Genomic DNA, 144,179 nt, shown 5'->3' with positions numbered 1-144,179 from the left:
TCAATCCTGTATTGACCTTCCGTCCTTCTCTCGCCTCACTGGTAACCACTAGTTTTGATACTGACCAGAATTCTTGGTCTTCCCCAAGCAACAGAAACTGACGAGAGGCCAGACAAGAAATTCAGAGAAGGCTTCACTGGGGCTCCTATGCCTGCAGCAGGAGGGAGCAAGAACAAGTGCCAAGCTCCCTTGCTTGCTCTCTGAGGGAACAGGAGCTCATTCATTAAATGCGAGGTGTAGGGATGTGTCCAGGGGTCAGGCTGGAGGGGTGGCTTAGGTGGTTTGCTCACCCCTTTGTGGTGATGAGTGCAGGGGGAGTGTGCAGTGCCCTGCTTTTGCTTCCAGCTCTTCAGAAATCCAGCAGTTGGGTGGTGTTTTTTTTGGCTTTGTATCCTTTGGTCCAGAATTTGCCCCAATTGTGCATATACACAGTTAGTTTTATTCTCATACAGTTTCTTTGTATTTTGTAGCTTGAGGAGAGGTGTGTCTAGGTGCAAGCTTTGCTCATTTCAGCAAAAGTTCCCAGGTCCCAGACCTGTCTCATTTTGTTCCCTATAAATCTGTGAGTCTCTTTAAATAAAATATAGTTCAACCATGCATTGTAACAAATAAGACATCTTTAAATATACAAATTATAGAAAGATATCTTTAAATATACTAATTTTAGGAAGACTTCATTTGTTAAATGAAGGAAACATGTTGCAACACAGTGTATGCTGGCTGTCATTTGTATAATGAAGAATATATATATATATTTGAAAATATATAAACTATCTCCAGAAGAATATGTGAGAAATTGGCAACAGTGCTTATCTCATAAAAGAAGAACCATGTGACAATCAGACAGAGGAGAAAAGGGTGCTTATACATTCCATATATTATTCAGATGTTTATTAATTTTCAAATACCTGGAGACATTATAGATATATTTTTGTAATTAATTTCTAATTTAATTCTATTGCAGACAGAATATTTTGTGTAAAATTTCAATCCTTTGGAATTTACTGAACATTTTTATGTACCAGCACATATGATCTATTCTAGCAAACATTCCATGTATTGGAAATTGAACTCTGTAAATATCCATTGAGGTAAAAGTGATTAATAGCATAGTTTAGTTATCTTCTGTACCTCTACTGATTTTTTTGTTTAGTTGTTCTATCAGTCACTGAGACTGCAGTTAAATTCTCCAATTTCAATTGTGAGTTTCTCTATTTCGCCATTCAGTTCTCTCAACTTTTGCTTTGATTAATTAGGGAGATAAAATTATAAACGTTTATTTTGAAATTAAGTCCATGCACACTTAGAATTTTGCCTTCCTAATTAATCAGCCCTTCTATCACTGTAAAATGATAAAATTCTCTTTTTCTTGAAGTCTACATTGATACCATAGACACACCAGCTTTTTACAGCATGAAACACAGTTTTGATCCTTTTACTTTCAATCTATCAGTGTCTTCAGATTTAAGTGTGTCTCTTGTAGGCAGCATATAATTGGATTTGGCCTTTTAAAAAAATTCGACGATCTCTTTTTTTTAGTTAGAATATTTTGGTATAGGGCTTCCCTTGTGGCTCAGATGGTAAAGAATCTGCCTGCAATGCAGGTGACCCAGGTTCGATCCTCGATCCCTAGGTTGGGAAGATCACCTGGAGAAGGGAATAGCTACTCACTCCAGGGTTCTTGCCTGGAGAATTCCATGAACAGAGAAGCCTGGCGGGCTACAGTCAATGGGTTCTCCAAGAGTCAGACACAGCTGAGCAACTTTCATTCACTTATTTATTGAACAGTTATTGAGACAGTTGTACACGTATCTACCATTTGCTGATTTGTTTTCTACTTGCACCATTGCTGCTTTTCGTTTTGTGTTTTTGATGTTGTTGTTCCTGTCTTCTTTCCACCTCCGAAATCTAAGATCATCTCAGTTCCAGAACACTTTCTGAGGAATGTCTCTATTACTTTGCTGTAGAACCACCTCTTTGCAATATTTGCATATTGCAAATATGACTGTCTCAACTTTCCAGGATGCCCAGTTTTAGCACATAGTGACTAGCTCCTTGTTTCTACTTCCTTTTCTTCATTTATATTATGTGAGTATAATTGTTGGTATCATATCTTGATACTCTGGTTTATTTCTCTTGCCATTGCTGCTATTATTTTTAATAACAGGACTAATTCCACAATATTTTTTGCGTCTCTAAGAGTTAAGGTTTTTGGTCTGAGTCATGTGTGGGGTGTTAAAATAAAAATTGATCGTTTTTGAAATGATAAAGCTTCATCTTGGCTTCCTATGGTGACAGGTGGGCTGTGCCTCCAGTCTCTCAAAAAGCAGAAAAGTGAGAAAAAACTAGCATCTTGGGTTCATGTAGCTCTTAGGTGACTCCAGTCTTTCTACATTTCAAGGGAAAGTAAACACCCTAGCAGTATTTACTTGTTTTTATCTTTTGAAACTTTTCCTCCAAGAGTCACTGACCTTCCTCTAGTTTTGTGAACTTCTATTTCTTCATGATTCACAGAGATTTAAATTTTTTGAAGACCTATTCCTAAAAGATAACTATTGCTTGAGTACAGATTTTTAATAAAGCAAAATGAAAAGTCTTTCAGAATAACTGCCACCATATTTTTCAGCTCTGAATCCCAAAACACAAAATCATCATTTAAGAAACACAAGTAAGGGATTTTCTCTGGAAACCAATAACAATAACAAGAAAAAATCCCTTAAACAGCAAAAAGAAAAAAATTAAATACATTATAATTAAGGAAATGTTTTAAACAATCCTGTTATTAATCTAAATGCTGATGTTTTTATCCTGTTTATAACAGTTTAGGATTGAAACTCAAAAAGCATGCTTCAGAAGAAAATTAAAATATTAATTGTATCATTTTTGCCTATATTCTCCTGAGTAGAGGTGCACTCTGATTTTCTCATATAATTGTCATACTAATAAAATGGCTCTATTTAAACAATTTCAACTTAGCCGATGTCATCGTAAAACATTTTGTAAGCTCAAATATTTGTTGCAACATTTAATTGATTGGTTAGAGAACACTAGGATAAAACTTAATGACATTCATTTGAAATGAATCTACATGAAATTTATTTTTTAATTATGCAAACAATATAAGGTCATTTTAGGAAAATTAGAAAATCTAGATAGCCCAGGAATATGAACATATAAGAATGAGTTTCCATATTACTGATTCCCATTCTTGACCCAAAAACCACTCTCAGAAAAAGACTAAAGAAACAAAATTTGGGGCGGGGGAGGTAAGAGAAGATAAATATTGAATTTAGGAATATGCCAACTACCTGTACAAAAATCATGGAATTCCTGCTGCATAAATTTCAGTTTGGACCAGTGAAGGGAGTGTCACTTGGAAGGGAGTGTCACAGAAAAGGTCTCTTCCTTTTCTGAGAAAGCAGTATTGTGTTTCTGGGAGTGAAAAGGACATTCTGGAAGCAGTGGTGTGGTCGGGATGGGAGGAACAATACTGTAAGGGCTGGATCTGAAGCAATGGTGATATCCTAGTCTTTAGGGGCTGAGTTGTCAAGATAAAAAAAAAGAACAAAGAAGAAACTGAGTCAAATTTATCTGGGGTTATTTCCGCAGCTTTGTACCCAGGGAACAGGGAAGAGAAGCTATGAATACCCTCATCACACAGAAAGCTGATGCTCACTAAGTTCTGTTGGGTTTTTTTGTTTGTTTTTTGTCATCATTAAAGTTCTTGGCAATATGGCTGGTTAACACTGCTGCAGAAAGACACACTGAAATCCCAGCCCTGTCTCCCTGATAAGCCATTTATGCACCTCTCAGATGCTATACTTCTACCAGGAACATGGTTCAAGGAAACCAAACTAATAAACTAACAATAACATTTAAAAAAAAAACAGAAATGAAGTTGCCAAAGACAAAGTTCCTGGGCCCATGACACCACATTCCTCCATAGTAAATGTCAGGCTGCTATGTAGTGCATGGATAACAACATAAAGCTGCATCCTTCTACTTATTTTTAATGTAAATATTTTATTTTTGAACATGTAATACATATACATGTTAATTCACAGGAGGAAAAGTTCATTTTAGTAATTAGAAATAATCCCTTTCTGTTTTTATTATTTTATAATTGCAAAAATTGATGTCTGCTTCTCGTAACAAGTGTACAGGAATAACTGACATGAAAAGGGAAAGCTGAGCTGTTTCCTATTGCTGCTATAACAAACTGCCATAAACTAGGTGACTGAAGCTGAAACTCCAATCCTTTGGCCACCTGATGTGAAGAGCTGACTCATTTGAAAAGACGCTGATGCTGGGAAAGACTGAAGGTGGGAGGAGAAGGGGACGACAGAGGATGAGATGGTTGGATGGCATCACTGACTCAATGGATATGAGTTTGAGCAAGCTCCAGGAGTTGGTGATGGACAAGGAAACCTGGCGTGCTGCAGTCCATGGGGTCGCAATGAGTCGGACATGACTGCTACTAAACTGAACTGAACTGAACTGAAGATGGCTTAAAAAAACACCGAGTTATTCTTTTACTGTTTAGTGCTAGAAGTCTAAAATGAATTCATTTCCTAATCTCCATTTGTGGTGTCAGAGCTTAGTGAAACAATCTCAGACATACAAGGCTTCAAAAGGATCATTACACAGTGATCCACAAACAATCTTCAGGAAAGTCTTCAAGTATGAGGAATGAATCTAGGAGATGCTACAAATAATATGGAAAGTCAGAAGGATCAAATAACTATGCAGATAATACAATATGTTAAAACAGAATAAAAGTGAACTTAAATGAAATGAGGGAGAAATTGTGTATATCACAACAGAGAATTTAAATTTTAGGAAATATCACAAGACCCAGGTGACAGGGCATGTAGGGAAAGGAAGGAACTTGAAAATGTGTGTATTTATTTATTATTTTTTTAGTTTTAAAACTTTGTATTTTGTATCAGGGTATAGCCAATTAACAATTTGAGATCGTTTCAGGTGAACAGTGAAGGGACTCAGCAATACATATACAAAGTTCTAACCTTAGAAGGAGAACGTTGTGGGCTGAGTTTGTCCCCAGAAAGGTGATTCAAGTCCTCATTCGCATTACCTGTGAATGTGACCTTATTCAGAAATAGGGTCTTTGCAGGTGTACTCCAGTTAAGATGAGAATCACACTAGATTAGGAAGGGCCCCAGTATCTGGTGTCCTTATTATGAAGAAAACATTTGGGGAATTTCCCAGTGGTCCAGTGGTTAGGATTCTGCACTTTCCTGGCCGAAAGCCCGCGGGTTCAATGCCTGGTCCAGGAAATAAGATCCTCCAAGCCCTGCAGTATGACCAAATTAGAAAAACAACAACAAAAATAAAATAAACAGAGAGAAAGGAAACATTTGGATGCAGAGAGACACAAACACGCAGTGGGGAAGGCCACGTGAAAATGAGACACAGATTGGAGTGTTGTAGTTGCAAAAGGAACTTCAAGGCTTATTGGCAATCGCCAGAGGCAGGAGAGAGGCAACTGATTTTCCCCCACAGAGTCCCAGGAGAGAGCAGGGCCCTGCCAGCACCTTGCTTTCAGACTTCTAGCCTCTGGAAGGGCTCCCCTGCTGGCACATGACTGAAGTGACTGAGAATGCACACACATACGTTATATGTCACATTTTGCTGGTTCATTCCCGTCAGTGGACACTTGGACAGCTTTCACCTCTTGGCTCACAGCTCTCAAGTTGTACATCTTTTTTTAGTCGACAGTTATGGTGACTGACAAAGCCACCCAGAGTAAACTTCCTTCCTTCCACTGGACTCCACGAGGAACTGGAGCTTTGGTACCAGCAGCGGCCCCTTGCGCCCATCTGCCTCCTGGAGGAGTGCAGATGAATTTGGATAAGTCTCTCCTGGTTCTTGGGCTTCCCTGGTGGCTCAGCTGGTAAAGAATCTGCCTGCAATGTGGGAGACCTGGGTTTGATCCCTGGTTGGGAAGATCTCCTGCAGAAGGAAAAGGCTACGCACACCAGTATTCTGGCCTGGAGAATTCTATGAACTGTATAGTCCATGGAGTCGCAAAGAGTTGGACACGACTGAGTGACTTTTTCTTCACTTCACTTCTTGGCTATTGTGAATAGTACTGCTATAAGCATAATACTCTTTCTTTTTTAAAGTTCAAAAATACACTTAGAATAAACATCTTTTTTTAAAGTCATGTTAGATAAAAATATTCTAAGATATCAAGAGGATGCTAAATAGAAAGTTCAGAGTGGTTGGTAATTTGAGGCAGGGTTGAAAGGCCAGGGGAAGAAATGGGTAGAAAGATGATCAGAGTTATAGTCCTGCAGCTGACCAGACACTTGTGACTCCTCATAACATTATGATAAATGCATAAGAAAAGAAATGAAATAAACAAAAGACAATGCATGAATCTTTTTATTTATTCAGTTGTGTTCACCTGAGTTTCCCTAGCAAAACCATTGAGACAACTCCCCTCTGCGGCATGCATCCATTTGCAGGTGCTGAGGCAGCTGGTAAATAATTTGATATGTTTTAATTCATAAAATTCAGAGTAAATTGCTTTCTATTGTTTTTTGAATGGCTTTACTAAGGTATAATTGTTATACAATTTTTGGAAGCAATGCACTAAGGTATAATGGTTATACAATTAACTGCACATGTATAAAATAAACAATTTGATGTGTTTTAATATATTTATACATCCATGAAACCATCACCACAATCAAGCTAACTAACACAGCTATAATCTACAAAAGTTTTCTCCTGCTTCATTGTGACCATTCCCTTCTGATTCTAACCATCGCCCTAAGCAACCATTCTGCTTCCTATTCCAAGAGATGTGTTTCTGTTTTCTAGAGTTCTGTATGCATGGAATCATACCATGGACTTCTGCTGGCTGGCTTCTTTCATTCAGAATAATTGTTTAGAGAATCATGCATAATTTCTTTTTATTGGCAGATAGCATTCAACTGTATAGTTCTACCACAGTTTCTTTACCCATTCATCTTTTTAATTTTAGTCATTTTTGTAGGTGAATAGAGTTGTCTTGTAGTTTTAATTGGCAGTTCCCTAACAACTAATGAGAGTGAGCATCTTTCCATGTATCTTTGCCATCTGTAAGTTGTTTTTGTTGAAGGGTCTGTTGAAACCTTATGTCATGTTTTTTAGTCAAGGTTTTTTTTTTTTTTTTAATTATTGAGTTCTGATAGTTCTTTAAGTATTCTAGGTATAAGTTTTTCATCAGATATATAAACTGCAAATATTTTCTCCCAGTCTGTAGTATGTGTTTTTTTGCTAACAGTGTATTTTGAAGAGCAGGTATTTTCAATTTTTGTGAAGTCCCATTTATCATTTTGTACTTATGCAGACTGTGTTTTGGGTGTCATATTTAAGAAATGTCTGCCTATCCTAAGGCCACATACATTTCCCCCATGTAGTTTTTCTAAAAGTTTGATCATTTTAGGCCTTAAATTTAGATCTTTGATCCATTTTGAGTTAATTTTTGTATATTGTTCAAGGTATGGCTGAAAATTGATTTGATTTTTTGCATGTGGTACCCAATTATTCTAGCACCATTTGTTGAAAACTGTCCTTTACCACTAAATTGCATCTGTATCTTTTTTTTATTTTTTGGCCACGCTGCATAGCATATGGTATCTTAGTTCCTTGACGAGGGATTGAACCCAGGTCCCTTGCAGTGGAAGCATGGAGTCTTAACAACTGGACTGCCAGGAAAGTCTCTGTGCCTGCCTCTTTATTGAAAATTGGTTGTTGGTATTTCTGTGGATTTATTTCTGGACACTTTAATCTGTTCTAGTGATGTGTTTATTTTTTTCCAGTACCACTGTCTTGGTCAATATACACAGAGAGAAATAACATACTAAACACCAATAAATACAACTTAATTGTCAGTTGACTTCCTACTTCCTAATGGCTACATTGAAAGCCAAAGGCAGTGGTAAGATATATTTAATGCAATAAGAAAAAAAAAAAAAAACTAAGAGTTGTATACCTACAAAAATTATCTTTGAAGAATAAGGGTCAAAAAAGCATTTTCAGTCAAACCAACATAAAACTGTTGGGTAACAGTAGAGGGGCCCCCACTATAAGAAATTCTAATGGCTGTTTTTCAGTAAAAAGGAAAATGATCCCAGGTGGGTAATCTAAAATATAGGAAAAAATAAAGAGAAAAATCGATGGTTAAGAAGCAAACATCAGTCAATGTGAACATTAATAATAATATCTAAGTTGAGTGTTAAAAATAAAGTAGTATCAAAATTGAAAGAAAAAGATGATCAAAGTAATGTTTCAGTGTTCTTATATTACTCAGGAAGAGGGGAAGGATATTAATGAGTTGTTAAATATGCTTATTAAAATATCTAGAGAAGCCTATAAAGATTGATTTTTAAAAAAAAACGTTAACTGAGTGGAGAAGAGAACTGTTTCATTCCGAAAGACAAGACTAGAGGTAGAAAATCATTATAAAGGCTGGAGAAGTGAATGTATAAAATAATACAGGAGGAATAACTATAAATGCTATATATTTAAACAATAAATGTAAAGATACTATATACTATCTAGAAAAAAGAAAGATTAGACTTTTTTAAAAATTCAGCTGCATTCAATTTTTAAAGATACACCTAAAGCATAAGAACTCAGAAAAATTAGAAGTTCAAGATAAAAAATGGTATACTCAGTAAGATAAAAACTGGTGTTGCTTTATTTATACCAGATACCAAAACATTTTAGTATTCATTACTGATAATAAAGAGGGTTCCTGCATAACATTAAAAGACTCAGTTAACTAAGAGACAGAGCACTCTCTATGCTTCTATGCCCTTATTACCATAGCCTCAAAATAAGTGAAGCATATATTGAGACGTATGAAGAAAAATTAACAACCCAGCAGGATAGCGGAAGATTAGAGCACTTATTTCTCAATATTTCACAATAAATGTCTTTATTCCTTCAGCAAATATTTATTGAGCACCTACTATGTGCCAGCCCTGGAGGATGAAATGGCAACCCACTCCAGTGTTCTGGCCTGAATATTCTGGCAGAGGAGCCTGGGAGGCTGCAGTCCATTGGGTTGCAAAGCGTCGGACGTGACCGAGCGGCTGAGCAGGCACTGTGTACTAGCACTGAGAGTACAATAGTGGATAAAATAAGCAAAAATCCTTACCTTCAGGAAACTTTGATTCTAAGGTTAGATAGAGAAACAAAAAAGTTAGTAAGGACAGAGAACATTTGAATAGCACAATAAAAAAATCTTTATCTGATGGACATGAGTGGAACATGCAAAACACTTAATGAATACTGATTTTTTGCTAGGTTATAAAGTCAACACACACACAGAAGCTAAGAATATTATACAGACCATGTTTTCTGACCACCATATATTAAGCTAGAAATCAAAACTAAAACTTGCAGTAAAGATTTTTCTGCCATTCTGTAAAACTAGAGGTGTGCATATTCATTGACCCCATAATTACATTGTTAGGATTTGAGAAACTCTGACACATGTGAGCCAGGACATATGCACAAAAACGCCAAGGAAGTTTTTATTGTCGTTGTTGTATAGCCACTAAGTCATGTCTGACTCTTTTGTGACCCCATGGACTAAAACCCGCCATGGGATGTCCCAGGCAAGAATTTGGAGTGGGTTGCATTTCTTTCTCCAGGGGATCTTCCCAACCCAGGAACTGAACCTTCATCTCCTGCATTAGCAGGCAGATTTTTTTTTTACCTCTGAGCCACCAGAGAAGCCCCCCCCCCCCCCCCATAGATGCTACACCTGTTTTTAAAAAAGATGATTGGCGATAGTTTGTCCGGAAACAAATGTTTACCTGCAAAAGAGAGATTAAAAATAACTGTGATCTATTCTTCTAATCAGTAATAGACATTTATGAATGACACCTGCTTGGATCCATATAGGTGCAAAACTCAAAAGGTTATTTTCATGTTATTTCAGCTAGACTAGTTTGAAGTTATGTACTTACTATGGAATGGCATGACTTCATGTTGTGTGCAAATGTGATGAGGGGGAAAGAAAAGTAAGGGCAGGCGAAACCCAGAATTCAAGATTGTAGGAAGGGGTAAGATCAGGGAGGTACTCACAGATGATGAACAAGGTTTCCATCTTTCTGCCTAGGTACTGGCTACAGAGTGTGGCATGAATGATGGCCTCAATGGTCTCTGTCCCCTGGTGTTACACCTGTGATCATGTCACTTAATATTGCAAAAGGATTTTATAGTTGTAATTAAGGTGACTAGTCAGTTGATTCCGAGTTAATCAAAAGGGAGATTGTCTGGGTGGTCTAACCTGATCACTTAAACTCTTTAAAAGCAAAGCATTTTCTCGAGCTAGTTGCACAACAAGAAGTCAGAGATTCAACACATGAGAAGAGTTTGATTGACATGTCATTGCTCTCTTGATGACAGAGGGGGCCACACGTCAAAGAAGTAAGGACTTTAATCTTACAGTTGCAGGGAACTGAATTCTGCTAAGAATAAGCTTGGAAAATGACTCTTCCCCAGAGCCTCCAATGAGAATTCAACTTGGCCATAACCCTGATTGCATCGTTGTGATAACTTCAGCAGGGAGCCTTGTCCAGCCATGCTGGACCTCCATACAGAACTGTGAACTGATAAAAGGGTGCTGCCTGTGGTAATGATCAATAGGAGACCAATATACATAGATATTTATATTGTTGGACTTGTACCTTTTACTTATGCTATAATCTTTTATTTATAGCATAAAAGTGTGATTTCATTCTTTAATTATGTTTTTAATTTCTAGAATTAAAAAATTCATTTTTTTGAGACAATTGAAAGATAGCACTGTGTGAGTGTAAGGTGTTCAGAGTGTTAATTTGATACCTTTATATATTAAAGAGAAAGCTAACAATTGACTTCATATATTATACAATATTTTATACATTATTTATGTATAATTATTTTAAATATAAGATAATACATATTATATTATATATTATATAATAATTTATATATTAAAGAGAAAACTGCCTCTTGACTTTACAGGAGCTTCTGAACAATGCAGGTGATGGGGCTAGTTGTGCATGAAAAGAATTTAAAGTTTTGACCTACCCAATAATGACAAAGTGTCTTCAAGACAAATCATGAATTATGAGCCATGCCCAAGACCATTTTTATGATAAGTCTTTTATTACATTGCATAGTTACAATGCAAAGATTATAACACTAAGCCAAGAATGCAGACTGCTATTTATGGAGGCCCAGAATTTGGGAAATTGTTCAGTCCTGTGGATTCTATGTAATGATGGTATTGTTGCACTAAACATAGGGGTTGTAAAGCGATTCTGTATGTTAGTCTAAGTGTGTAAATATTTCTGTTATGGCATCCTTATGTGACACTGATCATGAATATTTTATTTTATAGTGTGCTTGAATTAAATCCATTATAACCAAAGAAGGCATTAGAACATGGAGTAAAGTTGGCATGACTGCCTGTATCCTGACCCCATCAAGCATGGAATCGCTGCTAACAACATACGTGAAACATGATCAAAACCCTGGAGGCTTAAGGCAGCAACTCCATTGACTCCAACAGGCACTTCAACAGATTTTAACAGACGTGAGATGAATGACACAAAATAAATAAAACCTAATGTGAATAAGCAGCCACAAGATGGCATTTGAATACTAATGTATTTAAAGTTTGGGGCAGTAACTTAAACACATGGCTACTTTATTCTTTTCCCTTCCCAGGTGACTTTTTCTCATATTGCCATGTAAGAAGATCACAACTTTATTTTCTCTGTAGCCTAAGTCATAAACATTTATTTATCAGCTTACTTTTTATCTCTTGTGATGGTTGATTTTATGTGTCAATTTCACTGGGTCATGAGGTGCTCAGATATTTGATCATTTTCTGTGTGTTTCTGTGGGGGTATTTTTGGATAAAATTAACATTAAATTGGTAGACTGAATAAAGCAGATTGCTCTTTATAACATGGATGGGCCTCATCTAATCAGTTGAAGACTCTAACAAGGTTGATCCTTCATTACTTAAGAGAGAATTCTCCTCTTTGATGACCTCAAAACTGGAACAGAAGTTCTTCCTGGTTCTAGAGCTGCCTATTGGTCTTGAGATTCAAACCAGCACATTGGCTCTGCAGATTTTGGACTTGCAGTCTCCATAATTCCATAAGCCAATACTTAATTATCTATCTATCAGCTACCATATTGATTCTGCTTTTCTGGAGAGTACTACTATGTCTCTCAATTTATTGTTAATTAACTGCCCACTATAGCAGAAGTTCCATAAAGGCAACAAGTTTGCCTTGTGCTTTTACATTTCTAATGTCCAGACAAGCTCATAAAAATTATGCAGACAATCATTTGTTGAGTGAAAGCATCGTGGCAGGGGAGCAATGATGCATGTAGGTGTTTTGAGGGTGGCACTGAAGGGGGACAAATACGTCAGCTTTAGAAAGTGGTATCTTTGGGTGGATGTTGAAATCATGCCACACTGATATGAAAAATAAAATGGAGGAAAATTTTAAGAGTCAAGGCATGTTGCTACTAAATGGGGAAGTTTATGTAAACATTGCTCAAAGGGAGGGATCATCTATTCCTGAGTCTTAAACATTGTTTATAGGCATTTGGAAATTATACACGTTGGTAACAAAATTTGAGACTGTTCTACTGAAATTTTGGCTAGCACCAAAGTCTGCAATTGCACGTTTCTGTTGCCCTAGAGACCCTTAGTCTCACCCACATCATTCAGCTGAAAGCAAATCATAGAGAAATCAGTGTCAATTATGATTACAAATTTTGGTTGCCATTCTTAGGAAAAGATGGAGGGGATGGGAATCAAGGGAGTGAATAAAAGGGAACTTTGTAAATGTTTTGTTCATGGTGATCAAGACCATGAATGTGAGTTGAGGGGATCACATGTCTTGCTTGGGAGTTGCAAATTCTATTGCAAACCACCATGTCTTAGTGCAGTGTTACCATGATAAAGTAGGTAAATTCTCCATCGTAACCAGTCTTACAAAGATTTTTTTTAATTGAATGAGAACTCTATCCTGTGTAACTGACTGCCTTAGTGGGCTGAACAGAGTGAGGGTACAGTCGGGAAACAGCACTGTTTCTTTTCTCACCACTGCCTTTAAACAAAGTCTCCATCACCTCCCTTTTCTCTGCTCGTCGATGACAACTCAATCCCATGCTTTTCAGTTCACTTGCAGCTGTGAGAACTGTCACATTTCCAGACGCTAGAAGTCCAGTCCAGTATAACACAAATCTCAACCTCGCCTCCAGTTCCAGCCTCCTCTCTCCTTGCTTTCCAGCCCCCAAGGCTTGGTTCAGGAATGCACAGCAGGGTGGGGGTGGAGGGCTGTGCTTTCATTAATGCTCCACCTCGATCTGGCACTCTCTTCCCCTCACTAACATTTTCCTAAGTGGAGGTGGGACAAGGAACGAGGAGAAGGAGTTAGAGGAAAAGGGGCAGAGTTGTCTTCACATAGAGGGTACTGTTTATAGCTACAGTTCTCTGCAGTCTCCAGCTGCCCTCTCATGTGCTTAGTCGCTCGGTTGTGTCCGGCTCTTTGTTACCCCATGGACTGTAGCCCACCAGGCTCCTCTGTCCATGGGATTCTCCAGGCAAGAATACTGGAGTGGGTTGCCATGCCGTCCTCAGGGGATCTTCCCGACCTGGGGATCAAACCTGTGTCTCCTGCATTGGCAGGCGAATTCTTTACCACTGAGCCACCAGGGAAGGCCATAAATCTTTTAACTTTTGCCAAGTATATAGGCCTCAAACTGTATCTCCTTCCTCTAGTTCAAAAAAAATTATAAATGAAATTGAGCATTTTTTATGGCTAGTTCAGTCGGTAGAACATGAGACTCTTAATCTCAGCTTCATGGGTTTGAGCCTCACGTTGGGCGATGTTTTTGGCTTCCCTGGTGGCTCAAATGGTAAAGAATCTGCCTGCAGTGCAGGAAACCTGGGTTTGATTCCTCGGTTTGGAAGATTCCCTGGAGAAGGGCATGGCTACCCACTCCAGTATTCTTGTCTGGAGAATTCCATGGAAAGAAGAGCCTGGCGGGGTCGCAAAGAGTCAGACACAACTGAGCAAATTTCACTTTCTATATTGCATTCGAACTTCTATTTCTTCTAGAGTGAAGGGATAGCTTTTCCTTTCTTACCTTTCTCTTCTGACTCTGGAAGTCCCACTAGGTCAGGGTTAGTACAGACTGACTGAGATGTTTAACACTCAAGTTTTTCAAGTGCCTGTCAAATGGCATTACCTCATGGCAGGTTACTGCACTTAGCGTGGTTTTATCCACACACAGGGGACGCTTTTTGTGCAGACAAGCAATTGTACACTGTCAGTCAGGCTAAGATTACCTAGTGCAGTTGGTGTGTGGGCTGGTGGGCCTGAGCCAGGCAGAGGTGTGGAGGCTGCTGTGTGGGGAGGGGTTTCAGGCTGAGGCTGGTACAGCATATCCTTGGTTCTCACTGGAATAGAGTCTTCAGGAAAGACTGAGGTGGGGTTAAATCTCCTCAAGCATTGGCGATGAAAATAATGTTTGCATGCGTGCATACTGTTGCTTATTACATCTGATACTTTTGCAACCCTGTGGACAGTTGCCTGCCAGGCTCCTCTGTCCACGGGATTCTCCAGGCAAGAAAACTGGAGTGGGTTGCCATGCCTTCCTCCAGGGGATCTTCTCAACCCACGGATCAAACCTGCATCTCATTGTGTTTCCTGCATTGGCAGGCGAGTTTTTTTTACCATTAGCACCACCTGGGAACAATGTTCAGTGCTATTAAACTGCAAAGGAGCTGCATTCTACCTATGCCATAGGGCACTAGGCAGACTCCAGGCTGACGGGGTTACTGGGCCCAGGTAAGAAGCACCGGCCCAGTTTGCTCCAAAAGGCAACTCCCATTAAGGCCAAGGGAGGGAGTGTCTGTCCTCAGGCTGAAGAGTCACCCCACCACGTGATGTCCATTTAGCTCTGGATTGGAGTTGCCAGATTGAGCAAATGGAGATACAGAATGCCCAATTAAATCTGAATTTCAAATAAACAAAAACAAAAATTGAGTTTCTAAGTATATCCCACACAGCATGTGGCATATGCTAGAAAGTATCTGTTGTTTATCTGAAATTCATATTTAACTGAGGATACTATCATATTCGACTACTCTGTATTAGATCTATCAATTATACATACTTTTAACATAGCTGTAGATGCCCAGGACCAAAACTGCACAGCTTGTTGTATGAAGGAGCAGACTAAATAGAAGCGTGATTTTCACTAGGGCTCTAAGAATCCAAACACAGTTAGCAACAGCAGTCTTGATCTTCTAGCTGAAACAGAAATGGGGAATGAAACCCATTTCATAGAGAAACCACCCCTGGAAGCGAGTTTGGAGGGCTTCCACCCAAGAGTCCCTGTAGCACAGCACTGAAGATGCCTCTTCATGCCGACAGACAAATGTTTCTTGTACTTATTCTCCAACGCATCCTTTTCTCAGAGCACATTCTAGGAAATGGGTTTATGTAAATGTTGTACAAGTCTTCCTAGCAAAATTCTTGTTAGCTTACCTTCCAGTTACCTTCCTGAAAGAATAAATTCTGGAGTCTGGAAAAAAGAAAGAAAGGAAGGATGAGAGGAAGAAAGAAAAGATGCTCAATATCAGTCATTATTAGAGGAACGCAAATCAGAACTACAGTGAGGTATTATGTCAAGTTGGTCAGAATGACCATCATCAAAATATCTACAAACAATAAATGCTAAAGAAGGTGTAGAGAAAAGTAAACCCTCTCACTGCTGGTGGGAATGCAAATTGGCACAGCCACTCTGGAGGTTTCTCAAAAAAATTAAAATAGAGCTATCATATGATCCAGCAATCCCACTCCTAGGCATAAATCCAGAGAAAACCAGAATTCAAAAGGATGCGTGCACTCTATGTTCACCGCAGCACGATTAATAATATCCAGGGCATGGGAGCAACGTGAATGTCCATCGACAGAGGCATGGATAAAGATGTGATACGTATATACAACTACTCCTCAGCCATGAAAAGGAATGAAACAGTGCCATTCACAGAGGCGTGGATGGACCTAGATGTTGTTATGCAGAGTGCAGTATGTCAGAAAGAGGAAAACAAATATTGTATAATACCTCTTATATGTGGAATATGGGAAAACGGTACAAATGGACTTATTTGCAAAGCAAAAATAGAGTTACGGATATAAAGAACAAACTTATGGTTACCAAGGCTGGAAGGGTGGGGTAGGATCAATTGGGAGATGGGGGTTGACATATATACGTTACTATGTATAAAGTATAATTAATGAGAACCTACTGTATAGCTCAAGGAATTCTACTCAGTGCCCTGTGATGACCTAAATGGGAAGGAAATCTAAAGGAGAGGGGGTACATGTATAAGCATAGCTGATTCACTTCGCTGTACAGTAGAAACTAACACAACATTGTAAAGCAACTATACTGGAATAAAAATTAATTTAAAAATAAAACGAATGTTGAGATAGTTTTACCTTTCTTTGAACACACTGGATTTTTCAAAGAGAGGCGAGTTTAACCTGTGGTTCAAGATGAACCACATATTTCAGAGGACCCCCAGGCTGCAGGTGCTGACCGATGCTCACTCTCCCCAAGCACTGAGGACCGTCTAGTGATGGCAAAACCAGATATTAGCGAGAAGGAAGAATTTGTTTGGATATTTAACACAAAAGGGCAAATGCTTTGGATATTATCTTTTTGGACTGTAAGTTGAGAATTTTGGATTTTTATCTCTTTAGGATTTAATCTTCAAATTTTAATATCTCAGGATGAAATTCATAATAGGGTAAGGTTCCTATTCAAATTTGAAGTAGCACTATATTATTGGGAATTTACCATTTAACTTAAATAATAAGCGATTTAATACAAACACATAATGGATTATCTCCATTTCATTGCAGAACCTCCAACAGCATGGGTGGATATAATTGGGTTGGAAAATATAGAAGAGGAAATGAGTATTCAGCTTTGAATACAGAGTGCCACAAAGAAAAGAATTTATATATTTAAACTGTTCTAGACCATATTAATGGCTTCCATGGTGGCTGAGCAGTAAAGAATCCTCCTGTAATGCAGGAAACAGGAGAAGCAGTTCAACCCCTGGGTCAGAAAGATCCCCTGGAGGAGGACGCGGCGATCCACACCAGCATTCTTCCCTGGAGAATCCCATGGACAGAGGAGCCTGGCAGGTTACAGTCCATAGGGTCGCAAAGAGTCAAACATGACTGAAGCAACTGAGCACACACACAGACCATATTAAAGGGTGCAAAGCTTGCTAATTAATTTTATGATGCTGGCATAATCTTAATATCAAACTTTGATATAAAAATAACAGATAAAGCTATACAGCCAGTTCTTGTTATTTGCAGTAATTATGTTCTATAAAGTTGTCATTAACACTGAATTAGTGAATACTGAACCACCGCTTCAGGGAGAAATATATGGTTAGGCTCCTGTGAGCCTCTGGTCATAAAATTTTCTCAACTTATAGGTGCATAACCTTGTTTTATGTGTGTTTCTGTTTAGAGAAACCTTGTTTAATATATACTATTGGCTCATTGGGCTTCCCAGCTGGTTCAGTGGTAAAGAATCTGTCTGCAATGCAAGAATTGTAGGAGACCTGGGTTCAATCCCTGGGTCGGGAAGATCCCCTGGAAGAGGAAATGGCAACCCTCTCCAGTATTCTTGCCTGGGAAATCTCACAGACAGAGGGGCCTGGCAGGTTACCATCCCTGGGGTCGCAAACAGTCAGACACAGCTGAACAACTGAGCACGCACACACGTTAGTTCATTAACACTGAACTCACAGCCAAATCAGACCTATAAGTCATGCCTGCAGAAAGCTTCTCTAATACACAAATTTTCTCTTTAAGGCACGTCACAGCTTTTCAACGTCGCACCTTGGCACGTTGGATGACACTTCAGCACTATGCTCAGGTGCCATTTTAAATAGCAAAATCACCAATAAAAAGCACAAAAATGCAAAAGTATGGCACGAAATACACCATGAGAAGGATACTTTTACAGAATAAGCTGACATAGAAAGGCTGAGTGTGCCTTGTTCAGCCTCAGCTGGTTGAACAAGTTCCCAGTTCTCAGCTGCTGCTGCTGCGAAGTCACTTCAGTCTTGTCCAACTCTGTGTGACCCCATAGACAGCAGCCCACCAGGCTCCCCCATCCCTGGGATTCTCCAGGCAAGAACACTGGAGTGGGTTGCCATTTCCTTCTCCAATGCATGAAAGTGAAAAGTGAAAGTGAAGGCGCTCAGTCATGTCCAACCCTCAGCAACCCCATGGACTGCAGCCTACCAGGCGCCTCCATCCATGGGATTTTCCAGGCAAGAGTACTGGAGTCAGGTGCCATTGCCTTCTCCGAGTTCTCAGCTTGGAACTTGCATATCAAGTGGTTCAAATTTTTTGCCACTTTGCACGTGACTATGAATAACGGAGAAGCACAGCCATACTGATTTGAGATTACAAATACATTCTAGTGAGTAAGTGAGTTTACAAATATGGGATTTGTGAATAACGAAGATTGTTATTAACTACATGGCAAAGTTTCATTCATATTAGCAGCAAAGTTCTCTTTGTGGACTAATAGCTCAAGTGAAGATAATCATAAAACAGTATTAGAGGGCATTAGACAAGATCTGGATACACGGAAAGGTCTTAATCTCAGATATTTCTGGATGGGAATACTTAATCACACAAGAGGTAATTCCAAACAGAATTTCAGTGGGCAATTTTTTAGTGCACAAAGTATTTTAAAGTCTTTATATAAAAATCGATATATTAGAGTTGCCCCCAAATATTTAGAAAAAACTAGACTATTAAATTTTAGTATGAAAGTCTTATAAACAAAACAGTGTAGCATAGGCACAGGAATTTAATACAAGAAGTTTAGAAACAGATCCATGGGACTTAATATATGACCCAATGGTATCCCAGCTCACTGGAGACCAGTGTGTTGTGTTATAGATGGCATTGTCCTGATGGACTTCACAGATGAGAAGAAATAAACAAGACCCGAACCTCACATAATACACACAACAATAGATTTAAGATGGATGGGTTAAAGTTCTTGATCTTTTTAACTAAGTATTTTTAAAGAAAATTTAAGATACATTTTTTATACACTTGAGTGGCGAAAGCCAGAATCCGTTAAGAATTGACTCCCTAAAAATTAAAAAAATCTCTGTGTGTCAAAGGACAAGATTAAGAGCAAAAGTAAAAGACAAACAAGTCTGTGGGAAAAAAAATTATTAACACATGTGGAAGACCAAGCGTTAATGTTATTCAGCTTTTGCAGATTCATAGGAAAAAGAACATAACATTCCAGAGAACAGGCATTCACAAAACCAGAAGACATATGCAGATATGGTCAACCTGACATACAAAAATGCAGATAAAAAAAATAAGATCATTTTATAATGGACACATGTGTATGCATGGCTGAGTTCTTTCTCTGAAACTATCACAATGTTGTTAATCGGCTGCATCCCAATACAAAATAAAAAGGTTTTTTTTTTTTTTTTTAAATAAAATGTTTAAAAAGATCATTTCCTGCTCACCAGAGTGGGGAAGGGGAGGAGAACTAACCTGTGATCACAGAAATGTGGGAAAACAGATGCCTGTATCTACTCCTGGTGGAAGGAAGGCTTATTATTGTAAGTTCTGAAAATAACATAACAATATTTACTGAAATATCAAATGTCCATGTCTGTTAACACTCTTTACCCATTCTCAGTGACTGGAGGAATCCACCCTCTGGAAATTGAAGCAGCATTTTAATTTATATTAACATATATTTACTTTTCCCTTGCTGCATTGTTTATAACAGGAAAAGAGCCTGGAAACACTGCCCACAGTAAACAGTGTCGTGGTACCATGGAATAGTCTGCATCTGTGAAAAAGAATGTCCGTAGCCTTTTTCTTTTCATGCAGGGACTCTTTCCCAAGATTATGCCTTTAGGATATTGTGAGATCTTGCTCTAAATTTCTCTAGAAATTCCCTTTGCCTTCACTGCTGGCTGAGCCCCAGACAGGATAGTCTTATGGAAAAATTGTGTTTGTGATCCTGCATTTAGTAGCAAAACAGGTGTCCCTCTCTGGGGCCACCCACACGATCCTGCTTATGTACTTGATGGGTTCATGGCTTCCCCCCAGACCCCAGGAGGCAGAGGAAATAACATCATCCTTCTACCAAACCATTTGGGTTTCACTGGCCCTGGTGTACACTGCTCCATATCCTTAGTAACATGACCACTTGGGTGGAACCATGTTAAAAAGTTTTTCTCTTTTTCTCAAATGATTTAAGAAAACTCTGGGGGAGAGAGTAGGTGGGGATGAAAAAACACAATATGGGTTTTTCAATAACATCTTGAACTTATAACTCTGTGAAATATTGTCTTTGAGCCAGTAATGAAACCCACATTGCACCAGTGGCCTTGATGTTGAACAAAGAGTGGGAGGACCATGTATTACTATCCCTCGGAGCTCTGGGCTCCTCGTGTTCTTGTTCCTTTTTGAACCTAAAGATGCTTTCTGGAGCTCCCATTGCTTTTGTGACATTTCTCCTGCAAAGACCTGGTTTAGAAGTTCAAATAGTGCTTGACTGTATGCCCCATGCCTGCCACCTGTGCAGCGTGAATAACTTTTGGGGACCCCTGTCCCTGGCCTGCACTCCCCAGTTTGGGTTGATGAGAATTCTCCCAGAACCTAAACCTTTGCAATCAGCCCAGTGCAATAGCAGTCTTAAAAAATAGTAGGGGTCACAGGCCCTAAAGGAAATTGGAAATCTTAGAAATCACAGATTTTTAGGCTGATAGAGACTTTAGAGGTGTTTTTTTTTTAATTTTTTTTTTAATCTGCCCCCATTTACAGACTGAAAGGAAATATGAATTCAAGAAAGGAAGACCTAGTTTAAACATCAGACGGTTACTCTGGACCTGGCTGCCCATTATGCTGTGCCTTTCCAGTGTGGTCTATGGACCAGTTGCTACAAATCGTGGGAGCTTGTTAAAAATGCAGATTTCACAGGGACTCCAGTTTTGTAGGTCTGGAATGGGATCCAGAAATCAGATTTTAAAGTCTGCCAGGCGATTTATATTTTATTTTATTATTAATATTTTATTTATTCTCCAGACTGCAAGGACCACTGCACTAGTGGTACCTAGAGATGCTTCTTTTCCACTCAGCTGCATCTGAGATTGTTAGACAGCTGAGATTTAGAAGTTGAGCCCATAAGCCACCCAAGACATGTTCATTGAAAGGCAGAGCTGTTCTTCCCGATCATTGAAAAGTTTGTGACTTCCGGTATAACTAAAATGAAAGCTGACACTTTGTCTTAGTTCTGTGCCTACACAAGCAAATCAGTGACGCTGCCCATTTAGGGAGGTTGCCATTATCCTTGGGCCGAGGTGATTTGATGCCTTGTCCACCTGGGCTTCCTTCTGCCTGCAGAGGGTGCACGAGATGCTGGCATCCGGCAAGGCTGGATGAAAACAGGCAAGAATGGCTGATGCTTTTTTGTGCAGAAACATAGATCTTTTGAATCTGATGGAAACCAGGGACATCCTCCCAGAAACATGTATATACACAAACTTGTGCATAAATTTCCGAAGGCTCCTGAATTCAAATTTAAGGCCCTAAGAGATCCTAAGAGAGGATCTTTCCTACTCTAACTGAGTCTAGGGACTCACCCAAGGTATACTGTAGTGGATTTGGAATTTAAAAGAGCTAATTTTCAAGAAAACAATGAGTTGGGGAGCAGCAACAAACCTTGTAAAATGCTGATCATCGTTGAAGCTGGGTGATGGTTGTATGAGGGCTTATTGCTCTCTTTGGGATATGATCTTTTCTGTAGCAAAAATGGGGGGAAAATGAAATATCTAATCTCCTTCTATCCAATTTATCTATTTGGTATCTCAGCTGCCGAGGGAATCTTGGGTGTCAACCGAATATCAGTGAGTACCAATCACCCACACTGATAAGATACAATTCCCAACTTTTGCTGCTGTAAATATCCTATATTACACACCAAATGTCAGGCTTCCACTTGTAATTTATAACGTGTTCTACTTTCCATGAGGAGTGATATCAGTCAGCTATCGCCAAACACTGCTACATAGCACACCATTCCAAAATGTGGTTGCCTAAAAAATAAACTTGTACTCTAGATTATGTATCTGCTGGTCAGTTGGTGCAGGCTGGCTTCAAATTTAGGCCAGCTGGGGCAGCTTGGATGATTTCAGTAGCTCGAGCATCTTCTAGGTGTTTCTTGTTTTCCTGGGATTCTTCAGTTACCCAAGGCATGTTCTTCTCATGATGGAGGCTTGCATCATGTTGCTAATACTCTGCGGACAACACAAGGCAGGTGGCAGAGCCCAGAGTCAAAGGAAGAAGAACATTTCACCTAAAAGGAAGAACTAAAACCACATGGCAAAGGGACTAGGTACAGAGGTACCAATAATTTCTTTACTGTAGGGCCAGACTATTCCAATATAAGGAAATGGGAAGTGACCTCAACCTCTTTTTCAGGAAAGAGGGACCACAGGAAACTCTCTCCCCAGACCAGATTTCCCTAGGATTTGGCAAGACCATTTTCAATCCTGGCTCTCCAATCTCCTAAAATTATTACATCGCTGAATAGATGGTTATACTATGCAAAATCCAAAGGCTTTTGAATTGGATCTAGCGACCTAAGGGACGGGGGCTTCCCAGGTAGCTCAAATGGTAAAGAATCTGCCTGCAATGTGAGAGACCTGAGTTTGACCCTTGGGTCAGGAAGATCCCCTGGAGGAGGGCGTAACTCACTCCAGTATTCTTGCTTGGAGAATCCCATACACAGAGGAGGCTTGATGGGCTACAGTCCATGGGGTCACAAAGAGTTGGATATGACTGAGCAACTAACACTTTCACTTTCACCTAAGGGATAAATAAGCACATTAACAGAGTGGGTGCAAATATGAACCCACCAGGGTGCCAAAGTGATGTCTCTGCTTTTTAATATGCTGTCTGGGTTTGCAGTAGCTTTTCTTCCAAGAAGCAAGCATCTTTTAATTTTGTTGCTTCATTCACTGTCCTCAGTGATTCTGGAGCCCAAGAAAATAAAAGCTGCCACTGTTTCCATTTCTTTCCTGAGCTGAAATCAGCCATTCCTGCCCAGATCAGCAAAGCTGCCTGGTGGACCCAGAGAACTTGAGCAAAAGACAAATGTCTATTGTTCAATGCCCCCTAAGGTTTTGTGGTAAGCAATAAAGGGTATGGGAGGAGTGAGGGAGGCCAATAAAAAGGGAACCTGCCGAACAGAGGGGATGGAAGTAAAAGACCATGGGGACCAGCCCAAAGGGGAGGACATCGGCAGAAAGAAGTGAATTTGTTAATGTTATTATGCCTCCTGGTTGGTTAATGATTGTCAGAATAGCAGATTTTTATTCCACAATATCTTCCAAACATTGAAGAGTTGGATTCTCAGATGAAATAAGACTTTAAAGCAGAAGGATGCTTAACTGCTAGTTTAGGGAGAGATTGAATGTAGGGGAAGGGTGGTGAAATAGGGAAGACCGGCCAAAACCTCAGCCCATATTGCTTGCAGATGCCCACTTCCTTCTCCACAAGATGTGTCAGGAGAGTTCAAGAGAGTCCTTTCAACTGACTTTTGGTTCTTGAGAGACTCTTCATGAGAGCCACAACTTCACATGGCCAAGGAAAGTTACAAGTGCCCTGTTCTTTATGGCACTGGCATTCTCTGGGTAGGTCTTAGATAAACTGGTGGGCTTTGTCTCCTGAAATTATGAAATCTAGTGTAAGATCAGGTATTTTCTTCCCCAAAGAATAATTCCCAAAGCTAGTTAACTCCTCAGTTCTTCTTGACGATGGAAGACAGATGCATCAAAAAAGTGAGGTTGTGATTTTAGCAAGTCAGGCTTCCTCTGTGTCTCCTACATGGAAGAGGCAGGATCTCTCAAGCAAGCCCATGGCTGTCTGAGAGCTCCCAACCTTCTAGGCAATACATTTCTTGTACGTTTAAGGCACTTTGTACTTTAAAAGTGCTTTCAGTCTCTTAACTCATTTTATCATAAACATTAAAATGATTCACTAGGACAGAAGGGTCTCCTTATTTTATGGATAAGTAAGAACTGCGAAACCTGTATACAGGTCAGGAAGCAACAGTTAGAACTGGACATGGAACAACAGACTGGTTCCAAATAGGAAAAGGAGTACGTCAAGGCTGTATATTGTCACCCTGCTTACTTAACTTATATGCAGAGTACATCATGAGAAATGCTGGACTGGAGGAAGCACAAGCTGGAATCAAGATTGCAGGGAGAAATATCAGTAACCTCAGATATGCAGATGACACCACCCTTATGGCAGAAACTGATGAAGAACTAAAGAGCCTCTTGATGAAAGTGAAAGAAGAGAGTGAAAAAGTTGGCTTAAAGCTCAACATTCAGAAAACTAGAATCATGGCATCCAGTCCCATCACTTCATGGCAAATAGATGGGGAAACAATGGAAACAGTGGTTGACTTTATTTTTCTGGGCTCCAAAATCACTGTGGATGGTGATTGCAGCCATGAAATTAAAAGACGCTTGCTCCTTGGAAGGAAAGTTATGACCAACCTAGAGAGCATATTAAAAAGCAGAGACATTACTTTGTCAACAAAGGTCCATCTAGTCAAGGTATGGTTTTTCCAGTGGTCATGTATGGATGTGAGAGTTGGACTATAAAGAAAGCTGAGTGCCAAAGAATTGATGCTTTTGAACTGTGGTGTTGGAGAAGACTCTTGAGAGTCCCTTGGACTGCAAGGAGATCCAACCAGTCCATCCTAAAGGAGATCAGTCCTGGGTGTTCATTGCAGGGACTGATGTTGAAGCTGAAACTCCAATACTTTGGCCACCTGATGCAGAGAGCTGACTCATTTGAAAAGACCCTGATGCTGGGAAAGATTGAGGGCAGGAGGAGAAGGGGACAACAGAGGATGAGAAGGTTGGATGGCATCACCGACACAATGGACGTGGGTTTGGGTGGACTCCGGGGGTTGGTGATGGACAGGGAGGCCTGGCTTGCTGCAGTTCATGAGGTCGCAAAGAGTCGGACACAACTGAGCAGCTGAACTGACTTACTGACAGAGACACAAAAGCTCAGGGGTGACCCAAGAGTCTGGCAGCTTCCTGTGTGGTATTGACTCAGCTCATACACTTGTTAGCATAGCTCTCATTTTGGAAGGATGCTGCAGGAGACCTCTTCCTAGAGGACTTCTGGAATCTTCCTGGAGTGGCTCTTTTACTTTGCTTACGTGAAGCTTTCCATTTTGATGCCTTCAAATGAGTGACAGCAGAAGGGAGGGAACGAGTGTGTTTCCATGCTGCTGAGTGTGATGACAAGTAATTAGCTCCACAGGTACTGTTTTCCTAGACCTTTCTTCATGTGGAGTCTCAGGAAATTCCATTACTATCGATCCCTTCCAATTTTAATGCTGTAATGATCTCGTTTCCCCTCACAAGGGAAATGATTATGGGCACTCTGCATTGTGTAAATACATATGTACATATTTATGTACAGATCTCTGTTGTCTTGGCAGAGCTCTCAATGCTGTTAAAATGGTCTGTGAATGTCTTTACAAAGCCCCCTCCAGGTACGTCCAACAGCATACTTTAAATCAGACTTTCCTTTTTTTGTTTGTTTGTTGGTACCTGGTTTTAACGTGCTGAGCATTTTAAATTATACAAAAGACATTCCTAGAAAAAAGGTTTCTTCTCTTTCTCAATTTCTCTCCCCCAACCTCCCACATCCCAAAGAGCTCTTTTTCAATGTAAGAAGTCAAAAGCTTCCTGTGTTATTCTTTGCATGACTCGCCACAACATTCAAACCTTTGTCTGGCCCAGAAGAAGAGTTTGAGGAGGCTCCCTTCAGACTGGCAGCCAGCTTTCAAAGTCTCCCCTTTCCAAGTAGAGAAATAAATTAAAGCTGACACTGGGAGTGTGTGGACGCCCGCTGCCTTTCGATCTGTGCTCTCGCGTGCTTATTTATTTTTGTTCCATTGCAAAAAGATTTATGACCCCTAATTATGAATTCTGACATTCCTGTGCTACATGGATGCACTTAGATTAATTTTCACTTTCTGATGGCTTTGAAAAGCTTTCTTTTTCAGTTCTAAACCCTCAAGGGCAACAAGGGTCCCTTTTGAAAGAGGGTCTGGCTGGTGCCACTGCCTTCAAATGCTGTGTTTTCCTGGCTTGGACTTAATCTGGGCTCAGGGATTGACGGATGGGTAGTAACCTCAGCCTCTGCTTTATTTACTCTCCTGGCCTTTTTCTCTTTCAGAGAATCAAATATATTAAAAATATGCTTCTAAATAAAAGCTGGCGAGCAGAGTGTCAGCGTGGATATAACTTTTTCAAGACATTTCAGGAAAACAAGAATACTTAACAATTTGAAATTTTAAAAAGACAACCACTGATGGCTGGTTTGGCTGGGAGTGTGATAGTTTTGCAAAATAGAAAGACGCATGCAGACTTCATGAACAATGCTTCTAAGCCAACATAGGATGAAGCAAGCCTCTTTGTTTTTCTTCTCTGAATGCACAGCTCATGGCATTTCTTCAAAAGTTAGCAAGAAGAGAGGTTGATCTGAGGGCTGAAGCAACAGCTGTAGGACTTGGAATCAGCCCAGGTCTCAAGGATTTCAGGAAAAATAGGGGTTCACCCTGGAGGAGGGGGTGCAGTGAAGCAGGGGTGCCCAACCAGGCACCTCACAGGAGGTGAGTGGTGGGCAAGCGCGTGAAGCTTCATTTGTATTTACAGCCACTCCCCATCAGTCGCATTACCACCTGAGCTCTGGCTCCTGTTAGATCAGCGCTGGCATGAGATTCTCACAGGATCTGGAGCCCTATTGTGTTTGACTCATCCTGAAACCATCCCCACCCCATCCACGGAAAAACTGTTTTCCACAAAATCAGTTCCTGGTGCCAAAAATGTTGGGGACTGCTGCAGTAAAGGACTTGTGTGCATGCATGCTAAGTCGCTTCTGTCTTGTCTCTCTGCAACCGCATGGACTGCAGCCAACCAGGCTCCTCTGTCCATGGAATTCTCTAGGCAAGAATACTGGAGTGGGTTGTCATGCTCTCCTCCAGGGGATCTTCCCAACCCAGGGATTGATCCTGCATCTCTTGTGTCTCCTGCATTGGCAGGCAGGTTCTTTACCATTAGTGTCACCTGGGAAGCCCAAAGGACTTGAGCACCATCTAAAATTCCAGGCATATCGTGGAACCGGGACAGGGTTCTCAGCCCCTCCTTTCCTACCTTCCTCCCTAAGGCAGCGTGCTGACCTGATTCTTGGGGCAGGGGTTGGGGGAGGTGGCACTAATGGCCCTAGAATGTCACCTCTCACACCGGAAAGTGCAGCACCCTGGGAGGGTATCAGGGGCTTGGAATTTTTTTTTATCAGAACATTTTGAGGGAAAAACCAAATAGCTCAATTGATAAGATATTTCAAAACATTGTAATTTTTAAATTTCATTTTAATTAACTAATTAAAGAACAGAATTTTATTTCTGGAGACTGGCAGAAATTTCAGTTCTGGAAGCTGGAAGGCTGAGGTCAGGGCGCCAGTGCTATTGCAGACTTGTGCCCTCACGTGATGGAACGGGCTGGCGATCTCCCTGGAGCCCCTGTTATAAGAGTACTGATCCCACTCATAAGGGCTCCACCCTCATGATCTAAGCATCTCTCAAAGCTCTCCCCACTACTGCCAGTCCTTTTAGGGGTCAGCATTATAACACGTGAATTTTGAGGAGACACAAGCAGTTCCAACCACAGCACCCACTTGAATCGCACTCATTCTTCAAGCCCTCCCCCATGATGTCCTTGCAAACTGATGCTGGTCACCAAGGGCTCCCTCCACCGAGCCGTGAACACATGGAATTCCGTCAGAAGAGCAGGCCATTAGTGCGAGCCATGAAGACGTTTCTTTTCAAACTTTCCATATTTCTCCTCTTAAAAGCTCCATAGGCAGCCAATCCTGTCTTTAGCTGAGAACCTTCCAGGCTGCACCGCCCCCCCACCACTAGGAGGGACAGAGGGCACAGCCCAAGGATGTGGGATATCTACCTCTGGATGGCTCCACTGTTCCCACAAACCAAAGGGTGATGGCAGAAGGCATAACACATAACACAGTCTCAGCCTCCAGGGAACAGGCTGCTTTCCCAGGGGCCACCCTCCCTCACTCCTAGGTGTTGGAGTGCTTCTATTTTCTGAAAAGTGATCATCTGTGACTCTTGCTACAGCTGCCCCCAACCCTGCCAGGTGAACAGGGTTGAAATAAATTTCCTTGCTGAAGAAGATAGCTAAATTTCATCGGTAAATCCAGCCTTGTGGGACCTAGAGAAGCCACCCTGGCCTCCTCTTTCTCCCCCATATCCTCTGTCCAAAGTTTTACTGTTAAGCCTCAGAGGAGATGGCATGTGCCAGAGTCACCAAGTTTGGGTGTCTGGGTTCCTAAAAGGTTGCTTTAACCACAGGGAACAACGAAAAAAACCACTGCATATGGTGACTGTAGCCATGAAATTAAAAGACACTTGCTCCTAGAAAGAAAAGCTATGACAAACCCAGACAGCATATTAAAAAGCAGAGATATTACTTTGCCATGGTTTTTGCAGTAGTCATGTATGGATGTGAGAGTTGGACCATAAAGAAAGCTGAGCACTGAAGAATTGATGCTTTTGAATTGTGGTGTTGGAGAAGACTCTTGAGAGTCCCTTGGACTGCAAGGAGATCCAACCAGTCCATCCTAAAGGAAATCGGTCCTGAATATTCATTGGAAGGACTGATGCTGAAGCTGAAGTTCCAATACTTTGGCCACCTAATATGAAGAGCTGACCCGGAAAAGACCCTGATGCTAGAAAAGATTGAAGAGGGGAGGAGAAGGGGACGACAGAGGATGAGATGGTGGGATGGCATCACCGACTCGATGGACATGAGTTTGAGCCTGTTCCAGAAGATGGTGAAGGACAGGGAAGCCTGGTATGCTACAGTCCATAGTAGGGTCGCATAGAGTCAGACACAGCTGAGCGACTGGGCAACAGCAACGCTGGCCTCACTTCTGCCACGTGCATCCCTAGTGCCTGCCCGAGTCCCCTAAGGAGAAGGAGCACAGGAAGCGTCTGTTGATGAATGACCGAGCACACGAATGAGTGGACGTGTCAGGCACTTGCTGGTGGCTGAGGATCAACAGAAAGAACCAACACCTACCAACCTCCATGGAGAGGAGACAAACCATCGGATGCTCACTCCCCCACCTTGGTTCCACAGCAAGGCTGTGAAGGGAAATCTCAGGATGCAGGATGGATTGTGACAGGAAGCTGGTCTCATGGAGGGGCCCAGGAAGTGCCTCCCTGGAAGAGAGATATGATCTGAAGCACCAGGGGATTTTTCCACTTGATAACCTGGTGTTAGCTTAGTCATTCGCTTGACTCTAAGCAGATTACACATGAGAGAAGGAAATCGTGTGTGTGTGTTTGTGTGTGTGTGTGTGTGTGTGTGTGGTGGGGGGCAGTGGCCACTCCACGGAGCCCAGTGGAGTTCTGCTGCACAAGGCTTTTTACACTTGAATTCACTGACTTTCCCCCCTTTCCTTCTTTTCTGTTTTTCTTTTTGTTTTTTTGAAAAGCATTAAGAAATTCTCCTCACCAAATACACTGATTTTTTTCAATCCACATATGCATCCCCCCAGTTGTTTATATTTCCAACACGGGTATTTCAAACGCCTATTCCTATATGTTTTTATCTTTTCTGCTTGTCAGATGGTGATGATTTCATGTGTGTGTGATTGGAGTGAAGCTGCTCCTTCTTCTTCCAAAGTCAGCCCAGCATAGCATGGTAGCTTCCCCATGCGTGTCACACATGTGCACGCACACACACACATATACACACACGTGCACCCATGCACACACAAAGTCAGAATGCTGCAGCCCAGGGGCCCCAGCATCTGTCATGGGCAGGTAGACTGTGTGCCTGAGTCACTCACTTCTCCAAAGGATGATATAAGCAAATAAGACGTCAGCTGGGCTCTGCCAGGTACGTTTTTGTTTCTCCTTAAACTCTGTGCAGGTCAAAAGAGATTTCTTCTGTGCGTTTCCTCTTCATTTAAATCAGCTTCTGAAGACGGTGGTGGGAAGAGCCATCTGGAGCACGATAAGTTTCTCTGTCCCTTTTCACCTTTCCCAAAGCACTGAAAGCCAAGTTAAGTACAGGCTAGGGACTTAAGAGCTGCCTGAGGTTTTAGATGCTCTAGCTGGGAAAATCAGTTGTTCCACTGCTCATCGTTAGGGCTCTGCTTTTGTAGGGTGGTTCTTCTTTTCAGCTGTCTCAACCTCAAGGTGAATGAAGCACTGAAGTGACCCAATCCTGCCCTTTGCAGAAAAATAGAACTCAGCAGAGTAAATTTTCAAGATCTCATTGCCTTTGTTCAATGATTCAATGAATCAGGCAGCATCCATCTAGCAGATAAAAATGAAAGACTTTTTAAAAAAAAAAAACTGAAGTATAGTTGATTTTCAGGGCTTTCCAGGTGGCTCACTGGTAAAGAACCTGCCTGCCAATTGCCAATGCAGGAGACGTAAGAGATGTGGGTTCAATCTCTGGGTTGGGAAGATCCCTTGAAGGAGGGCATAGCAACCCACTGCAGTATTTATGCCTAGAGAATCCCATGGACAGAGGAGCCTGGTGGGCTACAGTCCATAGTGTCACAAAGAGTTGGACATGACTGAAGTGACTTAGCATGCATACATGCAGTTGATTTTCAATATTGTGTTAGTTTCAGGTACACAGCATCGTGATTCAATATTTTTGCAGATTATATTCCATGGTAGCTTATTAGAAGGTAATGGGTACGCTTCTGTATGGATCCAGTACATATTCTAGTTGCTTATCTATTTTATACCTAGCAGTTTGTGTCTCCTAATCCCATACCACGAATTTGTCCCTCCCCACTTCCCTTTCTCCTTGGGCAACCACGAGTTCATTTTCTGTGTCTGTGAGTCTGCTTCTGTTTTGAATGCTCTTTCAAAGTTAAAGACTCTTATAGCCAGAAGGGAGTGGGAACAGAGAGGCAAAGAGTGGGTTGTTTTTGACAAGGTCACATTCCTTTAGGGAATTCAGGGGGGCTACCAGGCCTAGTGCTGATCAGGTGATTCCTGATTGGACTATTTGAAGATTCCATTTCTTGGGGTGGGGGGGTCAAAACTGTAAATAAGTCTGAGTTCAGTAATGTGGAGTTTAGCCTAAGTGGCTCCATTTGGGGTTGTTGTCTTTAACAGCTCCATGCCTTGACTACTTGTACACTTTGAGAAAAGGACTTTCTGTCCCAAATCAGAGAAAGACTTCAGTTATGCCCAGTTAGAAAACACTATTTTTATGGACCAAGAGTTCAAGTTCCAGCAGCTAGACTGATGCGTGAATTCCTCTTTAGCCAGCCGCCACCCTCCAGTTGAACAGAGGACCGTGCGTTGGAGTCCAGCATCTAGAATGTGCTGTATACCATGAACAGATGATTCTAAACTCTCAGGACACTAAGTTCTCCACGTGTCTCCTAAATACAAGGAGCACAAGTCCCTTTTAGGAGACCTGAGGTCTCCTGTTGTGTGCATACACCTCTGTGGCTACGATGGAAAGATGAAGACGACTGTTGAAAGCCTGTGAACTTTGAACAACTGATTGAATGCAAAGTTGATGTTAATCCAAAAAACACACATTTTCACAATGATCAGATCTTTGCAGGCAGTAATTATCACAAACAACAACAACAAAAAGAAGTCCTTCTTTGAGGGTAGGGATGCTTCAGTTCAGTTAAGTTCAGTCGCTCAATCGTGTCCGACTCTTTGCGACCCCATGAATCGCAGCACGCCAGGCCTCCCTGTCCATCACCATCTCCCGGAGTTCACTCAGACTCACGTCCATCGAGTCCGTGATGCCATCCAGCCATCTCATCCTCGGTTGTCCCCTTCTCCTCCTGCCCCCAATCCCTTAGAAATCAACACAAGAAAGTATTCTCATGAAAAAATTTTCTGAGATATTCCTGTAAGTCAATCTTGGTCCTCGCTTTAGGTAAAAGTTAAGATGGGAAGAAAAACGTATTCAGGGGAACGAAAAAGCTTACAACAGGGTTTTGGAAACAGTCTTTTTAGACAGATGGATGTAGTTTCAGAATTGTTTTTTGGAAATTGTTTCTTAACTCTTTGACCTGAAATTGTGCTTAACATTTTGCAGAATAAAGAATGCTTTCGGTGTTGGTTGTATAATTTCTTGTTAATAATTCAGCATTTATTTTTATCAAGAGATATTTTTATCTAATAAGATACGAATATATTTTTTCTCTGCCAGTTTCTTCAGACTGAGGGAATGAATGAAAACTATGGAGTTCATCTTTTAGGGGCTGGCTGGCTAGTTGACAATGGGATCTCAATTCAAGAACCTAGGAAGCAGGAAGGTAGGAAGAAAGGAATGGCCCAGGCTCTCTACACTTCTGGTTCATTCGAGGTGAAGTCATATTCATTGAATTGCATGTCTTCCAGAATATACTGTTGTTCTTTAGTTGCCAAGCCATGTCCAACTCTTAGGGACCCCATAGACTGCAGCCCACCAGGCTCCTCTGTCCATGGGATTTCCCAGGCAAGAATACTGGAGTGGGTTGCCATATCCTTCTCAGAGAGATTTTCCCAACCCAGGGATCAAACCCACATCTCCTGCATTGACAGGCGGATTCTTTACTGCTGAGCCACCAAGGAAATCCATTCCAGAACATACAAGACACTGGTAACCAGGTACTTCTGAATGTTCAGTTCCCATTTTTGCTGACTTTTCAAAATTCTGCTGAAGTTCTCCCACATGCTAGATTTCTCAATATATGTTTCTTGTTAGACGGACTCATGGTTTAGCTTTTGCTTGTTAAAGTTATTTACATGGCCTGAGGTCAGATGGTGTTTTTTTTCACATTTTGCTTGATGGAAACCTTACTGGACTCCATTGTTTTTATAGCAAAAGATCGGTTTCAATGAAGTGGTAGAGAACTTCAGTTCTAATGTGTCTGTTTAGCAATACATTTACCAGGCACTCAAATCTCCTGGAGAAGATATAAAATCTTGAGGTCTGTATCTGGAGTTTTGATGTGGTGGTTCCTGATCTGAGCCGGGTGAATTCGCACATTGTCAGCCTCGCACACCAGCAAGGGAGAAGGTCAAGCGTCACATTCTTTCCAACAGAGGCAATGGCGAGGTAGCTTTGCTTTCTGGAGGATTATGTAAGAAACTGAGATGTCTGGAGGTCATCGGTGGTAACTAGAGGAGAAAATTGAACTGAACAGGCTGCTTCCACTTAGCCAGGCTTCTCCAGAAGATTATTTACAAGTCTGGGTCCAGCTCTGGTGGAGCTCAGTTTCATGGAGTCAGAGAAACACTGTAAAATAATCCTAAATCAGGCCATCCAACATTTTGAAAAAAAGCGAGGAGGGAGGGGGGACACTAAGGAAGGGAAGCAAGAGGACTCATTCCCAAATCCGCCCAAATTTATTCCTTTCCTCTTTGTCTTCGTTTCCTTGGCTCTCATCTCTTTCAAGAAGTCTGCAAGCAGAGCAAACAGAGGTGAATAGCCAAAATGGTAGCCCACTCTGCTGCTCTGGTAGGAAAGCCTCTGGACTTAGGCAGCCATTTTCCCTTGGATCATGGATGTCCAAAGTCACATTCTATTAGCTCAGCAGCACATGCAAAATAATAACCATAAACCCAGAAATGTGCTGTGGAATTTTCTCCAGCTCTCTTAACGAGCTCTGCAAAGCTCCTCTGTCAAGGAGAGTGGGGAATGTGTAATTTCAAACACATTTTTAATAGTTTCTCTTGGCTCCCTCCGAAGAAGAGGGAGGCATGCTGACGCAGCTCTAGGAGAGGCAGCAACTTTACAAGAGTAATGTGAAACAAATCACCCAGGTGCTAGTAGCACTTGGAAAGCGTGGGGAGCTGCCTGGGGAGCGGTGGCTCATCAGCAAAGAGCGATGCTGGGGTCTAATGCGTGGCTCTGGAAGTCAAACCAGTGTGGCATACGGTGAGTACAGAGGAAGCAAGGCACCCTCAAAGCTCTGACCAAATCAAGACCCTTTCCCTTTATAACCAAGCGGGGTTTTGTAAAAACAGAGAAGAGAGGTAACTACAGTGAAAGTGGTAGCAGGTGCCAGACCACCAAGGAGCATCCGTGAGGATGCCCGGAGCTCTTGGCTCTTGGCTACAGCAACAGATGGACACCTGGTGTAGCTCAGTGTCTTAGACACACTGAAGAGGACTCACAGCTGGAGACCAGGAAGGAGGAGGAGGTGTGTCACTCCTTGGCTTCTCTGGCTCAAGAATCCAAAAAACAATGTATTGGAAAGGATATGGGGTCTTCTCTGGTGGCTCGGCGGTAAAGAGTCTGCCTGCCAATGCAGGAGACACGGGTTCGACCCCTGGTCCTGGAAGATCCCGCATGCCACGGAGCAACTGAGCCTGTGCACCACAACAGTTAAGCCTGTGCTCTAGAGCCTGGGAACCATAACTCCTGAGCCTGTGCCCCCCAGCTGCTGAAGTCCAGGCATCCTAGAACCTGTGTTCTGAACAGGAGAGGCCACTGCAATGAGAAGCCCGCACATGGCAACTAGTTTCACTAGCCAAAACTAGGAAAAAAACCCTCGAAGCAATGAAGACCCAGCATAGTCAAAAATAAATACATCAGTAAATTATTTAAAACAGTCACATGAAACATGAACTCAAGGCTTTTCTGTCTTTCTCCCTTTTCCCACCAGTATTATTAAGTACCTGACCACGGTTCCTTAACTGAAAATCAGAACCCATGGTGAGACAGCAGGTCAGAATATTTGAAATCCTGACAATTTTGAAAAACCCATGACTGTGTTTGGTCACCACACTATAGGCTTGATTCATGAATGTACTTAAGTGATTTGCTCTTCAAATTAGGAAATGCCGCTTTTGTCGAAATAAAACCTTTTCTTTTATCTGATAACTGGTCTTGGAGAAGTTATTCCCTCATGATCAATTTCAATGTTTCACCTATTGTGAAGGAAGAGAAGAAATGGACATTTACTGAATCAAGGGAACAGAAAGTTATCTGTTCCCAGCCCCCTCCTCATTTCATAGTAAATGAACCTGGGGCTCAAGGGAACAACCAAAACAGTGGCTGACTACCCAGAGCCCCTGTTTTTAAGCTCAGTGTTATTTCTCTGCATTCTGCAGCCCACTGTGTATCTGACTCATGTGGGCTGATTCTGCCTTGAGAGGTCTGCTCCCAGCCACCTCCCCGCCCGCTCTCCGTGTCTGCAGTGGAAGATGGTGGGCTGAGTCTTCAGCTCCTAGCCTCGCATTGGGCAGCTCTGCAGCCCCAGTGGGAAGGGAAATGCTGAGTGGGGTCTGGCTTTGGTACAAGTAGGCTAATCATGGTGAGTGGCTGGTAGGAGCTGTGAGAAAGACATGAGCTCCCTGCGGTCCCATTTTCTTCCCCGAGCCCCGAGTTTATCCTCCTGGCCTCCTTTAGGTCATCTATTTCTTTCCTGACAAAAACATCTGGTTGTTTCAAAACTGAAATTTTCATGCATCTCAGCTCATGTAGGAATGTCGAAAAGCTGTTCTGAAAAACATAGCTCTTCCGGGTGCCAAACCAGTTGGGCTGGATTGAACAACTGTTGTGATAAATCTCTGCTCTGCCACTTCAACAGCCCCAGAAGGTACAAAACAGAATGTTTCATGAGACCAGCCAGTCGAATTGAATAAGACCTGACTGGAGGAGCCCTGTGCCTTAAGAGTGTGGAGCCACCCCTTTCTCTCCTCCTCCCTCAGGCTCTCTTCTTCTTTTAGACAATTTCTGGGACTGCTGGAAAGAGGACAGCGTGTCAGGATTCTCTGTGTTCACAACAAATTCTTTTGTGTCCTTAAGTGGAAAAATATTTTATGACATGGCAGAGTAACTGCTTGTTCTATGAGTGATTCACAAGGAAAACTCAGCGACCTAATGATGTGTGTCCTTGCCAAGACCGAGGCAAGGAAAAGGATTAAAAAAAAAAAAAAAAGTGACCCAGAATCAAAAGTCTGAGAGGAACTTCTAAGATGCTAGACCACCTTTCCTCTAAGCAGTTCCCACCATGGGCTATGGAACTTCCACTTGTGCTGTCCTTTATTTCAAACCCACCCTTGTCCACAAGGTGAAACATCCACCCCCACAAAGTCCATGCACAAAACCTCCTGACCACTCGGGCTTTGTTTTAGTGTTTTGTTCTCTGTCCCCTATTTCCTAGGATATGCATTCTTATCAAGATGGTCTGTTGTAATGCTTGGAGCATGCATGCATGCTAAGTCTCTTCAGTCATGTCTGACTCTGTGTGACCCATGGACTGTAGCCCACCAAGCTCCTCTGTCCCTGGGATTCTCCAGGCAAGAACACTGGAGTGGGTTGCCATGCCTATAGAAAGTGAAAGTGAAGTCGCTCAGTTGTGTCCGACTCTTTGCAACCCGTGGACTATAGCCCACCGAGCTCCTCCATCCATGGGATTCTCCAGGCAAGAATACTGGAGTGGGTTGCCATTTCCTTCTCCAGGGGATCTTCCCGACCCAGGGATCGAACCCAGGTCTCCCACATTGCAGGCAGACGCTTTTAACCTCTGCACCACCAGGGAAGCCCTTGAGTATACTTCAGTATAATTCAGTACTGTAACTCAAAGCTTCCGTGGTGCTTCTGGAATCAGAGGACACACAGGTCGTATTTCACCACGTTTTCTATAAAAATATTGTTGGATGTTTTGTCACATATTTTGCTGAAATCATTGCACAGCGTGTCCACTCAGTTTCCTCATCTATCAACCTGGAGATGCTATAAAACTGGAACTAAATCTAGAATAGAAACCTGTGTTGGTCATGTGGGCAGAAAATTTCCATTCTAAGTAACCACATGAACTTATTTGCTCCACTGCCTTTGCTGCTGGCATCCTTCTTGGTTTCCCTTTGGGATCCCCTTGCTTCCTTGTTCCAAGGACCAAGATACCTTTCGTGTACCATGAAAGAATTTACTTAATTTGTTCCCAGAGTTCCTGTTAGCTTGTCCTCTGAGATAACACCTGCATTGTAACAGCAATCCTCTGTGCCTCAACCCAAAAGTATGGGGCTAGAGAATTTGTGGCAACGCCAGGGACCAGGGTCGTCACATCTCCTGGGATCTTCTGCTTATTCCATAACGGTGACCACTTCTCAGTCTGCTTGTTTCTATGTCTGGCAACTCTTGCTATGCCATCAACTCCCCAAACCCACCCATCTCCCCCCAGCATGGCAGACAGGTGCTCTGGTTACACAGTGGGACCCCTCCATGGGTCCCCAGCCAGGCTTCTTTTAGCCAGTATTAGAAATGGCCTCAAGGCATTTTTCCCTTTTTGAAGAGAAGTTTAGGCTCTTGCCTAAACTGTGCTAAATCAAGTTACACAAGTCAGCGGTGAAAAACCCCACCTTTTTTTTTTTTTCTCACCTCCCTTCCCAATATGCTCCTTCATTACCAACAACCAAGAGGGTTCATTCATTCAGCAAAGAGTTGTTAAGCATATGTTTTGTGCACCAGTGTGAGGTGGTACTGGGAATTCAGAGGTGAGCAACACAGCATGGTTCTGCCCTTGAGAAGTGTCACCAAGTCAACTAGGAAGACAGTTTTTAAACATATAAAAATGGCTGGAGAGAGAGGGTTATGGGGAGGACAAGCTCTTACCTTGCTCCAGAGGGTCAGGGCAATGGTGTGGGAGGTGACATGGATGACAGAAGTGGACCTAAGAGCCGGAGAGAGGCCACCTGTCCCTGGGGACGGTGCCCAGAGTCCTGTCCACCCAAATTCTTCTGAATGCCCCTGCGGTTGAGGGCTCCCTCGTTGTCTTGGGAAGGTGATCTAATAAGATCTCATTTCACAGCTCATCTCAATTTAAATTCTGGGCTTGTCCCAGACTTTGTTTATCTGCAGAATATTTACCAGCCTGCAGAGTGATTTATTTTTGCAGGAGAAATGCCTGCAGGATTTCTAGCTCATTTCTGAAGTGGCCAGCTCTCCCCCTTCCTCTTTGAAACTCCATCTACGCTCAGAAGTGCCTCAAAGTAACCAGTTAGAATCAGAATTCCTGGCTGTTCTGTCCCAGGTGAAAGTCACTCAGCCATGTCTTACTCTTTGTGACCTTATGGGCAGGCTGTAGCCCTGCCAGACTCCTCTCTCCATGGGATTTCCCGGGCAAGAATACTGGAGTGGGTTGCCATTTCCATCTCCAGGGGATCTTCCCAACCCTGGGATCGAACCCAGGTCTCCTGCATTGCAGGCAGATTCTTCACCATCTGAGCTACCAGGGAGCCACTGGATTTCGGAACTAGCGCTGGGACCTGGGTTTCTGAGGACTCTAACCATAGCTCCGTGTATGTGGCCCAGTGGGATCAGCGGAGGGCACTAGGGTCAGCTAACACCCTCTTCTGGGGGGCTTCTCGATCTCCTGACACACAGACCCCCTAGACCTGCAGAATCTACGCAACCAGAAGAAAAGCGCAAGTTGATGAGAAGCGTTTGCTCAGCTTAGGCCATCTTGGGAAGGGGCTGCTTCACCCCTGGACGGCCCCCACCCCCTACCCCTATTTGCTTGTCTTGTTCCTACCTCCGTCCCCTCCCCCTAACACCCCACGAGGCTGCACAGGCCCTTTGTCGCCTTGCTGGGCGACATTCCCGTTCCCGGACCATCCCGCGCTCTTTCCCTGCAGAATCTCCTTTGCACAGAGCCTGGGGGTTGGAGCGCCGCGAAAAGCATCTGCAAACGTGGAAAGTTTCCCTTGTGCGTTCTCCTTAAACATTTGACAAGAATTAAAGTTTCCCCCAGGGGAACCAATTTCACATATTAAAACCAAACTTTTTTCCCTCTTACAGTCTCTCTCCCTCGCCCAGTCGCAGACCCGGGAGGAATGATTTCCTGTGAAGTCCGGGCGCTCGCCGCCCCTGCGCAGCGGTGAGCGCGCCGCCGGCGGTCGGACCCAGGGCTGCGCGCGGCGCGACCCGCATCATCCATACCCACGCCGGGCCGGGGCGGGCCCCGCTTTCGCTGGAAAAATAATAAAATGTGGGGTCAGTTTCTTTTAAGCTGGCTTTCTGTTTCACAATTCAAGTTTTCTGTCAGGAAATGAGTACCGGCTAGCCCTTTAGGGTGGGGGAAGGCGGAGGGGAGGGGGCAGTGGGCGGAGGGGAGGGGGCTGCGCCGTCTGTCCGCAGCAAGGCCGCCTCCGGCTGCGCTGGGGGGCGTTAGGCTCTTCGTTTGTCGCTCAAAACCCGCCCGCGTGGACCCGTCCATCTGCGTGGGGGTCTTTTGTGCGGCTCCAGGAGGGGCCCCCTTTAGAAGGGACAGAGTCCAGCATAACCAGACAGAATATACATCTGTAATGAAGCCGGAGGGCCACTGGATGTCTGCAGACAGGGTCATTTTAGGACCATGGGGACGCGCCAGTGAAAAAATCCCAGGCGTCCCTGGAGAAGTCTTCTTCCAGGAAAGCAAAAATGGAAATGGGGGCACGGGGCTGGGAGAGGATGGTGGGGGCGTGGGGGTGAGGAGACGCGAGGAGACTAAAGACAGAGTTCCAGGCATAAATATGCATGTCTGGGCAGCGTGTGTTTCAAATGGAATGTTAACGCGCACACGCAGGGTATCCCGGAGGTTGTTTGTGAACGTCCCCCAAAAGGGTGGAGGGGCTCGAACGCACATTTGGAATTTTCATTGGAAACACATGCACAATTAACAAAAATGAAAGCATATCTTAGAAACATTGAACTTGCACCCAAGCAATTAGCAAGCTGGTTCATTCTGATTTGCTGGGTTGTGGGGCTCCGATAGCCAAACCTTTATGCTGTGGTGGTGGCCGTGGTGGTGGGAATCAAATAACTTTTTAAGTCCAGAGAAGACTTTCCAGAGCCCTGCTATGGCTAAGGGGGCAGGATGGAGGCTGGGTTTGTTACAGTTAACATCCTATGATTCCCAAGCGATCTGGTTGGGAAACAGGGTTTAGAGAGAAAGTATTCATCCTGCTTTAAAAATTCTTATAACATGCGTGCAGAGAAGTGTGTCTCAGGTCAAAGCACTTTCTCATGCTGAACACATCTGTATGATCAGAACCCAGAAGCCTCACTCAGCTGCCAGGCACTGCTCTCTTCTCCTCATCATTATGTTTTAAATTACAATTTTCTTGTCAGTAACTAAAGACAATAATGGTTTATTTTGTGCCAGAACATCAGGGTAAAGTGAGTCCAGGCCAGGGGTGTGCTGTGCACACACCCAGAGCCTCCTCAGGCTCCACCGGCTGCCTGCATCTTCCTCAGGCTTCCAGCACCACCCAGAGCACAGCGGGAACACTGTGGCCCCAAAACCTCTCCAGACCACTAGCTCCTCCATTCCAAAGGCCCTTGGAGTTTATAAAGTTACTCGTTTTATATGTTGCCTTAATCCGTTCAGGCTGCTGTAACAGAATATCACAGACTAGGTGGCATTTCTCAAGTTTTGGAGGCTGGAAGTCCAAAATCAAGGTGCCAGTAGATTTGGTGTCTGGTGAGGACCTTGATCCTTGGTCTTCTCCCTGTTGCTTCACGTGATGGAAGGACTGAGTGTGTTCATGTTAGTCGCTCAGTCATGTCCGACTCTTTGTGACCCCAAGGACTATACCATGCCAAGCTGCTCTATCCATGGAATTCTCCAGGCAAGAATACTGGAGTGGGGGCCATTCCTTTCTCCAAGGGATCTTCCCAACCCAGGGATCGAACCCAGGTCTCCTGAATTGCAGGCAGATTCTTTATTATCTGAGTCACTGAAAGAGATTCCTATTCTACCGGCATGAATCCCATTCCTGAGGGATCCATTCTTATGGCCTAATCACTTCCCAAAGTCCCTACCTCCTAATATTGTCTACTTCAGAATTAGGATTTCAACATAAGAATTTGGGGAGGATATAAACATTCAGTCCACGCCATACATACTGACAGCCAACCAATACCAGGATCTCTACTCCTAAGGAGCTGAACAATCTATAAGAGAGAAAAACAAAGAAACAATAGGGTGTGGTCTCTGCTAGGGCTGGAATTAGCACAGGGGAAGGGAAGGATCTGAAAGGGGGCACTGATCTTCAAAGGCGGAGAAAGGTTTCCTAGAAGAGCCTCAGCAGAGTCCTGAAGGAACACCCAGGTGAAGGCGAGGGTGGTAAGGAGAACAGAATTCCAGGCAGTGAGAACAGCATGTGTGAAAATGGGAAATGAGTGGGGTGAGGGAGGGGAGATGGGTTTGGACCAACTCAGGAAGACCCCGTGTGCTCCAGGTGACCAGATGGCCCCACTTGCCCTGGGGTGGTATCTACCTACACTTGCTGTTCTACGTCACAGCCACCTTCTCCCCCACCCTTCATTCTCAGTAGTAACTGATTTGGACCCTAAAATGATGTAGTCACCTCATCCAAGCCATGCCAAAGAAACTGAATTCAATCCTGAAGGTCCAAGAAGCTGGTGAAGGCCTTTGAGGAGGGAAGAAACCACAATCACATTTGCATTGTAGAAACATTACTTTGGCTGCAATGGAAGAATGTTTTGGAGAAAACAATGATATTTTAGGAGATTATTGCCTTCATCTAAGGTAGAGGTGATGGCAGCCAGGGTTAAGAGCTCAATCATGATGATGGATGAATTCAGAATGAATGAGAAATATTGCGTAAGAGGACTTCCAAGGACTTGGTGATTGTACTTAACTCTGTGTTCATTGAAAGTGAAAGTGTTAGTCGCTCAGTCAAGTCCGACTCTTTGTGATCCCATGGACTGTAGCTCACCAGGCTCCTCTGTCCTTGGGATTTTCCAGGCAAGAATACCGTGTTCATTGGTCATTTATATACTGCCTTCTAAGATTTCGAGGAAATGGCAACCCACACCAGTACTAGAGAATTCCATGGACAAAGGAGACTGGCCAGTTACAGTCTGAAGTCGCAAAGAGTCAGACATGACTGAGCAACTAAGACTTCAAGATTTAAAACTGGATTCTGCTGGCAGCCTGGTGCTCGGGTTCCAGCAGTACAGAAGCCTTGGAGGAGGAGGAAGGGACGACGAGAGTGAGCATAGGGCTGGCTTGGGTTTTCCATCTCTGGAAGGCAGAGCTAACCTGTGCTGAGCCAGGTCACAGCAGCGGCTTGGGTTGAGGCCAAGGTTAGGGCCAGGGCAGGGTGGCGCTGCCTTGGGGTGGTACAGACAGCATGGTGGCACTGGGGTGCTCAGCAAAGACTTCACTCTTGGACTGGTAGGCAGGTTCACATCCTGTAAGTCTGAGGAGTGTTACAAGCTTGTGAATTACATTTAAAAAATTCTGTTATCAATACCTCTAAAGTAGTAGGGACTCCAGTCCTCACCACATGTGTTTTCCATGTGTGTTGCGACTGTAGAAAGTAACCAAACAACTCTGTATTGAACTTGTCAGAATATAATCAAAAATTCCACTAATTACTTCAGCATGAAGCCCATTGAGCTCTCTCCCTTAATCATCAGAAGTTAGTGAGCACCAGCGCTCGGGAACAGCACTTGACTGTATTTCTTGGACAACTGCAAAAGCTTATCTTTCACTGCAAGGTTTTCTCATTTTTCGAAACTCCGTCCCCATTACAGTCATCATTACTAACTACATCAAGAGTGCACGACTGAGAAAGGTACATGCAAAGAAACTCCTGAAATGGGAACAGACATTCACATTGGAGTGGTAGTTTTTGCCAAAAAAAAGTTAAACTGGAGCAAATGAATTGACTATCCTAGGCTGCTGGCTTCATTGCTCAAGAAAGAAGCAAATGCAAAATTCTGCCAGTGAGTCCACGCTGTTTAGCACTTTTGCTTTACCTCTGAAAGCCGGTAATAATGACAGAAGAAAACTGATGGAGTTTTGAGCCCAGGAAGAAAAATTAAGAGGCTTTTAATATTTACAAGGAAAAACATTATTTCCCTTTCATCTTTCTTGTCTCTCCTTGCAGTTCCCATTAAGCATCTGCACCGTGGGGGTGGACAGGGGGGAATTGTGGAGAGAAGAAAAAAGAGAAAGTGAAAGCAGTGAAAAGAAATAGTAACTTCTCAAACAGAGAGAATGTATAATAATTTATACGGATATAAGAGAGCCTTAGTGCAGAGTCTGTAAATATTTATATTTGGTTTCTAAATGAAATATGGTAAGCCCTATTTACTATTCAGAACTCCAAATTTATAAAACAGATTTTTTGTTATTGTTGTTAGTGGGAAGAGAAGTGGAAATGAGTTGGAATGGGAGTTTATTCACATTGCATAAAAATTCTTTACTTTGCAAAATGATTCACTGAAAGCTTCCTTTAAATAACAGCTCTGCTGGTGCATTTAATTTACCAAAAAAATCAATTTTAAACAGAATTTTAGGAACAACGTCTGTGTTATGCAGTGAAAATGCAGTAGGCATTTAAAAATAAAAACAGATTGGGGTGAATATGAAAATAAATTTGTATTCTTTGAATAAATTTTTACCAGGCAAGTATCAGAATGGTGGCCTAGAAGTATGATGGGAGGTCATTGTGCAGGAGTAAGTTGAAGGATTAGGTAGGATTAAGGACGGGTGTATGGATTTAACTTTAAAAACTGGACATGATATCATCTAAGGAATGAGTTTTACTAGGAGACCTTGTATCAGTAAAAGTAAACAAAGGGATTTCTAATTCAAGTCGCAGATAACCTCCCCTGCATTTAAGCAAGCAGATAATTTTGCTTAGATTCCAAATTCCCATTGAAATTACCAAATACATAACAGAAAACTCTGCATCAGTGTTTAAGTGGTTTTTGCAAAAGCAAATATGACAGAAAAGAGTAGTAAAAGGAAGGAAATCTGATCCTAATATTTTTAGAGGCAGCTCCTGGGCAGATTGATAAAAGTTACTGGGAAGGTAATAAACATAATGTAAAAAATTAATATTATTAGTAATCTGGATCCAAAAGCTTAGATTATTTCAACAGCAATTTAGATCTGGGGGACATGAAATAAAAGGCTATTAAGTGTCTTATTTTACTGGAGGGAGGGGCAGTGCTTGATTGTGATCAAGAATTTTGGCTCAAATATTATCAAAAGGCAACTTTTTAAAGAACAAATGTAGTAATAGAGAGAGGTAAAAAATCATAGTGTAAGTTATGTCAAAACAAAAAAAGTCTTTATGTTGGTCCTTTCAACATCTATAGACAATTTGAGGCAAAGACTGAAGTTAAAAACACACATGGGGACTTCCCTGGTGGTCCAGTGGTTAAGACTTTGCCTTCCAATGCAGGGGGTGCAGGTTCAAACCCTCGTCAGGGAACTAAGATCCCACATGCCTTGTGGACAAAAAAGCAAAACATAAAACGAAGCAATATTGTAACAAATTCAATAAAGATTTTTTAAATGGTCCACATCAAAAAAATCTTTAAAAAAAACCACATGCAAATACTTTGGTGCTGGTAAGCACAAGATCCATAAAATGCATGCCCCTTTTCTAACATAATGTGTTTTATTTTTCTAATGTGGACCATTTTTAAAGTCTTTATTGAATTTGCTACAATATTGTCTGTGTTTTACATCTAGCATAGCAAGTTACTGAGTTTGGGGATCTACAAAGGTGGGTAGGCATGACTAGGAATGGAGAGCTAAAATATTGTCTATGAAATGTGAACGTCCAGTGAGAGATATAACTCAGATTTACATAGTGAGGGAACAGTCACCTGTGGGGGAATGTGGTTCACAAAGAATCTATAATGTCAGGATAACCAAAGAAGTTTTAAGGAGAAACTTGCCTCATTTGATATTACTCATTATTGTGCTTCCCAGGTGGCACTAGTGAGAAAGAACCCGCCTGCCAATGAAGGAGACATGAGAGACCCAGGTTCAATCCCTGGCTCTGGAAGATTCCCTGGAGAAGGGCATGGCAACCCACTCTAGTATTCTCGCCTGGAGAATCCCATGGACAGAGGAGCCTGGTGGGCTACAGTCCACAGGGTCACAAAGAGTCAGACACAACTGAAGCAACTTAGCATGCACACATGCGCTGCTCGAAGTCATAATCTCTTCATCACCTCAAGTCTTCAGTAAAGGCTTTGCAGAAGGGTTTGGAAGTAATTAAGAGCTTTAGTATTAGATTTGAAGGGGTAGAGAGGTTGAGGAGGAATAAAGAGAAAGTGAACAGAGAAACATCTGGGCCAGGACAAGGCTGTGGGTACTGCACAGCCATGGGAAATGCTCAAGAGATGTTGAGGGTAGAAGACACAGACAATCAGAAGCAAATTTGCCGTGAAAATACAAGTCCCCATAAATTTGCCCAGATCTTGGAGAGGATGGTAGATTTCTCATTGAATGTGGTAGCAAGGGTCAGCGGATTTGTTTTGAAATCTCAAGAAGCCATGTGATATCTGTATACATAGTGTCTACAGTATTAGAGTTGAAAAGATAAATCTATCAAAAAGTAAAATGAAAAATAGACACAAAGCATTAAATGAAATACAAGAAGTTAGAGCAAATAAAATAGTTATGTGAGTAGTTAAATGTGCATTTAAATGACAAGGACTCAGAGACTTGCACTTTATGGCAGAATAGAGTAGGTCATAGTCACTCAGTGTTCTCAGTATATTATCTAGAAAAGTCCTGAAAATTTCCAAAATTACATATCAAAGACATAGGAGAGTTGTGGAAACAGAACTAGATGAGTTGGAATTCCAGTTCTGAGGTCTTCTGGAAATTACCAGCTATTTTCTTTCTAAAACCAATTGCCAATTTGGTTTTCTAAAAAGAAATGGACAATATGCTGTTTACAAGACACACATTTTAAACAGAAGACCATTTACAAGAGACTTACTTTCTTTATGAGGACACAGGAAGATGGAAAAATAGGAAGAGAAAAATGATATTCCATACAAACACTAACTGAAAGGTAGCTGATATAGTTGTATTAATAGCAAATGATAAAATTTAAGGCAAGAAATGCTAAAAGAGACAGAGGAAGTCCATAAAGATGAAAGAGTCAATTTATCAAGAAGACATAATAATTTAAAACTTGTTTATGCCTAAAAGTTACAAAAGGTATAAAGCAAAAGTTGATAGAACTAAAAGTAGAAATTGATAATCCACAATCACAGTTAGAGATCTAATACATCTTTCTCAGTAACTGATCATAATTCATACTAATACATAGAGAAAAAAATGGGTATGATCTGAGTCTAATTGACAAATACTGTATAGAACATCACATTCAACTGCGACACAGTCTTTTTCAAGTTTACATGGAACATTTACCAAAATAGATCGTATGCTGGATCACAAAGTAAGTCAAAAAATTTCAAAGTACTAAGGGATATACAGGAAATGTTTTTTGACCACAGTAGAATTAAACTTGAAATCAAGAACAGAAAAGTTAGTAGAAAATCTCCAACTTCAGTAACGTATGTATCAATAAAGATATCACTGTAATAGTTATGAGATATCTTGAACTCAATAATGATAAAAATTTGACAGATCAAAACTTGTGGAATGTAATTTCTGACCAAAGAGAAGTTTATAGTTTTAAATGAGTACATAAGAAAAAAGAAAGTTGGAAATCAATGATTGAAGTCTCTGTCTTAGGAAGTTACAAAATAAAAGGCAAATCAAATCCTGTTAATAAGTAAATGGAAGGAAAGCTAAAGTTAAAGGGGAAATCAATGTCATAGAAAGCAAAGATATAATGGAAATGAAATAAAGTGACAGTACATACCATTTAAGAAAGCTATATAGCAATATCTATTAAAGCTAAACATGGGGTTATCCTATGATCCAACATTTCTGCTCTTTGGGTGCATACCAAGAAAAATCAGTTTTTATGTCATATATATATATATAGAAAATAGGATACATATAAGGCATGAACTAGACATATATAAGAATATTAACAGTAACATTTTTATAATAAGTATAAATTGAAGCAAACCACATTTCCATAAATGAAAAAATGGATAAATAAGTTGTATTATGGGTTTAAATGGAATACTGCTGCTGCTGCTAAGTTGCTTCAGTCGTGTCCAACTCTGTGCGACCCCATAGACAGCAGCCCACCAGGCTCCGCCATCCCTGGGATTCTCCAGGCAAGAACACTGGAGTGGGTTGTCATTTCCTTCTCCAATGCATGAAAGTGAAAAGTGAAAGTGAAGTCGCTCAGTCATGTCCGACTCTTAGCGACTCCACGGACTGCAGCCCACCAGGCTCCTCCATCCATGGGATTCTCCAGGCAAAAACACTGGAGTGGGTTGTCATTTCCTTCTCCAATGCATGAAAGTGAAAAGTGAAAGTGAAGTCGCTCAGTCATGTCCGACTCTTAGCGACCCCATGGACTGCAGCCCACCAGGCTCCTCCATCCATGGGATTTTCCAGGCAAGAGTACTGGAGTGGGTTGCCATTGCCTTCTCCGAAGTGGAATACTATATAGCAATAAAAATAATGACTTTTGCCACATGTAGGAACATGATGAATCTCACAGACATATTGTTGAACAAAATTAACCAGAATGAAAAGACTGCATGTTTTGATATTCAATTTAAATGAAATTCAAAATTAAACAAAACTAATTTGGGCTTCCCGATGGCTCAGCAGGTAAAGTATCTGCCTGCAATGCAGGAGACACAGGAAGACGTGGGTTTGATCCCTTGGTTGGGAAGATCCCCTGGAGGAGGAAAATGACAATCCACTCCAGTATTCTTCCCTGGAGCATCCCATGGACAGAGGAGCCCGGCCAGTTACAGTCCAAAGGGTTGAAAAGAGTTGGATGCGACTGGGCGACTAAGCACAATCCGCAGTGATAGAATGCGATTTTCCTTGGGAGTTTACTGACAAGGAGGACATGGCAGACACAAGGAGACACTGCCCAGGCCCCCCTTCAGGGCAGGACTTTTTGCTCCAGCCTCTGGAAGTGCTGTCAGTGAGCAGCCTTCAGCTAGTTATGCAAATCATACCTCGGAAAAAAAAAGAAGAACAGACTCAAAATGTCTTTAAAAATGCAACTATATGTTGTTTTCAAAAGACATATCTCAGAATAAAGGATGGAAAAAGTTAAAAAAAAATAATGGAAACACAGTGTATTGGAAATTCAAGTTCTACTGTCTCCAGAGATTGTCCTGAGATGGCTATAAAAGAATATTGAAAAGGTTGAAATCCACAAAGACAAGAAGAGAAGGATAGAGAACAATAGCAAACAATGTCAACATTTTGAAAGCAGGAAAATGGTGACTGACTTAACAAAGTAGAGAGAAAGTTGAAATCTAAGTCTATAGGCATAGAAACCAACAGGAACTGAGGTAGTTTCCACCCACAGCTCCAGAAAAGCTCAGGGAAACAGGAGCACAACAAGCGGCTGAGATCAGGACGGTTGCTTGAAAGTCCTCAGCGTGAGCAGTTAGACTCCTGGATCCTTTCCCTTGAGCCCACACTGTCACCATCTCCCCATTTTCAAGGGAAGTCTGAAAGCTTTCTCTTTGGAAAGGGTCAGTCTTACAGGCTCCAAACTTGGGCACACCCAGCACAGCAGAAAAGTGAGAGTGAGGTGTCATATTGAACACCGAGGATCAGATGAAAATTCATGCCCTCAGTGGTGAGACCTTGGTCCTCTTCCTTCATACAGATCTCAGAAAACTAACGGCCAGCATGAACCATCTAGCAGAGGATGAGTTGGTTCTTCTCTGAGGAAACTGCCCAGCCCAGATAAAAAGACTGCTCTCATCCTTCTTCGCAAGAGCCCTGTGTTCTTGAAGCCCAAGCAACTGGGTTTCAGCAGGACCCAAGTGAGTCAGCCAGTCAGCTGAGGAGCCCAGGCTATTAGTTCTATAGACTCTGCATGTCACCTGGAGAGCTTTTAACCAATATCCCAACCTATCCCTAGGGTCCACCTACCCTGGGTTTTCTACTCTATCTAGGGGAAGGTTTAGTAGTAAAGTCGCTCAGTCGTGTCCGACTCTTTGCGACCCCATGGACTGTAGCCTACCAGGCTCCTCTGTCCATAGGATTTTCCAGGCAAGAGTACTGGAGTGGGTTGCCATTTCCTTCTCCAGGGGATCTTCCCAACCCTGGGATTGAACCCTGGTTTCCCACATTGTAGGCAGACGCTTTTACCATCTGAGCCACCAGGAAAGTCAGGGGAAAGTTTAAGACAACTCAATTTGAATGTTTAAAACTGTGTGATGAATTTTAAAAGAGGAATTAAAAAAAAACTATAATGATGTTAAAGTGAAAGTGAAGTCGCTCAGTTGTGTCCAACTCTTTGCGACCCCATGGACTGTAGTCTACCAGGCTCCTCTGTCCATGGGATTTTCCAGGCAATAGTGCTGGAGTGGATTGCCATTTCCTTCTCCAGGGGATCTTCCCGACCCAGGGATCGAACCCAGGTCTCCCACATTGTAGACAGAGGCTTTACCATCTAAGCCACCAGGGCAGTCCATAATGATGTTAAGTGCTCCCTAATTTAATACTCAATGGCCATGAATTTGAGCAAACTCTGGGAGACAGTGAAAGGCAAGAGGAGCCTGCTGTAGTGCATGGAGTCGAAAAGAGTTGGACACAACTTAGCAAGTGAACAACAATTTAATGCATTGGAAGGACCATTGCTGAAGCTGAAGCTCCAATACTATGGCCATTTGATGTGAAGAGCCAACTCACTGGAAAAGACCCTAATGCTAGGAAAAGACTGAGGGCAGGAGGAGAAGGGGGCAGCAGAGGATGAGATGGTTAGATAGCATCACCGACTCAATGGACATGAATGTAAGCAAACTCCAGGAGATAGCAGAGGACAGAGGAGCCTGCTGGGCTACAGTCCATGAGGTTGGAAAGAGTCAGACATGACTCAGTGACTGAACAACAATAACAACTTAATACATGAATCCTAATCGTCTTTAACAAAATCAGTCAGATGATCCTAAATTTCATCCAGAATAATACATATAAAAGACAATACCTTACTTATCATGTAAGCTATTAAAATTAATCATACATTTGCAGAAATTAAAAGAGTGAGGCTCTGCTGCCAGAAAGGACAAATCAGTATAACAGAGTAGGATTAAATATGAAAACTTCACAGACAACAAAAGTGGCATTTTATATCAGCAGAGAAGAGTAGATTGTCCAGTGAATTGTGTTGATAATCATGAGAAAAAGGACAGGAAAATGATTTTATTTATTTTTCAGTAGTTAATTAATGAAGATTTCTGGAAAACTGGGTGCTCTGTGTCAAAGCTTGTCCCTGTGACGACTCATGTTACCCAAGCAGTAAAACAAAACACGATCAGATGAGGTGCCCACGAAGATTCCGCTCAGCTCAAAAGTTATGTAGTCATTCTAAACTAAGGTAGTTGCTGCTTTTGTTTGTCTTTTTCAAAGCTCAATGGAGTAGTGGCATTCTGAATGTCAAAATAGAAAGACAAGATTAAAAATAAACTTGCCTGACTTTCTCCCTTGAAAGAAGAGGAAAGATTACTGGCCATTCTAGCCTCAAGGGCCTGAGGGACTTTGGCACTTTTTGACATGCACTGTTTGTTTTCAATGGGAAATTACTCAAAATGTAATAAGGAAATATTTTGCTGAGTAAATAGATTCGTTTACATCTTGTGGCATGGACGGTTAAGAAGAATCCTGGCTTTTAAGCTCCCTTGGCTGAAATTCCCAGTCAAAGAAACGGATTTCTCTTCTCACTAGTATTTCTGTCTTTCCAAAGGACTCTTCCTCCTCCTCCTTTTGAAATCAGATATTTTAAGATACTTGAAATGCAGGGACGGGATAGAGACTTTATTCTACTGTGGTGGGGAAGAACATCATTAATGTTTTGTGGTCACAACCTTTCCGGAAGCCCTCCTGCCTCTCCCGAGGGTCTAGCTTTGTCAGCTCCGAGTGTGCGATGTGAAATGAATTCAACGGGTGGGACAGACACACAACTGGATGAGCCAAGACGTGGGGTTTACGTTGGAAGGGACCAGATTATTCATGAGAAGGACCACTGGAGATGAAAGTGAGGAGGGACAGGGAAGGAGAGAGAGGAGCAGGACTTGGCCACGGAGAGGGCTGGACCAGGAGCTGAGATGGAGGGCAAGGAGGTTTCTGGGGCCAACTGCGATTCTGGGGTGAATATCGAGAGTGACAGAGGCAGAGAAAGGACCCAGCATGATTTCTGTGCATTCAAAGTGTAGTTCTCTCTACACTTCTTGGCAATTTTCCCCTAAGTAAAAGTTGGAGCTGATTTCATTTATATATTTCAGCAGAGTGTGGTTCTTTGAATCAAAATGTATGTGCTGAGGCTATGCCAAGTGGGTTTCAGTTATATTTGGGTTATGCCACAAAAGCCAAAGGTTGTATCACTCTTGGCCCTGTTCACTCACTTTTCTCTTGGCCTCGCCCCGTCTTTTTGCCTCACATAAGGGTTCTCCTGTTTCTTGTTCACGGGCCTTCACTCCACTGCAGACTTGTTGCTATATAGTCCCTAAGTCGTTTCCAACTCTTTGCAACCCCTTCCTCTCATCCCAATAAAGGTAAAAATGTATTAAAAAAATATCCATCTTAAATGCTACCAATATCATCTCATCTTTGTCCTCACTTGCAGCCTCTGAAGAAAGTTTGAGTTTGGAAATGATTATTCCTTTCAAAACAGCTGCAGGATGGTCCCTACCAACAGGCTAGCATGACGTTACTTTGAATCACAAACCCAAGCGACAGTGAAAATGCGCCACGCTGGGTCCTTGCTCGTTCACACGCCCATCCTCTGCCTCCAAACACCCAAGCACCCACTGAAATGGCAGTTGTATTATATTCATGCATTCATGCAGCAAATAGTTTCTGAGCACTGGGTGCCAGGCGCTGCTCAAGTGTTGAGGACACAGCGATACAAAGAGAGAAAGCAAAACAGACGCCCCAAATCCTGCTTTCCTGTTGGTTATAATACCCGACTCAGTGGTGCCATGGACGGTGGATCACCAGGCTCCTCTGTCCATGGGATTCTCCAGGCAAGAATCCTGGAGTGGGTTGCCATGCCCTCCTCCCGGGGCTCTCCCTGACCCAGGGATTGAACCCGGGTCTCTTGAGTCTCCTGCTTTGGCACGAGAATTCTTTACCACCAGTGCCGCCTGGGAAGCCCTAGTGGTGCAAGCTAAGACTTAACCTGAGGCAGGGATATGGATGTCGGGATGGATGGAGGTAGCTGGTGTTTCAGATGGGGTAGCCAGGGGAGTTCTCACTGAGAAGGTGATGCTTGAGGACAGACCTGGAGCACGTGAGCAGGGGAGAGTTTCAGTGGACAGAATCTCTAGGGGAAGGCTGTGAGACAGGAAGGTACCTGGCAGAGCGGCTGGAGCTGCGGATTGAGGCCAAGAGCTGCCCAAGATGTTTTAAGAGAGGTCTCAAGGGCCACGGAGGTTATAATGAAGACTCGAGCTTTTTGCTCATGTGAGATGGGAAGCCGTGAAAGGAGTTTGTGGAAAGAAGGGACACGATTTAAATGTTAAAAATTTAACATTTAACAATGTTAAAAATTTAACACGATTTAAATGTTAAATGTGATTTAAATGTTACCAGGATCATTTTGACTTCCTTTTTGAAAACAGACCAGGAATGAAGCAAGGAGACCAGCAATTCAGTCTGTGGGTGAGACAGGATGGAGGTTCGCACAGGGATGGTAACGGTGGAAGTGAGAGAATCTCGATTCTGATTTATTGTCAAGCAGAAGCTGATGTGTTGACTAGTTTCCTTCCATTCCTAGTTTTTGAGTGTTTTTATCAGTAAAGGGTTGCACTTTTTCAATTTTTTTTCTGCATGAATGGAGATAATAATGTGGGTTTTCCCCTTCATTCTGTCAATGTGGCATATCACTTTGACTAATTATTGAATGTTTAAGGAATCTCCACACTGTTCTCCATAGCGGCTGTACTAGTTTGCATTCCCACCAACAGTGTAAGAGTGTTCCCTTTTCTCCACACCCTCTCCAGCATTTATTGCTTGTAGACTTTTGGATCGCCGCCATTCTGACTGGTGTGAAATGGTACCTCATTGTGGTCTTGATTTGCATTTCTTTGATAATGAGTGATGTTGAGCATCTTTTCATGTGTTTGTTAGCCATCTGTATGTGTTCTTTTAAGTGCCCTGAGATCCCAGGAATAAATCCGACTTGGTCATAGTGCATAATTTTTTAATATGCTTTTGGGTTTGGTTTGCTAGTGTATTTTTGAGGATTTCTGTGTTAGTATTCATCAGGGATATAGGTCTGGAGTTTTGTTTTATTTGTAGTGTCTTTGTCTGGGTTGGGTATCAGAGTAATTCTGGCCTCATAGAATGAGTTAGGAAGAGTTTCTTCCTCTTCAGTTTTTGGGAAGCATTTGAGAAGGACTGTTGTTCTTTTTTTTAATGTTTGGTATAATTCATTAGTGAAGCCATCAGGTGCAGGGTTTGTTTGCTCTTGTTGTTGGGAATTTTTGATTACTGATTCTATTTCCATACTGATATGTTATAGGTCTATGCAGATTTTCTATTTGCTGTGAATTAGTCCTGTCAGAGAAATCATTCATTTCATCTAGGTTTTCCAACTTGTTGGCATACGATTATTTTAGTGCTTTTTTATAATTCTTATTATTTCTGTAAATCAGTAGTATTATCCTCACTTTAATATCTGATTTTAGTATTTTTAGCCTTATCCCTTTTGTTCATGGTATTCTAGTTAAATTTTGTCTACTTATGTCTAAATCTGCTCTAGTCAATGTCAATTTTGTTGATCTTTTCAATTAAAAAAACCTGTTGATTCTATTAATTTTCTCTATCTTTCTCTAGTCTCTATCTCATCTCTCCTTTCTTCCACTAGCTTTGGGTTTAGTTTGTTTTTTTTATAAAGTTAGGTTGTTGATTTGGAATCTTCCTTTGAAATGTAAGTTAATATATATTTCACTCGCAGCCTTACTTTTGCTGTATCGAATAAGTTTTGATATGTTGTGCTTCTGTTTTCATTCATCTCTAGATATTTTCTAATTTCCCTGGTGATTTGATCTTTGACCCGTTAGTTGTTTAAGAGTATGTTGTTTAATTGCCGCACATTTGTAAATTTTCCAGTGTTCCTTTGTTAGTGATTTCTAACTTCATTTAATGGTGGTTGGAGAAGAAACTCTGTATATTTATCTTCTTAAATCTGTTGAGACTAACTTATGGCCTATCTAACACTGAAGAATGTCCCTATGGGCACTTGAGGACAGTCTGTCCATACAATTGTTGTTGGATGAATTATTTTGTACCTTTGTTTATAGTTTTTTATGTCTTTTTGTTGTTAATATATAATTGCCTTCTTTGTCTCTTACAAATATATATGTTCTTTGTCTCTTGTAAACTTTTTTGATTTAAATTCTACTTTGATTTCTATAGTCATCCCAGTTCTCTTTTAGTTACTATTTTCATGGAATACCTTCTTTCATCTTTTCACTTTTTAAGCTATTTGTGTTTTTGGATCTAAAGTGAGTCGTTGTAGGATATAAGATATAGTTGGATCATTTTTTAAAACCCCTTCTGCCAATCTATGCTTTTGATTGGACAGATTAATCCACTTACACATGAAGTTATCATGATAAGAAGGGCTTCTGCCATTTTGTCATTTTGTCATTTGTTTTCTATATACCTTATAGCTTTTTGTTGCTCATTTCCTTCATTTCTGTCTTCTTTTGTGTTTGATTTTGGGGGGGAGGACAATAAAATGCTCAAATTCCATCCTCATTTTCTTTAGTATATATTCTACAGATATTTTCCTTGTGGTCACCCTGGGCATTGCATTTAACACCCTAAGGTTATAATACTCTAATTTGATGTTAACTTCAATAGCATACAAAAACTCTGTCCCAATATAATTCTGTCCCTATCTCCTCTCAGTTATTGATGTCACAAATTACATCTCTTTTACATTGGGTGCCCAGAAAAACAGCCTAATAAATTTTAAATGAATTATGTAGAAATTTAAAAATGGCGTTACAAACCAAGATTACAATAAAACTAGCTTTTATGATTGCCCATAAATTTCTCTTCACTAGAGAGCTTTATTTCTTCATGTGACTCCTAGATACTGTCTAGCATGCCTTCATTTCAACATGAAGGACTCTCTTTAGTATTTCTTCTAAGGAAAGTCTAGCAGTAATAAATTCTTTCCATTTTTGTTTATCTAGGAATGTCTTAAATTCTCCCTCGTGTTCTGAAGGACAGTTATGCTGGATGTAAGATTCTCAGTCGAAAGTCATTTTTTTCAGCACTTTGAATATATCATCCCACTGCCTTCTGTCCTCCAAGGTTTCTGACAAGATATCTGCTAGTAAGGAACACATTAATTGTCTCTTGAATCTTCAAGATTATCCTTTTGTCTTTTGACAGTTCGATTATAATGTGTCTCTTGGAGGGTCTCTTTAAGTTTATCATACTTGCAATTCATCCAGCTCCTTGGGTTTGTAGATTTACTTATTGCATCATATTCAGGAAGTGTTTGGCCATTACTTCTTCAATAATCTCTCTGCCCCTTTCTCTCTCTTCTACTTATGAGACTCTCACAGTGCATATGTTGATCTTCTTGATAAGTCCCACAGGTTCCTTGGGCTCTGTTCACTTCTTCACTCTTTTGGTTTTATGTTTCTCAGATTTGATATGTTAGGTTGTTTTTTTTCTTTAAATTCACTGTTATTTTTGCTGCCTGCTCAAATCCACCTTTGAGTCCCTCTAGTGAATTTTTCATTTCAGTTATTGCAATTTTCAATTCCAAAACTTTTTTTCTATATTTGTATATTTACATTTTGTTCCTACATCAGTTTCTTGAATTTATCTATATCATTCTTTAGCTCTTTGATAATCTTTAAGACAGTCATTTTAAAATCTTTCTGGTAAGCTGCCATCTGATCTTCCTCATAGGTATTTTCTTTTGATCTATTTTTTCCTTTGAATGGGCCATATTTTCCTTTTTCCTTACATGCCTTGTAATTTTTTATTTAAAACTGAACATTTAAATCTTACAATGTGGTAACTCGGGAAATCAGATTCATCCTCTTCCCCAGGGTTTCTTCAAAAATTCTCATAGGGCATCTCTGCCTGGGAACAGCATGAGGCATAACCTTCAGATCTCAGTTTTGTTTATTTCTGAGTCTGTGTCTTTCCCTTGGGCATGTGTAATGACTTTATAAATTGCCTGGGGTATGTGGTTGCTTTTAAATGTCCTAATCCTTAAATGTTAGGCTCCCAAAAGGGAAAAAAGGAGAAAATGAAGAGTAGAGACTGTTTCTTTAAATTCACTGGAACCCACTGCAGTCAATGGATGTGTCTTGCAACAACAGTGGCCCACTTCTGCATCTGCAACTTTATGATCAGAAACAGCAATCAGAGATCAGAACACAGATCCCCATTATTTGCAAGGTCCTCTTGGCTTCTTGGCTACTCTGGTTCCCAGGAATTAGTTTTGTTGGCATGGTTACCTGCCATGGGGCTGGGCTGGGACCTTGGTAGCCATTACCCTACTAATACCTATTATCAACCAAAATTAACCTCAGTTTACAGACCAAGACTTCCCCTGGAAGCTGCAAGCTTTTGAATAGACTCAAGAGTTACAAAACAGATACATCAGACAGATCCTCAGAGGACAATCGTTGTGAAGGTAGAGAAATGAATTTCTGGAGATTCTTACCCTACTATCTTCCCTGATGTCAGTCCTCCACTCTCTATTTTTATACTATTTTCAGAAATAGTGTCAATAAAATCAGGCTAGGAATAATGCTTGATTACTATCTGATTCAGCAAATGAATCACTCACATCATGAATGTCAGTTGATAATTTTGTTTATTTTGATTAAGAAAAAAGTGAGGCAACATGGAAGCATGCCAGATCTTCACTTGTTTGGTAAGGATGTGAAAATTTTCTTTGTTGAACTATACAATAATTTTTGAATACTGGGAGAATATTTTCCCAATTTTTGTGCTAATCCTAACACTAAAAGTCACAACACTCTCAATTTTAACAATTAAATATCTGCACTCTTTGCGCATCAATAACCTCAGATATGCAGATGACACCACCCTTTTGGCAGAAAGTGAAGAAGAATTAAAGAGCCTCTTGATGAAAGTGAAAGAGGAGAGCGAAAAAATTGGCTTAAAACTCAACATTCAGAACACTAAGATCCTGGGGTCTGGTCCCATCACTTCATGGCAAATAGATGGGGAAACAATGGGAACAGTGATGGACTTTATTTTCTTGGGCTCCAAAATCACTGCAGATGTTGACTGCAGCTATGAAATTAAAAGACGCTTGCTCCTTGGAAGAAAAGTTATGACCAACCTAGACAGCATATTAAAAAGCAGAGACTCTACTTTGCCAACAAAGGTCTGTCCAGTCAAAGCTATGGTTTTTCCAGTAGTCATGGATGGCTGTGAGAATTGGACTATAAGGAAAGCTGAGTGCTGAAGAATTGATGCTTTTGAACTGTGGTGTTGGAGAAGACTCTTGAGAGTCCCTTGTGCTGCAATCCATTAGGTCACAAAGAGTCGGACATGACTGAGCAACTGAACTGAACTGATTCTTTGGGCTTCGGAGGTGGCACTAGGGGTAAAGAATCTGCTTCCCAATGTAGGAGATGTAAGAGACACAGGTTCGATCACTAGGTTTGGAAGATCCCCTGGGGCAGCAAATGGCTACCCACTCCAGTATTCTTGCCTGGAAAATTCCATGGACACAAGAACCTGGAGGGCTACAACCCACGGGGCCACAAAGTATCAAACATGACTGAGCACATCAGCATTCCTTACATTGCCTTTTTATTTCCTTAAACCTAGACCACATTAGAAAATTATTTTTGTAAAGAAGCACAAAGTAAATGTAAAAATAAAATGAAAATGGCATTGCAGGCCATACTGACTCTATTGTAATGATTCAACTTTGGTGTTCTAGCGCAAGTTGTTGTTTAGTCAAGAAGTCACGTCTGACTCTTTTGTGACCACCATGGACTGTAGCCCACCAGATTCCTCCATCCATGGGACTTCCCAGGCAAGAATACTGGAGTGGGTTGCCATTTCTTTCTCCAGGAGATCTTCCAGACCCAAGGATTGAAGCCACATCTCCTGCATTGGCAGGTGGGTTCCTTACTACTGAGCCACCAGGGAAGCCCCAGAGCACAAGTTAGCAATAGAGAATAAACATGGCTATGTGCCAATAAAACTTTACGGATGTTAAATTCTGAATTTCATTTAATTTTCACGTCATTAAATATTCTACTCAGTGAAATGCTTGAACTAAACATTCCTGACTACTCTGTTAAATGTAGTCCCCCCCTCAACTCCTCTTGCCCTTCTGATGCAGTCCTTCACATAATCCAGCACAAGCTGGAATTATTTTGTTCACGTGTGTGTTCTCTTACTTACTATCTTTCTCTCAACATTAGAATGTGAGTGTCGTGAGAACAGATTTCACGAGAAATCTTACCTTCATATTGTCCGCACCTATAACAGTGCCTGTATCTAGTAAGTGCTCATAATTATGTTTTTGAAGGAAGACTGGAATTTCAATAGTAAACCCATATTCATCTTACCATTGTTTTCATTCTGGTACACATTTCTATGAAACAGAGCTGGAGAATATTACAAATGGCATAGAGAATTCCCACTCAGTTTTGCTCCTAAAACAGCTGCAAAGGGCCATGCCCTGCGAGTCTGCAGGAGGCCCTACAGCTCCTCACAGAACGAAAGCAGTGTTTCAGCCAGGGCGGCTGCATAAGGAGACGCTCTGTTGGAGACTGGTTAAAAACATTTGGGAGAAATGTTTTCCTTAGTGTTCACAGCTAATGGAACGTTGTTATTTTAAAGGTGCCGTCCGGGGCCAGTCGTGTTCCTCGAACGTGTTCTCCCTGAAACAGCTCAAAATGAGTTGCAGGCTCTCTGGGGACTTTTTTGATAGAGACCAAGTTTGGCAGTTTCTGACTTGGCTGTGTTTGCTCAGGGAGACTGACTTGCCTGTCCAGCTCGGTCACTGTTAGCCAGAGCTTCTGAAGAGCACAGCAGTCCCGTGAAGGACTCCTGTGAGCGCAGCTGATGCTTCTGCTGGCCCTTCCAACATGCTTCAAGTTGCTCTTCTGACTCTAGATGTATCTCCTGACCTGCAGAACTTTGACTAGGTCACCACAAGGCACGCTGTAATAAAAACGGTCTCGGTCGCAGTATGGAATCATGTCCAAGCAGAGACAGAGAATCTTCAGTTATTATTTGCTACTTGTGTCAGACGTTGCAGTTTATAAACGAATGGTATATTGTCAGTTGGAACCTCAAAATTATCTACATCAACAAGCATTCTTATGATTTGTGTGCAGTGACTGTGCTCCAGAAACATAGTTTAAGCAGATGTTCCACACGGGTCCTGCAGGAAGTACACAGGATCAAGAAGTCCACGAATATCCTCTGAGTTCAAGGGGGAAGAGAGATGACCCAAACAGAGAAGGGGAGCCCCTGCCGGAGTCTTTTTTGGCCCCCCAGCCTAGTGCCCATGTCCGGAAAGACGGCGGGGGAGGGGGGAGGGGGATGTTTCTGCAGCGCGGGTGAGGGTCTCTGTCAACGTGCTCTCTCTGGGAGGAGCCAGGCCAGGGCAGGGCGGACCGCCTGGGGGCCCGCGCATCCTCAGGTTTCTCTGGCCACAGCACCAGGCAGAGGCTGAGCAGGAAGAGGTTGTCCAGGTCCAGGGCTGCGGCCCCAGGGAGGCTGAGCCCGAGGAAGAAAAGCTGCAGACCTCTGAGGGGGCGAGACTCCGGACCAGGCCCTGGGAATGGGCTGGAGGTGGCCTCACCGAGGCCCCCAGAGCCTCTGCCTGGAGGGTCAGTCCTCTCCTCATCCCCACAGGTGAGCGGCCAGCAGAGGAAGCACGGCGCCTTCCGAGAGGAGGAGTCTTTTTGGCACAGATACTGGCTCCATATAGAACCCTCATTGTTCAGAAGAGGTGAAAGGAAACCGGGAGGCAGGAACCTGGAGGCTGAGCTCCAGGATCCACTGCGCTGCCTCCAGGGCTATCTTGGTCCCTGGAGATGCTGATGAGAGGCGGCGGGGCGGGGTCGGTGGGAGCGGGGGGGCGGGGAGGAGGCAGGCTGAGGCCCCTGGTAGGCGCTCAGGCTCCCACCACACTGGCTCCTCTCCCCTCCCTGTGCCAGAAATACCCACCCCCCACCAGCCCCCTGTACCCACCCAAACGTCAGGCGGCCGAGGCCCCGGCTTCCCCAGGCAGCCGCTTCCATCCTCCGCTCTTATCCTCCGCCCTGGGCGGCACCTCCGCGTTCCTCGAACCTCCTCTATCACCACCTGCCGATTCTCCCTCTGTAACTTGCCGGTTTGAAATATCCAGGATGTTTATGTTTTCCTGATTGAATTCTGACTCACACAGGCCTTAGGAAGAAATTCTCTAATAAGAAGAAAAACACAGGTTGTCCAAAGGGTAGAGGGAACCTAATTTTATAAAAGATTTATTGCAGAAAAAAGTAGCCAAGACTCAAAATTTAAGAAAATGTGGACTCTATGAATAGGACCGAAATCGGTCATCAAGCTATTTTCTGAAAAAGCGAAATGGGATAAGAAGAACGCTATGAGATACAAGATGAATGGAAAGATCCGAATTCCCCTCTTGGAATATCAAGTTGGTAATGTTGAAGATGGGGCTTCCTAGGTGGTGCTAGTGGTAAAGAACCCACTTGCCAATGCAGAAGTAAGAGATGTGGGTTCCATCCCTGGGTCTGGAATGACAACCCACTCCAGTATTCTTGCCTGGAGAATCCCATGGACAGAGGATCCTAACAGGCTATGGTCCATTGGGTCACAAACAGTCAGATACGACTGAAGCAACTTAACACAATCTCACAGCTTAAAATATTTGTCAAAATGAAGAGAAAAGGAAGAAAAATTATTCTGAGAAAATAGTTTTAGAAGCTATCTTTGTAGACTTAGCAACAAGTTCTATTAATATGTTTTGGTAAATACAAAATGGAAATGTGTTATAAATTGGAGGGACCCTTGGTGAAATTTTTTTTAAAAAATATTGGGTTCTAAAAAAATGTTTCAGTTTGTACCAGGAATTCTAAAAAGCAACTGTGAAACTGTGAATCTGATTTCACCTGAGAACAGTTAAACAGAAAGTCATGAATCCTGTTCTCAGAGATTTTTATTGAGTGGATCTGGGACAGGGCCTGAGAATCTGTGATTTTTTTAAATTAATTTTTAAATTTTATTTCACTTTACAATACTGTATTGGTTTTGCCATACATTGACATGAATCCGCCACGGGTGTACATGAGTTTCCAATCCTGAACCCCCCTCCCACCTCCCTCCCCATATCATCTTCTGGGTCATCCCAGTGCACCAGCCCCAAGCATCCTGTATCCTGTATCGAATCTAGACTGTCTCAGTCCGTTTTGACTTGGCTGGTCAGGATCAGGGTTTTAAAGCTACTGGTTTCCAGGAAATGTTACAGCACTACTCCACCTAGTGGTGGAATACCCTAATTGCAGATTCTATGGGGCGCGGTTGCTGGCTAGAATAAGACATTGTTTCTTAAGAGCTTACTCTATTGAGCAAAAGTTAGTAGCTGGCTGGAAATATTTGGGGAAGAAAGAAGATCATTAACAGAACTGGAAGAAGGCAAAAGAAATCCTAACTGCTGTAATAAATTTAATATCAGCAGGGGACCCCTGAGTCTGTCCCTGCCACAGAGCATCATCCATAGGGTCATGCAACCTCAGGGATTCACTGAATCCTTAAGACACTTGGACCTAAACATTAGCAATGAGTTTCTTTTCCTTGACTCCCTAAGAATCCTCTGATTATGGATGGGGATTACCAAAGGGAAATAAACGTAGAAAACACTGAAAGGGGAGGCAGTATGCTTGCTTTGTGAAGTAGAGTTGTGGCCCAAGGTCACAGCAACATGGGGGACCCAGAATGTCACATCCAGCCTTGCTTTTCGACTTTCTTTCCTAGGAGTCAGTTTGAAAACGCCACATTAAACAACCACCATTTAGGAGCGTCCCCTGGATCTCAGACCCTGTGATGTCCAGACCAAGAAAAGCCAAACCCTCTTTTACACCTAACTGGGTTCGTGCTCTCGGTTCCAATTTCCTTTCTGAGGCTCAAGCTTCTTTCCCAAAGAAGCTGGCCCAGAAATCTCTCCATCTTTCCAGTGAGACTCCACCCACCAACGGGGGTGCAATCAACCCTTGTAGATTCAACAGTAAAACTGTATTAAAACACAACAACAATCCTGTCATCTTCATTCTATGAGGTCCCCAAAGACAGTAAGGTGGAGTTTTCAGAAAGAAGGTCTCACACTGGAGCTGCTGGGGTTTTGTGTATTATGTGTGTTCTATTTGCTTTGATCACCAGAGCGCTGACTTCTACTCTGAGACAGAAACACCAAGGATAAAGGAGGGAAAGGAGGAGGGGGATGGGCAAACAACTAAAGAGAAGTGAGAACGTAAAACAGAAGCATGGGGTCGAGGCAGAGCTGCAGCAAGCCTGTGTAGGCTGTTCAGGGACAACAGTGGCGGAAAAGGGAGTGAAATGTAATCCCAGGTTCTTTAGTGCTGTTTGTTGGGCTTTGATCTCAGCGAACAGCACAGGAAGCAGTCAGCTCCACTCTGGTTTAACGTGATCGGGAACCTTTCCTCTGGGGTGAAATGCTAAAATCCACTGGCTCCTTTCTGAAAGGTCTTAATGAGCCAGCTTGAAGCTGAGGCTGTTTCTCCATTGGCCAATAGCAAAAAGTATGGAAAATTCCAGACAGTGGATAAACAAAACTTTCCGATGTATTTGGCTTTGGGGGTGCATGATATACGACGGTGGAGCTCTCAGTAGCAGATTTCCTTCCTAATGATGTTTTTCTTAGGCTAATAGGCAGCCCCGTTATGCTCCTGCACATTTGTGGCCCTGGCAGCCATGCTGCCTCAGAAGCTCTGCCACTTCTTACCACCTCCACCTGCTCATGGGCACGTTCCTCTGATGATTCTTCACTAATTTAAGCAGACATATGCGATAAAACTCCACTTCCTGTGTTCCCCGGAACCTCTTTGTCACAACTGAGTACAAGAACTTTACTATTTAATCAGTGCATTTGGCATACTCCTTCTCTCCTGCTGTGGTTATGTGACACATTTGACCTTTTTGAGAAATCTGAAAAGCAACTTAAAAGAACCAGCGTTGGTTCTAAGGGGGAATCACTGGGCTAGACACTCCCATTATCCAAAAGCAAATTCGCTAAACCTCCGTTCACATAATGACTCATTTCTTGAATTAATAAGGATTCCCTCCCCCCGCCCCCCTAGTTTTGAGCCATGGCTTCGACACAAGTCTCCCACCCGGCCGACCTCTGTGCTGTCGCTGCTGTGGTGAGACGGCTTCCTGTTTTTCCTGCTCTGGCAGAACTGACCCCTGGCCTGGGCCTCTGCTGCAGCAGTTGCCCCTGCCTCAATCGTGGTTTAGAAAGAAGAGAGGTCTTCTTCTTCGAGCACTGTTTAGGGCTTTCTCTGTCTTGGCTGGTCTGTGCTCCACAGCTGCTCTTGAGGCCCTGCCCATCCATGGCCTGGACCCGCCTCTTGCTTCTGGCAGTAAAACCACAGCAAACTGGTCCCCCTGACCTGAAGGATTAAGCCCGGGGGCAGAAGACAAATGGTCACCAGCCTACTCGGTGATTTGGAACACGGGCCCCAGCGTGGCCTGGTTCCCAAGTGGCCGGCAGGGCTGAGGTTATGGTTCTTCACAGCCAAGAAAGGCCAAAAACTCAGGAAGTGACTGCTCCGAGTGCCCTCCTGTCTCTCCTGAGGGGCTGCAGAGGGCCAGGAGCCACGGTGGTCTCTGCCCAGCAGTCTCAGAGCCAGCATGGAACTGGGGAGATGTGTTTTATTAAATCTCAGCCGGTTGGAATTGTCACAGCCACTTTCCCATGGCCAGGGGACTCCTGCAGGGAGTGTCACTCAGCTTCAGAAGTGAGCAGAGGGACTTTGTGGTGCGCAGGGGTGGGAGAGAGGAGTCAAGTGGGGCCCCTCCAGGAGGGAGAACCAGGAATGGAGAGGGTGGGGAGGGTGACGGTGAGAGAGCTACTAAGACGTAGTCCAAGGGCCTTTCTTTCTGAGTGAGGAGAAGGGGTCCCGGGCAGGACCTCCACGGTTCCCTCAGAAGGAGTGGAGGAAGTGGAAGTCCTAAAATGACATCCTGACATTTCAATTTTAGGTAAGTCTTTTTACGATCCATGGAAAGTGTTTTAAAATGCACAGTTAAGTTGCACAACTATCATGACTATCCATTTCCAAAACTTCATTGCCCCCCAAAGAAGCAGTAAATCCCCTTTGCCCCCTCCCTCTGCAGCCCCTCAGTTCAGTTCAGTTCAGTCATTCAGTAGTGTCAGACTCTTTTCAACCCCATAGACTGAAGCACACCAGGCTTCCCTGTCCATCACCAACTCCTGGAGCTTGCTGGTTAATCTCTAAAATCCACTTTCCATCTCTATGAAATCACTTATTCTAGGTACCTCAAAGGCAGTCATACAACATTTGTCCTTTAGTGTTTGGCTCATGTTACTCAGTGTCTTCAAAGTTCATCCATATTGTAGCATGTGTCAGAAATTTCACTCCTTTCTGTGGCAAGGCTGTATATTGTCACCCTGCTTACTTAACTTATATGCAGAGTACATCATGAGAAATGCTGGACTGGAGGAAGCACAAGCTGGAATCAAGATTGCCGGGAGAAATAACAATAACCTCAGATATGCAGATGACACCACCCTTATGGCAGAAAGTGAAGAAGAACTAAAGAGCCTCTTGATGAAAGTGAAAGAAGAGAGTGAAAAAGTTGGCTTAAAGCTCAACATTCAGAAAACTAAGATCATGGCATCTGGTCCCATCACTTCATGGCAAATAGATGGGGAAACAGTGGAAACAGTGTCAGACTTTATTTTGGGGGGCTCCAAAATCACTGTGGATGGTGATTGCAGCCATGAAATTAAAAGACACTTGCTCCTTGGAAGGAAAGTTATGACAAACCTAGACAGCATATTAAAAAGCAGAGACATTACGTTGTCAACAAAGGTCTGTCTAGTCAAGGCTATGGTTTTTCCAGTGGTCATGTGTGGATGTGAGAGTTGGACTATAAAGAAAGCTGAGCACTGAAGAATTGATGCTTTTGAACTGTGGTGTTGGAGAAGACTCTTGAGAGTCCCTTGGACTGCAAGGAGATCCAACCAGTCCATCCTAAAGGAGATCAGTCCTGGGTGTTCATCGGAAGGACTGATTTTGAAGCTGAAACTCCAATACTTTGGCCATCTGATGCAGAGAGCTGACTCATTTGAGAAGACCCTGATGCTGGGAAAGATTGAGGGCAGGAGGAGAAGGGGACAACAGAGGATGAGATGATTGGATGGCATCACCAACTCAATGGATATGGGTTTGGGTAGACTCCGGCAGTTAGTGATGGATAGGGAGGCCTGGTGTGCTGCAGTTCATGGGGTCGCAAAAAGTCAGACATGACTGAGCGACTGAACTGAACTGAATGTTCAAAGTCTCTCTTTTTTTTAACCATTGCATTTCCCCCACTTTGGATACCTTTGCAAAAACACAAGGTCCTCGATAAGATGTGTGAAGTCACATATATCATCAAAGGCTTTGCTTTAAGAAAACACACCAAGGCTGGTGGAGTAGCAGCTGCTTACGGATCAGGCTAAGGAAGAAAAGAGTTCTGCCTTAGGAACCCAAAGAGGGCTCCAGCAAGACAGACCACATATGACCTTTTAGAACTAGTCAGAGTTGGAAGAGTGACCCGGCAAGGAGTTAATAAACATGGAGGAAAGACAATTTGATATCCATTTTAATCTTTGCCTACACCTTAAAGAAATGTTCCTAATTTGTGGTTATTTACAACACAGTAAATCAAGCAAACACCATGAGGCGCCAATAAAAATTTTTAAAAATCAGCCTTAAATAGCTAAACTCTCAACAGCAGCTCATAAAGTGAGGCTTGGCAGTTGTTAGGTAGTTATGGTTAAATTGACAGTCCTTTGGGGAGTTAAGATATCCAAAAATGCAGAGGTAGTTAAGATTATAGTGATAAATGGTCGGGCTTGTTGGTTGAAGAGATTTTACAGCACACATTTAAAGCTTAACCGCCTGTGAGAAAGTGAACAGGAAATAGAGGTTATCACTTCTTCGTGGCCACTCCATTCATTATTGACCTCAGGGGGTCGGTGACACACAAAGCAAGACTCAGGCTGTTTGAAGGAAGAAGTCATTTCTAGGTAATATGATACTATCAGGCAGAAAGGGGGGTTAGTGCCGGGGAGTTCCACAAATCTAGCAAAGGTACAGAAAAGAAAGTAAAAACAAAATATCAGAACCAGAATTTTTAAGACTACAATAAAGAAAAATACTAAGACTGTAATTCCCCCTGAGACCTCTGTTAGAAGATGACAGAACAAAGTTATATTTACTTGACTCCCTTTCCCAGGGTTTCCCACAAGTTTCAACAAGAAGAAAAACAGAGAGCAAAGCTTCATCTTTGATGAAACTTGGCTTCGACACGACCAGGGAACATGAAGACTGTATGATGTGTACAGAGACATGGGGATCATTCTGAGGGGTGATGTAAGAACTAATGCATAGACCTCTCTACATCTCAAGCAGGATATAGATTGCCTAAAAGTGAGTGAAACAAAATCCTAAAATAGCCAATGAGTAATCTCTTACTTTGGAAGACCAGGGCTTGGGTCTTAAGCAGGTCACAGGAAAAAGGTAAATCCCATGGAGCATTTAGTTTCACACCTTCAAGACTTATTGTCTTCTATGAAAAAATGGTCTAGACTGGGAAAGGAAATGGTAACCCACTCCAGTGTTCTTATTTGGGAAATCCCATGGACAGAGGAGCCTGGCGGGCTACAGTCCATGGGCCCGCAGAGTGGGACACGACTGAGCACAGCACAGCAGCAACTTGCAGAGTATATTCACTGCCCTAAAACTTCATCTGTGCCCTGCCTGTTCATTCTTCCTTGTCTCCCAACCCATGGCAACCTCTAATCTTTTTTCCTATCTCCATAGTTTTGCCTTTTGCAGAATGTCAGACAGTAGAAATAATACAGTCTATTGCCTTTTCAGATTGACGAATTTTACTTAGTGATATGCATTTAAATTTCCTCCCAGGTCTTTTCATGGCTTGATAGTTCATTTCTTTTCAGTGCTGAACCATGTTCCACTGTCTGTACCACATGGTATTTATCTGTGTGCTTAGTCGCTCAGTCATGTCGGACTCTTTGTGACCCCATGGACTGTAGCCCACCAGGCTCCTCTGTCCGTGGGGATTCCCCAGGCAAGAATACTGGAGTGGGTACCATGCCCTCCTCCAGGGCCCAACCCAGGGATCAAACCCACATCTCCCACATTGCAGGTGGATTCTTTACCATCTGAGCTACCAAGGAAGTCCAAGAATCCTGGAGTGGGTAGCCTATCCCTTCTCCAGGAGAACTTCCCAACCCTGGAACTGAACCAGGGTCTCCAGCATTGCAGGCAGATTCTTTACCAACTGAGCTACCAGGAAGCCTGATATCTATCTATCCAATTACTAAAAAACCTCTTGGTTGCTTCCAAGTTTGGGTTTTGCTGCTGCTGCTAAGTCGCTTCAGTCGTGTCTGACTCTGTGTGACTCCGTAGATGGCAGCCCACCAGGTTCCACCATCCCTGGGATTCTCCAGGCAAGAACACTGGAGTGGGTTGCCATTTCCTTCTCCAATGCACGAAAGTGAAAAGTGAAAGTGAAGTCACTCAGTCGTGTCTGACTCTTCGCGACCCCATGGACTGCAGCTTACCAGGCCCCTCCGTCCATGGGATTTTTCAGGCAAGAGTACTGGAGTGGGGTGCCATCACCTTCTCCCCAAGTTTGGGTGATTATGAATAAAACTGCTATAATCATCCATGTGCAGGTTTTTGTGTGGACAGGATTTCAACTTCTTTGGACAGATATCAAGGAACACAATAACTGATTCATATGGTAAGAATATGTTTTGTTTTATAAGGAACCACCAAAGTGTCTTCCAGAGTGGCTGCACCATTTTGCATTCCCACCAGCTATGGATGAGAATTCCTGTTGCTCCACATGTGTACCAGCATTTGGTGATGTCACTGTTCTGGTTTTGGCCATTCTGATAGGTGTGTAGTGGTATCTCATTTTGGTTTTAATTGCATATAATGTGAGACATCTTTTCATATGCTCATTTGCCATCTGTATATCTTCTTTGGTGAGGTGTCTGTTAAGATCTTTAGCGTATTTTTAAATCAGGTTGTTTTCTTATTGAACTTAAGAGTTCTCTGTGTTCCTTGGACAAGAGTCTTTTATCACATGTGTTGTTTGCAAATATTTTCTCCCAGTCTGTGGCTTGTCTTCTCATTCTCTTGGCATTGTCTTTCAGAAGTTTTAAATTTTAATGAAGTACAGTTTAGCAATTTTTTTTCTTATGTATCATGTCTTTGTTGATGTATCTAAAAAGTCATCACCATACCCAGGGTCATCAAGCTTTTCTCCTATGTTATCTTCTAGGAGTTTTATAGTTTTACATTTCACGTTTAGATCAGTGATCCATTTAGAATTAATTTTGGTGAATGCACGAAAGTTCTGTCTAGATTCTTTTTCTTTCCTTTGCATGTGGATGTCCAGTTGTTCCAGCACAAATTGTTGAGAAAACTGTTTTTTCTCCACTACATTGCCTTTGCTACTTTGTCAAGTGTCAGTTGACTGTATTTGTGTGAGTCTATTTCTGGGCTCTCTATTCTGTTGCTCTGTTGAATGTGTCTGCTTTCAGCAACACTACACTGCCTTGATGACTGGAGCTGGATAGCAAGTCTTGAGGCCAGGTAGTGTCAATCCTCCCACTAAATTCTTCTTCAGTGCTGTGTTGGCTATTCTGAGTCTTGCTTCTATATATAAACTTTAGAATCAATTTGTCAATATCCACAACAGAACTTGGTGGGATGTTCCTGGGGATTGTATTGAATCTATAGATCAAATTGGGAAGAACTGACATCTTGACAATATTGAGTCTTTGCAATCATTGTAGTGTAGTGAAGTCTCTCAGTCATGTCCGACTCTTTGAGATCCCGTGGACTCTAGTCTACCAGGCTCCTCTGTCCATGGGATTTTCCAGGCAATAGTCCTAGAGTGGGTTGCCATTTCCTTCTCTAGGGGATCTTCCCAACCCAGGGCTCGAACCTGGGTCTCCCGCGTTGTAGACAGACGCTTTACCATCTGAGCCACTTTTTACTTCTTCTTTGATCTTTGATTTTGTTCATCAGAGTTTTGTGGTTTTCCTCATATAGATTTTATACAGTCATTATATATACACAGAAGTATTTAATTTGTTGAAGTGCCTAGGTCATTTTGAGTGCCAAAATAAATTTCCAAGAGAGGTAAGATTCAATATACAAAAATAAACCAAAGAACTAATAGCAGAAAAGTTAGATGAATCTTTTTATAATCTAGGCACTAACTATGTACCAGGTACTACTGTTATATATGCTCTTGTATATATAATGAATTTAATCCTCACAATGCTAGGAAGTAGGTATCATTATGATTCAAATTTTACAGATGAGGAAGCTGAGGTTAAGTGTCTTGTCTAAGATTGTAGAGCTACTAAGCAGAAGAGATAGAACTTGAACCTCAACAGTCTGGCTCTAGAGCCGAATTGCATCTATGATGACCAAATGCATGTAGTTCCCGCTTACACACTGTAGGTGTATGCACATGTGATGTTTAAGGTTCTAAATTTTTTTAATATTATAAAGTGAAAGTGAAGTTGCTTGGTTGTGTCCAACTCTTTGTAACCCCATGGACTGTGGCCTACCAGGCTCCTCCATCCATGGGATTTTCCAGATAAAAGTACTGGAGAGGCTTGCCATTTCCTTCTCCAGGGGATCTTCCCAATCCAGGGATTGAACCCTGGTCTCCCACACCGTAGGCAGACGCTTTACCATTTGAGCCACTAGGGAAGCCCTTTCATTATAACGGAAACAAAAATATATTAAAAACTGGGGAAATATCTGCAACCTAATTATAGACAAGGTTGTTGTTGTTGTTCAGTTGCCCAATCATGTCCAGCTCTTGGCGACCTCACGGAGAGCAGCATCTCAGGCCTTCTTGTCTATCCCATCTCCAAGAGTTTGCCCAAGTTCATGTTCCTTGCATGGATGATGATGTCCAGCCATCTCTTCCTGTTACGGTAATGAAGTTATAAATACACAAAGAGCTCATACACATCACTAACAAACAGACAAAAGAAGGAAAGAAAGGGAAAACAGACAGACAGGTAGGCAGTTCACTGAATAGAAATACTAATGGCCAATAAGCTTATGCATAATGTTTCTCATCGTTAAAACAATGATATAATTTTTACTTATGACATTTTCAAGTATTGAAAAGCATAGTAATAGTCAATGTTTTGACCAAGAGGAGGAAAACGGACACTCATGCCCTATTGTTAGAATTGTAAAATGGTAAAACTTTAAAATGGTAATTTGGCAACGAACATCAAAAATTTAATGTACCTATTGTTTGACATTAATTCCACATCTAGTTATCTATTCAACAGAGGTATAGTGGCTGAGGGCTTCCTAGGTGGCTCAGTGTTAAAGAATCCACTTACCAGTGCAGGAGACACAGGACACGTAGGTTCAATCCTTCGGTCAGGAAGATCCACTGGAGGAGGAAATGGCAACCCACTCCAGTATTCTTGCCTGGAAAACCCCATGGACAGAGGAGCCTGTAGGCTACAGACTACAGGGTCTCAAAGAGTCAGACATGACTGAGCAACTTAACACGCTCAAGTGGCTGAAGACATATATACACAAATACAGAGCTACTCAAGTACGGTGTGCATAATGACGGTAATCTATAGACGGCTTGTCATTCGTCTGCCAGGAGATCAGAGGCCAGAATGTAGATCAATCTCACTTTTAAGAGCACTATGACTTCAGGTGACAATTTTTTTTCATAGAAAGACTTTCTTAAGGAAACAGTATTGATTTGTATTTTGGTGAAAGCTCCTTATCTCACTGTGAAACAGCACTTTGAATAGCACTAGTTTATAATAACTAAAAATTGGAAATAACTCAAAAGTCCTTAGGGGTATTTGTTGGATAAACTTAATAATCCCAAACCCAAATTCTATGCATTCATTAAAAATAAGGAAATCTACACATAATATATACATATATACACCGTATATACATATATGGGCTTCCTAGTGGATCGGCGGGTGAAGAACCCACCCGCAGTGTAGGAGTCGCAGGAGATGCAGGTTCAATCCTTGGGTCAAGAAGATTCCCTTGGTAGTTATGAAGAACTCACCTGCCAATGAGGGAGGCATGAGACCTGGGTTCAGTCCCTGGGTTGGGAAGATCCCGTGGAGGAGGGCATGTCCATGGGAGAATCCCATGAACAGAGGAGCCTGGCAGGCTACAGTCCATGGGGTCACAAAGAGTCAGACACAGCTGAAGCAACTGAGCATGTACCCATGCACTGTATATATATACACAGGATGGAGTGGAAAAAATTTTTGCAAGGCAGGAGGAATATATTAATAGTAAGAAGTACAAGATGAAGAAGTACATGTACATAGAGTTTCTGGAAGCATACACAAGACGGTTTTGAACCATGGTTATCCTGGGGACATGGGATAGGGTGTGGGGCTTTTATGCTTATGTCCATCTGTACAGCTTAAATGTTTCTACAACTAGCATAAGTTACATCTACAGTGTTTTAAAATATGAATTAAAAATTTTGTTTAAAGGTCATGAATCAGACTCACTGCAGAGTGAATTTCCAGAAACTCGAAATTTGAGCTGAAATTTGTTTCAGAATACTTATTGAGATAATCTTTATATGGGATGGGATGAATTTTCACAGAGGCATTTGTGTGAAGATGTAAGAACACATCAGCTTGTCTTTCCTAACTCAGAAATCCATTTTTCTCACCTTATTATGGCCAATGCACACACCTCTCAAAGCAAATTTTAGTCCATCTCTAGGATGGGTCTCAAAACTAGGAACTGATGAAGTCAGGACTCTGTCCCTGCAGTGTGACAATCAGTGACCTAATTCAGATCGTGACTGTCACAAAGAAGTACAGGACCAAAAGATACTTTGTGCTCAAAAAGGCCCAAAGATGGTGGATCATAGCAAGTCTTTTCAAAATCTAGGGTTCCTATATGCTTCATGGAAACCACAATTTATTCTGCCAGAAATTATGGGATATCAGGCCTTTCAGAGTCATCTGGAACATATTAATAATCATTAACGTTTGTACAGTCCCATGCAGTTTACAAAGCACTTTTTTATCCACTGTCTTACTCAATCCTCATAACAGACCTTTGGGGTAGGTAGATTTCATAGACCAGGTTTTATAGATGCAAACACTGGGTACAGAAGGCTTATGCTTATTCCCAAAAGACACTGAGGAGAGAAAAGGTGAAGCCAGGCTGCGGCAGCCTAGATTCTTACCACCATCCCACACTGCCTTCCAAGGCATCTGACCTAAGCGGTGCAGACAGAAGCGTCTGGGCAGCTTGCTATATTCTCTGTGTTTATTTGCCTGATGTTATGCCTTTGAGCTGGATGAGTTTTAAAGCAGACCTGGCTGTTGCCACTGTTTGTTAAACATCGCTACTTGGAGTGAGCAGAGTACAGACAGCAGTTTGAGTTCTTGGTCGTCTCGAACAGGATCAAGCAGGACAAACAGAGGGGAAAGCAGTTCTTGTTGACGGGATGAAGGAAGCCATAGCACACGCTGCGTTTCCTATGGGCGCATCTGTTCTTCCTACTCTGGTTCTACTTTAAGTGATGATAATAAAACGATCTTTCTTGAAGGCCTAATTTTGATACCTACTTTAACTATTTCATGCAATCTTCCATGTCAGAGAGCTTTCCTTTCCCAAGGTTCTTTATTAAACTATCCACATCTCGTGTTCCTTTATATTTCTACTTCCTTGCACATAAGCTCTATAGAGAGGAATTAAAATTATGTGATAATACCTTCCAGTTATTGAGCACCTATTAACTGCCAAACAATGTGGAAGGGGGCTTCCCAGGTGGTGGTAGCTGTGAAGAACTCGCCTGCCAATGAAGGAGGCATGAGACCTGGGTTCAGTCCTTGGTTTGGGAAGATCCCGTGGAGGAGGGCATGGCAACCCACTCCAGTGTTCTTGCCTAGAGAATCCCATGGACATAGGAGCCTGGCGGGCTGCAGACCCATCAGGTTGCCAAGAGTCGGACACGACTGAAGCAACTCAGGACACAGGCACCCACTGTGGCAGGAACTTTGTATATCATATATTATCTTTAAACCTTGCGGCACACTCTATGGGTTATAACTCATTGCTTTCACTTTGCGGGACTGGGTGTGGACCCGTCAGTGGTGAGTGGCAGAGTTGGGATGCAGGCACAGATCCGTGTAGCCTCAAAGCCAGGGTTCTCTCTAACTCACAGCTTGCAGTAATAATGCGTATTGTATTAGCTACTGGAGGAAGGTATTTAATGAAAACGTTTATTTTAAAGTTCTGTATTTTACCAGTGAGCATCATATATTCTTTTCCTCAGCTCTTAAAAGGTGGGTTGGTGGTGATCTCAGGTGGTCTCAGGTGATGAAATTCAACCCTGATCCAAATGTGAAGCTCCCACATCACATCCCTGACCAACCTTAGGAGAATTATGGCACATAATGGACCCTTTTGTTCTGCTTCTCTTTCCACCTGGTCAGCTCTCAAAGGAAAACAACATTCTTATGATCATTGTGAGGTCTAGAAATTAACTTTTATTTTAAATCTGTCAAGAACTCCTGGCAGTTATTAATTTTATTAAAATGATTACATATGGCAAAACAAAGAATAGAGGTAATTCTATTTCTCTACAACATAAATTATGAGTTAGGGTCTCAGCTGCTGACTCAGCATTGTTGAAGATTTTTTTTTTTTTTTTAAGGATTGGGGGGAGGACTTTAATTTCCAGAAAATATTAAAGCAGCAAAAGAAAAAAAAAAGTAAAAGTAATTGCAACTGGAGATACTGCCTAGGATGTGCTAATTATATAACTGTCTTGATGTATTTATAGACCAGACTCCAAGCTTTGGTGTTCAAAAACAAAAAATCATGTGAAGAGCTGTCCTTATTGACTTGTCATCCATAGTTTATAACATAGAACAAATTTGCCGATTCTTTTTGAAAAGGTGGTAAAAATCAATTATGACTAATTTAAATAAAAAAGCAACCAGCATTCATTTATCTAACTGAAATATGTAAAAACAAAAACAATTTTATTAAAATATTTAATACCAGAATAACTTATAATAGTATGAAAAAGAGTGAAGTACTTGTCCTTAGTTTTCACTGACATGATCACATTTTGGCAAAATTGTTTTATAAAGATTCCAAAGTTTTTATCATGGATCTATAACTATTTAAGGATCTTATAAACCAAAAGAACTCATACTTCATCTGATCATACAGTCATAACTTACATATCTTGCTTTGCCCTTACTGTTACTGCAAACAGCAACTTAGAAAACAAAGTAAAAATATATATATATACAAAATATTTTTATATCAAATTATTTTCATTACACTAAATAAACCCAACCCCCAAATGTTATGGTACATGAAAAAGTGTCCTACAATTTATATCAAGACTGATACTGTCCATATATCAACTAGAGCAGCCTTTGGGTTTAAATGTATTTTGTAAAATAAAGAAAAATATCACCATGCGGCTGCACTGCTGGCTGTCATTCACACTCACAAAAATGCTTTCCAGTTTTTTTAAAAAAAATTATAAAATAGATTACATACCCAGAAAAAACATCCCACCATTAAAGAGTCAAAGCTCTTTTACTTCTCTGAGCACAACTACTCTGTTATATTTGGCGTCTCTTCTGTTTATTCAAACTTCAAGCCTCCCCAAGCTGATGAGAATACTAAAAAAGATCTTCTTTCTTGATATTGATTATTCTCACTCAATGATAGCCTAATTTAGAAACAAAATGTACTTTATTTTAATGCATGATTTCATTCTAATGTCCTACTTGGCAAAATTCAGAGACTGTTCAATGTTTGTTTTCCATATGTTTTAAATTTAAAAATCAATGTTGTGTGTATATGTATACCCACAGAGATCCATTTCCTTTATTGCCTGTTTTCAATGCAGTGTAAGGTGCCCATCAGCAATTGTGATTTGAAATGAACCAAATAAAAGGTTTTTCCATATGAAAAGAGCTATTCCATATGAAAAACAGTTTCCATCACAAAAAACACTGAACTCTAATGCAAATGGGATTATGTTTTAAAACTAAATTATAAATTGAGTTTTACACGGGAAAATTTCGAGTTACTGAGATAATGAAGTTTTTGAAAACCGGCAAAACTTGAGAAAAAAATCCAAATCAATTCTAAAGAGCATCGTGGTGTTTTCCAGCAGTGCTCAAAGACTTATTTTTCTGATCGCATTCATTGCCATTTTCCTTGAATGTATACATTATGTGATTCCCAAGCCTTTCCTTTTGGAGGTTTGTAACCTACCAGATATCTAGGCAGGATACACGCATAAAATTCTCACTGTCACTCTGCAAAGCACATTGAACAGTTTTAAATATTGCAGATTTTTTTTTTAAAGGAACATTTCATTTGGGCTGAAGAGATTTCCAAGCTTTAACATGTGAACTAGTGAACACATTTCAAGGTGTTCAATCCTGGCACCGGTGGCAGGTCCATCCAGAATAAAGCTCACAGTTTAGTAAGCATTGTGGTGCTGTCGTTTTGAGGCACTGCTGCTCTGCTGTGCCCACGTTGTAACTTATTTTCAAGAAGCAAGGCACTTACTGTAACGGCAACACAGACATTTTACGCATACTTGGAGTAACATAAAATAAGTTAATATTTTTGATTAAAGTGGAGTTTTATAATTTATATGTCTTTTATAGAAGCAACTAAATGATACATTTAGGATGATTAAAAATAAGAAGAGGTTTGAGAGGGAGTCATTGTCACTCCTGCTCCAGCTCTTAGGATGAGGGTTTATTGAAAAACACTGATGCGAAGAACAGCCATCCACCTGAAAAGTAACAAACTCTTAAAACTGCGGAACCAGGGGCACTTTGACTGTCTTCACTTCCGCAATGTGGGACGACTTCTGGATGATGCAGCTGGTGGTCCCCTGCGGCTTGTCCTTTCCCTGCGCGAGATTGGTTAAGGCCATGGCTGCATTTATCTCCTTCCAGTACGTGTCATCCTTGCTCGGTCCCTTTCTAGTAGCTGCACTGGATTTAAGCAGAACAGAAAGAAAATGATCAAACTCACAGCAGCGTACATAGAAAAGATCATCACTGAAAAGCATGGATGGCAAATAAAAACATACCACTCACCTGTCACCCTTATTAGATCCATTTTCCAGAGTGTCTGTAAAGAAAAGCAAAGATTGGATTACTTTTCTTTTTTTGCTTTCTTTTTTCCAAAAAACCCACCAGTATTTACTTATTTTTGGCTGTGTTGGATCTGTGTTGCTGCTTGGGCTTTTTCTCTAGTTGGGGTGAATGGGGGCTGCTCTCTAGTTGCGGTGCACGGGCTTCTGATAGGGGCGGCTTCTTTGGTTGCAGATCACAGGCTCTAGCACACTCAGGCATCAGTAGCTGCGGTGCATAGGCTCAGGATTTGCCGCTCCTGGACTCCAGAGTGCAGGCGTGATAGTTGTGGCATATAGGCTTAGTTGCTCCACAGAATGTGGGATCTTCCCGGGTCAAGCATCAAACTCCCTTCTCCTGCATTGGCAGGAGGATTTTTTTACAACTGAGCCACCAGGAGAGCCTGAACTATAAAACACGGGCTCCTGGATGGTCTTTGGGGTGCCTGTAGCTCAATAGTCTATGGTTTCCTGGAAATCAAACCTCATCTCAGGAAAAAGACTGGCCATAGTCCCCTCTGGCAAGTCAGCAGGTGAACAAATGACCCAATGCTGACAGCAACCTGGAATTCCTGGTGCATTAGAACAAGCAGGTCAGGTGTGTAAGGTCCACATGAGCCCTGCACCCTCCACTGCAGGGAATGAAGGTTAGGGTGTGGCCTCTGCTCATGCATTTTCACCTCTGGTTTAGATTGGCTCCTTCACTCAGAACATGCATGTCTATCAAAACCACATTATTACAAAGGAGGATGAAATGGGTTTCTGGTCTGGATTTAGCCTCTCTAGGGGAACTCCTTTGGCCAAAAGAACGAGATATTGGGAACACAAAAACAGATATGCTGGAGGGAAAGATTCCAGAGGGTAAAGAAGTGGGGGAAGAACAAAGAATGGGGTTGGGACTCCCCATCAGCCTTAGAGACCCCAAAGTACAGTAGTTAAGTCACTTCCATCAACAACCACCATTACCACCAAGAAGCTGCAGGAGGCGCTGTGACACACACGAGAAGCACAAGAAACATGGCATTTGCTCACAGCTGTCTCTGAGCTCCATGGTTTCTGGAAAGCTTTTTCCTGCTCCCAGACCTCTCCTTTTCTTCTTCTCTCCTAACCCAGTATTTCTGAAGGCCAATTTTTTTTCTCTGCAATACTCAAGGCTAGTTAGGCCATGCACCCTAATGTCCAGCCCTGGGCTCCCAGAGAGCTGTGGAACCAGGAGAGACCTGGGAGGCAAAGCATGAACATGATCATAATATAGTCCAGCCGTGGTGGCACTTCCAGGGATGAGAGGGAAAAGAAAGTAGCGATATGGCCACTTCGACATAGTAGCTAAACTTTGATGCCTTCAGAAAAGAGTCAATGAAATGTGTTCACACATCCTAAGTCAGGCCATGCAGTGAAGACCTGAGATAATAATGGTCACCATGAGCTCTTTGCACAATCTTTTTACTCAAGGCCCACCTCACCCCCACACCAAAAAAAAAAAGAAAAGGAAGACATCAAGAGAAACAAAAGCACTTAGTGAATAAATGACAGGGTTGTTAAATGAAACTAACAAATAACTAAATGAGACGATGTGTGGTGCTGGGCTGTGCTTAATCCCTAAGCCCTGTCTGCCTCTTTGTGACCCCACGGGCTATAGCCCGCTAAGCTCCTCTGTCCATGGGCTTCTCCAGGCAAGAATACTGGAGTGGGTTGCCATGCCCTCCTCCAGGGGGTTTTCCCAACTCAGGGATATTACCTAGGTGGATTCTTTACTGTCTGAGCCACCAGGGAAGCCCGGGACTGCATGCGTCTGGCCCCAAATGGAACAATAAATGTTAGTCCCTTTGGTTTTCTTTTGTTTGAAGGCATCTTTGGAAAAATAAGTGGATCCGTGAGCAGTTGATCATCTTCTGGACCTTCTGGCCCCTGCAAGGTTGGCTTGGACGGTTAGCTCCACCTCTGCTGCTTGATAATTTTGGAATTAGAAAATTATTCATGTAAATAGAAGAAAAGAATGACAACTTTGAATTCATAGAACTGTGATAATCCTAGCTTACTGACTGTGCCCTGTGTTCCTTGTATGATTCTAGGCACTTTCAGTTCAGTTCAGTTCAGTCGCTCAGTCATGTCCGACTCTTTGCAACCCCATGAATTGCAGCACGCCAGGCCTCCCTGTCCATCACCAACTCCCACAGTTCACTCAGGTCTAACTTTTTTGGCGTTAGTAACTTTGGCCACCTAATGCGAAGAACTGACTCACTGGAAAAGGAGGAAAAGGAGGCAACAGAGGATGAGATGGTTGGATGACATCACCAACTCAATGGACATGAGTTTAAGCAAGCTTCGGGAGATGGTGAAGGACAGGGAAGCCTGGCATGCTGCAGTCCATGGGGTCGCAAAGAACTGGACATGACTTAGCGACTGAACAACGAGAAAACAACTCTGCGTGTGGACAGCAAGTCTCTGCTGTCTGTTAAGTCTTTCTTTGTGCTATTATCTGCAAATCTTGGCTCAATGACGACAGACACAAGGCACGACCAGAACAGAGAATAAGTCAATGCCTTTGTTTAGGACAAGAAAAGCTAACAACACTAGACATTTTACAGAGAGGGAAAGAGAATAAAAAAGGGGGTTAGCCTTTGCTCACTTTTGTCCACAATGCAACCATTCTGTTGCCAAAGAGAAACAATAGGTTTTGGAGATATTTATTCAATGGAAAGTCTTGGCAAAAGCAGAGTAAGGTCCATGATTCCCTAAATAACGTTAGGGAAATAACACAACCTAATTTAGAGAAGACCACGTGACTCATGTTCTGGCTCAGGGATGGAGCTCTCTCGAATGGACAGAATCAGATTCCCCACCTGGACTGTCAACAGAGAGTGGTTACAGAGCAGAGGACAGGAAGGAAGCAGGTGGCTGCCGACTGCACATGCAAGGAAGACACAGACATCCCTGTGAAGGTCCACGGAGAGCTTCCTTGGCCCCCTTGCCTGCTAGACACTGCAAGCACTCCCTAACTTCATGACTGCTTGCTGAAATCATTCCACCAAGAAACACCTTGACCACAGCCAACTGTGAAACTGTAAAACTCTGTTTACTCTTGGGGTCTATGTGTTTCACAGTTTGGTGCTTATGAAAATACCTTATGAAAATACACTTCAAAGTGTAACCACAGAGACCCCATTCCCATTTGGGAGTTCTTCATTAGTTTCAGGAATTTTCACAATGTCCTTGCAACAAAGAGGATTCCTGTGTTTTATTTCTAGGGCAGATGGGCACTTAGTGTCATAAGGTATGGGTTCAGGTTCCTTTCCCAACCACAGAAGAAAAGGTATACAGCATGCTTGGGGCTGGTGCATGGGGATGACCCACAGAGATGTTATGGGGAGGGAGGTGGGAGGGGGGTTCATGTTTGGGAACACATGTAAGAATTAAAGATTTTAAAATTAAAAAAAAAAAAAAAAAGGAATGAAAAACAGTCTGCTTCTGTATCAGTCCAGTGTTAAAACAGCATGTAACAAACTTCAATGTCGACGATTTCAAACCGAGAAGGAAAAGCTGACTACGACTGCCTTTGGGGCTGGGGGTGGGGGGCTCTCTGTGCCCAGGTTTTGGTACAGAACATACGCTGGTGTTAGAAGGGTGTGCTTTTCCTACTACTGGGTATTATGCATCTGAGAGACACCCCCCCACCCCCGCCCCCTCGGAGGCACAGTTCCCAGAGGAAGCAGCCAGGGGAAGACAGCAAACAGGGGCCCTTTTACTCTGAAAACATTCGTGCTTTTGTAGGAAAGCGAAGAACTATAAAGATCTGGCAGTTTGGGGAGACCTTTTCCCCCCCTATTCCTTGTGCTGAGACCAAATCTGGGGAAATGCCCTAGATTATCTGAGGGGAGTTCAGAAAATGCACGACCCCGCTCATTCTATGAAATAGTTGTGTTAAATGTGAATTTTTTTTTTTTTCACATGCTCTTTTCCTTTGAAGTATAAACCAGCCGGCAGTTATCTGGTTCAATGGCTTTGTGTCTTTCAGCCGATCATCAGGATTTAAGGAAGGGTGGGTTTCTGAACACTCCCCCCACTCCCAACTCAACGCCACTGCAGCAGATGGGCAGTCTCACTGGCTCTCCTCCAGGAGTGGCACCCAGTAGCTCAAGGAAGGATCTGACAGGAGAAGGAAGGGCTCTGAACGCTGCTGAAAAGAGGGCAGTCTGAGCCAGAGCAGGCGTTTCCCTGACGCTAATTACCGTGCACAGACCCAAGGTCTATGCATGTCCTACATTCAGCTCAGCCTATCTCCTACTCTGCAAGTAGCTTGGCTCAGCCTCTCCCACGTCTGAGCTAAAATGCCTTTTTAGATCCTCAGGTTCCAAAAATCAGCTACGCTGTCAATTACCATAAAAGCAACTGGTTGGCAGGAACAACTTGCTGAACCAGCCAAAAGAGCATGTTTTAAGACCAAAAAAGAAAAGGAATGAAAAAGAAAAAAAAAAAGACTTGCGTAGTTAGGAAAATCTTGGATGCTGTAAAACCCAAACCATGTTGAAACTTAAAATGGGGCTATCCTCAGTTTGGACATGTGTTTCCTTATAAAGTTAAGTAGAGAAACAATTATAAAGGAAATTCAGTCCCACTGCAGCTCACAGTCGTGTGAGCGCAAAGCCCTGTGGGCAGAGTGTCCATTCAAGTTTGAGAAACATGGTTCAGAAATATTAACTCTGAAATACATATTCCTGAGGTAATATTTCTGGTCATAAAAAGAGACAAAAATAGGGCCAAAGCTTTTGTGCTGAGATGGTTTTCAAATTTAATCAGTTAAGTCCTAAAGTTAGGAATGTCTTGAAACGTTTCCCCAAAGACTACTCACATCACGGAAAGGTAAATAAAATTGTGTCTAAGAACCTGAGTATTTTTAATTAAGTGATCTGAGTCATCCATCCAATGTACGTTTTCCTAAATGAAGGCAGAGAGAGAGAGAGCTCCAGATGCTTGACATCTGTACCCTCTCACCCTTGGTCGGTTTGGGGGCCGCTGCTGGAGAGAGCAGGGGTGGGATAGCCAGGCCTAGTGTTTCTCACCTCAGAGTCCTGAGGGCCCCTGGCACACCACCCGGATCCATCTCTGGAGTTATTTACATACTTGACACAGCGGAGATAAAGACTGAGACTCTTGGGGAATTGGCCAGATATGAAGCCTCACTAGAGATTCCGAAATACCGATTGCTCCAGATTTGCAGGATCTCATAATAGACAGATCCCCATTCCCCTTGTCCTGTCTGTCTCTACTTCCCTAGGCACTAGGTCTGGGCTGGGTTCACACACCCGGCAGACTGATTGATTCCACTGTAACGCTACATTTATTTACTTTTAAAAACAGAATTTCGGGATTTCCCTGGAGGTCCAATGGTTAAGACTTCGCTTTCCAAGGCAGAGGGTGTGAGTTCGATCCTGGGTAGGTGAGCTAAGATCCCACATGCCTCCGGCCAAAAAAGGAAAACAAAACATAAAACAGAAGCAATATTGTAACAAATTCAATAAGGACTTTAAAAATGGTCCCCATCCAAAAACAATCTTAACAAATAAACATTAAAGAAAAAATAAAAGTAGCATTTGTTGTTATTCTCTAATAAGAAAGTCATGTAGGTTTGCTGCAGAAAATACAGGAAAAAGTGGAAAAGAGAAAATCGAGGGCAGTTTAGGGATAACTCGAATAAATATTTGGATGAATGGCCTCCCAAAGTAAGTTTATATACATTTTTTTTTAAAGACAGTCATTTTGTACATGTTTTAGAACTTGCTTTTTCACTTAACTTCTACCTTTTCCCTATCCTTTTGCTAATAAATAAGATAATAATCTATCACCTGGCCTACTCTGATGTGGCAATATTTGTTTTTTCTTTTTGAATCTATGAAAAAGAAACAGCTTGAAAAAATTCAAAATCTAGCTCCACTCGGTTTAAACTTGGATATTGAGAATCTTGAATGTTATAAGAAGGGGCTACTGTTAATATAACAATTACTAGCATTTCACGGAGAAGGCAATGGCACCCCACTCCAGTACTCTTGCCTGGAAAATCCCACGGATGGAGGAGCCTGGCAGGCTGCAGTCCATGGGGTCGCTGAGAGTTGGACACGACTGAGTGACTTCACTTTCCCTTTTCACTTTCATGCATTGGAGAAGGAAATGGCAACCCACTCCAGTGTTCTTGCCTAGAGAATCCCAGGGACGGCAGAGCCTGGTGGGCTGCCATCTATGGGGTTGCACAGAGTCAGATACAACTGAAGCGACTTAGCAGCAGCAGCGGCAGCAACATCTTTTCTGTACTTTTTGCTAGTATTTTAGACCATAAAGATACTCCCAGGCCAAAAAAAAAAAAAAAGACTTGGTGTAGCGTTAGTTGCTCAGTCATGTCTGACACGTTGCAATCCCATGGACTGTAGCCCACCAGTCTCCTCTGCCCATGGGATTCTCTAGGCAAGACTACTGGAGTGAGTTGACATTTCCTTCTCCAGAGGATCTTCCTGACCCAGGGTTCAAACCCAGGTTTCCTGAATTGCAGGCAAACTCTTTACCGTTTGAGCTACAAGGAGGACCTCAAAAAGGCTTAACCCCTTCCTTATTATTTAGTCTGTAATATATATTTAAAAAAATGGTCCAAATCACAGAACAGGAAACCTACGCTCTGTTGAGCTCATCCCTGCACTTTGATAATTTTATTTATTTGTTTATTGGCTGGGCTGGGTGCTCACTGCTGCACAGGCTTTCCTCCAGTTGCAACAAGTGGGGACGACTCTCCAGCAGAAGTGCTCCCGCTTCTCACTGCGGTGGGTTCTCTAGTGGCGAAGCACGGGCTTTAGGGCACGTGGCCTCAGGGGTGGTGAAGGGGCTCCGTTGCCCTAAGGCATGTGGAATCAATCTCCTGCCATGTTTCCTGCATTGGCAGGAAGATCCTTTACCATTGAGCTACCAGGAAGCCCCATCTTTGCACTTTAAGTTAGAGTTACACTCCCTAGCAACAGCGGTCCCCAGCCTTTTTGGCTCCAGGGAATGGTTTCATGGATAACAATTTTTTTCACAGACTGGTGTGTGAGGGGGATGGTTTCAGGATGATTCTCATATGGAGCATGCAATCACTTTGCCAGCAAAGGTCCATCTAGTCAAAACTATGGTTTTTCCAGTAGTTACGTATGGATGTGAGAGTTAAACCATAAAGAAGGCTGAGTGCCAAAGAATTGATGCTTTTGAACTGCGATGTTGGAGAAGACTCTTGAGAGTCCCTTGGACTGCAAGAGATCAAACCAGTCAATCCTAAAAGAAATCAACCCTGACTATTCACTGGAAGGACTGATGCTGAAGCTGAAGCTCCAAAACTTTGGCCACCTGATTTTTGAAGAGCCAACTCACTGAAAAAGACTGATGCTGGCGAAGATTGAGGACAGGAAGAGAAGAGGGCGACAGAGGACGAGATGGTTGGATAGCATCACTGACTCAATGGACTTGAGTTTGAGCAAACTCTGGGAGACAGTGAAGGACAGGGAAACCTGGCGTACTGCAGTCCATGGGGTCGTAAAGAATCGGACATGACTGAGTGACTGAACAACAACCACCACCTAGCTCCCTCGCATGTGTGTTTCACAGTAGGGTTTGTGTTCCTAGGAGACTCTAAAGCCACCCCTGATCTGACTGGAGGCAGAGCTCAGGTAATGCCAAACCATGGGGAGTGGCTGTAAATACAGAAGAAGCTTTGCTCACTTGCCCCGCCCTTCACCCCCACAGGCCAGGGACTGGACCAGCCTTTGGCCCCGTGGGCCTCTGTTCTGTGATCCCCCTTGCATCACCAGGAGGGAATAACTGCTAAGTAACTGCCAGACAGCTGCTACTGCCTCACTTTTAGAGGAAATGTTTGTGGTTATCCTCTCTTTAGGGGTAGTGAGAGCTTTTGAATGAGTAAAGATAAATCATCCTGAGTGATCCTCCCCAAAAAGGAAGGGGAAAAAAACCTATCCAACAACCCGTAACATTTATCTGTTGATGATTCAGCTGGTTTGTTTTTTTTTTTTTTCCCAGCGCCACAGACCAAAAGTGAATTGCACTTTAAAAGTTCAGCATGACAGGAAAAGACTGCCATAAAAACTCCATGACTATCAAGGCTATTGCTCATGGAAGGATTATGGAGCCTTTTGGAATAGTGAAGTGAAGTGAAGTGAAAGTCGCTCAGTCGTGTCTGACTCTTTGCGACCCCATGGACTATACAGTCCATGGAATTCTCCAGGCCAGAATACTGGAGTGGGTAGCCTTTCCTTCTCCAAGGGATCTTCCCAACCCAGGGATCGAACCCAAGTCTCCCGCATTGCAGGCAGATTCTTTACCAGCTGAGCCACAAGGGAAGCCCTTTGGAATAGTGAAAATTACAAAATGAAACCCACCTCAGCTTCATGGATCTTCCATGGTATTTTTTTCTCCCTTTTGCAATATACTAGCTACATTATTTATCCTGGGGCCTTAAAGAATGAGTGGCTCCCAAAATTATTTGAGTTTAGAGAAAAATCTTTTCCAAAAATTAAGCCAGTGCTTCCTCCAGCCATGACTTCCACCATCTGGCTGAGGATTCTTCTCCTTCCTGTTACCTCTCATGTGGGCTGGCCCTGCACTACAGCTAATGGTGCCCAGATGGCCTGTATCCACAGGGTCCCCACCTTCAGTTGCCTTTCTGTCAATGCAGCCTGCTCTCTATCTCCTCCCAGAAAATAAAACATTAGAAACCACACCCCTCTACTAGACCAATAGTGAAGAGGGGGAAGCTTTCAGGATAGGTTATACTGCATGAACAGAAGCAGAACACCTTCCCTGTTCCAGGAGCACATGCACCTGTGGATAAACCTGTAAATGTTGTCCTTATCAGTTAAGGGGCTACAGAGCCTTCCTGTGACTTTTCTGACTATGCAGAGGGTCTCCTTGTTAATTATGAGCTGAACCTTTGTTCTGGTAAAACAGTTATTCTGACCTCATCAGTCTGGACTAGAGGACTAAAGGCATAGAAAGTGGGATTTGCAACTGAAAGTAACTTTTCAAATATGCACAGCACCACCCAATTAGAATGTCTCAGCTCCACTTTCCATCTTTCCCACTAAAGATATTAAATGTCCTCAATCCTAAATTACTCTGCGTGGTCCCATTACCAAGATCGCTCCTCTGTGATCTCAAGGGCTCCACCTTCCCAAAGTTGAAACCCTTCAGTCTGAAATTTCACTTTGAAGATCAGAATGTAGTCTCTAGGGAGGAAATTGTTGGTAAGTAACCAGAAAGGGGGTCTGGAAATGTTAAGTATTCTCATTTCTATTCTTAGCATGTCATTACTAACTCTGAGGGTGGTCTGCTGTGAAGTACAGAGGCAGTGTGGGGCAGTGGGTAGAGCCCAGACCCTAGAGCCAGAGGCTGGGGTTGGATCTCTGCTCCACCACTGATTCTCTGTGTGACAATCTGCCGAAGGACTGACCTCTCTGTGCTCTGACTTTCTTACCTAGAAAGTGGGGCTAATCACGTTAGATTCAGGGTTGTTATGAGGAATGTGTGATTTCATATTTTCCAAAACTACTTATAAGAAAGCTTAAGCATATATACCAAGAACGACTGATACACAAATCCTTGTAAAAATTAACCTCTCGGAGAGTTTGAATGTAGTCACCAGAAAAGTTAGTATTGTTCAGAGCTTTGATATGAAAACCATTATGTAAGATGAAATATTTTAACTCTGGGCAAAGCCCATCAGCCTAGATTAATGGATTAAGGGTGCAGAATCTATCATCTTCAAAGACAAAATGGCTTTTCTGATGCTATTTTGTGCCAAAGTACGGTAACATGCCAAGACAGAGAACGCTGGAGCCACATTAAAGAATATCCACTGATTTTAAGTGTCTAATGGATTTTGTTACTTCATTTTCTCAAGGGGAATACTGGAGATGTCACCCAAATGTTTCATTCATGAAAGTGAAGTTTTCAGCCAAAATCTCAGAAAATGCCTTCCTAATTACACGCAAATAACTTCTGTGTTTGCCTGTGTGTTACAAGGAGCATTAATTGTTTATAAAAGTGCTCTCTTTTACATGCAAGTTGGGCTACTAGTTCTAAAAACAGGGTAGACTTGCTCTGATTCTTGGCTAAACTTTAGTTTTGTCCCAGGGTGATGACATTGACATTCATCCACCAAGTTTTGCAACAATGCAAAACGACCATGGGTGTGGCTGCCACACTGCAGTTCTAAAAGGTTGATGTTTAGTAAATATATAGCTGAATAGTGTTATGTTAGAAAGTACTAACACAATTTCCTTTAGCGAAAAAAAAAAGGCCTTTTAAATAGAAAAAATGTGTATTTGTTATAATCTAGAAATTGGCTGGAAAATCTGGCTCCATCTATGTATTTTTAAGTTCATCAGTATCTCTGAAAAATCATCAAAAAGTACTTCTGCTTTGATACATGAACCGTAGTGTATCCTTGACTTGGCTCACATTATGGCCATGCTTTTCAAATTCCTTAATACCATCTCCAGAAATGACACTTCAGACTAGGCGATCTTGCTGTTAAACCTGTCTGAATGCATTAACACCAGAAATGACACAATAAGACAGAGGATGTTTGCCAACTTCTTGGCTCTTTCAGAAGAGGAGCAAATGACAGTTTCTCTACTCACAGTTCATCTGCTGTATTTATTAATAGAAAAGAAGCATATTTCAGACATAGATGAACTGTACTACCAGTCCTTCTCCTACATTTCAAGTACATTTGGATGTTGCTAATACACTTGAAATGTTAAAACTATACTTGGCATGTCAGGGTTCTATGTTCACACATTTCTACACTTAAAGGTTCTGTGATTTTCTGCTTTTAATTCCAGGAACAGTCATTTAAAGTCTAAACCAGGGTGGGGAAGGACTTTCAAACGAAAATTGGAAAGATTTTTGTTGATGGTATGGAAGGCAGGAGGCATAAAGATGAGGTAGAAGATTTTGCTGGCCATGGGTGTGGCTGTAGGTCTAAGCATTCCCCTAGTCTAGAAGTCTTCTGATGACCCCCTTTGATCAAGAGAAGACCACATAATCACCAGGAATCTATTTGTGAAATAGCACAGGAGCTTCTTAGGTGGCACAGTGGTAAAGAATTTGCCTGCCAATGCAGTAGATACAAGAGATGTGGGTTGGTTCCTGGGATCAGGAAGATCTCCTCGCATAAGAAATAGCAACCCTCTCCGGTATGCTTGCCTGGAGAATCCCATGGACAGAGGACCCTGGTGGGTTACAGTCCATGGGGTCACAAAGAGTTGGACATGACTGAGTATACACACAGTGGCGTATACATGTCCTATTCCACTGCTCTCACCCAAAGGTAGGATACAAAAATTTTCTTTAAAATAGAAGGGGATAAGTTGTTTACCTCTAACAAGTTGATCAATTTGGGGAGAAATCAAAAACATTTTATAGGTCAAGCCCATGATTTTATACAGTAATTTCTCTAAGTCATAGGACGTGTCTTAAGATCACAGGAAAATAGCTGTGGGCTCAGTAGGAACAGGACTTGTGTGAGTCACGTATGTGAACTGCATCTGAAGGGCTCCCCCCAAAACGAGGAAACAGTAACTGTCCCTCCTGGGCTTGCAGTGAGGATTCAACGTGGTGTCCAGTGCCCAGCTCTTGAAACAGAACCTGGCCTGTAGGAAGGGCTGCTACTGCTGCTAGGTCACTTCAGTCGTATCCAACTCTGTGTGATCCCATAGACGGAAGGGTTATGACGCTACAGTTCCCCAAGTGAAGTGACGCTGACACTGTCTGCCGACCTTCACCAACTGTGGGGGCCATTCCAGGCTCCGCGTTGTTGCCAAGTGCCCTAGGCCTCAGCTGGGACAGCCAAGGCTGCAATTAATGCTCCGAGTTCCCGACTCTATCTTTGTATCAGTAGCAGATATAACACTTGTATTAGGAAAATGCCGTTCAGAAATGGGTGACTCCAGGTTCAAAATGTTTTTGTCTATTTTTGCTGCTGCTGCTGCTAAGTCGCAGCAGTCGGTCCAACTCAGTGCGACCCCATAGACGGCAGCTCAACAGGCTCCTCTGTCCCTGGGATTCTCCAGGCAAGAACACTGGAATGGGTTGCCATTTCCATCTCCAATGCATGAAAGTGAAAAGTGAAAGTGAAGTCACTCAGTCGTGTCCGACTCTTAGCAACCCCATGGACTGCAGCCTTCCAGGCCCCTCCATCCATGGGATTCTCCAGGCAAGAGTACTGGAGTGGGTTGCCACTGCCTTCTCCACTATTTTTGCTTAACACCACTAAAAACAAAAACAAAAAAAAACCTGCCTTTTTATTAATAGGAGGAGTAATAAAACTTTGGGCTTCCTTGGTGGCTCAGCAGTAAAGAATCCACCTAACAATGCAGGTTCAATTCTTGGATCAGGAAGATCCCCTGGAGAAGGAAATGGCAACCCACTCTGGCATTCTTGCCTGGGAAATCCCATGGACAGATGGGGTCGCAAAGGAGTTGGACACAACTTAGCAACTAAACAACATATAAAACTTGACTTGCATTATTTTCCTCAGGTGTTACAGTTTTTGCTATGGAGTGATGTATAACTTAGGGGGAGTCTTTACAAATACAACTTAAGAATAAAGGAACCCACGATTTCCACTGTAAAACATGGCACAGTTCTTCAAAATAATCAAATCACCCTTCTTCTTCTAACTGGAACAGCTATGGTAATGACAGACTGTTACAAGATCTGTGTTTTCTATTTTGAAAATAAACATGTAGACCCACTTCTATATTGCTGTGATGTAGGGCCTTTTATTTTCGAGAGTCTTATATTTTTCTAAATTTTCCTTTGGGAAAATAGAGTGACAAATAGTAATCCAGATAGTGGTCATCAAAAAGTAATTATTCAATGTAATGCAGAGTTGTTTTTTTTTTTCTTTCTAGGGTAGGATAAAAAGCCTTCATAAAGTAAAGTAAACTTAGTTTCTGTTGCCCTTAGTAGAATGTTTTGTTCAGGCCTGCTTCAAAAAGGACAGACCTTGGTTTTATTATACACGGTGATGAGGTTTACAAACAGTTTTTGGTCATTTTTAATCTGTTATTTTTACAGCAGCCCCGAGAGGTAACTGGAGCTATATGATCTCTAAAGAGGAACGGGGACAAAGGGAACAGAACCACCATGCAAACAATGTGGTCACCCCTGGGACCAAAATCACTAAAATAGAGCTCAGTGGTCAGGATGCTGAGCTGAGCTGTGAAGGAGGTCAGAGGGGCTCCTGTCTCAGCCTGCTGATGGCTTTGCTTCTAAACAAGAGCAGAGATGGCAGAGACTCTGACTCAAAGGGCTGAAAAGGATCCAAGTACTAATGGTTGTCACCTCGAAGTCCCCCAGAGATCCAGGGGCAGGCTGAAAACTGGAAACAACCCTCGGCCAGTATCTGCTGGAGAACGAGCTGGGTTCCTTCTTCCTGCAGAGCACATGGGTTCTTCCTGTGCTGGGACCACCGCCCGCCAGTGCTGACCCAAGTTAGACATACAGGCTCCATACCAAAGCCTGAAGAAGTTCAGTCTCACAAGGGGGTGTTTCTCTCACAAGATAGTAAAAATGTAGTAGTTAAACATGAAGCAAAGAAATTGTAAAGAGAGCACTCTTAGGATCTTAGATTAAAAAGAAAAAATACAAGTGCTTGATCATCAGAAAGAAGAGTGAGCTTAACATACAGAAAAGTTTCTGCACAGCCATTTCATGGAAATTTTAACACAGAAGACTGGCATGCTTGCATGATTTAAATATATTTAAATGCTCAACAGCTGCTGTTCACAATGTTCTATAAATGAGTTCCCTTCTCCAGGGGATCTTCCCAACCCAGGGATTGAACCAAGGACTCCCTCATTGCAGGGGATTCCTTACCAGCTGAGCCCTTAGGGAGGCCCAAGAATACTAGTGGGTAGCCTATCCCTTCTCCAGCAGATCCTCCCGACCCAGGAATTGAACTGGTGTCTCCTGCATTGCAGGCAGATTCTTTACCAGCTGAGCTACCAGGGAAGCCCTGTGATATAAGTAAATAAGACACCTCAAAAATAAAAGAGAAAACATCTTTGTTTTAATCATTGAAAGTGACTGATTTAGAGAAAAGGACAATGAATCCAATATTATTTTTGGACTAGAAGCAATCCTCTGCTATTATATTTTCTACCCTTTCACGTACTTTTTGATGACTTTTAGAGAGAAATATGTTTCAGTTGTGTAAACTAATTTTAAAATAAAGGGAGAGAGGGAAAGGCAGAAAGCTGTGCAAAAAAAGAGAAAGAAACAAAAGTTACCTTTCCAGGACCAATCAGATCTACTTAGTCACACTTCAGCATTTGGTGATGAGATATATCATATATACCCAAAAGTGACTTAAGTATTAAATCTCTAGACAGCCAGAAATAGGTGATGAGTGAGCAGAGTGAAGAAGACTGAAGTCATTGCTTTGAATCAAAGGACTAAATCAGCAAGAGTAAACAAACTACATATTGTCATCATGAAAGGACAAAAATTTGCTCCTTCTTCAGGTACTAACAGCAGGAAAATCGTAATTCCTTGCAAGATCCCCAAGTTCCTGCAGGCAGGTGGCCTCTCCCCTCCCTTGTGGTGATTCTAGTCACTTTTCCACACTTCCAGACAGGGAAACAGAAGGGACCAGTCTTGGATCTGAGGGCAGAACACTTACAAAAACAGCAGAGCTGTGAAGGCTCCTGAAACTACAAACGTGCCACAGCGCTGCTCTCTGCATCCTCCACTATGTCAGCGGTCTGTCCTGTTAGACACACCCCAGTTAAAGCCAGCAGGAGTGAGCCATGCTCTGCTGCACATACGGTTTGCATGTGGGTCCCAAGCCAGGGAAGCTGAAGGCATCTACTGAACACAAGAAGAGAATCCATCCTCCCAGGCCACCCACAATGGGAGCTGAACAGGGGACATTACAAACATGCAGGAAGAAGTGAGCCATTGTTCCTTGGGCTCTGAGGCAGCATTTAATTACATAGCCCTCAGCACAAGAGGAGAACAGGAGTCCGTCCACAGGGTATTTCTCTTATGTTTTATACTCTAAGTAGCTGGATATATTATCTAGCTGATTTTCAGTCTACCTTAGGAGGTTTATAAAAATCGTCTTATAGAGAAAGACAAATACTGAATGGTATCACTTACGAAGTGAAGTGAAAGTCGCTCAATTGTGTCTGACTCTTTGCAATTCCACGGCCTGTACAGTCCATGGAATTCTCCAGGCCAGAATACTGGAGTGGACAGCCATTCCCTTCTCAGGGGATCTTCCCAACCCAGGGATCGAACTCAGGTCTCCCGTACTGCAGGTGGATTCTTTACCAGCTGAGCCACAAGGAAAGCCCAAGAATACTAGAGTGGGTGGTTTATCCCTTCTCCAGCCGATATTCGCAACCCAGGAATCGAAATGGGGTCTCCTGCATTACCGGCAGATTCTTTACCAACTGAGCTATCAGGGAAGCCCAATATCACTGACACATGGAATCTAAAAAACAAAACAAGCAAATGTGTACAGCAAGACAGAAGCGGGCTCACAGATACAGAAAACGAACTCATGGGTACCCGTGGGGACAGGGAGGGAAGAGGGGCAACCTGGGGTGGGGGAAGGAAAGGTGCAAACTACTGTCTATGAAATACAGGGAGTATGCAGCATATATATACTCCCTGTAGACACAGGGAATATAGCCATTATCTTGTGACAACTGTCAATGCAATAGAGCATAACCTGTAAAAATGCAAATCACTATGCTGTGACCTGAAACTAATATAAATATTGTAAATCAGCTACACTTCAACTTTAAAAATGGAATGATCTGCTTAGAAAAATAATAAAATCATGAGATTAATTTTTAAAAATTAAAAATATTAAGTTATAAGATAGCTTATTAGACAACATATAGATTCTTATATGGACAAAAGGATGCCCAAAAATACTTTCAGGAATGTATATTTGTGCTTGTGTATTATAGGAGCTCATGGGTTTCCCTGATGGCTCAGACAGTAAAGAATCTGCCTACAATGCAGGAGACCTAGATTCAACCCCTGGTCAGGAAGATCCCCTGGAGAAGGGAATGGCTACCCACTCCAGCATTCTTGCCTGGAGAATTCCATGGACAGAGGAGCCTGGCAGGCTACAGTCCATGGGGTTGCAGACTCAGACATGACTGAGCGACTAACACTAATAGGAGCCCATGCTGCTGCTGCTGCTGCTGAGTCGCTTCAGTCGTGTCCGACTCTGTGCGACCCCACAGACGGCAGCCCACCAGGCTCCCCCGTCCCTGGGATTCTCCAGGCAAGAACACTGGAGTGGGTTGCCATTTCCTTCGCCAATGCATGAAAGTGAAAAGTGAAAGTGAAGTCACTCAGTCGTGTCCGACTCTTCGAGATCCCATGGACTGCAGCCCACCAGGCTCCTCCATCCATGGGGTTTTCCAGGTAAGAGTGCTGGACTGGGGTGCCATTGCCTTCTCCATAGGAGCCCATAGGAGAAGCATAAAGAAATGAAGGACGTGTAATGATGAAAATGCGCTGAATTATTCATATGAATAGTCATCACCGTTATAATAATTAGCAGGGCTAGGAAAAGCAGAAAGTGGGCCCAGAAATGGAAAAAAAGATGATTATTTTTATACTGGAGAAAAAAGGAGGTAACGGGAGTTGTGTGGGGCAAGCGTTGAAAGCATCTGTCAAAAAGTGGCTTTAGAAATGGGAGTCCCAGTTCATGATTAATTGAAAAATTATTCAAATGGAAATTCCATGCTAACATTAGCCGTCTTTAAGACAGAGAATAACCAATTAGTTACTCAAATTCCTACAGCTGCTTTTAATGGGATTCGTGCCTTTTGGGGGGTTTATCTTGCATTGAGAGATTGAGTGCACCTGTTGGCTGCTGATCAGTGTGACCTGTGGAGGGTGGAATTCACTTAACCACATGTTACTCCTCCAACAGTATGTGCACTGGGAAGAGAGATTTGGAACCAGAGAGCTGGGGGTCCTAATGACAGTTCTGCTGCTTATTAGCGTGTGGCTTGGGGCAAGTCAGTTAATATCTCTGTGTGACATTTTTTTTCTCATCTGTAAAATAGGTACAAAACAGGGGACAATGAAGGCTGTTGTAGAAATTAGTAATAGTTTCACTACAAAACATCAGGCAGCCAGGAGTTCTCAATAAAGAGCAGCTACAATTATTCCACATTGGCAAATATGCTTCTTGTAGTGGCAGCCATCAGGGATGCACGTGGAAGATTTACCCTGAAATGGAACAGATAACAAAAAACACAACAGTCCAGCGTGGTCTTTGTATTAGAATAGTCTCTGCCAGGTCAAGGGCAGGCATGTTATGTCTATGACACTCTAGTGTGGAAAATTCCCTGAAGGGCAAGACTGCATGTCATGGAGACTTCAGTTTTGCAATCCACTTGGAGAAGGTCACTTCCATTGCTTAGTAGCCATAATATGAAAAACATTAGGAGAGTGAGAATAAGCACACCCCGTGGCAAATTCCAGGATTATGTCAGCAACTGGTCTTTCCTATTCATTTCTGGGGTTGGTGCATGTGGCTGTTATCGGACTGGCAGTTCAGACATGTTACCCATGCCATCATATAGGTATGCTGGAGTAGTTTGCCCTTAATGGCTTGGAAAAAGTTTTAGATGTGAAGGTCTTCATTCCAGGTAGAATATAACATTTGGATGTGGAGGAACAGCTTTGGGAATGCCCAATTCTTAAAAGATGGGTCTTTAATCTCTGCTATTAAAATTTTTTTATGAAGAGCTGACTGATGTACTTCCACCAGGGAAAAATAACAACTTAAAACATACATTACCTAAAAGACCTTCATTGCTTCATCCTAAACAGCTGTACACAGTGTCCTTAAATTCTAAGGTTGGAGCAAGAATTTATTGATTATTTCAATACTCCTGATAGCTTACAAAGAGACCAACATTCATTAAAAAGTTCTTCCCACTGCAAAGAAGAATGCGAAATACTCAATTTCATAGAGAGTGTATAGCAACACTGCAGTGAAGCTGAACTTATCCAAGTAAAAACCAAAAATTTTTTTTGATTGTCAAATGGAAAATTACACTTTGTACACATTTTACCCCCATCCCTTTTGGGAGCATAATTAAGGTCTACATCAACTTAACACAATTCACAGTGGTGACAACAATACTTTTCAAGCATTTTGCAAGTCATAAATGTGCAATCTATCTCATTTCCTTTCTATGCACACATATCATTTTCCCCATTTTATAACTGAGAAACAGAAAAGCTGACTGGCAGGTCCAAGGCGAAGCTATTAGTACATAATAGGGCTGGTGTGTGTGTGCATACATGTCCATTTGCTTCAGACATGTCCATCTCTTTGCAATCCCATGGACCATAGCCCACCAGGCTCCTCTGTCCATGGGACTCTCCACACAAGAGTACTGGAGTGGGTTGCCGTGCCCTCCTCCAGGGGATCTTCCTAACCTAGGGATCAAACCCATGTCTCCTGAATCACAGGTGGATTCTTTATTGTCTGAGCCTTGGGGGATGTCCAATAGGGCTGGTACTAGAAGCCACATCTTTCATTTTAAGTTCAGCAGACTGGGCTGTTCTCATGGTGTCTTCATTCACTACTTCAGGGGTTTACTGGTTGGTTCAGCAAACATTTACTGAATGCACCCTGACCATCAGGCACCATGACAGGCCCTAGAAATACCACAAATTACAAATGGGTCTCATCCCCACAGAGCTCACCGTTTACCGAGTAAAGGACAAGAGCTCAGTGTGGGAAGTGCTAAGGGAGTGACGGTGGGGGCAGGGGCACGGTGGTCCTGAAAGCAGCTCTGAATGAGACAATGCCCTTTGGGCAGCAGAGGAGAGAGGCTGGGCAGGTGTGTCCAGCAAGCCCCTTCCTCTATTCATGCCAGGCCCAGCCAGTGTTACCATCATCTGGGCACCAGGGCCCAGGAAGGACAGAAAAGCACAGGCCGGGGCAAAGATAGGTAGGAGAGGCCGAGGTGAAGATGGGGGATGGTGTTCTGGGTAAAGGGGCATCTGTGAAAGCACAGGTAACAACACCCTCACGGGGCCCTTCGGGGAGCTCTATCTTTGGTGCAGCTGAAAAAAATGGGGTGTGTGCAGGGTCAGGTGGGAAACGACCCAAGAGAGACTATAAAGGCCAGGAACTGAGGGTTTCTGGGTTTGCACGCCAAGAGCAGGAATGTGAATTTGGTCCTGAAAGGTATCAAAGTGAAAGTGTTAGTCACTCAGTCACGTCCGACTCTTTGCGACCCCACGGACGGTAACCCGCCAGGCTCCTCTGTCCGAGGGATCCTCCAGGCAAGAATACTGGAGGGGGTAGCCATTCCCTTCTCCAGGGGGTCTTCCTGATCAGGGACTGAATCTAAGTCTCCTGCATGGCAGGCAGATTCTTCACCAACTGAGCCACCGGGGAAAGGCATGGGAAATGACCAAAGGATGTGTAACAGTAACACGATGAGATATGGACTTCAGAACGCTCCCTCTTGCCTTAGGGGAAGACGGGGTCAGAGGAGCCAGGCAGGATCTCGGCGAGAACATCAAGACAGAAGAGGAACCCTGGGAATAGGGAAGATCCCCTGGAGAAGGCATAGGCTACCCACTCCAGTATTCTTGGGCTTCTCTGGTGGCTCAGATGGTATAGGATCTGCCTGCAATGCAAGAGACCCAAGTTCAAATCCTGGGTTGGGAAGATCCCCTGAAGGAGGGGATGGCAGCTCACTCCAGTATTCTTGCCTGGAGAGTCCCATGCACAGAGGAGCCTGAGGGGGCTACAGTCTATGGGGCCACAAGAGTCAGACATGATGACGTGATTAAGAACACACAGTGGAACTGTGGTGTTAGAGAAGACACTTGAGAGTCCCTTGGATAGCAAGGAGATCCAACCAGTCCATCCTAAAGGAAATCAGTCCTGAATATTGATTGGAAGAACTGATGCTGAAGCTGAAACTCCAATACTTTGGCCACCTGATGTGAAGAATTGACTCATTTGAAAAGACCCTGATGCTGGAAGATTGAAGGCAGGAGGAGAAGGGGACAACAGAGGATGAGATGGTCGGATGGCATCACTGACTCAATGGACAGGGTTTGAGTAAACTCTGAGAGTTGGTGACGGACAGGGAGGCCTGGCGTGCTGCAGTCCATGGGGTCGTAAAGAGTCGGACACGATTGAGTGACTGAACTGATGGGGCAAACTTGCTGAATGGCTAGAGGGGGTTTGGGAGCAAGAGGCAGGATCTGCCTTGGATGACTGGGAGGATGGTGGGTCTCTGAACCAGGAACTGAAGGAGGAAAAACGTGTTTTACCCAGGAGGAGACAGGTTGTCATGAGTGTGATGCTGACATGCTGAGAACATGAGGTGCTTTGAGGACCTTCACGTGTAGATGTGGTCAGGAGCACAGGATGTCGTCCTGAACAGTAAAGAATGAAGCATGGCTGCACTGCTTAGCAGCATATTCAGGAACACTGTGGTGTTCCCTCCTCAAAATATTCATTTTAACATCAAGACTGAACAGCATTAGGTAAGAGAGGTATGTGTGCTCACTCAGTTGTGTCCGACTATTGCGACCCCATGGACTGTAGCCCTCCAGGCTCCTCGGTCCAAGCAACTCTCCAAGCAAGACTACTGGAGTGAGTTGCCATGCCCTCCTCCAGGGGATCTTCCCACCCCAGGGACCACACCCGAGTCTCCTGCCCTGGCAGGAGGGTTCTGTACCACTGGGCCACTTGGGAAGCCCGAGAGAGGTGTACATGTAAATGAATACGGACAGGTCTTACATGAATCTAGCTAAAGAATGACATTTTAGCACAGATATCTAAATATTCTCCCAAATGCTGGTTAATATTATTCAACATGTAATTTAAAAAACAATCTCCAACACAGAAGTCTCGAAAGATGAATTATTTTACAGTCTTCATGAGTCATGCCCTCTATCCACACTACATGTACTTTCAGAAGGAAATGTACATCCAGAAGGTGAGAAGGAAAAAAATAGTTTCCTTCAATGAAGGAGCAGACGAGAGCAGCCTGTGCACCTGGCGACCTGCCAGTCAAAGGACTCTGAAAAGCTAGGAGTTTCAAGGCAAATCTACACTAATCCATCTTTTACCAAACTTCTCGCTTAAAGTCTACCTTTTGACATGAAATATTTAATGGGAACTTTAACCACTAAGTGCCCTTAAAAAAAAAATGTAACACTGGATTCCATACTAGGCTAAAGGAAGAATGTATTAGGTTAAGTGAAAACAAACAAACAAACGTCTATTAAAAAAAAAAAAACAGAAGAATAAAAGGACTTGTGAAAAGCATAAAGCAGTTAATGAGAATTTCCACTGAGAACCAAAAGTTACTGACAAGGCAAAGTTTCTTTGCTATTGAGGACAGATGCTTCTTAGAGAGTGGATAAGTCAATAAAGTCCATTTTCCAGTGGCATTTGGAGCCACAGTTTTAATCTGTTGAAACAGCACAAAGACAAAAACCAAAATACAAATAAACAACAACAAAAAAGGTTTTCTTTTTAAAAGGAACACCATTTAATTGGCTTCCACTCTCGCGGTTTAAGTTGAGCTCCTTAAAGGGGAGTAACTCCCTCAGGAGGATGGCTTTTTGCTGGGTACGTGCGTGATGTTCATTTGTCTTGCATCTAAAAATTAGAACATAACAAGCTTCTAATCATCACTTGTTAATTTGAAACAAAAAGAATTCTTTTTTCCATTGAAAGCAGATTGCTGTTAAAAAAAAAAAAAAAAAAAAACAGCAGCATTCTCCAAGGTCATATGCTGTTGGCAAAGCTCAAAAAACTCTTATAGTCCAACTTGCTTATGTTCAGCTGTGTTTACTTAGACTTAACTCGACAAAGTCTGCCTCTGATTACTCTGAATAGTCATCTGCCCACAGATAAATAGATATTACACAAACTTTTAGAGGGAATGACATTTGGCCTCCATAATTTTGGAATAATTTACTATGTACCCTCCACTTAAAACACCAAAATGCTCCACAATATGTTTTGGGATTGGAACATAAATATTTCATTTCACAGAGGGAGCAGTGTCCATGACCTTCACGGATTTCAGGTGATTTACTAACAAAGTGCCGCCTTGCCCCAGGAGGTGTGGACTTGTTCTGCAACAGGCAATTTCAAGGCAACATCTATTTCAGTCTTTTCAATAACCATCAAGATTTCAAGGAATTTCTGTAAACAAACTGTCACTTAAAGAAAAAAACTTTCCATCAGTATTTTTGCAACAAAGTCTCCAGAACAGAACATGCATATAAAAATAGGAGTTAACTAAATTATTTCCAGAGACTACATGTTAGAGTAATGTTTACACTATTGGTAGAAAGCAAAAGCTCAGTGTTTTACCACTATTTCTTACACTAAATGCGAAATTTTGCTTTGGGGGTAATGTAAACCATTTGCATGGCAGAGTCTGTTCCTGATTACCTAAGAATTGATGCTGGCCCATCTTATTTACTTTGCTTGCTGTTATATTTACATAACAAAAGATATACACACTCTCCAAACTAAGATTGTCTTGGAGGTGGAAGTATTCATTAAATTCCCCCGCAATCAATCAATGAAGCATCAGTCAACAGATCTTCGCCGCATTTTGCCAACAACCGACAATACAGTAGTGAGCAAGGGAAGACGCTTTCTGTCCTCTCAAGTTTATCTAGGGAGAAAAGTGATACACTGAACACATACTGTCATCTTCTATATCCTTCACTTTATTTTATATGATTAGGAAGCGTTATCCCTGCTGAAACTAACACATTTTCTCCCCTGACTCTTGTCTTATTACTGAATTACCCTGGGGATTACCCTTCATTTGGAATTGCTAGGTGTGTTAAGGGAGCCACGGATACTCACTGGGCCAGCTCCCTCTAGCAGTTCAGGCTCTGTCTGTAACAGGGTTAGTTCTTGAGTGATTCATTTAATGCTCTCTATTTTGGCTTTTATACTAATGCGCTATTTTGGTTTGATAAGCTCTCTGTGAAGTGAGATAATGCTACTGTTGGAGCGGCTGCCATTCACGCCTAACGAGACAGTTTCCAGATTTCTCCTGAAAGGACTGAATCCACTGATGGGCCTCAGAGCACATTTCCCGTTGTTTTTTCCCATGATGCTTTGGCTTTGCGGTTCACAAAAGGTGCTTTTGCATGTATAAATAAAGAAGGAATATGCTTCCAAACGTGCCTGCCTTTCAAGACCAGCTAACAAATCCAGAACACATGCTGGAGACTGGAGTGCCTTCAAACTAATCTTTGTGAGAGAAAACAGTTAAGGCCTCCTCATTACCTTTTAGTGCAAAACTGCACCCACAATCATTCTATGGACAGAAAGGGCAGAGTTTTCAAATTCAATGTGTAGTCAGAGAACTGAATCCAGGAAAATGAGGAAGTACGCAGCTGACTTCTGAAGCCCAGCCACGTGACAAAACCAGAACCCTCTCCAGAGCCACAGAGATACCAGCAAGCCAGGTGAGGAAAGCTGCTCATGCTTGAAAAAGGAACTTTCCACTTCAGTATCTAGGTGCCCTGAGAGCCATCTAAAAAACGAAGGTAAGCGGAGTTGGAGAACATGTGTGCACACGTGCTAAGTCGCTTCAGTCGTGTCCGACTCTGGGCGATCGTATGGACTGCAGCCTCTCAGGCTCCTCTGTCCATGAGATTCTCTGAGAACGTGCAAGACATGCCAACAACCACACATTGTACATTTCAAGCACGGAGGGAAGGAACAGCTGATACCCTTCCAGTGAAGAACGAAGCTACTTGTGGGTGGTTTCTTACAAAGGAAAAGTCAATTGGCAAATTTTATCAGATTGGACGAAGACATAACTGCACAGAAACTAATACGGAAACTCATCTTGGAAAAGGAATACAAACCCCTACACATGCCAGATACTGTACACAAGAGCAAGGCTACAGAGAGCAATGTGATGTTTGAACAGCCAATCTATCTCCAGACACTCGGTTCATTATCTAAAATGCAAAAGAATTTCACAGAGAGGTAAAATTTAGTTATGGGTCACTGGCCGGAATCAGCTTGCAGAAGATCTGTTGTTGAATAAAATTTATATGTTCCTCTCAATGCTAACTGAAGTAGGAAAAAAAGAGAGAAAAAAAAGGAAAGCTTTCACAACCAAAAATCTTGAAAAATTTCCTATATTTTTTGGTTTCGTTTTTCCCAGAACTGAAACCCCACAAAATAACACCACCTCAGTGCACTCACTCACATCCAGCTCAGTCAGGAAGTGCTGAGGTACATAAACATTTTTTATTTCACTTTTTTTACAAGAAGGTGACCAACATTTTCTTAGCTTTCCAAAAAGCTTCAGGTTTGGAAGACATTTTGGTTAAATGTCAGCAAAGGAATTCGCTCATCATTCAAACAGCACTTTTTCTTTCCAGCCTTGGAGTATGTGTAGGAACTGTGCTGTGAATGGAATTACAAAACAGCTCAGAGCCACAGAGGGGAAGGCAGTCCTACAGTAGGGAAACATTCATGCAGGAGAAATCCGGAGTCACAGGCATGTTTACACACACAGCTCATCAAGGGCTTTCACAGTTATCATCAATAACTTTGAGACACTGAGATCTTTCTTTCCCTCATTTTAAAGATACTGACATAAATCAAAAAAGTTATATGATTTACCAGATGTTTCTTAGTTATTCATAATTACTGGTAGAGAAGAAAATCTGAACCCAGATCTTTGAAGTCTAAAACCATAATCTGAAAGGACAGTCACTGAAGCCCAAAAGCCAGCGTCACAAGTGATGGGAAAACACTAGCAGTATGGTCAGCAAGGTCAGAAACAAGACAAGAACGTGCCCCATCGTTACTGTTTCTTAACACGGAGCTGGAGGTACGATCTAGGCAAGAAGCCAGAGAAAAACTTCATGGCAAAATTTTAGAAAGGAGGTAGAATCATTACTATTTGAAAATAATAGAATTATATTACTGGAAAATGTAAGAAAGTCAACTGAAAAAACTACCCAAACTGATAAGCAAGTTCATGGTGGTGGCAGAGTACAATATTAACATAGAATGTTAACATTGCTTATGTAAAAACAACAGTTAAAAAGCTGTGGGAAAAAGGACCCTGATTACAACAACATGACAACAAAAAGATAACATGTCTAGGACTAAATTTAACAAGAAATGTTCAAGACCTAGGAGGACTCAACTGAAGCGACTTAGAACATAACAGAAGCGATCAGGGCAGGTAGGTGCTCAGCGGTAAAGAATCCCCCTGCAATTCAGAAGACATTATTTTTTGAGAGACAAGTTGATCCTAAAGTTAATATTGAAAAATAAACCAGCAACAATAGCTTTAAAAGCTACGAAAAAAGAAGGCTGGGGGAGAATGAGCACAGCCAGGTGTTAAACATATTCTACAGCCTCAGCAGTTAACACAGTGTGTGATGGGAACACAAGGAAAAAAAAAAAAAAAATTCCATAGGAGACAGAAAGATAAGATAGACTCAGCTTAAAAAGTAGTATTTCCAAACAGGGAAGGAGGAGAAGTTGATCAATAAGCAATATTAGAATAACTAGGTAGCTCTACGGAAAAAAATTAAGTTGGACATTTTCTCTACACTGTACTATACCATTTCTCAAGCTAAGATACATTCCAATGAAATAAAATATTTGAGATACAAATTGAGACTCATAGAAACACCAGAAGAAAACCTGAGGCACTCCCTTTAAGGTTTTGAAGTGAGGACGTTCTATTACATAAAATCTAGCAGCCATACAAAGCAAGATCAATACATGTAATTACATTTCGTTTCAAAGACTACATGGGAAAAACCGAAAGGAAAATCAAAGTATATATAACTAATTGGAACAAAATAACTGTTACTCACAAACATCCTAGGCTTATCTCCCTGTTCCATAAAGTGCTTTTCAAGTTAATAAAACATTATCAATGGAGGGTCGATAGCAAAAAGATTATGAATATATACACAGAATAAACAGACTGTTGCTGAAGCTGAAATTCCAATACTTTGGCCACCTGGACATGAATTTGAATAAACTCCGGGAGATAGTGGAGGACAGAGGAGCCTGACGTCCATGGGGTCGCAAAAAGTCGGACATGACTTAGCCATTGAATAACAACTATATATATATATCTCCCCTCCCTCTTGAGCCTCTGTCCCACCCCCCGCCCCCGCCCCCAACCCAGGTTATCACAGAATACTGGCTGGCTGGTTAGGCTCCCTGTGTTACGCAGCAGCTTCCCACTAGCCATCTATTTTACACAAATGGTGGGTGTATACATGTCAATGCCACTCACACCATGCCAGAGGCTGTGGTACTGGGGATCAGGAGACAGGAACCCAACATGCGTAGAGAGATGTAGAAGAAGCAGGAAAATTCACCCATGCCAATCTCATGGTTGTGGACGCTCCCCCGCCTCCACACCAGCGTTTATCTACCCTCTCTGACAGTTACTGCTGCAACATTTGGCAACCAGTACCATTAAATAGGGGCTATATCTGCAAAAATATCTTAAGTTTTGAATTTCAAAACAAGAAAAATAGAACTTTCTTCCTGCCCTATGCTAATTCACTTGTTTTTCAAGGGAGATTAATTTAAAGAAAACAAACAAACAAATGTGTTTTTCTAAGTGGAAGCTTATATCCTTTTTTTTTTTTTAATTTTGTTTGAAATCACAGTGACTCATGTCACATGGGTACAGGTTAAATTACACTGGGATCTGTATTATTCTATCAGAAGTGAGCAGGTTAAACCAGTGGCAAATTTGTGCCCTTAAAAAAAATGAGAAAGTGCTATTGTGCCATACATGGAATTCTGCTCAATGTTATTTGGCAGCCTGGATGGGAGGGGAGTTTGGGGGAGAATAGATACATGTATATGTATGGATGAGTCCTGTCGCTGTTCCCTTGAAACTATCACAATGCTTTTTGTTAATCAGCTATACCTCAATACAAAATAAGAAGTTAAAAAAAAAAAAAACGGAAAGTGGATGATGCCAGCCTTTATAAATTTTTTAAAATAACGTTTTCCTACATTTTATCCCTGAAGAGGGAAACTATTACCTCTCCTCACTGATTTAAAGAAATTTTTTTAAAGCTTAAGAAATACTTCCAACCATAGACTATTAAAGAAGTTAATAGCTGGTACAGCATGTACACCAACCAATTCAAAGACATGTTGGCTGGAGAGACGGGAACACGGATGCCCACTATTGAATGTTTAACACGTGTTGTAGAAGAAGCTTTGCTCCCAATTTCACATGCTTTCTCCCCAATTTAGTTCACTGACCATCACAAGGTCTTCGCTAATATACCTGAACCTACAGAACCTGTATTATTTTTGTGTACCATTCAGCTATGTATTTCTGTATTTCTTGAATGCACACAGAAAACCAACCATACACCAGATTATGTTGGGAGCTGGAGGTGAATGAGACGGTCTCTATATTGTAGGGATGTCAGAATCTAAGGAGGGCAGCAACGTAGTTCTGTTCTTCACACTGACTTCTGAGATCTGGTGACAATAGTGAGACCAAGGTAAACTAACTGATAGATGGCTGTGGTTCGAGGCCACATGCATGAAGGACCCTGAAGACAGCACAGCTTCCTTAAGATCATCTCTGCACCTTTCACCCACTAGTCTCCCGCCCCCTGCACCACTAAGGTACTGCTGTCCGAGAGAATCACATGAGATGAGAGCACAATCAGACGACAGCACACATGCAAACCTCAGAAGCAATTTTAAATTGTCTGGTAGACATGCTGAAAAAAGGAAAAGGAAAAAGAAAACGTAGTTTTAGTAAAATATTTTCTTCAACTCAGTACAGCCAAAATATTATCATTTCAACATGGAAACAATATAAAAATTATCCATGAGATATTTCCCATGTTTCCTCCCTCCCCCTATCCATGCTAACACATATCACTTTGGACTGGTCACGTTTCAAGAGCTGTCACCTTACGTGGCCAGTAGCTAGCATACGAACAGCACAGTTCTAAGAGACTCTGTAGAATGCAAACGTGAGCTATTCATTAAATCTCATAGTGACAGAGTGAATTCTGAGGAATCTTCAAAAATACAGAAATGTTCACAGTTTGCTATAGACTTCCTGTGAAAGCAGAGATTCCCAGAGCTGCCCTGCAATGAAACAGGTGAAGGTAAGTTAGGGCTGGCTTGGTCACCATATATTCTGCTTCCTGTTCTTAATCTCTGGCTTAGTCAGTCAGTTCAGTAGCTCAGTCGTGACCAGCTCTTTTCGACCCCATGTACTGCAGCACGCCAGGCTTCCCTGTCCGTCACCAACTCCCGGAGCTTGCTCAAATTCATGTCCATCGAGTCGGTGATGCCATCCAACCATCTCATCCTCTGTCGTCCCCTTCTCCTCCTGCCTTCAATCTTCCCCAGCATCAGGGTCTTTTCCAATGAGTCAGTTCTTCGCATCAGGTGGCCAAAGTATTGGAACTTCAGCTCCAGCTCTTTCAATGAATATTCAGGACTGATTTCCTTTAGAATGGACTGGTTGGATCTCCTTGCTGTCCAAGGCACTCTCAAGAGTCTTCTCCAACACCACAGTTCAAAAGCATCAATTCTTCACAGCTCAGCTTTCTTTACAGTCCAACTCTTACATCCATACGTGACCACTGGGAAAAAATCTCTAGCTCAGTGGAAAGGATTCACAACTTTGGCCACGAAGACCAGATTTCTTCTTCCCAGTCTCTCTTGGTCTTGGTAATGGCCTGAGAAGGAGCTGTCTGCTGAGGTTGCTGACTCAGCGCACTTCAGCACACTGTTTTTCCCTTAAAGATGCCTTCCCTTAAAGGCCCATCTTGCTCATGGGCCCCTGGGAGAAGACTGGACAAACTTATAAAGACTTAAACTAAATCCCTCAGTACTTGGCAAGTAAAGAATACCAGTGTGAAGACTCAGCAGTGCTCCTCTAGATGAGATCCACAAACCTCTCCAAGGGCCCCTTCAGGCCTAATTTGCCTATTGTTGCTGTTGTTGAGTAGCTAAGTCATGTCTGACTCTTTTGTGACCCCATGGGCTTCTCTATCCAGGGGATTTCCCAGGCAAGAATACTGGACTGGGTAGCCATTTCCTTCTCCAGGAGATCTTCCCAACCCAGGTATCCAACCCACGTCTTCTGCACTGGCAGGCAGATTGTTTCCTGCTGAGCCACTGCGGAAGCCCGAATTTGCCAGTAACTCCTGGTATTTAAGGATCCTCTGATTCTTAACAGGCAGAATTTGACCCACCCCCCTGTTAGGTTCTGACTTTCTCTTCTCCCTCCAGCTCTCTCCTTTTTAATCCGATCACCTTTCCAAATGTCCTTTTCTCTACATCACTATGGAGTTTTCTCGGATCTTTCTCCTCCAGATTCTCTTTCCTATTACTCATTGTTTCCTTTATCTTTCCGTCTCTGACATCATTATCTCTTATGCCTGGCATGCAATCATATTTATACTTAATATCATTGTCCTGGATGGTTCTTTCTCAAAATCAGATTCTCTAAGTCTTTAGTGATATATTTATTTGATACAGTCAAATATTACGATATCCCTTCCTTGCCAGGAGAGAAATTTATAAATAAACTGTCCCAAGTGGTCATTGGTTATAATAAAGAGGTGAACCTAGTGATTTTTGATCCTGGCTGATTCTTTCTACAGAGGCAGGAAGGACTTGCAGAGGCCAGTTGAATCATGGTTAGCCAGTGAGACAAGTGTCTGAAGTCGCTTCTTTGGTTTAACATCCCGATCCTGCTTCCTCCCAGCCTTCTTCCAATCTATCAGAGAGTGGTGCCCCACTGCTGGAAGGAGGAGGCACGGATAGGGCATAGTGTCCAAGTTTAGAATTTCTATCTCTGCAATGCAACTTAGGAACAGCAGTAGGTATAACAACATCTCTGGGCTCACCCCAGCCCCAGACCTCTGTCAGTTTCTTAACACCTGTATTCACCAAGTCACATCATGATCCTGGAGTTTCCTTCAGAAATATGATAAATTCCAGCCCAATCATATCACTGCTTTCAAGTCAGACAAAAAACTTTTGGGACTGCAGGGTCACAGTAAGAACAAAGCTGTACAGGCCGGGACACCCTGACACAGAGGAAGACTGCAGGAAGCAGTCCTCTGAAGTCACAGACCAAGGAGGGGACCTCATCAAAGAGAATTCGTCTCTCAGAATAACACAGCTTCAGATTTAAATCTAATGAAAAAAAGAAATTTCTATTCCTATATCATGTTCTTCACTTCTCCTAATAATACATGTATCATTTTCTCTTTAAAGAATATAAGCATGAATCCCAGTGGCTTTTGTTGGATTAATTGATTTGTCTTCTTTTTTTTCCCAGAAGTTTCGATACCAATCCTCAGTTTCTAGTCTGGCCAGCTGAGTGGAATGAGGTAGTCCACAAGCAGGGGATCCAAGCCCAGGGATGGCCTCTACACCAAGTCTCCCGACTGAAGAGTACCCTGCACTGGGCATGAGGGTGCTCTGCATCTGATCACTAAGTCTACCCCAAAGAGGAGCCCCAGGTAAGTCCTGAACTCACACAACCCCAAGCAGACCAGAAACCCCAGAGCTATATCCAAATGGTATTCCAGTCCTAGTGGGGTTTTAGGAAATCTCTGAGACCCCTGAAATAATGAACAGGTATGACAGAAGAAGGCAAATGGAGAAGGCGGTGGTAGAGGGTGAGATGGTTAGATAGCATCACAGACTCAATGGACATGAACTTGAGCAAACTCTGGAGATACTGGAGGACAGGGAAGCCTGGCGTGGTGCAGTCCAGGGGGTCACAAAGAGTCGGACACAACTTAGCAACTGAACAACAACCACCACAGAATAAGAAAATTAATTGCCATTTCATCTCACAAATGTCTTAGCAGGAAGGTGACAGGTATGAACTACAAGCCCCTCTGATTTGCTTAGCGCCTGGGGAGGGGCTGAGTACACACAGCAGGCCTGGGACGAAGTTTTGTAGCTAACGCAAGAAAGAACTAGATTACACAAGCAAGAAAGAGCTAGACTGTGTGGAAAGAACCTGGAGACTTTGGAGCCACATGGGAGTTAGGCGGTGAGCAGGAAAAGATGGAAGGGGGAGGCATGAGTCTGGGAGATGCTGTGCTGCCAGGGACCCACTGGACCAGAGAAGGCAGAGGTGAGTTCCACTTGCAGTGGCTAAGGAGAGCTTAGAAACAAGGAAAGTAGCGCTCTGTAAGAAGTGGGGTGAACCACACTAATGTAAGGCCCTCCTGTGCTCTGGTATGCTCAGTCACTCAATCATGTTTGACTTCTTGCGACCCCTTGGACTGTAGCCTGCCAGGCTCCTCTGTCCATGGAGATTCTCCAGGCAACAGTACTAGAGTGGGTTGCCATGCCCTCCTCCAGGGGATCTTCCCAACCCAGGGGTCGAACCCAGGTCTCCTTCATTGCAGGTGGATTCTATACCATCTGAGCCACCAGGGAAGCCCAAGAATACTGGAGTGGGTAGCTTATTCCTTCTCCAGGGGATCTTTCTGACCCAGGAATCGAACTGGGGTTTCCTGCATTGCAGGCAGATTCTCTATCAGCTGAGCTCTCCAAATTCTCCACACAGTCCAGGGCACGCACATGCCTTCTGGGGGTGGGGAGCTGGGCGGTGGGGGCGGAATCTTCTAGAATCTGAGGACAGGACCACATTGCACATCAGAATCAACGTGATATAGAGCAGGGACTACAGGTGTGGGAGGGCAGAATGACCGCGGACTGAACGCACTGTGGAAAGTAAACGTTTCTGATACGTTTTGAAGATAGAACCCTCAGGCATCGTCAGACACCTTCAGAAGGGTCTGCTCTTCCACAGCAGGAACCGTGTCCTTTTTGGACCTAAATCAGAGTCAGCTCTGTTGCTGTCCCTGGTTGCAGAGAAGTGCAGGCTGGGGACATGCTTGTGCTTTTTTTTGGAGAAGGATCCAAAGCTTTTTAACCAGTTTCAAAGCAGCCCATGTACAAAAGAAGAAACAGCTCCAAATAAGTTAAGAATCACTGTTTTGGAGAGGTCAACTCTATAAATGATTTTTTTTTTTTTAATCTGAGTACACTTAACCAGGATGGAAAACACCGTAAAATTGAGTGGAAAGAGTCTGAAGGAGAAGCGAAAGACTCAAGTCCTCTTTCTGGCTCTGCCATTAGGTAGCCGGGCCCCAGCAGGCCCCCTCCCTCCCACCTGGCGAGAAAAGCCAAATAATCATCCTCACTTTTACCTCACAGAGTTGTAATGAGGATCCAACAAAATGACAGATGTCTGTGTACTTTCTACAGTACACAGAGCAACACAATATATTATTAGATCTCATCTGTCATTAGATTTGCTAACCAAATACCAGAATAGTAAGTACAAAAATGACCTTAGTGAAAATATTTTTACAATTCAATCATGGGCATTATCCCCCTCTTCTTGCCATAATAAATAAAGGCATTCGACTTTAAAGGATATTTTTATCATTCATCCGACTTTTGGAGTTTCACCGTGTTCTAGCCTCGCTGTACAAGTTCTGTTTGTGACTCTTCCTCCCTACTGCTCTGTTTGCTTCTCTGTGGGTGCATGCCGAATTTGTGCAATTGCAAAGGAAGCTTCACTGTTTTTCTCTATGCATGGCAATAAGCATGACATTTGATCTTACATAGGGATTAAGTCATTCATGAGCGGAGCCCAAAGGGAAGAACAGCTCCAAAATAACAACCAGCCTTGCTGGTACTACAACATTCAGAAATTCATAGTCACTTCTGCTACAGTTATAATTTGTAGTCTGTCTGGCACTAAGAAATCTAACTGCAGTCTCTGTGGTTTAAATAAAATGTATCTACAGTAACTTGGAGCCATGTTTTAAAATGTTCCATGTTATTTTAGTTCAAGGACAAGCTTTTAAAATTAAAAGAAAACTTTGGTTTTAATTATAGATTAAAAGTGAAAGGTTTTGTGTTTTTTTTTTTAAGGAATGCTGTGGAGTCCCAGTTTTGGAGAAAGCAGTTGAAATTAGTTCTCCTAAGGTAACAATCTTTATTAATATAGGAAGATCAAGAACTGAGAGCACACACTCACACACAAAGACAATATTTTTGTGGTTTTTAAACTATGATAGTCACAGTTCATCTACTCAGTATTATATTTTCCAGTGATTTCAGATGTATTTTATGACCAGGATGCAATATTTTAACAGGCATTGCTGCGGAAACAATGACAGCACTAATAAAAGGCAGTTGATAGTGTTGTCTAACTTTAAATTTAAGAAAACCCTAGTAGAACCTAAATTTATAAAACACGGAAGTTGAGTTACATTGTTCATAAAACAAAAGGATTCACTGCTGGATTGTTTTAAAATACCAAGTGTCTGTGCTGGCCTTAAAATCTGATTTAATTTAAATCTAATATTTTTAGAATGTGTCTATCTAAAAATTCAAGGCACAAGTTCATTATATTCTGTAGATTGATACAGAGTGGCCTAAAATAGAAGCTTTAAGTCAAGTGCACCAGCAGGAGCAGTAAGTAAATGCTTAGACCCCAGGTTCCAGGCAAGGGCTTCCCAGTCCGTGCCCTCGGCTCTCTTGGGCCACTCAGGATGCTACAGGAAGGGATCTGATTGCAGTCTGCTTATTTTCTCAACTGATGCTCTGCTCCTTCCAAGGTAACATCTCCCTCTACCCCACCAACCTTGTTCTGTGATTGTTTTTCGACTCCGTAGCTTCAGGCATGGTGTTTCCAGTAGTCATGTAAGGATGTGAGAGTTGGACCATAAAGAAGGCTGAGTGCCAAAGAATTGAGGCTTTCCAAACTGTGATCTTGGAAAAGACTCTTGAGAGTCCCTTGGACTGCAAGGAGATCCAACCAGTCCATTCTAAAGGGAACCAACCTTGAATATTCATTGGAAGGACTGATGCTGAAGCTAAAGCTCCAATACTTTGGCCATCTGATTCTAAGAGCTGACTCACTGGAAAGGACTCTGATGCTGGGAAGATTGAGGGCAAGAGGAGAAGGGAGCGACAGAGGATGAGATGGTTGGACGTCATCATCCGACTCAATGGCCATGAGTTTGAGCAAGCTACGGGAGATGGTGAAGGAAAGGGAAGCCTGGCATGGGGTCGCAGAGTCAGACACGACTGAATGACTTAACAATAGTGAGTTTTGTGTTCTCTCATCCTCAAAATAAGGATTGCAACACATGCATCATAGAATCACTGCAGGGACTAAAGTAACACATGTAGGTGGAGCACAATGCAGGCACAGAGTGAGTGCTCAGTAAACTGCAGCAGCTATTGTCAGTAAGTGCAGACCACAGGGAACTCTCTAGCCATCAGCCTTAGACACACCTTGTCAGTTGTCTGATGCCTGCCTGTATGTTATAGATAAGAGGTATGTACCCTTCAGGGAAGCAAGACTAACGGAAGGTATAAAGAGAATACATATGTGTGTTTCTTTGTGCTTATATGTAGATAATTATGTAAATTTTAACTAATTTACTTAGACAAGATTTGATTACTCAGTTTACAGATTATCCATACCCAAAGCATTTACAGCAGTATCTTTCTTATACTTTATAATTAATGGATCACACTAACAACGACGCTTGTTGTCTAAACATTTGAGGTTGAAGAGGCAAAAGTTCATCCAAATCCCCCTGCTATGTGACCTCTGCTGGGATAAGCAGAATTCTGCCCCCTATAACGTTCCCCTCTAGTATCACATCTGTGAATGTGCTATGTTATTCACTAAAAGTGACTCTGCAGACAGAACTAAGATTACCCATCAGCTGACCTTATATGAAGGGTGGGCTCAATGTAATCACACAAGCCCCTTAAACACAGAGCTTTTTCCTGGTTGGGGCCACAGAGCTGAGGCAGAGCAATTCAAGCTCTTGAAGGATTGGGCATACTGTTGCTGGTTTGAAAATACAGGGACTGGAAAGAAGGAATGGTGCAGCTTCTAGAGCCTGAGATGTGAGGGGGCAGGACCTCAGTCCTACAGCCATAAGGAAATGAATTCTGCCAGCTGCCTAAATAGCTTGTGAGTAGGTTCTTCCCCAGAGCCACCAGGTAAGAACCCAGTATGATCAAAACCTTGATGTCAGCCTAGTGAGACTCTGAGAGAGCATTCAGCCATGCTGCACCAGACTGTCCATTGAAATAATATATAATAATATTATATAATACATTTATAATAATATTTGTTTTAAGTTGCTAAGCTTGTTAAGCATTAATAGAAAAGCAAAATATAAGCATATGATTTACAGCCACATCACTTTTGAACCTGTGATGGTTATTTAATTAAAAAACAGCACACTCCATCCCTAACCATGACACAGAAGCTGCCATTTCTGCCAATGGATGTGCTGTGATCTCAGGCTAGTCTTCTGACATTTCTCTGTCTGTCTTAGATTCAGGGGCCTCACTTAACACTTTCTGAAAATAATTGCTTGGATCTGTACCTGCTCATGTAGCATCTCTCGCAGAGGGTGTGCAGGGTCATTGAAGAGAAAACCCTTCAAATCCCTATATTCCAGGAAAAACCTTGAGAAGAGACATGATGTCCCTTGGATATTTCCTGTTTATGCTGCTGCCCAACGGCAAGATCAACCGGTGATACCACGTGGTGCTCTCGACCTCCTCCTCACTGGGAGGATTCTAGTGCCTCTGTGGACGTGCCAAAGCATCAGTACATCGCTCAGGGAAAGAACTCCTCTTCCCCCAGGAAAACAGACACCGAACAGATCATGAGCAAGGGACTCTGGGAACGTTAGACATTCCAGCAAGAGACGGTGCTGCTCTCGGAATGATATTGGGAACAGCGGCCCATTTTGAACTCATTAGTGTTTAATCAGCACAGTGTCCACGTGCTGACAGCTGGACAATCAAGCATATCCCTAAGGGAAGAAAGAAACCTCAGAGAAAAGTATTCTGCGGTGAGTCTACCGCTGCCCAGAGACAGAAATACGGTGAAATATCCATCAACTAAGCCACAGTTGAACAAACCAGCAAAGAATCTGGACAGCAGAGCCCTGAGCAAAGACAAGGGACTTCACTGTTAAAGCAGAGAGAGAAAAAGAGATGGAAGCGGGGAGATAGGGAGAATGGCAGGAGGAAGGAAGGAAAGATGGAAGAAGAAATAAGAGAAAAAAGAAAGATGTTAGAGGAAAGACTAGATATTTAGACATTATTCAAATAACTTGAACATTTACATTTCAATATGTACTTTATTAATGTATTTTTAGGGGCTTCCCTGGTAGCTCAGAGGTTAAAGCGTCTGCCTGCAATTCAGGAGACCTGGGTTCTATCCCTGGGTCAGGGAGATCCCCGGAGAAGGAACTGGCAACCCACTCCAGTATTCTTGCCTGGAGGATCCCATGGACGGAGGAGCCTGGTGGGCTACAGTCCATGAGGTCGCAGAGTCAGACACAACTGAGCAACTTCACTTCACTTCACTTTCCATGTCATTACTTTATTTTGATAAATACTTTTAATTAAATACATCTGTACCACTAGCTAAAAATCATTAAAGTAATCCAAGTATGAGAGGGGAAAAATAATATAAAGCAAATTTTATGCTCTATTGATACTTTGCTAGAAGGAAAGATTGGCAAAAATGAATGGAATTCTTAGCTTCCTGTTTTTACTTAAAAATTCCCAACAGTATTCCCTCAAACAAAGAACTTAAGTTTTCCGCTGGAAGGACAAAAAGAAAAGTTAGTTCTAGCATGTCCTGCCACATGCTTCACTTCAGAGACTTCAGAGTAAAATAGTATTGATTTGGATTCTAATCACATTTCAAGAGTGCAGTTTTTATTAGGTGCATAACTGTCAAGTACCACTATATCACAGTGTTATGATTAGAGGCCCTTTTTAAAAAACTACATTGTATTTAGTGCTTTATTTCAAACACTATAGTTGATGGAAAGTCTTACCCATCGTAACATGTCATGTTTTTGTACATGAAATCCATCAGATATTTTCCAGGAGTTCCCACATTCCTCTCTGCACACAATTTCCTTTGATTTTGAGAACTGATGCCTAATTCTGAATGTATGCAAATTCCCAGTAAAACAGAAACAAAGGAAACATCTCTTATGATAAAATCATTTACTGGAAGTCTGTACTAGAGTTCCCTTTAAGATGGTATACTGACTAAGCTTGATTTACTTCTCTCTCAAAACCCCATTAAAATCACAGACTATAAATTTAAAACCAAATGAATGCCTAGCAGTCCTCAAAAACAATAAAGGGTACCATCGCCAAATCAGAAGAGTTGAGAAACTCATGGAAGATGAAATGCATGTGGCATCTAGTGGGTGGGGAAATTCAAACAGAACCACAACTCAAACCATGTGGAGGGCAAGACCGTGGCAGAGCAGGAGCTGCTGCTCCCAGCAGGGTATAGAAGATATTCCAAGTCACAGAGTAAGCAGGTCAGGACTCCTGAGGGTTACCTGTCAAAGGACAGTAAAGGGAAGAGCTAGGCCATGCTGCTTTCCTGAGTCGGGGTGGGTGGGGGGGTGCGCCTCTGGTTAATCCGGCCCAGGACACAGCTTCTGCAAATGTTCTTTACACAAGGTAATTGTTGTTTAGTCACTCAGTCGTGACAATTCTTTCATGACCCCATGGCCTGTAGCCCACCAGGCTCCTCTGTCCATGGAATTTCCCAGGCAAGAATACTGGAGGGGGTTGCCATTTCCTTCTCCAGGGGATCTTCCCGACCCAGGGATCGAATCCACGTTTCCTGTGTCTGCTGCATCGCAAGTGGATTCTTTACCTACTGAGGCATCAGGGAAGTCCTTACACAAAGTAGGAAACCTCTGTAAAGAGGGTGCCTGGCATGAAGGCCATAGAGACATGCAGAGCAGAGACCCTGGCAACTTCTGATCAAGGTGGGATCATGGCTGCTGTGAAGAAGGTGTAATAAGAAAAAAAGATGTTCTTGGAAAACAAAAATGAGATACTACAACGAGAACTGCAATAGGTTGATTAATAGAATGGAAGTGGCAAAGCTGAAGGTTATGTTGGTGACTGGGAGGAAAAAGTTGAGGAAACTGTTCGTAAAATAAAGAAGAAAGATGAAAAATGTGAGAGGAAAAGGAACACCAGGCCAAGATCATTTCACGGGTGAATTCCTTCAAACCTTCAAGGTACCAGAAAGAGTTAATCCATGCTTCATTTTAACTTTTCTGGAGTAGAAAAAGATGAAATACTTTCCAGCTCATCCCACAATATCAGTGTGACTCTAACCTCAGAACTGTTCAAGGAGAGCATTAGAACAAGAGAAAATTACAGACAAACCTCACTTGAGAATTTTGATATAAAATTACTAAGTAAAATGCTAATAAACTAAATCCAGAAATCTCTTTAAAAGAACAATATATCTTGAGGGAAGAGAACTTTTCCTAAGAATTCAAGGCCAGTTGAACACTAAGAAACTTAAATGGATTAAAGGAGGACAACTAGATGATGCTCTTAAAAAATGTGGAAAAGCATTTGATAAAAGGAGCAACCTGTTTGGTTACATGTGTGTTTTGGGCAGGGGATTCCTTATCAAATAATCTAGGAATGGAAAGAGAATCCCTTAACATGACAAAGTGACCATATCAGAAGCTTGCTGTGAAAATTATACTTAAAGGTAAAATATAAGGAAAATTCCCTTAAGTGTCTGTCATCACTGCTATTACTCAACACTGTTTTAGAAAACTTGGTCAGTGTGATGCAATACCTGGAGGATGGAAGAAAGGGAAAGAGGGGAGGAAATAAATACCTGAAACGGTTACTCTCTGAAGGTTATATATGTTTGTGTGTCTTGACAATTCAACTGGATATAAGAAAAATATACAAAATCCAACAGACTTTTAGGATATCTAGTGATGACTATTATAAAATGTAATGGACAAGTCATTCACAATAGAAACAATAAGAGCAACAAAAGATCCTATAATTAACTTAATGAGAAATATGCAGACCCTATGTAAAGGAAAACTACAAAAACGTGTTGAGCATCATGAAAGATGCTCCTAATAAATACAGAAATAAACCATATGCCTGAGTGGGAAGACCTGACATAATAAAGATATTAAATTCTGTGCTATCCTAATTTCCAAGGGATTTTTTTAAGCAGAACTTGTCAAACTTCTTCCAAAGTCCAACTAGAAAAGTATATTCAATAATCTAGATGAGAATACTTTGAAAAAAGTGAACATAAACTAGACACAGCCTGCCAGACGTCAACACGTGAAAGTCAACAGTCGTGAAAGCAGTGTGCTACTGACAGAGGAGCAGCGTTTAGGTTTGACGGTATTCAGTACAGCCTAGAAACAGACACACGCATAAGGGAAGCACTGCAAATCAGTGAGGAGCAGTGGATGCACTCAGGATGTCGTGCTAGGACAACTGGCTATCAATGTGGGGGAAAAAATCAGATCTTTAGCTCATACCATTTATAAAAACACTTTAGGTTTCATTATGAGCATAAACGGAGAAGGCAATGGCACCCCATTCCAGTACTCTTGCCTGGAATATCCCATGGATGGAGGAGCCTGGCAGACTGCAGTCCATGGGGTCGCTGAGGGTCGGACACGACTGAGCGACTTCACTTTCACTTTTCACTTTCTTGCATTGGAGAAGGAAATGGCAACCCACTCCAGTGTTCTTGCCTGGGGAATACCAGGGACGGGGGAGCCTGGTGGGCTGCTGCCTATGGGGTCACACAGAGTCGGACACGACTGAAGTGACTTAGCAGCAGCAGCAGCATGAGCATAAAAGTGAAAGTGTTAGTTGCTCAGTCCTGACTCTTTGCGACTCCATGGACTGTAGCCCACCAGGCTCCTCAGTCCAAGAAATTATCCAGGCAAGAATACTGGAGTGGGTTGCCATTCCCCTCTCCAGGGGATCTTCAAATCTGAGTCTCCTGCATTGCAGGCAGATTCTTTACTGACTGAGCCCCCAAGGAAGCCTAATTATGAGCATATAAGTGTACAAATAAAATAATACAAACAGTACAAGTAACTGTGGAAACAAACTTTTATAAAATTAGGAGAGTCTTCCTAAAATGACACAGATAGAACCCCTGCAGGTTTAACAAGGGTCCCTCGCCTACCTCCCGGCCTAGCATCTGGGCAGATGGTCTACCTGCCACCAGTGCACTGAGCCCTGCTGGGCTCCCTAATACTCCTGGGAGATGTTCCCCTTGTTGCTCAGAGCCTAGGTTCTGTTTCTAACAGAGATAATATGGTCTGTATTTAACTATGACTTTCAGTAAACTGTGGGCTCCCTTCTCTCCCTAAAAATGTCACAGGATCTCAGGTGATCAAGGGTAATAAGGTAATTCCCTGGAGAAGGAAATGGCAACCCACTCCAATATTCTTGCTGGGAAAATCCCATGGACAGAGGAGCCTGGCAGGCTCTAGTCCATGGGACTGCAAAGAGGCAGACACGACTGAGAGACTAAACAAAAATGAAAAGGTTCTTATGGATTATCTTGTCATAAGCCCTCATTTTATGGCGAAAGGACCCAAGGCCTTTGGAGCACATTATCAATTGCTAGCAGTTCTGGGTGAATATGGAGAGCCTGATGTCTAAGGCAATGCCATAACTTCCTGTGGCTAAATCTACAAGTGGGTGATTTTAGGTTGGGTGAGAAGGGAGGCTGGAGAGAAATTTGGGGCATAGTAAAGTCATTTTCCAAACCACAGATGAAGCAGCAGGTATTTAACTATAGTAAAATATACATTGAACTGGTCATGCTTCCACTGGGCGTCAACCCAGAGCTTTATACTATCATTTTAATTAAAGCACCAGAGAGAGTGAGGTCAAACACAGATCATTTACCTTTCTGCTTCTTCTCTGAGTTTCCTATTAGCGTTTCACCGAGTGTGTGTAGGGGGGTGGGGATTAGGAATGGTATTTGGGGGTTGGTAATATGTCATGAAATCATAAAGTTGAGCTTTTTTTATATTTTCCTAATGAGAGAAAAGTTATTCTAACTATAAACTAAAAGTTTTACTGCTTCAATCACAGTAACCATGAAATAGAACTCAAACACCTTTCAAGATAGTTGAGAATGACTATTCTAGATGATTTATGTTTATACTTTTAAAAGCACGTTTTAAGAAAAAATTTAAAAAACAAAAAAAACTCCTGGAAGGAAAAAGTACACAGGTTAGATAAACTGGAGGTCCCATGGGTCATGAGTAAATCTGAATTGGCGCCATAATTTCTGAAAAGGTCTAAAGTAAAGGAACCCAGGAGACACAGTAAAAAACACAACAAAACCAATTGCACTACTGACAAAGTTGTGAAAAAACTCCTTGATCCAGCTGGAGAGATTTAGCAGCCCCGGAGAGGAGAAAAGGAAGAAAAAATACAGTGAGACGAAATGCAACCAAGACGATTAAGGAAGATGCAAAACAATGATAACATTCGGCCTTGGCTGCAAACCAGGGAAGGCTGGTGGTTCTCAAGCAGCCATTTAGCTCTGTGCTGGGCGAAGACATCACAGCAAAGGCACTTGGCATCAAGCAACTTCTGGTTGGGAGTTTACGTTTAGAAATGTAAGACCCAGTAACATCTAAGGAATTCTTGTTCTTGCCAGATAGCCACCCTCTTGCCCCAAAGCCATGTGACAAATGATCCCGAATACCACTCTGCTTTTTACGCATCTGCTCTCTAAATCAGTGCAGAAACTGGAAGCAGTGACTCTGAATTTTGGCCTCAGCAAAAGGGTACATTTTAGTGTCATAATGACAGTCTTGGCAGAACAGGGTCTTCTTCCTTGCAGTGTCTCTGCCATGCTGAGAGCTCTGTCCATCGTAATCTGCATCTGGCACGAGCGAGGGACCATCAGTCCTCAATTTCAAACGCAGGGGCAATGGTGTGGGAGCTTGAGAGCAGCTGTTTCTTGGAAATTCCACTTTATGAATGGCTGTCTCCAACTTCCAGCACTTGAAAAAGGTTTCCTTTTCATCTGCATTGTTTTTCCATTTTAATTTTATCTCACCAAATGAGTCCTCTCAACATCACTGTTTTAAAATACATTATTCTCTTCATTTAAAGGAAGCTCAATCAAAGGCAGGACTGCTTTATATAATGGTGCCCAAAAAGGAACACAGTCTTTCTGTCAAAGATGTCCATCGTGGTCCCTCTATCGAAGCACTGAGTCAGTGGGCAAGAGGCTGCTCTCACCCCATCGCAACCCAGGGGTTATGGAAGACGCCACACAAACTCACAGTGCCATCCGGCCACAGAGCAAAGTGCTGCCCAGACCTGGGGCCTGGTGATGTCTACACTGCAACTCAGCTTTTCTCACACTCACGTAGCAGAGTGTCTGACCTGAGGGAAAGCTGCAGGTGAACCTGACCCCGAAGCACCTTAGTGTTATCTTTGCACTTCAGCGTCCTACTGGCCTGAGGGAAAAAAGACTCAACATTGTGAGAAGCCAATGAGTAATGTCACTGCTAAGCTGAGTCCAATCTAACTTCCCCAAACCACTCTCCAACTGGATTGTTGGTATCACTCCCACGTTTTTCAGACCACTTTCAGGTAACGAGGCGACGTCTTTAGAGTAGACCCATGGCAGAGGAAGGATACCACCTGTCATTTTCAAAAGCCTCTTTGTTTTCCGAACTGTGTTTAATTCTACTGCTACGACTGCTACACACAGACACAGACACACACACACACACACGCACACACACACACACACACACCCCAAGAGACTTCTGCCCACAGCAGGGACCACTAAAGATCTTCTGCAAACCATTTCTCTTCTCGGAGCAAGACAGCATAAACCCTAGGTACCAGATGTCCATTACAGTCTACCATCTACCAACACGTGTGAAGACCTTTCCACTGCAGCCATTAAAACAGACAAGCTTCTGACTGAAGCCCGTGTGCCTAGAGCCTGTGCTCCAGAAGAAAATCCACTGCAATGAAAAGCCTGTGCACCGCGACGAAGAACAGCCCCTCTTGCCACAACTCGAGAAAGCTCTCATAGCCACGAAGACCCAATACAGCCAAACGTAAATAAATAAATTAAAAAAAAAAAAAAGAATCAGGGAAAGGCAGTCAGCAATAAGAGACCTAAGCTATCAAAAAGCATGAGTTTTCTAAAAACGAACAACCATCTATCCTAAATTCTGAAAAGTTCAACACTAACGACACGATTTTAAAAATAAAATTCAATTAATTGAAACTGCCAAAAACAATAGACTTACGGTACCAATGATCAGGATCACATTTCCAAGCAACGCAACCACCTGCATACAAAACCTCAACCATTTCAGTGCTCAGTGTAGAACCCAAAGCAATGTCCTAATCTGCAAATTAAGGGATTGAACTAGAAGACTGTTTAAAGTTCACTGCTGAATTTATAAAAATCCTTGACCATTTTCCTCTTTAGTAAGATGAAAATAAGACAAATTGGGTAACGAAGAAAGGAAAGGTTCATTACACAGCTGCCATTTAAACATGCCATCCTTCATTTAAACTAAAAACCATGAACAATTCAAATGTGAAAAAAATTGAACAAAGTGAACAAAATTATTATTACTTTTCTTCCTCAAAAACCACAATTATAGATAATATAATGTCTAATAGAAAACAAGAACAAAATTTAAAAGTACCCAAATTCTGGGCTAGAAGAAAACACGTATTTATTCTGAGTAAAAATTCTGTTACATCAACAAGACAAATTTTGACATAGAAAAATACCTGTTTAATTTTAGAAACAAAGTCGGGAGGCAGAAGGGAAAAACTAACTGTGACTCACCAAAAAAGAAAGAAAGAAAAAAAAAAAAGAAACCACTTCCATGTTCATTAAACAGAATGTCTTGTTATTTTCACAGACAGTAAAAACTTTTTGACATCTTTCTCAGTCCCAGGCTGGAGAGGTGTCAACAGATCTTATTTGGTCTTGTCAGTGTGTAAAGAGTTTACAAACCTGACTAAATTTAGAATTAGCAGGAGTTAGGCACTTATATTCCTTATACACAGAAGAAGGGGGGAAAAGGTCCTTTTATGCCAGCTTTGAGTTTGGCTTGAGTTTTTATGACTTATTTAGAAGCCCTAGGGAATGAAAAGAGTCTCTTAATGGAAACACTGACACAGTATTAAATGCAGTGACATGAACCAGCACTTCTATGAAACTACACCAGGTGTGACTGACCACTGCAGCGTCCGAAATGCACAGAGTGTCAGAAAACCAATCACCATAGATGGAATGGCAGCAGACAGTCCAGCCAAAATATAGGGATACCCCACAGAATCAAAAGGTAACACTGATAAACTTGTTTTTAACAGGAAAATAGGTAAAAATGTATGAGATCTATATTCTTACATGTGGAGGACAGAGAAAATGTAAAATTTCTGCAAAGACTTTCTCCAGTTTCACCTTAGGATTAGAAACAGTCATTCTCAAATAGCCGAACAAGTCATGTCAACCCTGACAGTGAATGGGACAGAAGAGTTTAAATCATTGGATCTAAATCTGCACTGTTTCTTAAATCTCACCCACATGACGACCTAGATGAGTAGACAACAGATATCATTACTTAATGAAGTCAAATCCATAAAAGTTCCTTTTCTATTTGCCTGTCTGCTACACATTTTTATTCTTCAGTGGATTTTTTTAAACTGCTAAACTTTTCCATTTATCGTCCTTACATTTTCCTGAAAGTCACTCTTTTAACTTGAAAATTGGTTTCGTTTCATTTTATACTTTCTAAGTTTTTATTTCAACTCTCTTAAACATCTCGTAGTTCTAAGCTTCATTCTGTTTAGTTTTTTCCCACCAGTTTTAACTTTCTCTGCGTTTGCCTCTTTTTTAAACCCATTTAAACATATTTGGGACCATTTTCTTTCCCTTGTCATGTTCACAGACACAGATCAACATGTACATACGTACATTACAATGTCTTTGGTGATTTAAGAGGTAGACAGACGAAATCATGAAAACACTAACTCATTCACTTAAGAAAAGAGTTCCAGAGCAAATACGTGAGACACACGGTATTAAGTGCTAGGGGGACAATAAAAAGGAATAAAATACTATTTCATGGCATTCGAGGGCTTTTAATATACACAAATCGGTGAGCATCAGCACGAAAGGAGAGAGACCATACAGCTGCACTCCAGGAAGCCGTCTCTCTACAGTCATACAAATTTGAAAACAATGTCGCCATCATTCTAAGGCTCCACTTGGAGAAAACAATATAAAAGGACAAAAACGTAGTCAGGATCCCACACAGCCCTAAAAAAGGTGCACATTTTCTAAATGAAGCTGCTATGTATTTTCAATCTGTTTGTAAACCAAGTTGTTGAATGGGGTTGCTAAGTCTTAACATCTGCACATAGACTTTTTCAGGCTCTCACATGATACCGTGAAATGAAAATATCTCCTGCCATATCAATAAATGAGAAATGTCACAGACATCAGTAATTTCTGGCCTTCAAATGTGAATGAGGCCTCCCAAAACTGCGATCCACCGGATGCTGCCAGCCACCACAGTGATTGCTAAGGGGCTGGGGAAATGAAAGAAGCAAGGTGAAGAAGGAAACAGGACTGATCCAGACACATGAGGTGCATATATGAAAGGAATGAATTCAGTGAGCCCAGAGGCTTGCATCTTCGCATGCATAGTAAGCTCCATAACTTTATGCCTGAGTTTTGATGTTCAGATGGCCTGTTCCCTTTGTTGAAAACTTGTATATAGTCTGACATCCCTCCTGCCTCCTTGGAGTAGTTTTCTCAGAGCTACTGAAATGGGCTCGAGTCCTAAACATTCCCATAAAATAAAACAACTCTACATTCAGGTTTTGACTATGTATTTTTTTAGTCGACAATACCAAATAACAAACAAAGAAAAGTGAATGAAAAACTAACCCCTGAAGGAGCTTATGCCAAACTGCTTATGCCAAAGCTTGTTCTCTTTTTCTATTTTTGTCTGCCACGAATCTCTTAGCCTTTTAATATTACATGGAACATTTAAGCAGCTTCATTTAAATTTTGCAAGAAGAAAATTTACTTTCAAAACTCAAGCTAATGTGCTACTTCAGAAATAATCCAAGTGAATGTGTTTTGCCATTATCATCACTGATAAATATTTAAACATCTACAGTGTTCATAATATCATGCTTAAATTTTTATAATTCTATCCCAAGCCTCCCCAAAGGTCAGAATTTCTATAAGTCTCATTTCAAAGGTTACTGCTCTGGAATAAGTAATTAGGAAAGACCCCTTTTAAAAAAGGTTATCAGAAAGACACTGTTCTTTATTCAAAGGTGTCAGGAGCAAGTTAGTCTGGAAGCATATAAAAAGCAACAGGAGGAGGAGTTTAGGGAAGACGTGGGGATGCTGAGACACAATCCACAGGCTGTGTCTCATCCTGTATGTCCAGAGGAACAGAAAAGTCTATCTTTTTAAAAATCAGTCCTGAAATTTCTATCTGGAAATTTCACTTCGGTGGAAAACCTCATTTCCAGATGGTATCTGATAGGTGAGGTATTATTGTAGTAAAAGACAGAAGACAGAAAAAAAAATTGGATAACCTTTCAAGTATCCTTTAAATGTCACTAACTGGGCTGGTGACAGAGGGTTTTATTATTCTCTGCTGGAGCACATCAACAGTCATTTGCATGCCAGGAAAAGAATGTCTGGAATCATCCAACAGGGCTGAGCTTAATCTTTCACTAAAAACAAGGAAGTGACAAGCATAAAAAGGGAAATAAAAGAAGATGAAAGTATCCAAAGTCGACTTACTGGTCAACAAAATTCCAGACAGAAAATAGCATGGACACAGAAACCCACACCATCCTTAAGAGTAAAGCCTTCTCTCAGCAACCATGAGGCTTTCTTTAAGTTACCCCCCAAACACCTGAAATTGATGAAACAAATCAAGAGTCGTCATTCAGTGTTCAAAAAGATCTGGCAAGGCAGTTCTTTAAATCTTTCCCTCTGCTTCATTTAAGCTATGCTGTTTTCGACAAGCAGCCCAGCATAAAACCCAGGGCTCTGGTGAGCCCTGGAGTGTTTTTGGTATGTGATGTGAATGCCTGAAGGACACCTCATACTGTGTCCCAGAAGTGCACTGTGAAGTCAGTAGTTGAGAACGGAGACTGCCATTTCTCCAAAGAAACTATGCTATATAGATTACAGTTAAATCCCAGGTTAATCCAATGGTTTAGTCAACCCATGAGCATCCCTATGTTTTACTATGGAAAATACCAGCTTAATTTCTAAAGTATACATGTATGCAGGAAGCGAGCGAAAAAGAACATCTCCACCACCACCCCCACTCCCCACCTCCTGGGGTCATCATTAGCCAAGAACAAAATTTGGAAATGGCATTTAGCCTTGCGTCCTCACAGATTTACTTTCTGCTGCTTTGTTTGTCTTTCCCCAGTAACCAAAATCCCTAGTTCCCTCATTTTGCAGGCCATTCAAATGGACATTTTCTCCCAAAGAGTCTGGTTTATGAAATAAATCATTTCTTTCTTCTTTCCATCAAAATCTCCACTGCTTCAGGGATATTCACCTTCATCAAGTGGAGGGAAAGCGAATCTGGTTAATTCACACTAATATAGAAAAGAGTTCTCTCCACCAGTATGTTTTTGCTATACCAGATGTGTATAATTAAGAGGGATTTCAGGCAGTTTAATAAGATAAAGTTGAAACATTCAGGCTTTAGGGAGCAGAGTAAATTTATGAATTACATACTGGGGAGGCAGGGGGGCTCAGAGAGTAATCATTAGCATGTACTAGCCATTTATAAGCTGATCACTTGAGAGCCGTGAAAAGAAACAGCAGGATAGGAACTTGTCTGCATGCCAGCGACAGAGCAGAGAGGTTCACACATTTTATTTCAAGACTTGCCTGTCCTTCCCCTCATCAAGCATACGTCTTAGAAGTGACTCCTCTCTTCTTCACTGAAGAAGGAGATTTAACAGGCTTGGTTTGGAGGGTAAATTAAACTTGAATCCAAGTTAGGAAAGGCTCTACGAGGACGTCCTCTGGAAGATGCTACAGATGTTCACAGATGGTCCCATTTGGAGAAGCTCAACTACCAGAGTGAAGAGGAATGGAGCTGGGCATGAAGCTACAGCCGTTATCCTGATGTCTCTGAGAGCAGACCCATCCAAGGACTAGAGACCTGGAGGGCAGTTTGCAATGGGAAGTTACTCCATCCAATATCTGAAAATTACCATTGGAATGGCACCCCACTCCAGTACTCTTGCCTGGAAAACCCCATGGACGGAGGAGCCTGGTAGGCTGCAGTCCATGGAGTCGCTAGGAGTTGGAGACGACTGAGCGACTTCACTTTCACTTTTCACTTTCATGCATTGGAGAAGGAAACGGCAACCCACTCCAGTGTTCTTGCCTGGAGAATTCCAGGGACAGGGGAGCCTGGTGGGCTGCCATCTGTGGGGTCGCACAGAGTCAGACGCGACTGAAGCGACTTAGCAGCAGCAGCAGCAGGGCAACTAACACTTAACCCGACATGATGAAGAGGACTGTGATTTTAATTTAGATGGCTTCATTGAACAGAGACCGAGTGCCTAGATTTCCTTGCATATTACTTAATTCTATTTAGAAGGAATAACCCTAATAATTCTGATCAATTCTATGTTATGATTGCTGCTGTCAGAATATGTGTGTGTGTGTGTGAGAGAGAGAGAGAGAGAGAGATAAATAGCTCAGTCATGTCTGACTCTTTGCGACCCCATGAACTGTATAGCCCACCAGGTTCCTCTGTCCATGGAATTTTCCAGGCAAGAATACTGGAGTGGGTTGCCACTTCCTTCTCCAGGGGACATTTCCAACCTAGGGATCAAACCCGCGTGTCTTTTGTCTTCTGCATTGGCAGGCGGGTTCTTTACCAGCAGAGCCAACGGGGAAGCCATCAGAATACTTATTGATAGCCTGCTATGCCCTTGAAAAAGTATCTTTTATTCCTACATGATGTGGTAGATTGAAGATTACAGAGAAATATTTAATATCTACATAAAATTAAAAAAAAAACAAACCATGTTTGTATCTACTTGGATGGTATCTAGTAATATCTTCAATTAGGATTACTGCTTTATGATCTTCCAGACTTCTCCCTCCTAGAATTTAACAAGGGAAACGAAATTCAGTGATTGCCCTTCCAAAAACCAACTCTTTCTTTCACTTGGCTTTTTGCCTACGTATATTTAATGAAATGCATCATGAGACTGCAGCTGTCTTACAAAAATGGGTGGAAGAAATGGATACAATTTCTAAGCACAGATAAATCAATAAATTGTATTTAAAGGTGATCTCTTCTGAGTAGGTCATCTACTCCTATAGAACTAGGGTGGGAGAAGGGGTGTTTAATAGCAGTCTTAGAAGTTTGCTGTTAAGGTGAGGAAAAAAGATACAATCAGAAAGAACTGAAGAAATTCAGAACAAGCCTGTGTGCCAGGGAAAACCAAGGCAGTTTCTCAGAAAGTATTTATTGAAACTCCCTGTTCTACTACTCATGCATGACTGCTAACCCGGCGACAACTGCAGCAACATTGTCAGTTTTCACAGAAGACAGTCATTTGGTGTTTTGAAATTTAGTAGACCAGTCTTAGACCAACCCCTCTTGCTTCATTTTCCATCCACAAACTCTACAATTTTATTCTGTTCTTTTAAAGCTTATACCCATGCATGAGAAACCAGAAGCTTATGTGTCTAGGCTGTGATCTCATTGCTTGCATAACTAAAAGATAGGTTTTTATTTAAAAATAGAATTTGGCAAATGAATAGTCCATAACCTGAACCAAGTGCATCTGGAATGCTTTAATAAAAATAAATGGCCAGGCTATTTCACTTTGAAAAGCATCGACTGTACAGGATGTCAGTCCCTCTCTGATTTTAAATTTTGTCACCTTTGAAAAGAGCTTGCATTTTCAGAAGACCCACACACGCTGGGGAAATTTCACAGGCACATGACCTTGTTTTTACTGGGCAACATAAATTTACGAGGAAAAAGAAAAAAAGTTTTTAAAGAACAGATCTCAATTACCCCACCTCATTCAACTGTAATTTTTATTGTTTTTATCTTTCTTGTCTTGTCCATACACACTTGTCATATTCAGGGCATCCTCAATTAAAATTTTTCCACTTAACATTAGATGAGTATCATTATTTCCCATGTTGTTTCACAGTCAGTATCAGTACCACAAATAAAAATTTTGACTTTATGCTGTCTTAATCTGGTTTGAGGTTAGGAAAACATTTACATTTTTAAAAGTTGAGATACTTCCCATGTTTTTATATGTTCCAGAAACATATATAAAGCATAGGAATTAATTATTTCTTTAAAGTTTAAAAAAGAAATCCAATGGCTTTATCAAGCATTTGGGAACTGAGTTTACTAAAAACCTTAATTTTTCCTGCATTAGCAGTCATTTAAAAGTTTTCTTACTATGAATTAACAATTCATGTGGATAACAGCAATTCACTTCATCCATACATTTGCATACAGTATATTGTCAAACGATTGTGTATAGTACTTTATAATGTTTTTAAAATATTATTTTAATCAAAAATATGTTGATTGCTATATCCTCTTTCTCACTTCCAACTTTAATTTGAGTTAATTTTTGCTTATTTCTTTTACTACTGACTTCAAAGAGCCAAGTCTTGATTTATTTATCTGTTTTTCAGTCTTTATTTTACCATTTTTTGTTTTCTGTTTATTCTTTTATCAATTATCTGTACTTGAATGACTTGATTTTTTTTTCCTTTTTCTGAAAATAAACATTCTGAATTATAAGTTCTGGTCTGACCACACCAGTTAGGTATTAACAGATAGTTTGAACTTTTTTGTTTTTGGCTAAATTATCTTTTATTGTATGTTTTACTTCTTCCTAGACACAATTATTACTTACAAGCCTATGTATTTCTGAGCATCTGGAGATGTTTTCATTGTCAGATTTGGAGATACAAACAGAAAATGGGATCAAGTCATCAAAAATGTATTGCAACATCTTCTGAATCCTCATAGATAGTGTATCTTGTACATATTTATAGACACTTGAAAATCAGATTTATGACTAAATAACCTTAAGGATATTATCAGCAGACCAACTTTAAATGTCTTTATAAAGCTCTATTGTTTATATATCAGGCTTCTTGATATTCTAAGGACTCCGGGTAGTAGTACAGGCATAGTATTTAGCATAGAACCTAGTATATCACAAATATTCAATTACTGACTGGTGACAACATGTGTAACAATAACAGTAACAGCAGCCTAGCAGTAATTACACTCCTCGGACCTCTGGTCCAGGCTCAGCTGCACTGCTGATCTATAGAAGAGTCATTAGCTGTCTGTTCTTCGTCTGGGCTTTCTTATCTGTGACATAATACAGCTGGACTCCACGCTTCCTGAAGTTAATTTGCGGGGGAGCATTTCTAAATCTCACTGCCTGGCATTTTCAGGACATGGACTCTACCTGTACCAGATATAGGGTACACACAATCCTCTGTCCTGAAGCAAACTTGCTCAAACACTCTTTACATGCAAAGCTCTGGGGGAATTGAAGTCAAGACAGAAAATTTTACCAAGCTTGCCACTCCATCTGAAAGCTGAGGACAGGTAGAAATTGATTCATTTTTTCTGAACTACAAGTAAAGATTTCAAAGCTATTTATCAGTCCTACCTGTGCTTTTCAGAAATAAAAGTAAGATTTCCAAAGCAATTTAAGGCACTTTTCCTTCACAAACATCTCGCCACCCATGCTAGTTTATATTCATTTTCCATCAATATAAGCAATCAAATAATTTAAGAGAAAAGATAGAATGCAAAATATTCGCATGGCTAGTTACGATCTGGGACATTCCTCCATTATAATTTATTCTTAAAGCCAACATTTATCTCCTCTAAGTATGTTTATTGCTAAGATTGAAGATCTTCACTGAGGATGAAAACTTCCCAGTAGACCATCATCTGCTAATAAGCGTATCTGCTAATGAAGAACAAAATGAAAGGTTTCAAATTGAATTATGGGCCACATGTGCAAATCTGATACGCAGGCTATAAAAATTATGTCTTGACACCTGTAGAAAGAAGGCCGTCTGCTGCAGCCTTCATTCTGTTTAAACAAGGTTATCACGAAAAGCACAGACTTACCTGTGCGGTAGACAAAGTTGCCTTCCGTTTCTGACGACGAGGGAGATACCAACTCTTCCTCAAACTCATTGGAACTAAAAGATCCCGAATGGTTTCTTTGCCTTGTCTTTCCTATCATGGCCGCATTTGTGACCATGACGTGTCTCAAAGAGTCGTTAAGGTAACGATTCAACAAGCTGCTCTTGTATTTGGGGGGCGATACGTAGTCCTCACTGGCTCGTGACTCTGGCCGTACTCCAGCCTTTATGACTGAGCTCTCACTTTTAATCACGGGATGGTGAACTGGATTACTATAGCCTCCGTCATTCATGTGGTTTCGTGGAGGGTTTTCTCCATCTAAGAAGGAAAATACCACTAGGTAGTTCTTACACGTACTTTTCCCCAGACACCCAACTGTTATATTTAATGATTTAAAATACACATATAGGAAGAATATTTAAAGTATGTAAAGTTATCTTTGATATTTAAGATTAATTTTTAGGCAAAGAAAAGCAGGAATCTAAGTAATTTCTCCCTTTGGTATTTTAATGTTAATAAACGTCACAGAAAATGTTATTCTGACACATGATAAATCTATGAACAAGAGGAAACAGCCATAATCTGGTTGGTCATTTATAGTATTATAAAAGTCAAGTTACCCTGTGCAGTAAAAAAGAACCATTATGACAGCATTATGTTTTGTGGGATCGACCTTAGAAATAGGAATTGAGGTGAATGACTCCTTACAGAGGCAGAGTAAAGAAACCAAGATAAAAATATCAACAAACCTTCAGAACAGGAGTCATCACTGCTCACACTGAGCCGCTCAGCATTCCCTTGAACATACTTGTTGTATAACTTTATTCTTAAGGCCCAGCTTAAATCTGGCTGTCGAACAGTATTCTTAAGCCGACGTCTTGCATTAGCAAACCAATTTGACACCTAAAAAGGTTTTATTTCTCAGTTAACACAACATAAAAAATTATCCATCATACAGTTACTTTCCCAGAAAGGACCTAAGCCTTTCTTATAATCTCTGATCATTACATATTCTCGGACATAACAGTACTGGAATCAATATCTGTTCATTCATTCATTCAACAAATGTGCTAAGCCCTCACTGTACAGACTGAACACTAGCTATATCCTGGGAATAAAAACATATTAAAGGACTTTGCCCTAAAATTTTGAGGCTAGTAAGAGAGGTAGGAGAATACATAGATAACTCTAAAATCTATTCACTATTGCCAAGACATGGAAGCAACTTAAATGTCCATCAACAGAGAAATGGATAAGGAAGATATAGTACATATACACAATGGAATATTACTCAGCCATAAAAAAGAAAAATGCCATTTGCAACCACATGGATGGACCCAGAGATAATCAAACTAAGTGAAGAAAGTCAGAAAAAGAAAGACAAATACCATATGATATCACTTATATGTGGAACCCAAAAAATGACACGTGAACAAAACAATGAAATAAAAACAGAATCAAGGAATACATATATTTATGTCTATAATGGAATACATATATGTCTGTAACATATAAACAGAATATATATATACATGTCTGTAACATATAAACAGAATACATATATATGTCTATAACAGAATCACTTTGGTGTACAGCAATAATTAACACATTGTAAATCAACTATAATTCAAAAAAATAATTCTAATATAGGAAAGAAGGTAAATGGTTTAAGATGCATTAAAATAAAATGTTACAGCAGTGAAACAGAAGGAGGGGTTACTTTCATGTGACCCAAGAGTTCGTGAAACTAGACTTTGAAGGAATATGTCAGGAATAATGGCGGGGGGAGAAGTATGTTTCCAGTACAGACTTGGAACAACAGAAATCAAATTACAGATACATTATGGGAGGTAAATAAGAGGGAAGAATTAGAGATGCCCTTGAGTTATCAAACTTATGTAAGAAGAGAAGACAGTGCCATTCTGAGGAAGAAAGAATTGTTTGAGGGTGAAATGATGGGTTTGGTCTGGGAACATTTAGCTTGAGGTACCAGAAGAGCATACAGGTGAAATGTGCCAGTGAGAAAATAAAGAGGCCATCTGAGATTCAAGGGCAAGGAAGATCAGATTTGGGTCAAACGCACAGAAGTGAGAGCTGAGGTTGTGACAGTAGATAGAATGAAAAGAGAGTCAAGGAACAAACCCTGGAAACCTCTAGCAATTAAGGAGGTAGCAACTGGCAAAGCAGAGATAGAGCAATCAGACAACCAGAGAGAGAAAAAGGCAAATAACACCCAGCTTTAAGCTAAAAATTAAGTGCTTCTAAATAGGTGATGGCAAAGAAATGAATACTGTAAAATACAGTTAGTCCCATTGTTTTTGTTTAAGGTGCTGCTGGATTTCTGGAGGGCTTCCCTGGTGGCTCAGATGGTAAAGAATCTGCCTGTAATGCAGGAGACCTGGGTTCAATCCCTGGGTCGGGAAGATCCCCTGAGAAGGGAACGGTTACCCACTCTGGTATTCTTGCCTGGAAAAACCCTCGGATAGAGGAGCCTGGCAGACAACAGTCCATGGGGTCTCAAAGAGCTGGACACAATTTTGCAAAGAGCTGGACACAATTTCTAGAGGCTAAAATGACACTTGACGTTTCTTTTTAAATATCATGTTCTCATCCAAATATATAGATATTAAAAACCTGAAAAGCCAATATTTGCCTTTAAAAGGATGAAATGTGGGAAGAAGATTATGTCTTTCTGTCAATTTTTTCTATAACATGATCCCACAGTATATTAATGGTTTGTGTGGTGGTACTTGCTCTGGAATTTCTTTCTTTTTTTTTTTTAATACTTAGTCTATACGTACACTTTTTTTTTTTTTTTTTTGGCGCATTACTCAATCCTTAATTATTGAATGAACCTGTGGTGAGTCCTACTTTTAAAAAAAATCTATAACTCATTTTCTTTTTCCCCCCATGGGTAAAACAAGGTAGTCTATCCCAGTTTATATACACACAAACCATATCATACATAATACATATATTCAATTCATATATAATATATATATGTTCAATGTTAACCTACCTTTGTGTCTTTAGCAATGATGATTGTCCTCAAATTTATGAGCAGTGGTGTAATTACCTCACCATGGCATTTCAGAAGCCTTGGACACCACCAACCACTCTTCCTGCCAAACTGTGCTATTATTACTATGGTTTTAGCCCGACTTCAAATTCTCCATCTCCTCCAGCCTCTACAAACAGAAAACTCCTGGGGCTATTCATTCAACAAATACACACTGAGAAGGTCTTGTATGCCATGGTGTTAAGTGTTAGGAATGAATAAACTTTGTCCCCTACACACACAGAAGGACTAGCAGTGAAGAGATTGATAATGACACCCGGGTGAACCTGCACTATGGAGGTATGAAATGCCTGGTCAATTTTTTCTCAAACCTCTCTCCATTCTCCAGGTCATGGCCAAAATGTTCGTCCATGTCCTCATCAGTACTAACTGGAACATTTAGAACATTATTTTTTGAACTTCCTTATCTTTCTTTCTGCCCACATGAATGGATCTTACAAACCGCCATCAAATTAAAGTGATGATGCACTGTTATGATTTAATTACTTAAATGATACTTAATTACTTAAATCATACTCAATCATACTCAAATCCTCATTCATTTCCTGGGCTTCCTTGGTGGGTCAGAGGTTCCCTGGTGCATCTGCCTGAAATGTGGGAGACCTGGGTTCGATCCCTGGGTCGGGAAGATTCCCTGGAGAAGGAAATGGCAACTCATTCCAGTATTCTTGCCTGGAGAATCCCATGGATGGAGGAGCCTGGTGGGCTACAGTCCATGGGGTTGCAAAGAGTCGGACATGACTGAGCTATTTCACTTTCATCCTCCAAGTGTAGTGTAACAGAAAGAGCCCTGGTTTCCTTTTTTGACTTTGCCAAAAACAGGCTGTGTGAGTTTAGATAAGTCATTCAACTTTTCAGAATTTCATGGTTCCTGACATCCTTGCCAGCTCTGGAAAATCCCATGGACAGAGGAGCCTGGTGGGCTGCAGTCCACAGGGTCGCTGGGAGTCGGACATGACTGAGCAACTTCACTTTCACTTTTCACTTTCATGCACTGGAGAAGGAAATGGCAACCCACTCCAGTGTTCTTGCCTGGAGAATCCCAGGGACAGGGGGGCCTGGTGGGCTGCCATCTATGGGGTCCACAGAGTTGGACATGACTGACGCGACTTAGCAGCAGCAGCTGCAGTAGAAGCAGTCACTCTACTGAAATATTGAACACCTCATTTTTACATCATGTAGTTAGTTCTCAGTTCAGTCGCTCAGTTGTGTCCAACTCTTTGCGACCCTATGAATTGCAGCATGCCAGGCCTCCCTGTCCATCACCAACTCCCAGAGTTCACCCAAACTCATGTCCACCGAGTCGGTGATGCCATCCAGCCATCTCATCCTCTGTCGTTCCCTTCTCCTCCTGCCCCCAATCCCTCCCAGCATCAGAGTCTTTTCCAATGAGTCAACTCTTCGCATGAGGTGGCCAAAATATTGGAGCTTCAGCTTTGGCATCATTCCTTCCAAAGAAATCCCAGGGCTGATCTCCTTTAGAATGGACTGGTTGGATCTCCTTGCAGTCCAAGGGACTCTCAAGAGTCTTCTCCAACACCACAGTTCAAAAGCATCAATTCTTCAGTGCTCAGCTTTCTTCACAGTCCAACTCTCACATCCATACATGACCACTGGAAAAACCATAGCCTTGACTAGGCGGACCTTTGTTGACAAAGTAATGTCTCTGCTTTTGAATATGCTATCTAGGTTGGTCATAACTTTCCTTCCAAGGAGTAAGCATCTTTTAATTTCATGGCTGCAATCACCATCTGCAGTGATTTTGGAGCCCCCCAAAATAAAGTCTGACACTGTTTCCACTGTTTCCCCATCTATTTCCCATGAGGTGATAGGGCCAGATGCCATGATCTTAGTTTTCTGAATGTTGAGCTTTAAGCCAACTTTTTCACTCTCTTCTTTCACTTTCATCAAGAGGCTCTTTAGTTCCTCTTCACTTTCTGCTATAAGGGTGGTGTCATCTGCATATCTGAGGTTATTGATATTTCTTCTGGCAATCTTGATTCCAGCTTGTGCTTCTTCCAGCCCAGCGTTTCTCATGATGTACTCTGCATATAAGTTAAATAAGCAGGGTGACAATATACAGCCTTGATGTACTTCTTTTCCTATTTGAAGAGGACTTCCCTGGTGGTCCAGTGGTTAAGAAATCTGCCTGCCAATACAGGGGACGTGGGTTCAATCCCTGGTCCAGGAAGATCCCACTTGTCTCAAGGCAACTAAGACCATACATGGCAACTACTGAAGCCAGAGTACCCTAGAGCCTGTGCTCTCAAACAAGATAAACCACTGTAAAGAGAAGCCTGTGCACCACAAATAGAGAATAGCTCCTGCTCACCACAACTAGAGAAAGCCCATGCACAGCAACAAAGACCCAGAATGTCTAAAAAAAAAAAAAAGAAGAATGCAGGACCAATCTGAGATTGTTTTGAAAATTTAACATTAGCCATAAGCCTTGCAGTTGATAACTGCATACATATCTCAGCAGACACATTCAATATTAAGCAAAAGCTATGTCAATATGGAGGCAAAATCTTGCAATATAGCAGATTTCACCAAATGATACATGACTATATGACAGGAATTTGGAACCTCTACTATAAGTGTATGGCTTCCCTGATAGCTCAGTTGGTAAAGAATCTCCCTGCAATGCAGGAGACCCTGGTTTGATTCCTGGGTCAGGAAGATCTGCTGGAGAAGGGATAGGCTATTCACTCCAGTGTTGTTGGGCTTCCCTCGTGGCTCAGCTGGTAAAGAATCTACCTGCAATGTGGGAGTCCTGGGTTCTCTCTCACTGGATTGGGAAGATCTCCTGGAGAAGGGAAAGGCTACCCACTCCAGTATTCTGGCCTGGAGAATTCCATGGACTGTACAGGCCATGGGGTCGCAAAGAGTCGGACATGACTGAGTGACTTTCAATTCACTTCACTTCACTTCAGTTAAGTGACGGGAGCATTGACATCCAATCACTAAATACAGTCTCAAACTCTACTTGCATTGCACTCTGTATTGTTATCTGAAAAAAAAAATCATTTCACTCTTATAATCCAGAAAAAAATATTTTTTAAATATACATGCATAAGCAATGGGAAATATTGAAACCAGGTACAGCCCCCATTTGCCCTTCTTTGAAAAACTTCTTCAGAGTCAGTTATTGCCTGGGTAAGCTCCACATCCTACAATAACACAAAACCCCAATCACATACTTGTTATTCCACAATAAAGTTGTTTATATTTTGAGAGTAGAGAGTGTATTTTTACAACGTTTGAACAATAGTCAGTCATAGGAAATAAGCACAATGGAATTGTTTTGGTTGATTAAAGTCAAAACACGTACACAAATCATCTTCCTGTTAATTTTTTATAAAAATCCTTATATCTTATTAGTAAGATAGCAGATTAATAACACAAACAGTTATAACTAATTAAGACAAGTTGACAAGTCTAGTGGGTAGAAAAAGATGAAGTTTGCGTAAATACCTCTCTCTGCTTCATCTTCCAGGGATGAACAAAATGTAGTCTTGTTTAATGTCCTTTAGAGCTTCTATTTATTGGAAAAAGTAACTTATGTGATCTTAAAACATTCCCTCCATTAAAGTTTCAGCTTTTTTGCTTCTAGGCTTAACGGAGATGACCGATCAGGTTTTATACCCTTCAGAGTAGCAAAATAAGGCAAAAGCACTTCTTATGAAAAGTTTGAGAGTTTGACAACACAACCAAAAGGGAAATATTAAGTGTAAAAGAAATTTTCAAAAATATGACACTCTTATAGTTAATGAATAAATAACTATGCTGACAACTTAATATAAATTAGGAGAAGCAGAGACAAGAAGTATTATAATAAACAAAAAATACAGTCTGGAGCTAGAAATAAAGGAAAAATTCCATATTTGTCTATAGACATAAAATATGACATATTTCTAGATAAACCAAAAATAATGTCAGTTACATGCTTGTTCTGTAGAACCAGCATATATCATTAAATATAACTCATTCATTTTCTGCTGCTGTCCATGTATTTCCTACAATGACATAAATTTTCAAACCAGAATATCTTCCTTTGATTTCAAAACATTCTCCAGTTTTCAGAAATATGTCTGGGCAAGTCACATGGTGATTCCAGCAGTATTCCCCCATTAAAACCTATTCAAACACATATGAACAGTTTACTACATGGAAAGTACTGGACTACAGTGAAATGGGAAGATGAAGATGGATAAGACATGATCACTTGAGTGAATAGGAGAAATTGATTCAATGTGAGAACCTGACTCCTGAAACAAGTCTAATTTCCAGGGCTCAAAAAGCTTTATTCAGATCACAGCTTGACATTTTTCCCCCAGAAGTAAAAGGCATTGATATAATTTATTTGGTTTCCACAGAGCCAAAATTTGCTTTGGATGTTTAATACATGTTTGACTTATACAAACTCCTTATATTCATAAATATATATTTTTCTTTGATAGACATTCCATTGTGCCTAATTGAGAATAACTAGATCCAAACTGAATGCTATATAAGGGTCCCTTGGTCATTCTATACATTTTGAATTTTTCCATTTATCACTTTAATGTTTTAGAAACTAACTTCATTTACTATAAAACTTGAAATCATTAAATGGGTATCAATTATAATTATAAACAAGTATCTCTGCCCCATTTAAAAATTACATATTTGTGTGCATTTTATTTTCTGAAGACTATAGTGTAATAGAAAAAATAATGGCAAAAGTTTTCATACATTGAATAAAAACTTCATGTAAATTAGAAAAATGCAATAGTTTTACCAAGATCTTAACACAAAAAGAATTGTTAACTGCATTTGAATGACCATTTTAGGTAGAAAACAATTCGATTTTGTATTAAAAAATAACTATTTCTATTGCAGCTCAAAAAACTATTGCACATAAAAATTTAAATGTCTCTGCTAATGACAAATACATTTCATGTTTTAAAATATCCTAACTATGTCATAAACATTTTTTGCTTTCTATCTGAAAGAATGGCAAGTATTAAATATGGAACTATATAATCAATAATCTAATGCTTTACTGTTGACATCAGAGTGAAATATTCATACAGCTCTATAAAGTAGTGTATTTTCAAAATAAATAACATACCAGTTAAAACTGAAATCTGAACACATGCATTTGTTTTCTTAAGTCAAGTTTTTCTGATCAGAATAATTTATTTAAAAACTAATTTTGAACATCACTAGTTTATGTTAAAATAAAAAATCATAGTTTTCTGTTAAATGTATATTAAGCCAAGAACACTAAATTAATTTTCCCCTCCAGTGCTGCAGCAAATCACTATTAATACTATTGCCTGTTAATATAAAGCAAAACAGATGTTTTTCTCTACAATCATACTCTGAAAATAAGCAGAAAATGCATATTACAGTTTTAATAAGGCTGAATACAAGTCAATTTTCATGCTTTGTCAAACTTTCTAGTAATTCCTAAAAGGACAATCTTACACTCTGGAAAGAAATCTTTGTTATCTAATAGTTAAATATTCCCTTTTATTTGGGGGTTCTCACTATAACTTTCATGGAATGACCAAAATTTCACCATGCAGTGATGCAGTGCTACTATAATGCGTGCGATTTCTTGGCTCATTTAGCGCCTCCTCCTCCTCCTTTTTTTCTCAGTTAAATGCTTTGTTTGATGCATAAAAGTTTATCTTACTACATTTATGAAAGAAAACTTGTGTGATGGAAAGAGCACTTGATATAGAATTACATTATTTCCAGGCCTTCCCTACCCCTAGGAACACAACTTCTTCCTGCCTTGATTACATCATCTACAAAATGCTGATAAGTGCTCTACCTATTTCCCCAAGCTTGTGATACGGTTATGGAGGGGGAAAACTTGTCCAATGTAATTCACTAGATTGGCAACAAACTCACACGCTTTCTCTACACTTGATCAAGTAACCCTACCATTTGAAATCTGCCTCTTCTTATCCTGAGTAGAAAGATAAACAGCGGCAAAACTGTGTGGATTCTAGCTAATGCTCTGGGTGTCATTTATTAAAAAAAGAAGAAAAAGAAGAGAAAATCCCAAATCCACTTCTTGCCTTTCCAATCTACCTCCTAGATCTGTCAGGAATGGTTAATTTAAAAGTTATCCTGTACTTGACCTTTAACATGGGGCCCTGATGTGGGGTGTCTTTCTGCCTGGTTTTCAAAGTGTGGTGTCGGGCCAGCAGCTTCAGCATCACCCCAATAACTTGTTAGAATGCAAATTATCGTCCTCGCCCAAGGACTACTACAAACTCCGGGTGGGAGTCTGACGCGTACACAAGTTTGAAAATCACCGCGGGGCTAGTAGTCCCATCCGTAGCCATCTATACTTGTATAGAATCCGGACACCTTCTCCTAAGTCTGCACTTGACTTTTCACTGCCCTCCTTAACGAACACCACACAATCCCTCCTGGACCAAACAGAGATAAGATGGGAGGAAACCCGGAGGCTCTTCCCGCATTAGAACTCTGCCCTGTGCCGCCTCGCATCATCCACAGGCCGGAGGAGCATCCGGACCGGCCGATCTCGGCCCGTCCTTTCCCAGCAGCGGGGAGGAGAAAGGCGGCCTGCGCCCCGGCCCCACCAAGAGAGGGGCAGGGACTCGTGGCCCCGATTACCTGCACGAGCGTCATCTGCGAGCCGAGCGCCAGGAGAATCTTCTCGGTCTTGGTGGGATACGGGTTGTCGCGGTGCTTGTACAACCACTGCTTCAGGGGCCGCGCCATGTCCTGCAGGGCCTGCCGCTTGTGCCGCACCTTCCCGCCGTTCTGCCGGGCCCTGAGACAGCGGGAGAGGAGGGGCTGTGAGCCGCGCCCTCCTCTGCGACCCCGGGGGGTCGTGTCTGCACGCGTCTCAGCCTGCATGGACCCCTGTCCCACGCGCGCGGACGTGGAGGAGGCATTGGCGGTGCCAGAGGGCGGATGGCCAGGGAGTCACAGGACAAGGCCACCAGCTTTATACTGAAAGGGGATGGGGGTGGAGACGGGAGATCCTAAAGCCAGAGGCTGGAGGATTAGGTGGTCAGATCTGCTCAGCAGGGCTGTCCCCGCCAGGGGCCCAGGCCTCGCCGGCCGTGTACACTCTCCAAGAACGTTCTTTAAGGGATTCAAGCCCGCCGCTGGGGCTTCCCGTCGTCTGTGGTCAAAGGTCGCCCCTGGACGGTGGGAATAAAGCGAGAAGGTGATGGCCGGCCCCTGCCCTTGTTCCTCTGCAAAATCTCCCTGTATCCTTGGATCCTCTGGGTAAAGGGGAAACTGTCCAAGAAAGGGTTTGTGGAGGAAAGATGCTGAACCGGAAAAAATAAACAAGTAACCCAAAACACTGTTGGGGACTTTTCACGACATAAGGAAGAGCTTAAAAGTATGGACAGGTCTGTCCCACCTGCTAAAGTAAAAAGACCTCAGGAAGAGCTTTTTTCCAAGGAGGGAGAACGGGCCGGGGCGCTGGGCCCTGCGCTCCTCTGCGGCTCCGGGAGGGGTCGCCGCGCCGCTGCCCGCGCGTTCTGGCCGCTCCGCGAGCACGCGCGCCTGCGCCGCAACCTCCAGGGCTTTTGCCTCTTTAAACTCTTTGAAATCCAATTCCATCCGTGAGGACTGGTAGTAACATTTTGACGAAACCCGATCTCTACTTCACTAACAGGCAACGCAGCAGAACAAGCAGCTGATGCAATCTCTCAGATGGACCGGCCAGCACGGCCACCCACCGCCCCTCCCCCGCCGCCCCACCCCGCGGGGCGCTCCCGGAGTCGCCCGGACGTGGCGGGGCCGCAGACGGCCTCTGCACTGGAGCAGCTGGCGGCCTGCGAGCTCTTGCGCGCCTCCCACCCCGCCCGCAGCCCTCAGCCGGCTAAACCGAAACCCAGGCCCGCGGCACCCACCCTCCGGGCTCGCGGCGGGCTCCGCCGAGCCGCGCACGCATCCTGGGCGTCCTGCGCAGAGCCGACCTTCCCAACACCTTGGCGGATGCAAGGCCCTGACGTGACACAAGATGGGGAAGCCCGCGGGGCTGGCCTGACCGGGGGAGCCCCTACTGCCTGACTCTGCCCGGTGCTCGTGCATCCCCAGCAGGCCTTTCTGCCTCATCCTCAGCCGCGCAACTGCATCGCGGTCCGGAGAAGGGCAGTCACCCCCACCCCCACCCCCATCCCTGAGGTCCAGGCTTCGGAGCACCCAGGGGCGCTTTCAGGTGACCTCCGTTTCCAGCGAGCCTCTTTCGAGCTATTCTGACTAATCGATCCCCCACCCCACCACCATACTTAGAACTAGTATCTTAAAAGGAGAGTGCGTGAAACCGGGTGGCGGAGACCTGTCCTCCCAGGAAACTCTGGGCCCCTGACCCGCAGGCCCGGGTTGCCACCAACGCGCCCCCGTCTCTCTGTCCCCACCTCTCCCGGCAGCCGGCGGGCAGGGGCCCCGGGAGAGTGAGCTTACCCGGTCCTCCGGTGTCTCAGGCCCAGGTTGTCCTTGAGGGGCGGGCCGTCCGTAATGCCCACTTCGGGGCGAGCGTGGGGACTGTCCAGGACGCCGCCGTAGGGCCGGCCGCCCCGATCCCGCTCCGGAGCCCCGCGGTCCTCAAAAAGCACCGCGCCGCTGAGCTTGTTAAAGACGATCGTGTTCATGGCGCGGGCAGGCAGGGGCGCGCGGCGCGGCCGCAGCGCCTTGGGACCGGGCCGCCAGGAGCTCCGCAGGGCTCAGGTTCTAGGAGATAAAGATGAATCACATTACTCGCTGAGAGTGCTCATACTCCGGAGCGTCCCGAGTCCGAAGCTGGCCTTGGCGCGGGGCTGCGGAGCCCAGGGGAGGAGCGACGCCGCGGCACCTGAACCCGGGGACTCCCGCCTTCCCCTACCTGGTTACATCGCTCCCGGGTAACCCGGGTCACCGCCCCCGAACACTCCCGGGACTGGTACCCACCCTCCTCTCTGCCCCGGCTTCCCAGCCCGCAAGGAATGTCAGCCAGAAACAGTTTACCCGCCTGACAAAGGAAAGTGATTCCCAAACAAGCCTTCCAGAGTTGGTTTTAATCTGGATGAAGCACACTCCGGAAAGCGTGGGAGGACAACGCGGGGCCGTGCGTGATTATTCAATCAGAATCGGAGACTAAAGCCTCCCAGAGCTCCCACTCGGGCTCGTCAGGAAGGGTTGGAAGAAAGGAAAAATGGGGGGTAACACGAACGACCGCATCAGCCAGCCCCAGTTAATGGGTCCCAGTGCATAACAGGATTTCAGGGATTTGCTTGTTTGCTAGATCCTGGGTGGTTTGGCTGAAACCTCTGCGTCCTTTTTTTTTTCCCAGCTACAGCTCCTGGGGGGGTGGGGGGGGAGGGGCGGTGAGGGCAGGGAAAGTTAGCAGATTCCACGGATAGAAAGTTAAGCGGCCTCAGGGAGTTAAGCGGCCCTCCCTCGAGGTTCCTGCCACCCCTCCCGCTGCTCCGGATGCGCAGGGTTCGGGCAGGTCAAAGGCGCCTGAGTCCCGGCCCTCCAGAGCTGGTTGTCAGCGCTGTCCTTTTTCGCAGCGCGGGCGCGAGCCGCGAGCTCGGAGTCCTTTCCCTCCCACCCCTTTCTGGGGTCTCGGGGAACCATTGCAGAAGTTGCAAAAGGTGTTAAAAGAGCGGGGGAAAGGCGCCGCGGTCCGCGCTCCATAGAGCCTGCGGGGAAAAGTCCGTAGCTCACCTCCCGGGTCGAGACCGCTGGGAGTCTCTACCCGCCGCGCGTGAGCCTCGCGGGCCGGTCTGCGCCGCCCGGGAGCAGCCGGGTGGCTGCCCGGAGGCGCGCAGCCGCCCCTGGCCGCCGCACCTCCTCGCCTCGCGCCTGGTGAGGAGGAGGATACAGCTCGCGTGGCTTCCGAGCCGCCCCCGCTTCGCGATCTGCGTCCCCTCACCCCGTCCCGCCCGCCACCCCCAGGCACACACGCCGGGTGCCCACGCTCGCCAACGCCCCCGCCCCGCCCTCGGGCCACCGCAGCAGCGGCCACGCGCGATGTTTAGGGTCGTGACCGCAACGGTTAAACTTCAGCTTGCGGGCAGTGTTCGTGGAGAGGTGGAGTCAGACCTCTGCCGGCTGCCGGTTGTACGGCAGGGCCGAGCCCTCCCGCGCACACAGGTACGTCTGGGGTTCAGACAGCCTCAGCGAGCAGCGGGGAAAGCGGACATTCGCGCTCGCAGCCCATGTTCCCCTATCCGGAAGCGCCTTGTTTTTCTTTTACAATCTGTGCGCTTAGTGATTTGCGTCCAGGCTGCTCTGTTTGGGAAGCACACTCGTTCCCGGCCCGCGGTCTGTCCCCCACCTCAGCCCTGTCCTTCTGTGTGCGACGGCGTGTTTTCCCTGGCCATTGCGCCGCGAGGTTCGCCTTGCCGACCCTCTCCGCTGCCCCAAGCCCGTAGGTCCCCACTACAGATCCCAGCGCGGCAAAGGGCCGAGAGCTGGGTCCCCGACGTCAGGGGTCGTGTGAACTGCCGCTCCTAACCCTCCCCGGGGGGCCCCGCGCGGTCCCCATTGCCGCCTTTCGGATCCCGCGCTTCCCCACTTACCCAGATTCACTCCACTGTGGCTTGGGGAGAGCCCTCCCTTCGGATCCGCCTCGCCCAACCCCCGCGAACAATTTTAAGCAAAGGGGGCGCAACCAGGTGGACTTTCCGACTCCTCGCAGACCCTCCAGCCAGCCTCGGCCGCCTCCACCCCCCCCCACCCCCCTCCCCGGCGCGTCCCCGAAGGACCTCAGAGGGAGGTGGGGGAAGGGCCGGGAGCTCAAAGCGCCGGGCGCAGAGGGAAGGGGCTGCTAAAGAGGGGAGGGAGCCTCCCTTCCCGCGGCCCTGCGCGGGGACGGCGCGGCCGGGTCTGTACCTGTCGCGGTGGGGCCCGCGGCCGGCGGCAGAGCGGCTGGCTCTCCCGCGTCGAGGCTAGACGTGCTCCCATCCCCGCCGCATGTTTTCCGCGCGGGCTCCGGCGCGCTCACCGCCGCCACCGCCAGCGTCGCGGCTTTATTTACCCGGACCGGCGCGCGCGGCCCGGGAACAGGAATAGCGAGGCCTTCTCATGTTTCCTGACTGCCCAGCCCAGCCGGCGAACATCCTGCGGGCGCGGTATACACGTTCCCGGGCCAGCGAGAGGAAGCCACCGCAGGGACCTCTGTTAACCCTCGCCGCAGAGGAGCTGCCGCAGCCGGTGCCGCCGGGGATCCCCAGGCCCGAGATTCCTATCCAGTCGGGCCCGGCTCCCAGATCCCTCGGCCTCGCAGGCAGAGAGCAAAAGAGGCGATTTCCTTCTCCCTTCGGGGAGCGATTGGAGAACATGCAGTAGCTCCCGGCTCAGGCTCTGGAGCCGAGCGGCTGCGGTGCGCATCCTGTGTCCTCGCTGGCCGGAGCGCCGGAAATTTCGCCACGCGTGGCTAGGCAGAAGAGGGCCCTGCGACGCACCCCCCACCCCTGTTTTTCCTCTCGCGATGAGCTGGAGTGAGGTTAGCTAGAGCTCGGTTTGTGCCTCTAACGCGTGAGAGCGGATCGCAGAAGGTGTTTGTGCCCTTTTCTCGTGTCCTTAGGCTTCTGCGGTCCTGGCTGCCTCCAAGCCAGGCACGAGTCACCTTCCAGGGCCAGCGCTGGAGAAGAGGGAGGCAAGGCGGGGTCAAGGCGGGCCCAAGTGCGCAACACACGAGGCGGCGAGTGCGGGGCCAGGACCTGCGTGGAGCAAAGGGGATGGAACTCGGAAGGACCCCGAGCCTGGCCACAATGCAAGGAGAGAGAGACTCCTATCAGATTCTCTTACAGGTGAAATTTGCCTTCCCACCATCGCCTCAAGTATGAGAGGAGCGAAAGCTGTGGTTTAGGTACTATTGAAGTTTGGGGCTTCTGGCAACATGTATGGTCCCCACGACGCGGCGCGCGTTCTCGCCGCGGGCCCCACTGCGGCAGCGACACCGTTCATCCTTTTTTTTTTTTTTTTAAGAGCGAAAGTAGATTTCCCCCAAGCCTGAAAGTTATGACATCATTTGTTCTTTTCTCCCCTAAAGGTGGCTGGCCAGCCTGGCGCGGTGGCCCACCCAAGCCTCTTCCTTTTAATGGGGCTGGAAGTGGTTAAAACGTACACTAAAGCCATTGTTTCCAGCACTGGTCACCCCCGAATTTTCCATTATGTTATCCCCTGAAATACGCGACTGTGCCCCGGTCTAAAGCAGAGAGGGGCGATGGTTTAAATTTGTG

At 42.7% G+C, this 144,179-nt stretch overlaps 1 protein-coding gene across 3 annotated transcripts; it reads right to left on the bottom strand.

Annotated features, from left to right (window-relative positions):
* Nucleotides 1-74,871: 74,871 nt before the first annotated feature.
* Nucleotides 74,872-142,915, bottom strand: MKX (mohawk homeobox). 3 transcript variants are annotated; one of them, XM_052650979.1, is made up of 7 exons: nt 142,828-142,915; nt 140,416-140,682; nt 138,604-138,763; nt 129,635-129,788; nt 128,868-129,203; nt 76,600-76,633; nt 74,872-76,494 (listed from the first exon to the last, which is right to left on the bottom strand). In XM_052650979.1, the coding sequence occupies exons 2-7, from the start codon at nt 140,601-140,603 to the stop codon at nt 76,308-76,310; spliced, it is 1,059 nt and encodes a 352-aa protein (XP_052506939.1). In that variant the 5' UTR covers nt 140,604-140,682; nt 142,828-142,915; the 3' UTR covers nt 74,872-76,307. The 3 variants fall into 3 exon arrangements, with proteins under 3 accessions (XP_052506939.1, XP_052506940.1, XP_052506941.1); XM_052650980.1 differs by lacking the exon at nt 142,828-142,915 and adding an exon at nt 142,515-142,600; XM_052650981.1 differs by having other exon boundaries at nt 76,383-76,489.
* Between the last annotated feature and the right edge of the window lie 1,264 nt (nt 142,916-144,179).

The sequence above is a fragment of the Budorcas taxicolor genome, chromosome 13 (genome assembly GCF_023091745.1).
Source record: "Budorcas taxicolor isolate Tak-1 chromosome 13, Takin1.1, whole genome shotgun sequence".
Lineage (NCBI taxonomy): Eukaryota > Metazoa > Chordata > Mammalia > Artiodactyla > Bovidae > Budorcas > Budorcas taxicolor.
The sequence above is the reverse complement of the archived record's forward strand: the minus strand, read 5'-3'. Positions and strand labels throughout refer to the sequence as shown.

What these genes read in the sequence shown, in the direction of transcription:
- MKX (XM_052650979.1), bottom strand. Translation starts at nt 140,603, where the DNA reads ATGAACACGATCGTCTTTAACAAGCTCAGCGGCGCGGTGCTTTTTGAG. An exon ending in CTGAGACACCGGAGGACCGG is followed by an intron (nt 138,764 to 140,415) that starts GTAAGCTCACTC and finishes CCGCTGTCTCAG; the next exon opens with GGCCCGGCAGAACGGCGGGA. An exon ending in CAACTTTGTCTACCGCACAG is followed by an intron (nt 76,634 to 128,867) that starts GTAAGTCTGTGC and finishes TTTTCTTTACAG; the next exon opens with ACACTCTGGAAAATGGATCT.